General features: G+C 44.0%; 1 protein-coding gene across 1 annotated transcript; it reads right to left on the bottom strand.

The window, feature by feature from the left end:
• Window positions 1-9637: 9637 nt before the first annotated feature.
• On the bottom strand, window positions 9638-89291 carry RNF11 (ring finger protein 11). Its single transcript, XM_089684460.1, has 3 exons — window positions 88942-89291; window positions 17832-18001; window positions 9638-11248 (listed from the first exon to the last, which is right to left on the bottom strand). The coding sequence occupies exons 1-3, from the start codon at window positions 89062-89064 to the stop codon at window positions 11077-11079; spliced, it is 465 nt and encodes a 154-aa protein (XP_089540586.1). The 5' UTR covers window positions 89065-89291; the 3' UTR covers window positions 9638-11076.
• Between the last annotated feature and the right edge of the window lie 40963 nt (window positions 89292-130254).

Here is a 130254-nt window from a genome sequence, read left to right as displayed (position 1 = left end):
CCCCATGATCCCCTATTGCCCGGGGGCCCCATGAGTTGTCAGTCCGCCCCTGTGCATGGCCCCTCATTATTGGTAACACTGTTTTTGGGTTGCAGATTACAGGAGCCAAAGTAATTCACCTATTATGATATACAATTCATAAAAAAATAGGGGACCATGTAAATATTGAGCGATACACACAAAGGAAAGATTGGCAGTGTTTGATTGTTTTTTGGGGTTTTTTTTGTCAATAATGCCATTTTAAGTGACTAGTTATAATGTTCTAGTGATTAATCTATGACACCTCTCAAATACAAACAGCAGTTTTTATTTGATGAATTTTGCAGCTGCATATATTGAATATTTTATTTTTTAGCATATGAACATTTATGTTCTATTCTCTGTTCTTTTACTGTCTTTTTATGTTAAACACTAAAAGAAAGAAAGGAAGTTCACATCCTCCAAAACCCATTGGCTAGACCTTGCTTCCTTCTTGAAATCTATAAAGACCGGCAAATGAATTACCTGAATGTTATTGCAACACAGCACCAATGACTATCATACTGATAAACGAAACCTTCACCACCATCAGGAATACAGGAGCCTGGGAGTCTTTTTACAACACCAACCCCACATAAAAAAAAAAAACCCCGTATCCAAACAAATGAGATACAATCTAAAAAGGAAGAATTTCAACCCTCACCCATCCAGGGCTACAAGACTTACCATTTTAATGCAGTTTTGTGGGCAGATGGAAGGAAAAGGTCTTCTCTTAGATTGTAAGCTCCAAGGATCAGGATCCTCCTAACCCTCTTGTATTGAACTGTATTGTTGCTGTATTGTCTCCTGTTATATTGTAAAGCGCTGAGCAAACTGTTGGCGCTATATAAATCCTGTATAATAATAATACTGTATGTAGAGTTTGGATTATGATGTAACAAAATTTTTTGGAATATTTCAAGCACAATATTTTAAAAAGACTCAGCCAGAAACACACACGATTAGGCGATGGTGGAAGCAGCTACTGTATTTTAAGCTATTCTCTGTTTACTATTTATTAAAATAAAAAACCTATTAAAGTGGCAGTAAACCATAGCTTAAAAAACAATAATTAAAAAAAATCCCCTGCAAGGTAATACCATAATGTGCTAGTATGCATCGAATAACTAGCACATTAGGAAGGACTTACCTTAAAACGAAGCCCTCCAGTGGCTTCCATCTTCACCTGGTCTTCCTTATGGGTTCATGAGCTCCAGCCTTCGCACTAGATGAGCTGTGATGACGTCACTCAGCCAGTGACGGCACGTAAGTGTCCCAGGCCACAGCACAGGTATGCCGTTCCTTCAGAGCACATGCACCGGCTCTCAAAAAGAGCGAATAGCTCCTGAATGGTACACATTGACCCCCGGTTCACATATATGCGGCCGTGCAGGCCACGTTTTGCATGGGCACGAGAGCCCATTCATTTGAATGGACTCCCCCGTCACGCAGGGAAGAAGTCCCTGCACTTCTTTGGAAAATGCAGGCCGCACGGTAACCTCGGTTCCCAGTACGGTTGCGTTTTCCAGTGCGGCCAGCGTGCCATTAGAACTAATGGCACCCACCCGCGGGTCCGCATTTCTCTGTGCGGGTGGTGTGGCTGCACGGGTTTTAATGTGGATCCGCAGGGGCACCACCCGCACATATATGAACCTAGGGGCAGGAGATATTCATTTTACCTACAGCTAAACTTTATTATAAGCTTACCTGTAAGTAAAAGTATAAAAAAAAATGTAAATGTGAATAAACTAAAGTGCTTACTATGGTGAATACAAAATATAAATAAGTATAATTTGAATACTGTAGCCGCTAGTGCATCTAACCCATGTCTCAGTGGGCTAAATAATGAATATCAATGGAAAAAATGCTGTGCTACATATACAATAATGCACAATACCTATAAAATAGGGGAGCGGGTTTCTCTGTGCCTTCAGAATACGGCTGAGCCTGAGGCGGTTATCTGGCAGGAGCATCCTATAGAGTTATTCAGTAATTTGATCTTCAGAGTCCATACATTCGGGACCAAAAGTGCAGTTAGACCAAAACATTGTATAATGTGAGGTCACACTGCTGGAGGTGAGCAGATATATGGTGGAGGATGTTTTGCACTGGAATTCTGACAGACGCACGCGGTGGTCGTTATCTCAAGGAGGGGTCACAGGAGAACACAATTGATTGCACTTTCATTAATTAAATTTTTTTTTGGACATATATTTCTTTGAAGTCACATTTTTCTTTTTTGATATCACTGTTATACAAAATTGCACAATACCTATAAAATATATACACATAGAACAGTGATATCAAAAAACAAAAATGATGTGACTTCAAAGAAAAATATGTAAAAAAAAATATTAATTAATTAAAGTGCAATGTGTTCTCCTGTGACCTCTCCTTGAGATAACGACCACCGCGTGCGTCTGTCAGAATTCCAGTGTAAAACATCCTCCACCATATATCTGCTCACCTCCAGCAGTGTGACCTCACATTATATAATGTTTTGGTCTAACTGCACGTTTGGTCCCGAATGTATGGACTCTGAAGATCAAATTGCTGAATGATAACTCTAAAGGATGCTCCCTCCAGATAACCGCCTCAGGTTCAGCTGTATTCCGAAGGCGCAGAAAAACCTGATCACCTATTTTATAGGTATTGTGCAATTTTGTATATGTAGCGCAGCATTTTTATCATTATTTATTTCAGGTACTTATATAGCACTGTCAATTTACGCAGCGCTTTACATATATATTGTACATTCACATCAGTCCCTAACCCTCAAGGGGCGTACAATCTAAGGTCCCTAACTCACATTCATACATACATATACTAGGGACAATGTAGACAGGATCCAATTCACCTACCAGCATGTCTTTGGAGTGTGGGAGGAAACCGGAGTAGGGGGAGGAAACCCACGCAGACACGGGGAGAACATGCAAACTCAAGGCAGGTGGTGCCGTGGTTGGGATTCGAACCGACGACCCTAGTGCTGCCAGACAGAAGTGCTAACCATTTCGCCACTGTGCTGCCCACGGTTTGATATATGTATAAAAAAAAAAATGTGTTTACTACCACTTTAATTGTCCCATCAGCCTTGGAACTAGTATGTTGCATGAGCCAATGGCTGTTGCGGTCAAAGCCTAATCACACAGGTGTTTTGTGTGTGCTTTTACAGACTATACACGATAAATAAAGTTCTAATGACTGTATTAGTTAGCTTTACTAGCGTTTTCCTAAATGGCCACCAGAGGGCAGTGGAGAGTTGGCAGTGAACCAACAGCCCACACTTCAGCCTTTCTCCAATGCACAGAGTACAGGAGATGGGACTGATGATGTCATAGCAAATGAAAGCTGAACTATATCAAATAAAAACTAGAAAATCATAAATCTTGGTTTGCTCAGGTATTCAGATTTGACTAGAAGCACTTATTAAATGCTTATTGCAGTGATAAGACGTGTGATGTCAAATTAACATTTGGAAGATATCATTTTCATTAAAAAAAATAAATACATATTTAGCATCCAATGTTAAAACGTTAAAAAACCTCTCCTAGAAGCTGTCATCTCTGGCAGCAGCATCTTTGCAGAAAAAACGCCTGATGCTTGAAAAAATATCTAACGCGTTTACAAATGTCAAGCGCTTAGGCGTTTATTTAATTGGCAGGAGTGATCATTTATTCTGGCCATTGAAGTGAATGAGCGCTCAAACACTAAACACACCTAGCATTTTAGACGCATTTAGCTGCTTCAAGCATTTTTTCCTGCTCCTGGTCGCACTGGCCCTGGGTTTTTATTTTCCTGCTGGTAAACGGTACAGCTACACATGTATGTACACATAGGATAACATGGAGGGCCATTTAGAAGCAGTAAAAAAAAAAAAAAAAATTGCCTGACACCCCTAAAAGTGGCTGCAAAAAATGCCCTGTGTGCATGAGGCCATAGGCTGGCCATACATTATACAATTTTCTGTCCAATTTCCTTTAGAATTACCTTCAACTATGTAGCACAAGGGCCTGTCCAACTGGATACAATTGAAAGTGTTGTTTAGGTTTGACCTCATATGGTTTTTGGTAAATCTAAAGAAAAATTCTCAAGAAAATTGTATAATATATGGCCAGCCTTACACATATATTTGTAAATGTGTGCAAACTAAACCCCTTGTTTTAACGTCAGCTGTGAGGACAATTTTGTTTGTTGCAGGCTGGCTGGTAAATGAGCTGGGAATTTTTGTTTTTTGCCTAGCAGGGAAAGGGACTGAATCTTTTTCTGCTGTCCTTTCCCTTACATGTCCCCTGCCCTCCCTCTGGATAGTGAAAATAGGAGAAGCAGGAGACTAATGAGCTCATCTGTCACTCTGCTTTCTTCTGCAATCAGCATGCTTCTTGCACTGCAGCATACCTGAACAGTTCCTTGTGCTGCTTCTGCAATACAGGCAATGATACTTAAGCCAGTTCACACTAGAACACCTTGTGTGTTTCATGATCTGCAGTGAGTGTCAATATTAAGTGAATGATACCCCAAACACAGGTCACAAAAGCAGCCCGATACCCCGCACTGGATCACATGGTACAGAAGTTCCATGCGAGCCAGTTGGAGTGAGTTTCCAAAAGGTAGTGCATGTACTACTTATGGTGCGGGGCAGTGAGATTTCAGCCCATTCAAAATGATTGCCCTGAAATCGCACCGCACAGAACTGCATGGGAATCGCAGAAAACCGTACAGCACATTCCTGTGCGATTCCCCCAGTGTAACCTGCCCTAAATAATGTATTAATGAATACAGAACTGCATTTGTGTCTCTTATGTGCTTGGAGTTCACCGTTTAAATAATAGACTGTGTAATGAACACCATCATCGCACCTCCCAGCCACAAGATGACAGCTTCCAGACATAACCAGTCTCAGCTACACTGTTCAGTGACCCCATTCCAATCCCTACTGCTTTCCCCATAAGCCTGGACCAGAATCCATTGCCTGCAAACAGCTTGCTTGGAACATTGTTGGTAGGATTTGCTTCTATTAAGCTACAAGAGCATTAGTAAGCCTGGCACTGATGTTGGGGGATCAGACCTGGCACACAGTTGGCATTCCAATTCATCCACAGCTGTTCATTTGGGTTGAGGTCAGGGCTCTGCGTTTGCTCCAATCTCATACTGTCAGAAAAAGCTCAAACTGGGCAGAAAGGTGATATTCGGACTTGTAGGAAGGCTGGCAGCCTATGATGGCTTCACACTGACAGTTACTTGGCTTTTCAGTACAATCCTTTTTTTTTGCTGCCATTTTTCATCATGGGAGATTCAATGGCTATGTGCTTAACAGATCTGTGGCTAGTGTACGAAAAGGGGATCTTTGATAGTTCAGGGCCTCGGAGCACCACTGAGCTAATGGACTTTGCTTACAGCTGCTGTTTGTGATTTTAGGTACACTATGTGACCAATATACGAGGGTTCCTCAAAAAGTTTACACACTTTTTAAAACTCTAATTATATATATATATATATATATATATACACATATATATATATATATACACACACACACACACCTCAATAAATGCGGAAACTTTTTGAAGACCCCTCCTATATGTTACAATTCCCTCCAAATTGAGTTCAGGTTTTTCCAGTGCTGTTTTTAGTGCCTTGAAAAAGTATTCATACCCCTTGAAATTTTCCACATTTTGTCATGTTACAACTAAAAAAGGTAAATGGATTTTATGATAAGGACCAACACAAAAGTGGTACATATATGTGAAGTGAAAGGAAAATGATAAATGGTTTTCAAATGTTTTTACAAATAAATATCTGAAAAGTGTGGCGTGCATTTGTATTCAGCTCCCTTTACTCTGATACCCCTAACTAAAATTTAGTGGAACTAATTGCCTTCCGAAGTCACCCAATCAGTAAATAGAGTCCACCTGTGTGTAATTTATTCTCAGTATAAATACAGCTGTTCTGTGAAGGTCTCAGAGGTTTGTTAGAGAACATTAGTGTGTTCCTTGGCCTTCATGATGCTGTTTGTTCACTAGACAGGACAGGTATGGAGAAGTTTAAAGGAGGGTTAGGTTATAAAAAAAAATAAAAATATCCCAAGCTTTGAACATGTCATGGAGCACTGGTCAATCCATCATCGGAAAATGGAAAGCATTTGTCACAACTGCAAACCTACCAAGACATGACCACCCACCTAATCTGACTGCTGGGCTTGGAGAGCATTAATCAGAGAAGCAGCCAAGAGGCCCATGGTAACTCTGGAGGAGCTGCAGAGATGCACAGCTCAGGTGGGAGAATCTGTCCACAGGACAACTATTAGTCATGCACTCCACAAATCTGGTCTTTATGGAAGAGTGGCAAGAAGAAAGCCATTGTTGAAAGAAAACCATAAGAAGTCTCATTTTCAGTTTGCGAGAAGCAATGTGGGGGACACAGCAAACATGTGGAAGAGGGTGCTCTGGTCAGAGGAGACCAAAATTTACCTTTTTGTCCCAATAACAAAATGCTATATGTGGTGAAAAACGAACACTACGCATCACCCTGAACACACCATCCCCACTGTGAAACATGGTGGTGGCAGCATCATGTTGTTGGGATGCTGGTCAGAGTTGATGGGAAGATGGATGGAGCCACATACAGGGCAATCTTAGAAGAAAACCTCAGTTTGCAAAGACTTGAGACTGGGGCGGAGGTTCACCTTCCAGCAGGACAACGACCCGAAACATACAGCCAGAGCTACAATGGAATGGTTTAGATCAAAGCATATTCAGGTGTTTGAAAGATAAATCCAACTGAGAATCTGTGGCAAGACTTGAAAATTGTTGTTCACAGATGCTCTCCATCCAATCTGACAGAGCTTGAGCTATTTTGCAAAGAAGAATGGGCAAAATTTCACGCTCTAGATGTGCAAAGCTGGTAGAGACATCCCCAAAAGACTTGCCGCTGTAATTGCAGCAAAAGGGGGTCCTACAAAGTATTGACTCTGGGGGCTGAATACAAATTCACACCACACTTTTCAGATATTTGTAAAAAATTTCCAAAAACCATTTATCATTTTCCTTCCACTTCACAATTATGTGCCACTTTGTGTTGGCCTATCACATATAATCCATTTACATTTTTGGTTGTAACATGACAAAATGTGGGACATTTCCAAGGGGTAGGAAAACTTTTTCAAGGCACTGTATGGTTAATACTAAATAAAGACATTTTAGATAAATTCTGTACTTCATACGTTGTGGCATCCATTTGAGGAAGCCTTTTCTGTTCTAGCATGAGCATGTTCCTGAGTATAAAGCCATAAAGACTTGGTTTGGTGGGTTTGGTGTGGAGGAACACAAGTGTTCTGTACAGAGCTCTGATCTCAGCCCTGAGCAATAATATGGAGTTGCCTCCCACTTTCCCGCAGTTACTATAGCCTCTATTTCAGGGTTTCTCAACTTTTTTTCAGTCAAGGCACCCTTTAAAATATGGACAGTCCCGAGGCACACTTTAAAATTATAGACAGTCCCGAGGCACCCCATTCTAAAATGTAAAAAACTATTCTAATAGTTTTATATAACGCAGCAACATCCACACATGTAGGACACCCAACATTGGAGGCGATTTATTCTTCCAAATAAAATACACTTTTGCACACTGGTACTGACTAGTATTCCAGTGTTTCTCTTCTCCCTCCGTATTTCTCCATCACTCAGCTAATGTGACCCAACACTGATGGAGAGGGGCAGGGGAGGGTCAAACAAGGATGCTGTGCAGGCGACCACCATCCTTCTTATCAACTGATGATGTCATTGGTTGGCAGGATGCTGGCAGTTAGAAGGTCATAATGGTGCACAATGAAAACCTGTGGCTTTGTGTAACTAAAAGGCAGGCTTGTGCCACCCACTGGCTTGTATACAAGTTTTGGGCAATTTGTAGACATTTTGCTAATGCACCCCTGAAGAAACCTCAAGGCACCCTGGTTGAAAAAAAGCTGCTCTATTTATTTTGTAAAGGTTCCCACAAGATTTTGGAGCATGTCTTTGGAATTTTGCACTCATTCAGCCAAAAGAGCATTTGTGAGGTCAGGTTCTTATGTTGAATGAGAAGAACTGACTCACAGTCAACTTTCCAATTCATCCCTACTATGTTCAGTAGGGTTGAGGTCAGGGCTTTGTAAAGAACACTCAAGTTCCTCCACAGCACACTCAACCAATCATGTCTTTAGGAACGTCTAGAGGGATGCCATGCAAGTAAAGCACCCGTGACACCTGGTATGGACAAGCCCGGGACCATTCATGTCTGGAGGGATGCTCTGTTTGCAATAGCAGCCGCAGCAGCAGGCACAGGTACATCTGGAGGGATGCCTGGGCTGTCCTATTTGCAATATTGCAGCAGCAAATGCAGGGACTCCTGATAGCACCAGGCAAGTAAACACCACATTGCTGGTTCTAGGGGGGTTGCTGGGGTGGGCTACACCTCCCCCAAAGCTCACCATCCACAATCCCCCCCTACTTCCCTACACAGCACATACGTACTTGAAATCCAGTCCCCGTATCTATTTTTTTTATTTTTAACTTGGCTTCCACATTGCAACAGAAAACACCCCCCCCCCCCCAATAAAAAAAAAAAAAAGATGTGTAAGACGGAAGATTGTTTAAGGAGAATTGGACAGATAACTACTTTTTTGTCAAGGCAAATGCTAAGGCACTCTACTTAATTTGTAGGGAATTTGTGGTAGTTTTCACAGATTACAACTTGAATGGCATTATATGCAAAAACATGCCGCCAATTCGAGGCATACCAAGGAATATGTTGTAAGGACAATATACATTATCTATATCAGTGATCATTAACTTTTGATCTGCTCAACATTTTCTGCTCATCAGCTATCCTTACTGTTGGAGTATTTTATGTGTGGCCAAAGGCAATTTCTTTTCTTCCAATGTGGCCCAGGAAAGTCAAAAGGTTGGACACCCCTCATCTAAAACGTCTTTGTTTGCTTTAACATCAGTTATCTTCAATAGAAAGACCAGAGCTCAGTTTGGTGAGATGGCAACATACAGTAGGTTTAACCAAGCAGTGTACCTAAATATAAACAGCCACATAAACAAAGTCCATTAGCTCAGTGGTACTTTGAAGACCTAAAGTATCCAACGCGGGGCTAGATACTTTAGGTCTTCAAAGTAGCACTGGGGGCCCCTTTTAGAATTTGACATCTAACAAGATCATACAAGTTTGATGTATGACAATATATGTATCAAGTTTGATGGTCAAGTGTCCACACTGGCCATACAGTACATCAAATGTTTAATAAAGTTTGAGCTTGGGTCTGGAGTTTGTAACTGGAGATATGTATAGTACTTGGCACCACAGTTTGGTATTCGGGCTAGAGGGTCATTTCCACCCTAGTCTCTGCCCACCCCAACGACTGCAGATCAGAGCACAGTTTCCCCTTGTTTCAGTTTTCACGAAATGAGACCTTGCATGTCCATCACAGGTTAAAACACAAGCAGGGCATCTTATTAGACTAGTACTATTGTACTGTAACAAATGTATCCGCATGAGTTGCAGATCTGGGAGCTGAAATGCTGAGAACAGGGGCTCTTCAGTCCTGGGTATTAAGCGTTTTGAAGCACAGCCAAATCAGGGGTTTAAACTTTCAGAATACACAGCTTTAATCCGATGCTGAGCTAGCAACACCACTTTCAAAGGCTGATGATGAAAATACAGTTTGAGTTTAGACAAAATAAAACAAAACAAAAAAAAACACAAACAAAAATATACGGTAGTGATTACATAAACATAAATGTAACACAAATGATGGTTAATCCCTCGAAGTCAGCAAGCACCCACCTTGTGCTGTGGTGATGTCCTGACCCTCCAAGGGGGTTATTCTACACAAAAAGGTTCTGCCATTTGTGTATTTGCTTGGAATACACAGTTTAAAAAAAATAAAAATTGATGTTTCGTTAATGGATCACGGTCAAACGCTAATCGCAACACTATTCTGCAGCCACCTCTCTCTAGGTTAAGCATGGGCAAGCTACATCTCTCCAGCTGTTGAGGAGCGGCAGGGCATGCTGGGATCTGTAGCTCCTCAGCAGCTGAAGCGCTAACGGCTTCAGTGTCGCTTGGGTGAGGAGCCTGTCCTGCGATGACGAAGTTCAACATTACAGAGACCTAAGGCCATGGAATTTCCATTTCCAATGGAAAGAAATAATAATAATATATATAATTATAATAATAATAAAAGGTGCAAATAATTCCTCCGCTCAAGGAGGAGCCAGAAGCCCGTCATGGGCCATTCTGGGAGCCAAAGGGTTAAAACTAGTTTCGTGCCAGTCCTTTAAAACAGGAATCATCCTCCAGAGTCTATCCTTTGACAGATCGTCTTTGGCACAGATGTGCCCTGACCCAGAGAGCCTTGTGTCTGTGTAGGGGGGATTGCTCTTCTCTCTTCTGCAAACTATCTTTCCAATGGGTAAAGCACAGGAGGATGAACACCCTAGCTGACATCACGGGGTGCATATATCAGCCGTGTTTCGTCCAAAGGGTCCACATACAGAGCAACAAAAACACTAGTGCCAAGTATATCCGTCCGACGTCGGGCCTCGTATTCAAGACGATGTCCGGAGCGATGCGAGGCTTTACCCCATACAATGACAGACACAAACCCTCACAAATTCACTTAGAACAACATAACAGGCTACTGAAGGGGACATGGAAGGTGCAGAAGAATGACAAGGCAGGAGACAGAATCAATAGAATTAACATACATAATAGGCCTTGTATCCAATGACGGGAACACAGAAGTGAACAAAGCATTGTTTTTAAGCACGATAGGATCCGACAGGGAGAAGTAATCATCCATTAAACAGGAGCCGCTGCTTTAAACCCCGGTGGGAGGCCTGTGATAAAAGTGGATTCCTTCTGACGTGAACTACTTGGGATATATTGAAGGATTCCGACAGGTAAGTCATTCGGCGTTTTGTGTGCAATCTCCTAATCCGTATGTTTGTGGCTCTTTGGGTTCAGACGAGGGGGAACCCTGAGCAGCCAATGTTTTGTTGTGCGAGGTCCAGGAGAGGCTCAGTTAGTCTCATAAGATGACAGCAGTGCTGCATCCACTGGTTCCATGCAGGAAGGGCAAGTGAAGGATCGCATTAGCCAGTCATCTATACAGTCCATGTGATAAATGTGCATGCAGGGCAGGAATCGTATGGGGTCCCCATACACAAAGTCCATCATACAGATCACACACCTGTGGAAAGAAGAGGACATTCAGGTTTATGGGGAAATAGGAGGCGAGTGGCAAACTTCAACAAAACACAAGTGAATGAATGGTATAAACAAGCCAAAGTGCACTGGGCATTTTTTTTTTCTTTATAATTTACAGACTATAGGACCAAAAAAGAAATTGTATTAGAAGCTTCTGATGGAAGCAGCCATTCTCTGGATCAGTGTTTGTCAACCATTTTTCAGTTAAAGCAGCCTTTAAAATTCTGCACAAACTCGAGGCACCCCATTATAAAATGTAACGAAGTAACCCGCATGCAATGCAATTCTCGCACCCGCAACCACATCACACTTCTTTTGCGAGACATGCAGGGGTGCCATTCATTCTGAACAGCACCCCCCATGCATATCATATCTTCCCACAGCATGATCATGGGTGCAGGAAACTTTTTCTTGCGTGAAACTCAGGCACAGCAGCCTATTAAAATGAATTGGCTGCCATGCCTGCGCAAACGCGGGCCACATGGCTTGCACTAGTGTGAAACGGACTTTACACAGCGACTTCCACACTTCTAGGATACCTGACGTTGGAGATTTATTCTTTCAAAGCAAATACACCTTTGCTCACTGGTACTGACTAGCATTCCGATGGTTCTCTACCTGCCTCTGCAAATGTGACCCCAGTGCTGAAGGAGAGGGGTAGGAGACGGGTGAACATGGATGCTGTGCAGGTGCCCGATGTTCTATTTATCAACTGATTATGCCATTGGTTGTTAGGGTACCAGCGACTAGAAGGTTGTTATGCTGCACAATGAAAACTGCTGGCTTTGTGTAACTAAAAAGGCAGGCTTCATCTACCTGCTGGCTTGTATACAATTTGTGGGCAATTTTTACCCATTTTGCCAAGGCACCCCTGACGAAGTCTGGACACCCTGATTGAAAGGCTGCACCTTTATATCCAGGCAGGGACTCAAGAATCCGACTAAACTCCACATCACTGCTCTGGGACTAGTGTGTAATTGTGATGGCCAATAGCTGCATGCACTGATCAGTGTATTTTGGTGGAGGTGGAGGGGGGGGGGGGGGAGTGCCCCATCAGAATACAGTAGCATAGGTGAAGAGATTTAAAAAAATAAAAACAAAAAAAACACACAAAACCAAAACAACACAGGTTCCCACCTGTTGATACTGCCAGGAATGTTGTATGATAACCTCCTGTGATCTCTGCTTGTACACAAAGGAAGGAGGGGGGGGGGGGGGCAGGTTATAGTGATGAGGTGAGGTCTGTGCTGTTTGTAAACCTTGAGAAATTAAAGCTGGCCATACACATATAGATTTTCGTACGAGAATTTTCATTTGAAGAATATTCGTTTGATTTTCTAATCGTCAGTGGGGTCAAATCAATGTTTGTTTTAGACCAGTGACGGGAAAATTCGAAAGGGCAGGAAGGAAAACTTCTCGATCAAACAAATTTTCGACCAGTATATGTGGTTATCGTTCAGAAATTACATTCATTTTAAGCTCTAATGTTAAAAACAAGAGACAGTTTTTGAATGACATTCTTCCATTCACCAAAAGCTCAAAGAATTTTTGTACGAATATTCTTGTCCGAAAATCTGCACGTGTATGGCCAGCTTTACCTTTCCATCAGTGGGACCTCTTCTTCTACTGGGTGTCAGTCTTTAGCCATCTTCCTTGGCCAGCTTGGGACATCCCAAGCTGTTGTACATGCATGCTGAGCTGGAATGTAAACAGAGCTGTGCTTGCTCAGCTGAGTGTACATTCTAAAGAAGACTGTGAGCAGACATGTAGATTTCTTTTACTGCATAAGAGGGATTGCATATCTCTTCTGCAATATAGAGCCTGCCTGCTCCCACAGGGGGCCCCGGAAGACATCTGCCGATGATGAAACGCGTTGGGAAGAGCCTTCCTCTGACGTCATCACACTGTCCGCCATCTTGGAAGCTGTATATGAATGCTGATATTCCTTTTAGGTTTGTAAGTAGAATTTTATTTGTGTAATAAAGGCACATTAGTTTTACTATGAGAGGCATGTTTTATTTTACATGACATTGTCCTGATACCGCTATGGGAATGGCTTACTGACCTAAGTGGAATCTGGGTCCTGGTTATGATATAGAGGTCCAGATGGAGCTACATCTATATAGAGCCTAATAAGACCCCCTATAATAAGGGGTCTTCGTATCTGGTAAGTCTCCATTTTACACGTATGGTGGTGGTCCGTTCACGTTGGTGATTTGTTGGATGAAAAGAAGATCAACATTACTGATATTGTATTCAGAAACGGATGTTTTTTTTCACGAATTGTTTGTGGAAGTTGACACTCACATGGACTTTGAATACTTTATTGTTCCTCACATGGAATGTATACAACACTTGTATGTATCACTTTGCACATTTTATTATGTATTTAGAGTTGCTTACGTGATTATTGGATTTGTTTAAACAGAATTTTTCTTTCACACATAGCGCAACATTAATGCGATTTGCTCTGTACAATACCATTGCACAGAGAGCAGGTGAGTATATCATGCTTATTTTAATTTTAAAAAATGGCCTTTAACCCCCAGTTCACATCCATGGAACCGTGCGGGCCGCGTTTTGCAAGGGCACAAGAGCCCATTCATTTGAATGGACTCCTGTGCCCGTGACACGCAGTGAAAGAAGTCCATGCACTTCTTTGGAGAACACAACCTGCACGGGAACCTCAGTTCCCAGTACGGTGGTGATTTCCAGTGCGGGCGGCGTGCTATTAGAACTAATGGCCCCCGCCCGTGGGTCCGCATTTCTCTGTGCGGGTGGTGCAGCTGCACAGATTTTCATGCGGATCCGCAGCGGCACCACCCGCACAGATGTGAACCTAGGGTAATAATGCTTTAAGTAAGAAGGACTGACATCAGGTGCTTTTGAATTCAAAGCCTAAAATACTAAAACTGGAGCACTCAGAAGCTGATTGGCTGCCATGCACAGCTGCAGCAGATTCTAACTTCAGCTTGCTCAATCAAGCTTTGACCAGGGGCGGACTGACCATTCGAGCACTGCCCGGGGTCAGTAGGGGGCCCCATGAAATGCCCCTGGTACTTTTTTTATAGGCTTTTTTGAGTGTGGGCAAGGACACAGGGGCTCCATGATCCCCTATTGCCCGGGGGCCCCATGAGTTGTCAATGGGGAGGGCAGAAGAGGCAGCTGCCCTGAGTGATGTGGTATCATGCGAGGGGGGAAGGGGGATGGGCACCGCATGAAGAGTGCCTACCTACAAGCTGACAGGAGTAGCGACGGCAGCTCTACTACTCTTGTCAGCTTAGCTCTGGAGGAGACACAGATCTGGAAAGGAGGAGCGAGCTGGGAGGAGGGACAGGTTGTGCTCTCTTCCCCCTCCAGCTCTCCTGAATCGGGACTGCGGAATCACCACTGTGCAGTGTTTGTTTACTGTCTCCTCCCAGCAAAGAATGTGAGTAGGGGTGGATAAGAAAGCCCTGCACAGTGGCAATCTGATAGCCAGAGGTATCTCTAGTGCAGGGCCCCTGATGCTGCAATTCTATAGCCCCTCTATAGTGCTTACATTTTTTGGGGGGTGAGAGGAGATTTTTGCTGACACATAATGCTCATACATTTTGGGGGGCACCGTTTGGCATCTTCGTCCTGGGTTCTAGACAACCTTGTCCCGGTACTGTGGATAAAAATACTAAGAATTCAAGAAGTTCCCATGCAATTGTGACTAGTTTCAGGGCCTGTTCACACAGCCGTGTGTAGCTGCAGCTACACTAAGCCACAGACGTTTCTATTCTGGCTGAAATAAGCCGGCGGTACAGGATGGTGTGATGCTTGTTTCAGTGCATCACACGGCTCCCCCCCCTTTTTTTTCACTCAACTTTATTTGAAGTGTACATGACGACACTTCATTAATTGCACTGTGCAGCAGTGTGTTGCGCTGTGCTGCTGTACGGCGACCGGTGATTCGGCCCACAACGCTGTTTTAAAATGCAGCATGCGAGCAACAGAACTCAGGCCTACTTTGCAGTTTGAATAGGACACATAGAAAACAATTGTTTTCTGTGTCCAAGCTGACAGAAGTGGGAAAGATTTGGAAAAGTTAACTGTACTTGCTAGTTTTATTTTAACTGCCTGACTCAAAGCCTCAGTCAAGCTGTGAAAAAGAATAGCAGCTCTACAAGGGAACAAAGTCTTCTGAAGAGTCCATGTCCCCATAGGAAGACTGAGAACACCGGCACTGCACACAATCCCTCTGGGCTGGAGCGGAGGAGCCTGAAATACATGCTTGTGTTTACAGCTATTCCCGTGAAAGCTAGAGCAAAAAAAAAGTGCATCAGCAACCATACAGACACCAGCACAGTTGCAGATTGCTTCACAGTACTGCACTGGAGTCAGGGGTGGTTATTTGGTGGGGCACTTGGCATCCATAGGTCGTATAAAAGGCCTGGACTTCAGGGGGGTTTAAACAAGCTCAGGTCATCTCCTTTGCGATGAGTTGATCCCAGAAGCAGCAAGCATTTTGTCATTTCCAGATTTAGAGCTGTATTTCTCCAGCTACTGTGGCCAGGTAAGCAGCTAATCCAGCATGATCTGTGCTTGATTAGCTGCAGTGGAGGGCAAAGGTGACATTATGGGGTTTATTTACTAAAGCTGGAGAGTGCAAAATCAGACTCACTTCTGCATAGAAACCAATCAGCTTCCAGGTTTCATTGCCAAAGCTTCATTGAACAAGCTGAGGTTAGAAGCGGATTGGTTTCTATGCAGAAGGGAGTCTGATTTTGGACTCTCCAGCTTTAGTAAATAAACCCCTATAGGTCTAGTAGACCCCTGATCTCTCCATAAAGTGAACCTGCCACCTGCCCATGCTATCACATAAGAAGCTTGTTAGTGTTCATTTTATTTTGCTCCTATTTTTTTTTTTTTAATTAGTTTGTTTTATCATTTTATATTTTAGGAGCAAGTCCATCACCCCATACACACAAAAAACACACATGTAGGGCACACACGCAAATGTAAACAGCTATTTAGCCACATGCGCGGCATCTCTGAACACTGGAGAGCAATAATTCTAGTAAAATTCACAGTTAGCTCTAAACAGATAATCTGTAAAAGCTTTGTCAGCGTCACCTATGGAGAATTTTGGGAATTGTGGTCTCGACATTTTACAGGAATGCGCAGCTTTAAAGGATAAGTTCACCTTTGGAACATGTTACATGGTCCACCCATTTTTATGGTGGACCCTCTAACATGTTCCCATAGCCTCAGCCGCGCCTGCTGCCCCCTCTCCCTCTGACAGATAATACGGGGAGAAGTCTCCCCGTACTGTCAGATTTGAAAACAATGTGGTTGTGCAGGGCTCCGCCCACATGGCCCTGTCATTCATTCACAGAGTTCTTTGAATGAGTGCCTATAATTCCCAACAGCTTTAACGGCTGTCGGCTTGTAGTTTTCAGTGAACTTCCACAGCACTGTGGAGCGCCGTGGTAGTGCATTGATTTCTCCTGTCAGAATATCTGCTTGACCATATATCCTGTACAGCAAGCAGATATTCTGACCTGCATGGCATTAGCGATCTACTGATCACTGGTGCAATGCTTTACAGGCTCCATTGAACAAAAATAATAAATGCACATTATTTTACCTGCAAAAAAATGTGCATCTATTATTTTTGTCCAAAAGGTGAACTTATCGTTTAAGACTTGACATGTTTGGTATCTATTTACTTGACAATCATCTTTCATATGTGTAAAAATAGGGTATTATATAGTATTTGTGTGCAATAAAATTGATTTCAGTGCATTTTTCCATTTGTGTTTAATAAACAGTCATGCCAATATCGTGCAACGGAAAAAAAATTGCAAAAACCATTTTACAGGGTCTCTGCTTTCAGAAAATATATAATTTTTGGGGTTTTAAGCAATATCCAAGCAAAAAAAAAAAAAATGCAGTTTTTAATGTCCATGAAAATTTTAAAAACTGCCCTGGACGTCCTGTGGTTAAAGTGGACCTAAACATACATATTTTAATCTGATCCACTTTAAGCAACTATGGAAGGGAATTATGCATTAACAAATAATAAAAAGTAATTTGCATTAATGGAACCTGGGGGGAGGGAGGAAGAGGGTATTAGAATGAATGCAAACATACCTGTCCCCATTAACAAGAGGATACTACAATTTTTGGTTGCAGGCCGAATTACCTAAATCTGGCATTAATCATGTGACTTGTAATGGCTGCACATTGTGAACTCCACCATCCGCCTAATTTGTTATGACTGATGAATCTGATGCCATCAGCAACCCAATGCAGAGTTGCTGTAGGCCATGGATAGAATGCCCTTAACACAGTATTATATGAAATGTGGAGGAAAGACACCGAGCCTCATTTATCAAGGTGTCCAAGTGAAGAACTGTCAGTGTTGCTCCTACGCAGCCAATCAAATTCTTCTTGTGATTCTTACATACTGCAAAGGGCCAAGCTGATTGGATAACCATGTGACAGATGGTTGTTCTTTCTCTCTAAACTGGGCCCATTGTGGCACATTTTCTACAACACATACTGTGTGAATGCGGCAGTGAACTAGAAGTACTTACTCTCTAATCTTCTTCTCTGACCCATCCCGTCCGGGATCATACACCCCTTTAGGAAGGTGCTGTATGAGTCCTATTCTTTGCGCTATTCTGATTTGCTCCTCTTCTGTGAGCTGAGTAGCTAGTCGGGTCTGGCTTGGGGTTGGATGGTACACAGGTACTGGGGCCTGCTCCTGTAAGACAAAAGAGATTTTATTACTTAGAGTAAAGAGCAATAAGACAAATGGCAGTTCATTGAATCTGATAGCTAAAAAGCACAAACAGTTCCCTGAGAGAGAGAAAGTCTAAAATGTAACTTTTTCTCCACTAGTTCCCTTTCTGTTGGCACTTCTTCAGCATTGGCACTGGTCTATGCATTCCATAGAATGGTGACTGTTCTATTACTCAAGAGTTGCGTTTCACAGCAGTTATTAAAAACGGAATTGTAGTCAGATATAAAATGACAAAACAAAATAATTCAGCTCTGTATTCATTACCACATTTTTAATTTTGTTTTCAATTCCATCAATACAGGTACCTGAATTTAACATTGTATATGACTCTGTACAGCAGAGCTCAGACTGGTAGAGAGGGGGGCATCACAAAGTAACATGCTGATAGAGGAGAGCCACATAAGCTCATCAGTATTCTGCTTCTACCTTTACTTAAAGACCAATCTCAGACTGCCTTATATCCTGAATGCAGTGTTTGTGCTTTCAGAGAAATGCCAGTAAATTCAGCTGCCTGTAAACTTCTCTAAATGACACATAGGACAACAGAGGAGAGTTCAGGGGCTTCAGAAAAAATAATGCCCAACTGCTCCTGAACCTCAGTTTAGAAGCTGCCGTGTACATAAGGATTTAAGCTCCATGCACACTGGTTTAAAAAAACCTGCTGCTCCTAGAGGAGTTTAGCATATTGCCTGTAGAAGCAACTGTTCTCCTTTGTGTCCATGCACAATACGTGGTCTAGGGACGTGAAGGCTCCATGCACAATAGGTGGTCTAGAGACATGAAGGCTCCATGCACAATAGGTGGTCTAGGGACGTGAAGGCTCCATGCACACTAGGTGGTCTAGAGGCGTGAAGGCTCCATGCACACTAGGTGGTCTAGGGACGTGAAGGCTCCATGCACAATAGGTGGTCTAGAGACATGAAGGCTCCATGCACAATAGGTGGTCTAGAGACGTGAAGGCTCCATGCACAATAGGTGGTCTAGAGACGTGAAGGCTCCATGCACAATAGGTGGTCTAGAGACGTGAAGGCTCCATGCACAATAGGTGGTCTAGGGACGTGAAGGCTCCATGCACAATAGGTGGTCTAGAGACGTGAAGGCTCCATGCACAATAGGTGGTCTAGAGACGTGAAGGCTCCATGCACAATAGGTGGTCTAGGGACGTGAAGGCTCCATGCACACTAGGTGGTCTAAGGACGTGAAGGCTTCATGCACAATAGGTGGTCTAGAGATGTGAATATGGGTTCAGTGCTTGTTTGGCTGGGTGATAACAATAAATTGCCTTATCTCTTGTTTCTTCTGGGAATCCATCTCTCTGACTTCATTTGGTACAGTTCAGGTCTTGCATTGTACAAGATGACATCAGAGAAATGCGTCTGGCTGAGCAACAAAGTGTAGGGGCTACGGGGGACCAACTACATGAAGAGGAAGCAGCCTGCCAGAGCAGGGAAGGAGGTAAGTAATTGGTACTTATTCCCTTCCTACGTAGCCAAATGACCATTTAACCCCAAAGGGGGGGGGTGTACATTTAAAAGTTGGGCTTTAAGCTTCAGCTGATAGGCAGATGTGACAATAGAGGGAACAGCAAACATCAAGAGGTCCATTCCTAGCTACAGTGATGCTGAAACCGAATCCCACCTTCTGCTGACCTGGAGGCCGACGTGTTTGGCAATACAGTGCAAAGTCATGGAAGATCATATTTAAGTGTTCCTGCATGACAAGACCACTTACTGTTATCTCACATATATATTCTTATTATAGCCAAATTTACCACCCTAACTCCTCCCACAGTTTTTACACTACAGACAGTAATATACCAAAACGTGCGGATTGTTCCCGATTGGTGTGCTATTACTTTGTGGAACATTTTGCCGAATGGTTCACGAAATATCGGCGTTTTTGTGGTGAAATTGGTCCCATAGGAATAAATAGCGGAATGTTCAAAACTAGAGTGGGAGCTGACAAAAGCTAGAGTGTGAGCTGAAAAATCAGGACATGATTTCTAAACTGCCATCACTCCCTCATTTTCAAGCCCACCTACACAAATCTTATATCAAAATGTTCAGCTATCCATGCTGCCACTAAAAATATCCACGGCTAAGCCATAGTCCTGATAGTTTTCACAATAGGACCATTTGTTTGCAACTCACGCCGCCCATTGACATTCATTGAAACTCCACTCTAGCCACCTCAAATTTGAAGGGCAATTTCTAAACTGTGACTGTGCCTTCATTTTTAATATTCCAGAGACATACTATACATCAAAATGTAGGTCTGGATCTTGTGATTCTCACAATATAAAGCTTTTCAGTGCAGGATTTAGAATTTTTAAACTACAACCGTTTGAAGATGGCAACCGCCAGTGAATGAGCAAGTTGGAGCAGTTTGTTTTTAACTGCTCTTCTCTGCCCTTGCTGTAGAGTGAGTTGCCATAGGAACAGTTACTCCAGCCACTCCAACCACACAACAGTTACTCAAGCCACTCCACTCAGTTACTCCACCCACTCAAGTTGTAGACTACTGGTGGAGGCAAGAACACTTCACACAATTTCCCCAGAAATTGTAGCTTTTCTAGTAATGATTTATTATCCCAGACATTTTTCTGCATTTGAAGGAAACTACTACATTTCAATTGTGGATTTCCAATGTACAAAACAAAGGCAACTCTACAAGATTTCATCAACATCATCCAAAGCCAAGGAACAAAGATACATTGTTGGACTGTGGGAGGACAGGAATATTTTGTTTAGGTCTATAGAAGGCACACAAAAGCGAACCATACCAGAGTCAATGATATGGGCTCATACTGTCGGATTAGCACAAGTGACAAGATCTGTACATCGATCAGAATTGTTTCCTTCTCTGTGGGAGAAAGTAAGCTAATCACTCAAGAGCGTTCGTTGACTGAACTTGGAAGAAAAGCGCGGTGTGGAGAGAAGTACGCGGGTCTCTTATAGCCAGTCAAACTCTGTCAGCAATCCACAATACTGGAAGCTCAGAAATAAAGGCTTTACAGTGACATTTCGCATCTTATTTATTTATTTCAGGTGCTTATATAGCGCCATCAATTTACGCAGCGCTTTACATATATACAAGTTGTGTTCAAAATAATAGCAGTGTGTTGAAAAAAGTGAATAAAGCTCAAAATCCTTCTAATAGCTTTTATTTCCATACACACAAATGCATTGGGAACACTACACATTCTATTCCAAATCAAAACATGAAGAAAAATAGATCAAACTTGTGTTGTTTCTCTAAAACAAAAAGAAAAGTGAATATTAGACTGTTCAAAAAAATAGCAGTGTTTGTATTCTTCTTTACAAACTCAAACATTCACTATATAAACTGAAAAATGTTTGAAGATTTTGCTTTCCTTTGAATCACTTAATGAATATTTAGTTGTATAAGCACTGTTTCTGAGAACTGCTGTACATCTGTGTTGCATGGAGTCATCCAACTTCTGGCCCCTGTGAACAGGTATTCCAGCCCAGGATGATTGGACTACATTCCACAGTTCTTCTCTATTTCTTGGTTTTGCCTCAGAAACGGCATTTTTGATGTCACCCCACAAGTTTTCTATTGGATTAAGATCCGGGGATTGGGCTGGCCACTCCATAACGTCAATCTTGTTGGTCTGGAACCAAGATGTTGCACGTTTACTGGTGTGTTTGGGGTCGTTGTCTTGTTGGAACACCCATTTCAAGGGCATTTCCTCTTCAGCATAAGGCAGCATGACCTCTTCCAAGTATTCTGATGTATTCATATGATCCATGATCCCTGGTATGCGATAAATAGGCCCAACACCGTAGTATGAGAAACATCCCCATATCATGATGCTTGCACCACCATGCTTCACTGTCTTCACAGTGTACTGTGGCTTGAATTCAGTGTTTGGGGGTTGTCTGTTCTTTTTGGGTCTAGTGTCTGAAGACACTTTGTCAATCTTACTTTCATCAGTCCACAAAATGTTGCGCCATTTCTCTTAAGGCCAGTCGATGTGCTCTTTGGCAAATTGTAACCTCTTGGAGCGGATTGTTGGCTGAGTCCTTGCCATTTTGGCTATTCTTCTATCCATTCGAATGGTAGTTTTTCGCTTTCGTCCACATCTTTCAGGTTTTGGTTGCCACTTTAAAGCATTTGCGATCATTTTAGCTGAGCAGCCTATCATTTTCTGCATTTCTTTATATGTTTTCCCCTCTCCAATCAACTTTTTAATCAAGGTACGCTGTTCTTCTGAACATTGTCTGGAACGACCCATTTTCCTCAGAATTTCAGAGTGAAATGCACTGTAACCAGCATGTACAACATTTGCTGCCTTCCTTCCTTAAATAAGGGCAATAATTGCCACCTGTTTTTCAAAGAATGAATGACCTCACTAATAGAACTCCACACTGCTATTATTTTGAACATGCCCCTTTCAATTAGTGATTCAATTACACAGAATCAGCAGCAGTCCCTAACCCTCAAGGGGTGTACAATCTAAGGTCCCTAACTTACATTCATACATATACTAGGGCCAATTTAGACAGGATCCAATTATTCTACCAGCATGTCTTTGGATTGTTGGAGGAGACCGGAGTACCCGGAGGAAACCCATGCAGGCACAGGGAGAACATGCAAACTCCAGGCAGCTGGTGCCATGGCTGGGATTCAAACAGCTGAGAGTCCCACTGTCAGATTTACAATGTCCTGGCTGGGGGAGGGGTTCTCCATGCACCTCATTTTCATGGATGGAGAAATCCGTTTTTTTTCTTGAGCAACCCACTGAGTGATCGAGGAAAAAAAAACAAAACAAAACAAAAAACCGCTAATCATCTATGGTTAGCTAAACGGGTGATCCTAAGCATTTTGCACTGTCACTAGTTTAAGAAGAATCTACGGTGTCTTCCAGTCAGTTGTGCAGTCAAGAGTTGGACTACCATTCCTGACACATACAATTATCTATGGAGGCTGGCTGACCAGGCTGAGGATGAATGCTGCAGACATCAGCCTCCTCCCTGGCCAGCTGTCTCCAGAGGCCATGCCAGTTGCTGCTGTCTTACACCATTAAATCACCAGACTGCTGACACACGTGCAATAAAAGAGGCTTCCACTCCTATATCCCTCCCAGCATCCTACGCTCTGCAGAACGCAGCGGATCGCTGGACTGGAAAACAGTTGTGTAATTGTCAAGCCCTTAGGAACTTCTCAGAACACATGAAAAGATCTCTTTTATGGCTGGTAAGCTCTATGATATGTCTAGGAATCACTACCATGAGCAAAAAAAAAAAAAAAAAAAAAAAAAAGAGCGAAGAGGTAAATCATGATATTGTACATCTACAGCATTAGAAATGTAGCCGATATTGAGATCTTCGGTGTGGGGTTTTTTTATTTTTAAAACTCAAAGAACAAAAAAAAAAAGGTCAATTTCTTTTACAAAATATTTAATTCTTTATTTTGAAGAAATAGCATGACAAAACTTTCCAGCAAATATACAACTGGATGGAAAGCAGGAAAACATTTTACACCCAAAAAAATACTTAACTCTTTTTAAGTTAAAATAGCCTCAGGATATACTTAAAGTGATATTAAGGTTTTTATTTTTATTTTTTTTTTGTAAACTAACAAACATGTCAATGGTTTTGCACAGAGAAGCCCTGATGCTCCTCTTCTCAGGCCCCCTGATGGTGCTCCTGGCTCCTCCTTTCTGTCAGGTGCCCCCATAGCAAACAGCTTGCTATGGAGGTACCCGAGCAGGCATGATACCAAGCCACTGCCCCTGTGTCCATTCACACACGGAGCTGCAACTTGGTCCCGCCCCTCTCTCTCCTCATTGGCTGTCTGGCTGTGATTGACAGAAGCAGGAGCCAATGGCATAGACCCATGACAGCCAAGGCTGTTGTGCACATTGCTGGATCACAATGGGGCTCAGGTAAGTATTGAGGGGGCTGGGGGCACTGCAGCACACGGAGGGTTTTTTTACCTTCATGCTTAGAATGCATGAAGGTAAAAAACCTTGAGCTTTTTCAACCACTTGCCTACTGGGTCAATTCTGACATTACTCTCATACGTGTAAAAAAAAAGAAAAATTACTCAGAAGCCCAAAGATCTCTCTCTCTCTCTAAATATATATATATATCTCTATCTATCTATAATCTCTATCTATCTAGATATAGGGAGAGAGAGAGATGTGTATATATGTATATATACACATACTTTTTTTTAAGCTCTTTAAACTGTTTTTAAAATCCCTTTTATTGCTATTGCTTTCCTTTACTGAGACATCTGGGATCTATTAAACCCCAGATCTCTCCTCTGCCCTTAAAAGCATCTGATCAATCTAAGATCAGTTTGATCAGATGCTTTCACAAACCAGTAACGGCATGTTTACGCCTGAGTGAGCCCAGAAATGTGTCACTTCTGGTTTCTTAGACCATAGAGATGATCAGGGAAGTCTCGGAGGAACAGGAGAGCTCAGGAAGGCTGTGAAGGCGATCCAGTGGTTATTTGCCTGCTAGGCCCTGGTGTAACCACTACAACCCAAAGATGTATGGGTACGTCCTATGGGTGGGAAGTGGCTAAGGGTGTACTTTGTACCACGCCTGAGCACATTTCCCAAAGTCCAGTTGATTTGACTAGTGTGTTCACTCCATACCAGGCACTGGCTCACTTGAAGAGGTGGGATTGTCCACAGTTGAATTGGACTCGCTACAACAGATATCTGAATGGGGGTAGTGGCGGTGACCAATATTTCACTAGTTTTCTGGCACAGACCTAAACTTTATTATTATTATACAGTATTTATATAGCACTAAAAGGTTTGCTCAGCTCTTCCCTCCCCTCCCTACCTCTCCACCCCCCCCCCTTTTTTTTTTCTCTTTTCGCTCTCTCTCCCTTTCTTCTTTCTCCCTTTCTATAAAATTACGTTATCACCAAGTTACTCTACTTACTAACTAACCCTCTTTCTACCTGATCTTTAGCTCTCGCCTGTGTTCTACTCTTATCTTCGTACCATAACCAATACAGAATGCTGTACCTCAAACAGACGTATTACACTCCATAACAATTACATTTCTAATTCTTGGACACGTGAAGCGGATCTAAGGTTTCCATAGATGCTATTCATATTCGATATCACACACTTCACACTTCCCTGACAGAAAATTCTGCTCAACGGTCAAAAGACAATATATCTCCTAACTCATTTCTTATTTGTGGTACAATTCCTGTAATTACGTTGACTAAATGTTTGACAACATTGTTTTGTATTGCCGGTTATGCTTTGACCCGTCTGCGACACGGGAGTCGACATACAGTAATCTGTCCGATTTTGGATGTCTATATATGTATTGTTATGCCCGCTATCTTCTAATAAAAAATTTTTTTAGAAAAAAAAAAAAAAAGTTTGCTCAGCGCTGTACATTATAGTGGGGGACAGAACATGAGACAATACAGTAACAAAGCAATACACGAGGGGGTCAAGGGCCCTGCTCTTTCGAGCTTACAATCTAGGATATTACAAAAACTTATTTTTTTCTTTTTTATTACAACTTCAAAAGAATGTAGAGCATTGAAAAAAGATTTGTTTTATCAAGCATTCAAAAATAGAACATTTTTTATGTTATGTGAAAATAGCCAAAAAGCCTCAGTAACATGCAGACAAAATTGTATTGCCAAAATGAAAAACAAAAACATATACCGAGTTGTTGGAAAATATAACAGATTGCCTTAACGCTCAATAAAAACAGACACAGATGGTTAAACTTAAATCACCACCTTTGAGAAGCCACAAAATTCATGACAGCCCAGTTACGCAAACGGGAAAACCAGAAATAGCTGCCACTATATTTACTGAGAACACTGTCCCAAAAACTGCGCCCTTCTTCTGCTTGTAATGATATCTGCGGGACCAGCATAATGAGCTGATAAAAGAACCAAGTCAAGGCGAGACACTTTGGGGTCTATTTACTAAAGCTAGAGTGCGCAAAATCAGGCTCAGTTCTGCATAGAAAACAATCAGCTTCCAGGTTTTATTGCCAAAGCTTAACTGAACAGGCTGAGGTTAGAATCGGATTGTTTTCTATGGAGCATTGAGCCTGATTTTCCACTCTCCAGCTTTAGTAAATAATGTTTAAGAATGTCCCCATAACACCCACATATTCCTGATTCCAAGGGACAGTCCCTCTCTGTAGATCCAGTTCCTCATTTTAGTACAACCTCATTTTGGATTTTTTTTATACGGTGACTACGCTCCCCCTCTAACTGCTCTTCTGTGTTGTCACCCTGTTACATGCCCTTCTGTGCCTACGCTCATTGCACAGGCATGATTCGCCATTGTTGACATTGGAAGACTGTCCTGAGCAATGACATGCAGCCGCAATTGGAGCGCATATACTGAGCAGCCATACCTTTCAGTCCACTAACAGGTTGGTTGGTTTATCCAATTGAACAACATGGATTATCTCATTACAATGGCATCTGAAAGTCAGTGGGATATTTGGCAGCAAGTAAACATGTTGTCCATGAAGCTGAAGTGCTGCAAGCAGAAAAAATGGGCATTGCAATTTGTTGTGTATGGGGCTGCATAGCTGCAGACCGGTCAGGGTGTCCATGCTGACCTGTGTCCACAGTGAAAAGTGCTTGCAATAGGAAGGTGAGGATCAGAGCTGAACCACAGAGCAATGGAACCACGTTTTATTTTACATCATGTGGATGGCCAGGTGTGTCTCTTACCTGGGGAAGAGATGGTATGGGAAGAAGGCAAGCAGGCAGAGGCAGTGTGATGCTTTGGGCAATGTTCTGCTGGGAAACCTTGGGTCCAGCCATTCATGTGAATGTTACTTTGACATGTACAACCTACCTAAACAATGCTGCCGACCAAATACACCCCTTCATGGAAACGGTATTCCCTGATAGTGTTGGCCTCTTTCAGCGGGATAATGCGCCCTGCCACACTGCAAAAATTGTTCAAGAATGGTTTGGGGAACACAACGGAGAATTTGAAGTGTTGACTTGCCCTCCAAATTCTCCAGATCTCAATCCATCGAGCATCTGAGGGATCTGCTGGAAAAACAAGTCAAATCCATGAAGGCTCCACCTCACAATTAAAGGATCTGCTAATGACAGCCTGGTGCCAGATATCAGAGCATACCTTCAGAGGTCTAGTGGTGGCCATGCCTCGAGGAGTCAGGGCTGTTTTGACAGCAAAAAGGGGGACCTACTTACTATTAGGTAGGTGATCATAAATTTGTGGCTGATCTGTGTACATGTAGACAGGATGTGGCTGCAAAGGGACTGCAGGAAATCAGTAGGACTTAGGTGAAAAAAAGGATTAAAGGTAAAAATATTTAACAAGGAAAAAAAAAAAAAAAAACACTGGAATTGCCTATTCCACCATGTGTTAGCAAACCAAATGCCATCCCGTTTGGATTTACATCTACTTTAATTATTCATCCCAGCCAAATGCAACACAGCTTAATGAGACATTTGCACAAGTCCATTTTAAAGCCTCATGCGCACAGCAGTATTGATTTACGCAGAATCATGCTGCCAGAAAAATGCTGAACAAAACTGTCTGTACGCTGTATGTAATGTTTTTGCTAACGTTTACATACGTAAAGAATAAATGGACCCTACTGACCACCACTACTCAGGGATGGCACTGCTAATTAGGAGTTCATAAAAGAGAAGTAGGGCTTCTTTTTCCCATTTATACTTACCTAGGTGGAGGCAGCATCGGTCTGATGTTGCATTTGTCCCTTGCCAGCTCTAACGGTGAGAACTCAGCGATCAAGTGACCGCTGATCGCTGAGTTCTCCTCTCCGTTCTGAGCAGAGAGCGATGACTGACAGTCGGAGTCAGGTGCAGCTACAGACTCTGGGGAGGATCCCGACTTTGAAGTCAGGATCTTCCCCCAGCCTGAACCAGCTGAGTGATGTCAGCCGACAGCAGGTCACAGGAATGTAGAATGAACACTTCTGTGATCCACTGGAGAAGTACAGCCTAAAGAGCTTTGGCTGTACTTCTCCTTTAATGTTTACATGTCAGTCCTCAAAGTCATTCATGCAGCAGTGATGGTGGTCATTCTGCGCATGTGCTGCCGCTGCATTGAGGACTTATTCATTACCAACATGTAAACATTTGTGTGTAACCAGCGATATTGCTGCTCAGGAACAAACTGCTCAAACACCAGAACAAACAGGGCACTGGATTCGGATTTTGTAAGGGTCGCTGAAATTGCCATTGGACAGAATTGCTCCAGTTTGGCAGCACTCCACAAAAAGGGGGCCCACCCTCAGGCAAAAGGCAAAAGGACCCACAGTTGGGAATCCACACACATACAATATCCAATGACAGCGCCAAACAAGTGTCCAAGAGTCCCATGTAATTTAATAAGACCGATTCATAGCTGCATAGAGTCAGTGCATTTTGAGGGCCAAACCCAACAATCATTGCTTAGGAATTCTGACTTCTGCCTAAAAGAAACACATGGGGGAAAAAAAAAAAACAAAACAAAAAAAAAATTATATATATATATATATATATATATATATATTTTTTTTTTTTTTTCCTTTTAGTTATACTTACCTAGGTGCATGCAGCATCGAATTTGTGCTCCACCAGCTCTACGGGTGAACAATGAGCAATCAAACACCGCAGTTCTTCCTGCTGCTCTAAACAGAGAGCGGTGACTGTCAGTCACCACTCTCTGCTCTTCCCCTCCAGCACTCAATTTAGAGCTGATCAGTAGAGGGGGTGGGAGCAGCTAACTCAGGCTCTCAGTGGCTCGCTGGAAGGCTGAGCCAGGTGATGGTCCAATCTCCTGGGTGAATCCCGACCATATGATCACAATAATTCCCCAGCCTGGACCGGCTTGGTGACATCAGCAGTCAGTGGGATTTAGGCCACTGTCAGCAGAAACCAGGTCACAGGAGTGCAGAATGAACTTTACTCCAGTGATGCACAAGTACAAGCTTTGGCTGTACATCTCCTTTAAATGCACTCCGGTAAGCAGACACCAAATAACACTGTATTGTGATTTACTGTTTGAAAAGTTTCAGGAGAGCGGGTTACACTAGTGTTGTGAAAGCAACAAAGGAGGTCGGACTGTGTTTGGCCCCCGAATTGCATTGGTGCTATTCTGCTATCAATCCATTTTATCTTTATATGACCTTGGACACGAACGATTCTTTGGTGCTCTACCTGGATTGTAGAAGTGAAGAACGAACAACGGCACTTGGATGTCATCACACTTTGCTAAACTTTATTTCACAGAGCCACAGCAAGTCCCTACCTAGGCACCACTCACTGACGCGTTTCATTTCACCCATCAACTCAGAGATATGATGCTGCTGGCTACACACTTTAGATATGTCCATGTCAGTCCTGAGTAGCGGTGGTCAATATGGTCCATGTATGCATATAAACATTGGCACAAAGGTTTAGATGCAGCTGCAGCACACAATATGTCCCAAATACAAACCTAAGACAATATAGTTTTGTCCTATCTTTTCTTAGCTGTGTAAATTGGCCCATAGCCTTCTATACTGCTATGTACAGTTGCATACAAAACTATACAATGAACACATCTGTACTAGGAATTTTTTGTTTGAATAAGCCCTAAATTTACCAAAAACAAGGCAACCAATCAGAAGTCACCTTTCAACAGGTTAGATGGGGTGGACTATGGAAAGGCGACTTCTAATACGTTGCTATGACTGCAGGACAAATCTTCACACCACATTGTCAACTAAGCCAGAAACATTCAGAGGCATCCAGACTGTATATACAAAGAGTGGAAAAAGAGGTCAGCCAGCACAGGAGGCCAGTTATCTGTAGTAATCCTGGGGATAAAGATTAGAGGAAGATTACAAAGCTCAGCACCACTAAAAAAAAAAAAAAAAAAAAAAATCAACGAAATAAAATCCCAGAGCAGACAGCGGCAGCACTGCTCGTCAGACTTTCTAGCGGCGTATGAAAGAGGGAAGGGTTTCTGCTGCTAAGAAGACAGATTATTGGCCTCTACCTGAAAGGAAGCAGACATCAGGAAGGGCAAGCAGAGAAGCCCAACCTGGACGGCAGTGTGTGCTCGGGGCCTACAGGGGCTGCAGACATGGAACCAATGCAGTCCCATTCAAAGCAAACAGTGGCTTTCCTCATGTGTGGCTGGAAATGCCCACACTCATTTAAAGGGTCAGGCCACTAAAAAACAGATTTGCCAATTAGGTGTTGCAGGTGTTTCTAGTTGAGTTCCTAGGTCTGAACACCTGCTACAACCACCGCCAGAGAATTCCGAATTCTCCATCTTGGATTTTTCTATGTTCTAGATCAGAACTGTGGACCGGAGGCCAGATGTGGCCCTTTACTTGCCCTTATCTGGCCCTTGGAGCACTATTCCACCAACTGACAGCAATGATGGGGCACCATTCGTCCCTATTGACACCATCAATGGGGCACCATTCATCTCATTGATATCAATGGGGCACTATTCCTACCATTAAAACTACTGATGGGGCACTGATGTCGGGGCATTGTCTAGTCCCAATGGCCACAGTCCGACCTCCCTAAAGACTGAAGGACAATAAATTAGAAAGTTTGAAGACCTCTGTTCTAGATCATGAAAAACAACCCAGAGCCAAGAAGGCCTTGATGCTGAGGTCACCTAGAAATGTTAGAAGACAGAAAGAGGAGATTTACTAAAACTGAAGCGCTCAGAATCTGGTGCAATTGTGCATGGTAGCCAATCAGCTTCTCACTTCAGCTTGTTCAAGTAAGCTTTGGCAATAAAACCTGGAAGCTGACTGGTTTCTTTACAGAGCTGCACCAGATTTTACACTCTGCAGTTTTGTATTTCAATGGTTTTTATGAACTTTTGTAAACAATTTAAGAAGGATTAGAGCAAGAGACATGCCCATGCAAGGGCTATTTTATTTATTTATTACAGGTACTTATATAGCGCCGTCAATTTACGCAGCGCTTTTATATATATTGTACATTCACATCAGTCCCTAACCCTCAAGGGGCATACAATCTAAGGTCCCTAACTCACATTCATATATACACATACTAGGGACAATTCAGACAGGAGCCAATTAACCTTCCATCATGTCTTTGGAGTGTCGGAGGAAACCCACGCAGGTACAGGGAGAACATGCAAACTCCAACCAGGTGGTGCCGTGGCTGGGATTTGAACCATCGACCCTAGTACTGCCAGGCAGAAGTGCTAACCATTTAGCCACTGTGGCTATGGTACATAAAAAGAAATCAGTATTGTAATTTCAACAATGCAAGAGGCACGCCCACGTAGGGGCTATCAATAGCACATAAAATACAGAAACAGTGATATAACACCAACAAAAATTTCCAGCCAAAGGCAAATATCTATCGCGTCACGTAATCAAACGGAAAAAAAGAGGAAACGAACAAAGGAGGAAGAAGAAAACAAGACCAGAAGCAGGGATCCGGGAACGCCATTACCATACAGCGTCATAAACCCAAACTAGCCAGGGGGAGTGCAGGAAAAGCATATGCCAACCACAGGTCCTATATTTTCAAACATTTTCGTTGGGAGTCATTACGGATACTCAACATCTGTTCATTCAGCATCAGTACACTCTCCAGTTTTAATAAATATCCCCCAATGTGTCTCAGCCCACCATACTCCACCTATAACTGTAAAGTCACTTTTGTAAGGCATTACATTTTAACTAAACTCTAAGGATTCGTTCACACTGGTTGCATGCCGAAATGGTCAGCTTTAGGCTGGTGTCCACTGGGATGTGATGGTGCCTTGTGCGGTTACAACACAAAGCACCGTTTATCCCCACTTATTTGAAATGCCACAAAATGTCATTTAAAGTCACTGTAAAGGTTCCGATTTTATTTTCTTTAAAATTCTAAAATGTTATGCTTACCTGCTCTGTGCAACGGTTTTGCGCAGCGCAGCCCTGAACCTCCTCTTCTGGAGTCCCCCATATGCACTCCTGGCTCCTCTCTACTGAATGCCCCCATAGCAAGCCACTTGCTCTGGGGCATTCGTGCATGCCCGCTCCCTAACTGGCTCTGTGCATCCATTGACACACAGAGTGCAGCTCAGCCCCGCCCCCTGCTCCCTTTTCTCACTGGCTGTTATTGACAGCAGCATGAGCCAATGGCTCCAACTGCTGTCTCGAAGGCTTTTTAACCCAGAGAATGCATTATGGTAAAAAACCTTCAGCCTTTAGAACCCCTTTAACTTCTCTATGCACCTCAGTGGAGCTGCGGTGCGGTGAGATGCACCAACATAAGGTGTGAAAAAATGCAGCATGGCTGCCATTATTGGCAACCCACCGCCATCCAATTCAACACAGTGTTGTGGTGTGAATAGGGGACAGAGAATACAATTGTTTTCTTTCAACCCTTGCATGAAGTCTGTGTTGATTCAAGCAGAAGTGAATGAGACCTAATGGCCATAGCTGTACCTGGCTGAACAAAGCTGCTACTCTCTATGGCCAGGTTTGGCGCCCTCATTGGAAGTATGCATTTCCATTGACCTTTTACTGTGAAAGAGTCAGGGAAAGGACCTAGGTTGCTGACATCAAGTTGCTCCTTTAAAATAGCCCTGGCAAAGGCAGCAAGTCACTCAGGGTGTCAGGCTTGGATGGTGAACTAATTAGCAATTTCAACATCCCATCTTCAATCAATATTTTTTTCTCCACATCCGCAATACCGGATTGTTTATAAATATTATTCTGGAGGAAGGAAAAATTACACACACACACACTCACTTGTGTTCAAAATAATAGCAGTCAGACATCACTAACCTGATCAATCCCTGTTTTTGGTAGAAATGATATTTCTACATGGCAAATAATTTACTAGCAGGTGTAGTAGAGTAATAGCAATCCAACAGACCCAACAGTCATGACATGCATGCTGCTGATTCTGTGTAATTGAATCACTAATTGAAAGGGGCATGTTCAAAATAATAGCAGTGTGGAGTTCTATTAGTGAGGTCATTCATTCTTTGAAAAACGGGTGGCAATTATTGCCCTTATTTAAGGAAGGAAGGCAGCAAATGTTGTACATGCTGGTTACAGTGCATTTCTCTCAAATTCTGAGGAAAATGGGTAGTTTCAGACATTGTTCAGAAGTACAGCGTACCTTGATTAAAAAGTTGATTGGAGAGGGGAAAACATATAAAGAAGTGCAGAAAATGATAGGCTGCTCAGCTAAAATGATCGCAAATGCTTTAAAGTGGCAACCAAAACCTGAAAGACGTGGAAGAAAGTGAAAAACTACCATTCGAATGGATAGAAGAATAGCCAAAATGGCAAGGAGTCAGCCAACAATCAGCTCCAGGAAGATCAAAGAAGGTGTAAAGTTACCTGTGAGTACTGTTACAATTAGAAGACGCCTATGTGAAGCCAAGCTATCTGCAAGAAGCCCCCGCAAAGTCCTACTGTTGAAAAAAAGACATGTGCTGAAGAGGTTACAATTTGCCAAAGAGCCCATTGACTGGCCTAAAGAGAAATGGCGCAACATTTTGTGGACTGATGAAAGTAAGATTGTTCTTTTTGGGTCTAGTGGCCGGAGACAGTTTGTCAGACGACCCCCAAACACTGAATTCAAGCCACAGTACACTGTGAAGACAGTGAAGCATGGTGGTGCAAGCATCATGATATGGGGATGTTTCTCATACTACGGTGTTGGGCCTATTTATCGCATACCAGGGATCATGGATCAGTTTGAATACATCAGAATACTTGAAGAGGTCATGCTGCCTTATGCTGAAGAGGAAATGTCCTTGAAATGGGTGTTCCAACAAGACAACGACCCCAAACACACCAGTAAACGTGCAACATCTTGGTTCCAGACCAACAAGATTGACGTTATGGAGTGGCCAGCCCAATCCCCGGATCTTAATCCAATAGAAAACTTGTGGGGTGACATCAAAAATGCCGTTTCTGAGGCAAAACCAAGAAATAGAGAAGAACTGTGGAATGTAGTCCAATCATCCTGGGCTGGAATACCTGTTCACAGGTGCCAGAAGTTGGTGGACTCCATGCAACACAGATGTACAGCAGTTCTCAGAAACAGTGCTTATACAACGAAATATTCATTAAGTGATTCAAAGGAAAGCAAAATCTTCAAACATTTTTCAGTTTATATAGTGAATGTTTGAGTTTGTAAAGAAGAATACAAACACTGCTATTTTTTTGAACGGTCTAATATTCACTTTTCTTCCATTTTTTTTTTTAGAGGAACAAAACAAATTTGATATATTTTTCTTCATGTTTTGATTTGGAATAGAATGTGTAGTGTTCCCAATGCATTTGTGTGTATGGAAATAAAAGCTATTAGAATGATTTTGTGCTTTAGTCACTTTTTTCAATACACTGCTATTATTTTGAACACAACTGTATGTGTATATATATATATTAAACGAGGAAGAGGAAAAAAATATTTAATCAACTTATTAGGACTGGTGAATTATAAAATGAATATAGAAGGCACTGATATATATGCAGACATTTGACTTCGTTAAAAAAAATGCAGAACGTTAGCCTAGCAGTCACACGATTGCAGGCATTGTTGTGGTCTTTGCAGAAACTTGCAGAGCTCCCATGAAGCCGAAGAGATATCACACAACACCTGATCTTCCTGGAAGCAAGGCCAGTAATCTGAGCCGGCACAATGACATCATACAGTGACTCGGCGCACACGTACAATCCCGCTGTGTCCTCCAGAAGCAGGCTTAAACACAGCTGAAGGTCCTTTAAACACAAAAGATGGTTATCTTGGGAAACAGACAAGTTGGGAAATTCTGAAGTTTCTTAACCAACATTTAGTGTGCATTGTGGGTATTGTCTGAACTGAGAAACTGCACATCTGATCCCTCCGCTTTGCATGGTTGGTGGCAAGTTAAAATTACAGATCAGTAATCCTTTAATAGCAAAGACAATTGCTCATGATTAAATACAAAAATGAAGGAAACTATCTGCGCCAGCAGTTTGGTCCTGTAGGGGACACAAATACTGTACCTACGGAGACAGTGTAGCTGGAATATGATTGATGACCACAAGTGCTCACCCAATTTTGTTTTTAAATATGAGAGCTACCAATGCTCCTATATATGAATCAGATTTGATTCAATAATAATTTTATTCAGAAACAAGAAGCAGTTACAATTCACCTGCTGAACGGAGCCAAAACACATCCCCAGATACTGGAGATCCACCATGACTCCGGGACATATGGAATAGATCCATTGTATCAATCAGGTGGGGGAGATGGAAGAGCTTGTGCACACAAGCAAAGGAGCCATGTTCTCATATCTCTCTACATGGATGAGAAGGTTTTTATTTAAAGACTCCAACCTTTACAAACATCATCACCCATCCTGATAGACCTGTCCGTGCCGTCTGCCCTACAGTTGCCTTGGAGGCCTCTATCCTGGTCTCATTGACCACCAGCAGAGCCAGCCAACATGCCCTGGGGGATCATGCACCCTTAATTTTCTCACCTACCCTTCTTTATCCCCTCTTTTTTTTCATATCTTTTTTTCCCCCTTCCCCAAGTCCCCACCTTCACTTTTAGCAACCATCTTTACAGACTGATACACCTAACCCTTTCCTCCTCTTTCCTACCTGCATGATTCTCACAACCATGCCATATGTTTTACCATTCATTTCCATTGACTCACTCATGACAACTGCTCTGCCATGCAATTCTATACCAGTTGCAATTATCCTTGTTGGATGCTTTCTGTAAGGATCTTTTGGTTTATCAATAACCCCCGGGTCACATATATGCGGCCGTGCGGGCCATGTTTTGCACGAGCACGAGAGCACATACATTTGAATGGACTCCCGGGCCCGTGACACGCAGGGAAGAAGTCACTGCATTTCTCAAAACGCAGCCCACACGGGAACCTCGGTTCCCAGTACGGTTTGTGTTTTCCATTGCGGGCGGCCTGCCATTAGAACTAATGGCACTCACGGGTCCACATTTCTCTGTGCGGGTGGTGCCGCTGCACGGATTTTCGTGCGGATCCACAGCGGCACCACCCACACATATGTGAACCTAGGGTAAAACTTATTTGGAAAAAAAATCCGCAGAACATTCAGGCTAATTTCAGACTATGAATCGCATATCAATCTCACAGGAATGCACGTTGCATTCCTGTGCAATTCACATGGGGTTCATTGCAGGGAGATTTAAACCCATTTAGTTTGAATGGGCTCAAATCATACCACATTGCACCAAAGTAGTCTATGCACCAACACTGGAAACACACTGCAACCAGATTGCATGGTAGTTTTATATGATCAGTGCAGGCAAATGCACTGTGTTTGTAACCTGCGTTTGGGGTGTCGTTATCATTGCACTGACACCCACTGCAGATCGCAATGGCACTTGCAAATGCATGCTGGCCACAACTAGCTGAGAGAACCCCAGCAAGGTGTCCTGCAATTAGCTGAGAGTAGGTAGCCAGCTGAAAGTGATGGGAGGCTGCTGGTTCTCGCAATTAATTGTGCCCACTTGTATAATCACTCATGCTGCGATGTGAATGATTTACCCTGCACACAGACTGCCTACATCCAGGGACAATCACTGGCATGTAATCACTGCTTAACAGATTACATGCGAGTGGGCACAATTATCTGGGAGAGCTGGCAGTCTCCCATGACTTTCAATGAGGCAGTCTACTCGCAGCTAACTGCAAGACACCCCACTGGGGGTCTCGCAGCTAATCGCAGCCAAGGTGTATTCGCAAATGTGAATGCACCCTTAGAGCAACCTCTCACACTTAACACAGAGGAACCCCTGGAATAACTATCAGGTCTCGTGGAACCCCTACTAATAATTACTATATCTACAGGTCATAGTATGCTCACTTGAGTGAGTTGAGATATAAGAATAAATACAATAAAGAATGTAGTGTAGCATGTTTGACATCCGGGGCTGTTGTACCAGACAATTATTTTCACTAAAAATAATGAAATGAACCAAATAGTAGCCAGAAAGAAGAGAGTGGAAATTGATTACTGATGTTCAATGGGAAAGTGCATCACAGTCATCAGAAAAAGACCCGATTAGACTAGTGGCCAGTGGGAGAAGGACCTTCTGAGATTTCTCCTTAGCTTGGTGCTCAGTGAGGAAAATGCCCCTTACATTGAAACTCCGTGGGAAAAATGCTCCTTGCATTGAAACTCCGTGGGAAAAATGCTCCTTGCATTGAATCTGTGGGGGAAAAATGCTCCTTACATTGAATCTGTGGGGGAAAATGCTCCTTACATTGGTGCTCTGTGGGAAAAATGCTCCTTACATTGAATCTCTGTGGGGAAAAATGCTCCTTACATTGGTGCTCAGTGGGAAAAATGCTCCTTACATTGGTGCTCTGTGGGAAAAATGCTCCTTACATTGGTGCTCAGTGGGAAAAATGCTCCTTACATTGGTGCTCAGTGGGAAAAATGCTCCTTACATTGGTGCTCAGTGGGAAAAATGCTCCTTACATTGGTGCTCAGTGGGAAAAATGCTCCTTACATTGGTGCTCAGTGGGAAAAATGCTCCTTACATTGATGCTCAGTGGGAAAAATGCTCTTTACATTGGTGCTCAGTGGGAAAAATGCTCCTTACATTGGTGCTCAGTGGGAAAAATGCTCCTTACATTGGTGCTCAGTGGGAAAAATGCTCCTTACATTGGTGCTCAGTGGGTAGAATACCCTCTTTCAAAACAGTCACAAAGATCATTAGTGTTAGCGATTATGTATTTGAGAGACAGACTGCTCATTGCTCAAGTAATCATTAGCAGCTTCTGGAGGAACCATGGTTGAGAAAGACTGATTTAGAGAGACAACCAGAGAACATGAAAACAAGTACGGTACACAAAAATTTAAAGAGGTCTGGTTGTGCTTTATGTGTCTACAGCTGCACACTTCCCCACTCAGAAGAATGCTCACAAGAGTGCCCCCATAGCAAGAAGCTTGCTATGGTGCCATTGGAAGAAGAGGAAGAGCAGACAATTCTGGCAGGGGACCCTGGAAGAGGAGGTTTTGGGCTGCTCTGTGCAATACCATTGCACAAAACAGGTAATTATAACATGTTTGTTATAGTAAAATAAAATATAGCTTTATAATAACTTTAATGCGTTCCCTACAATAAAGGTAAAAAAAAGCCTTCCCCAATTGTCTCCCCCAAACACTTACCTGTCACCTCTCTTGATATGGCGTAGTGCCCATCTGCAGCAGTGCTGGTCTCTCTTCCTGCTCTTAAAGGACAGACTGACAGCAGTAGAAGCTATTGGCTCCTGCTGCAGTCAGTCAAATCCTATGAGGAGGGAGCATGGCATTACCAAACTGGTGTCTTTGCTTGCACATAGCTTGCTATGGGGGCACACGCAGGAGAGGAGGAGCGGTCAGCGTTGGTAGGGGACTCCAGAAGAGAAGGTAAAGGGCCGCTCTTTGGCATAACCTAAGTAGAACTTTTTTTTTTTTATTTAGAGAAATAAAAAAAAAAAACACAAGCCTTTATTATCAGTTTAAGCAAACATAGTGGAAAAACTGCATGCTGCCTGATGGTCTCATGTAGCAGACCTGAAATATCATGCAGGGAAACAACTAGGATTACGAGAAGGCAAGAATGACAATATCAGCCCATCTACAGGTTTGCGTGGTGTAAAAGAGCCCATTTTCTAGAAACAAAGCCGCATCAATACAGAACATACAATAAGGAACTTTCACGCAATTCTATCCTCAAAAATTATAGCAAAACCCTAAAGATGGAACTCTGTAATACCACAAGTTGTGTCTTATACATGTTGGAGCATTACCCTCTTCTGGGCTGTCACTTCTGGGAGGACCACCTTGCCCCAGTCACCTCTCCTTCCCTTTCTTCTTACCCCCCACTATTTTTTCCCTCTGTCTTTTTTTATTGCCTTGTATTTCTTCCCATCCTTCTCCCCTCCCTCATGAAGATTATACCAGCACGCCGCACAATCACATCATTTCTATATGTTACCATCCTCCCTTGGCTATCATAACATAGAAAATACAATGGTACTGTGAAAACACTAGAAGAGGATTGTGCGTTACAGTTCATCTGATCTCCTGAAATGTTCTTCCATGATGTGTGCTTAGACTTCATGCCTGCTCTCTGCCTGTTTCTTAGTCTTTAGATTTGTTCTTGAAAACAATAAAAACTGATTACACATAAAGGATATACAAGGTACCCAATTCTATGCTCCCTGATGTACCACCTTCACCCTTCCTCCTGCATGTGCTGCCAATGCCAAGCCAAGCATGGTCATGTCCAGGCCATGTTCAGCCCTGTTCAAATACAGACTTTCAGAAAGAGGACTGTTTAGGCATTCCCGGGGACCTTCAATGGCTCACTAGGAATACAGAGGAGTGCTGACAAGCAGGAGAAGACACCCTTTGTCAGCGGTTGCCAAGTGTAAAGCCGGCCATAGACTGTTCGAATCTTGGCCGGTTCAGCAGGGACTGTCTGAGATGCAAACCATGTATGGACCGGCAGAGTGTACCAAGTTGATCGATCAATCAATTTGGGTACAACCAGCTTGTCGGATTTTACATGTGATTATTGCTAGCGGTTATTATAGCTGCTAACAGTAATCACTGTGTTCTATCGGCGCGGATGGCACCCACTGCCCCCCCCCCCCCACGAGAAAACAATGGCTGTGCGGGAGGGATCTGCAACCAAACGCTCAATTTCCCCATCAACACAGTCATTAAGTTGTCCATGCACTACTTTAGGAAATGTACTGCAACCAGATCGCATGGTAGTTTTGTATCATGTGATCCGATACAGGCAAACACTACATTTGGGACGTTTGGAGTGTCGTTAATATTGCACCGACACCCACTGCAGATCACAAGGACAGCGAGTTTTGAATGTGGTGTGGGAAGTGCGCACAGATCACGGGTTTCCAGCACCGCGCTCTACTGTGAGCTGGGGCTAACTCCTTTGTCTTCCTGGCAGCAAATCCGACCTTCCTCGGCATAGTCCGTGTCATTCCTGGTGCTTCCTCCCTCCTCAGCAGCAGTAAATCTTGAAGCTACCGGCAGCTCAGCCTCTAGTGACTCACCGATTATATGCACAATGCCAAGAATACAAGAAAACGGAGCATGTGTAGAGCAGGGTGAGAAAATGCCTTACTGGATTTAAAATCGTATGGGCACCTATTTGTAGTGTTTTACGAAGGTGTACCTGCAAAAGGGGCCAGCATGAAGTCATCTATCACTTTATTTTCTGACTAAAGTTCCACTTTTATATAAAAATTCAGATAGAGCAATGACTCCCCATATAACTGCATTGATAGGAGTACCGGAAAATACTGGCAGCACAGTGGCTAAATGGTTAGCACTTCCGCCTGGCAGTACCAGGGTTGTTGGTTCGAATCCCAGCCACGGCATCACCTGCTTGGAGTTTGCATGTTCTCCCAGTGCCTCCATGGGTTTCCTCCAGGTGCTCCAGTTTCCTCCCACACTCCAAAGACATGCTGGTAGGTGAATTGGATCCTGTCTAAATTGGCCCTAGTATGTGTATGTATGAATGTGAGTTAGGGACCTTAGATTGTACGCCCCTTGAGGGCAGGGACTGATGTGAATGTACAATATATATGTAAAGCACTGCGTAAACTGATGGCGCTATATAAGTACCTGAAATAAATAAATAATATGTGCACACGGACGCATTACATTTGCTTTGTGGAGTTTTCCCAAGGCTGGGGAGCCACAGGTGGGGCATACAGCCTGTCATAGAAGAATATGGCTTTATACCCCGTGCTCCTGTACACAGTAATGTTTCACTGTGCATTTTTCTGAACGTGGAAGTGTCACATTAGGGAAAATGCAGTGAAAGCGGAACTTCACTCAATCATCCATTGATTATTTTTCTATAAATTTACTTATTTTAAACTTTTTTTTATATTTCTTCAGTTACTTCCTGGTTTCTGGCCTAGGCATACAAGGTCCTACTTCCCAGGAGTCATCAGGAGGGGTTTTCCTAGCTAAGCACACCCTCCTGCCTGCATGCCTGAGCTAAGAGCAGATGGATTCAAGAGAGTAAATGCTACATGAATCATCCGCCACGGCAAAAAATGCTAAGGGGGGGGGGGGGTTCAAAGTGTGGGTGTTTACAGTTTTAGGAATGTACAACCATTCACTTCTATGTTTTTTCTGCACAAAATATATTTTATGGAAACATGCATTTGTGTGCACGAGGTTCTAGAGAGTACACAGGTTCTAAACAAATGCACCGACTGCCATAGAGCAAGCAACCCTGCAAAGAAGATAGCCATACATACATACATACATGATCACAACCATAAGGGTGAACCTATGAGTGATGAGACATGGCATAGAAAGAAACATGTAACAACTGTCAAAGCTGTCCATTTCCATGTCCTAGCCCATGCCATGGCATTTCACACACAAGGAAATGGAAGCTCATTAATCCCGACATTTCTCATGATACAGTATATGTAGGTCGCAGTAACTACACATTTTAATTCAGTCCAGGCTGCAGCTGTAGGATTACTGGAAAATGCTTCAGTTTCACGTGATAGGTCTGCTTTAAATATCCTTGTTACCAGGTAGTCCTAGTATGAAATACCATGAAACTGCATGTAATCTACAGGGGAGGGTCATATATGGCCATAAACTCCGCTTTTATGTAATTGCTATTTTAGCTAGCTGTGCAGAACGTGAAGGTTACACCAAGAACACACTTATGAGTTTGGCACCATCTACTTAGAGAGCAGAAAAATCCACCATTCATTTCCGTCTTCAGCATAGGTGTCATGACCCATCAAGATTTCCATTTAACCTTTGTTCAAGTCGTCACTCCAAGATCAATCAATAAATGTCCACAGACCCGTACATATACCACAGTGCATATGTATGGGAGCTAATACACAGAAGGCCTGAGAACTGGGGATTTATGGATCAGGCTTTAAAATCATCAATCTCCGACACCTGCAGTTTTTTCTGTTCTGAGAATTTTTTTCTTTTAAGAAAAACTCAACTTTTCATGTTAAGGGTCTGGATGAAAGGCACAATCACCAAGCAAAAGCATATTAACCTCCCTAGCAGTCTGATTATGTCCATATTTCTGTGCTCAAAGCGGTACTTTTTTTGCATGGAAATATGTATTTTTTTTATTGTAGGCCTGTAATGTTTAGGAATAACTCACTGAAATCTGTCCGAACAAGAGTCTAGTAAACATCCCGGGTATGTTAAAATATGAAACACGAAATCATAAATTATAATTTAATAAATAATCATAAAAAATAATATAATACATTTAATTCAATAATATAATCAAACCAAAAACACTGAAATCTGAAATATAGCGCCAAGATCGCACATCACTGAGCAAAGTCGCAAAATCGTTTTCAGTGTCTGATGACGAATTTCCCGACGAATCATTATCACTCAATTCTGCAAGTGGTTCTAATTTACTATCGCTGTTCTCTAGTTGGTCTAAAACCGCTTTAGACCTAAAGGGACGCTTTTTGGACACCATGGACGTTTCTCAGTTTCCAGGCAGAAAGAACAGTAAAAATGCAGGCAGGGCACAGGACAAAGCACTCGGGACAAAATGTATGTGAAATGCTTTGATACAGTAATGTTTTGCTATGTTATTTTAGTGAATTTAGTGGATGTCACTTTTTGTCAATTTTCAAATTTCCCGCCATTTCCATCCCCCGTACGTCCCGACTCTCACAGGGGACGGAACCCAGAAGACAGATGCCGGCATCCGCCGGAGGACATTACAGAGGACACTGCAGGAGGGACATCGCGGGAGTGCAGGACAAGGTAAGTGATCGAGGGATCCCGGAACAACGCCGCATGGTAAGCCCGAGTGTAGCTCGGGGTTATCGCTTGTGGTACTGAAACTTTACCCCGAGCTACACTCGGGAATACCGCCAGGGGGGTTAAAGTAGTACTAAAGTCTCATTTTTATTCTCAGAATTAGATCTATGTGGGCCAACTGAGCAGAGGACATTAGGGCCTCATTCACACAGGCCTATGCACTCTTCGATTGTAAGCTGCAAGGAGCAGGGCCGTCCTAACCCTCTTGTATTGAACTGTATTGTCTCCCATTATATTATAAAGCACTGAGCAAACTGTTGGCGCTATATAAATCCTGTATAATAATGTCAGCTATTTGTTTTCGTGGCTTGATTCACCAGGTGCTGTGCACAGAGAGCCCATGTAAATCTATGGTGACACAGCAGCTGTACGAACACCTCCGCTCATTCTAACTTTGACGGGCTTGTGAGTTAGCAGCCCCCCAACATAATGTCCAGGGCCACCCATCCGCACTCCTGTCAAATTAGAATGAGCTGCTGTGACCGTACAGCCACTGCGTCCCCATAGACATTTCATGAATAAAAGCAAAAGAAGAGGCCGTACCAGCCTAGTGCATTATTGGTTTTATTACAGATTCCAATGTACTCACACAGGAACAAAGTAGAGAGCATATATCAAATCCAGTCCCAAGTCCTCATGCACACTTGATGTTTTTACAGCGGCTGTTTTTGGCTTTTGACGTTTTTTCTCTACAGCTAGTAAACTCCCCAGCATGTTATCCTATGTGTCCATGCACACATTATTATTATTATTATTATTATACAGGATTTATATAGCGCCAACAGTTTGCTCAGCACTTTACATTTTAACGGGAGACAATACAGCAACAATGCAGTTCAATACAAGAGGGAAAGGAGGGCCCTGCTCCTTGGAGCTTACAATCTAGGAGGGAGGGGCTAGTGGTACAAAAAGGTAGTAACTGTGGGGGATGGACTGGTTGGAAGAGTAGAAGATTCCAGTATTAGCTGAGGGCAGGATAGGCTTCCCTGAAGAGATAGGTTTTCAGAGATCACCTAAAAGTGAGCAGAGTAGGCGATAGTCTGATAAATTGGGGTAGAGAGTTCCAGAGGATGGGGGAAGCTCTGGAAAAGTCCTGGAGACGAGCATGGGAGGAGGAGACTAGAGAGTAGGAGGTCTTGCGAGGAGCAGAGAGTACGATTTGGGTGATATTTAGAGACAAGATCGCTGATATAATTTGGGGCAGAGTTATAAATGGCTTTATACGTTATTGTTAATCTTTTGAATTTTATCCATTGGGCAATGGGAAGCCAGTGGAGGGATTGGCAGAGAGAGGTGGCAGATACAGAACGGTTAGTAAGGTGGATGAGTCTGGCAGCAGCGTTCATGATAGACTGAAGAGGAGATAGCCTGCGATTCGGTAGGCCAATGAGGAGGGAGTTACAATAGTCAAGGCGAGATATAACAAGGGAGTGAATAAGTTGCTTAGTGGTTTCAGAGGTTAGGAACAGCCGTATCTTGGAGATGTTGGGGAGGTGAAGTCTACAAGATTTGGACAGTGATTGGATTTGGGGGTGAAAGGACAGATGGGAGGATTACACCTAGTACCCTGGCATGAGGGGAGCGACTGATGATTGTGTTGTTGATCTTGATGGAGAAGTCAGGGGAGGGGGCACGGGCTGGGGGGAATACTAAGAGCTCAGTTTTGGAAAGATTGAGTTTGAGGAAGTGGAGTGACATCCATGCCGATATGTCGCTTAGTAGGTTAGTAATGCGAGAGGAGACTGAAGGGGTGAGGTGAGGAGGAGACTGAAGGGGTGAGGTGAGGGGTAGAAAGATAGATTTGTGTGTCATCAGCATAGAGATGGTACTTAAAGCCATGGGAGTTTATCAAGTGACCAAGGGAGGAGGTGTAGATGGAGAAGAGAAGGGACCTTGAGGGACCACTACAGAAAGAGGGATTGGAGAGGAGGAGGCAGCGTTATAGGTGATGCTGAAGGAGCGCTGCGATAGGTAGGAGGAGAACCAGGAGAGAGCAGAGTCTCTGAGACCACATAGGCTGTAATCAACTTTTTTTGGCTAGGAAGTTTTTTGGCTACAAAAAACAAAAAACAAAAAAAACACAGGACTAGTGGGTTTCTAGAGGAGTTTTTTTAGCTGTAAAAATGCTCTAACGCTGATAAAAGCTGAAAACCATTAAAAAAACTCAGCTATCTGGCATTCATGAGTGTTTTTGAGCCTGAAGATTTTGTGAGAGTATAAGGCTCCATGCACACGGGGTGTTTTGATAACGCTGGTAATATTAGCTGTGTAAAGTCACGTTAAAAAGGACTTTTTTTTAGCGGTTTTGACTGAACACAGGAGCCTATGACTGCCCTCATATTATTAGTATTATTATACAGGATTTATATAGCGCCAACAGTTTGCTCAGCGCTTTACAATATAACGGGAGACAATACAGCAACAATACAGTTCAATACAAGAGGGAAAGGAGGCCCCTGCTCCTCGGAGCTTACAATCTAAGAGGGAGGGGTACATAATATGTACGTATACACATTCCCTTTAAGAGTCATCATAGTGGCATATATATAGAAATGTGTACATGTTTAACATAAAAACATACAAATACATTACAAACAGGTTAGTAACAGGACAGATCCAGACATTGGTTTGCACACAACACACTTCTTGTCATGGGAAAATATTCTGCAGACAGTGCAGGGAAAACACACAAACGCCTCGCAGTACGAGGAGCGCGACGCTTCAGCTTCTACAAAGTCAAACATTTTTCAGCCATTCTTGGCAAGCCTCAAGAACTTTCCCTCGAACATTTGGCCACAGCGTCAGTTGTAAAAAACAAATAATCAGCGCCCCCCCCCCCCCCCCCGAGTCCTGAACCTTCCCACTGAAACAATGCGAACAATGGGGACTGTGAAGTCTCGGCAGTCCTGCGTTCAGTATATGTTCGGTACGGGTAGAGTGCTCTTTATTTAAACGAGGGTCCAAGCCAGCCGCCTCTGTGGACCGTACACATGGCAGAACAAGATCAACTGGTCAAAACTGCTCCACATGCCAGGTCAGAGTACAGAAAGGGTGAGAACAAGACACCGTACACATTGCTCTGCTTAACCCTTCCTGCTCACGCCGATAAAGGTGCATCAGCTGCGGCTAGTCATGCGATTCTACATCACAAAGTTATTAAAGGATCAGTTCACCTTTAGTAACATGTTACACCTGTATTTTAGGGTGTAACATGTTACTATGCATCCCCCCCTTCCGGGTTACAACAGGCAGGGCTTCCCGTCTCCCCACAGCCGTTGTCGCGTTTAAAAAGCAGAGCGGCTGTGCGGGCGGAGCTATTGGAGACATTATTATTTTACAGGATTTATATAGTGCCAACAGTTTGCTCAGCGCTTTACAATATAACGGGAGACAATACAGTTCAATACAAGAGGGTTCGGAGGGCCCTGCTCCTTGGAGCTTACAATCTAGGAGACATATTGTAAGTGCATGGAAATGTGCAGGAATTATGTCACCCTCGCTGGCCTATCAAGACACCCAAAGACCTGGCGGCCAGAAGAAGCTGAGGAGAAGTGGGCACCAGCAAGGGACCCCTCGGAGCTCGGACTGCTGGAGTGGACTTATTACAGGCCTTCGTTCCACTGTAGGCCTCATACACACTGGGGCTTTTGTAAATGCTTTTCTCTTGGCAGGTGAAAAGCAGCTTCAAAAACACGCCTAAGATGCATGCTTGCAAATGTGTTTAGACATGTTGAGGCACGTCAAGTGATTAAGCATTTAAATATTCATTGGCCAGAATATTCATTTATTCAGTCATATAGTTGGTAAGGTTGCATAAAGAGACCTGTCCATCTAGTTCAACCTGAGTGTGTGTGTGTGTGTGTCATTAATATATATATATCTACATCTATATATCTATATCTATATCTCTACCACTTTCCATGTATATTGTGTTCAATAGGATGCTCATCTAAAAGTTGTTTTTTAAATTAGTGACACTTCGCACTGAAACCACATACTGTGTGGAAGGGAATTCCGTATCCTGACTGCTCTAACAGTAACGAACCCCCTATGCAGTTTAAAGTTAAATGGCTTCTCATCCGACTTCATGGTGTGGCCACGTCTCCTCGAGTGACCTGAGACTGAACAGTCTCTTCCCAATGTTGGAATTGCCATTAATATAGTTGTATATCACCATTATATCCTCAGAAGAGACGCTTAAAGTAGTAGTAAATGACATACATAAAAAAAAAACAAAAAAAAAACACCAAGAGCACTCCCTGCCAGGTAATGGCATAATGTGCTAGTATACATCGCATAACTAGCACATTATGTGACATTTACCTTAAAACAAATCCCTCCATCAGCGTGCTGTCACCACTGTAAAGGCTTCCATCTTTATCCGGTCTTCCTTCCGGGTTCGCAAGCAACGGCCATCTGACTGACTCAGCTGCAATGACGTCATTCCCACGCATGCGCCCGTGAGTCACAGGCCACGGCACACTAATCTGATAGAATGGCACGGATATGCCATTCCTTCAGAGCGTATGCACCAAAGAAAAAAAAAAAAAAGAAGGAATAATCTCCTAAATGGTGCACGTTTAGGAGATACTCATTTTATTTACGGGTAAGATTTATTATACACTTACCTGTAGGTAAAAAATGTACAAAGTGGGTTTACTTCCACTTTAAGAATCAGTTTAATGTTTTCATTCCTTATATTGGAGATCCTCCAGCCCTCTTATTAGTTTTGTTGCCCTTTTTTGGACTCTCTCCAGTTGCATCACATAATTCCAGAGATGACCAGAATTGTATGGCATACCCAATATGCGGGGGAGCCAGAGATTTCTAAAGTGGCAGAATTATTATATCTTCAATAAATACCCTTTTTAATGCATACTAATATTCTCCTGGCTTTACTTGCTGCAGATTGGCATTGCCAGGGGCGGACTGACAACTCATGGGGCCCCCGGGCAATAGGGGATCATGGGGGCCCATGTCCTTGCCCAAACTCAAAAAAGCCTATGAAAAAGGTACCAGGGGCATCTCATGGGGCCCCCTACTGACCCCGGGCCCTCGGGCAGTGCCGAGTTTCTAAATGTCAGTCCGCCCCTGAGCATTGCATGCTATTTCAGAGCCTGTCATCAACTAGGACCCCCAGATCTTTTTCCATCCTTATTTTCCCCAAAGTGCGTCACATTTCCCTACAATAAACCTCATTTGCTATGTGTTTGCCCACCCCTCTATTTTATCTAGGTGTTCCTGTAAAGTTGCTATATCCTGTTGTGAAGTTATTGCCTTGTTAACTTTGTATCATCATTCTGGCCATTGATGTGAAAAAAAGCTCTAGTGCTGAAACATGCCCAGCACTTAGGAATGTTTAGAAGTGTCAAGCATTTTTCACCAAAACGCTCCTCTCCTGAACACACAAGTGATGTTTTTTTTCTGTCTCTAAACTCATCTACACACCTATAGTGTGCACACACATAAGCTAACATGGAGGGGCGCCTGGAAGCAGATTAAAAAAAAAAATAAAAAAAAACCCTTAAAAAAAAATATTTTTTTTTGTTAAAAACGCATGTGAAGCAGTGTTTGAGCTACAGGCTTCATGCACACAGGGAGTTTTGATAACACTGGTAACAAAGTGCAAAAACGTTAAAAATGTGAGTTTTTCAGCTTTTAGCATTCTGCCGCATTTTCCTGCATTTATTATTATTATTACAGCGAGTTTATATAGCGCCAAAGGGTTTGCTCAGCGCTCTACAATAGGGGGGGGGGGGGGACAATACATTAAACAGTACAGCAACAACAAACAGCACACGAGGGGTTAGAGGGCCCTACTCTTTCAAGCATTTGCGTTTTTTAGTTTTTTTTTTGTAAAAAAAAATCCAAAAATATTGGACAGCGGCGGTTTACTGTGTTTTTAGTGTTAAAGCGTTTTTACAGCTAAAAAAAACTCCTCTAGAAACCCACTAGTTCTGGGGTTTGTCCCAGCCAAAAAAAAACCCTGATTCCAGTCTATGTGTGCATGGACACATAGGATAACATGCTGGGGGGGTTTACTGGCTGTAGAAAAAAAATGTCAAAAGCCAAAAACAGCCGCTCTATAAACATCCAGTGTGCATGAGGACTTAAAAAAAAAAACAAAACAAAAAAAACCGTCACTATGCTCATTCAAGGTACAATGCCAGTGTCTTTGCAAAAGGGTGCCTGATGCTTACCTTGCCAGCAGGCAATATTACTGGATGTTTCCAGCTACGAGGGATTGGACAGTGCTGAGGTCTAGCAGCCAATTGCTATGGCTGAGTACTGTCATTTGGCAAAGTATGTGATGTCACAGCAACTTCTAGTCTCGGACATCAGCTGGATTTTAGTGCCAAGAGAGCGATGGCGGTGCACGGCAAGGCAATAAAATTGTGTGTTTGGGGAAGGGGGAAATAACAGGTTAATAGTCATCACCTACAAAGAAACTGTTTCTTTGCCCTAAATGTAAAAAGTGATGATGTTTCTAACATTTGGGTAAATATTGACATATGCCATATGGCAATAGGCAGGGGATTGTGTGTTGCTTAATACTGAAGAACATCAATATTGACAATCTTTCCAAACCCTAAAGGGCCACATAGGAAAGCTGCCAAAACAGGTTTTCACAATAGTTCAGCGGTCAGAAGAAGAGAGCGCCTACATAGAAATGTAGGCTCTCCGGCCACTTTATTAGGTACACCTGTTCAATTGCTTGGTAAATTGTTAAATCAGCCAATCAAATGGCAGCAACTCAATGCAACTCAATGCATTTAGGCATCTAGACGTGGTAAAGACGACTTGCTGAAGTTCAAACCAAGCATCAGAATGGGGAAGAAAGAGGATTTAACCACTTGCCCTCCTGAGGATTTACCCCCCTTCCTGACCATACCATTTTTTGTGTTACTTTGACAGTTGGGCATTATGAAACGCTGCACCCAAATAAAATTTAGGTCCTTTTTTTTCCCCACAAATTGCTCTTTCAGTGGTATTTGATCATATGTGCTTTTTTTTATTTTTGCGCTATAAGCAAAAAAGACTGACAATTTTGAGAGCAAAAACAATATTTTGGACTTTTTGCTATTAAAAACATGCCCAGTAAAAAAAATGGCATAAATTTAGGACAAAATGTATTCTGCGACATGTCTGCTAAAAAAAAAAAAAAATCCCAATACATGTAAATTAATTGGTTTACGTGAAAGTTATAACGTTTTCAAATGGCGGTATAGATAATGGGATTTTTTTTTTCTACTAGCAATGGCAGCGATCAGCAACTTTTAGAGGGACTGTGGCGGACATTCTGACAGTGGGGGGAACTAACTTGCTGTCACCAATACAGTGATCAGTACAAAAAAAAAAAAAAAAGCACCGACACGGTACTAATGACAATTAGGGGTTAAAGTGAGGGTCGATCAAAGGGTTAACTGTGTGCTGGGAGTGTTTTACTAGGAGGCAAGGGGGTTTGTGCTTCACTGTAAGCACACTGATCAGGATTGCTGTGCAGAGCAGTATGCCCAAGCTGACCAGGAGGAAGACTGTAAACAAAACAATCTTCCTCCCAGTCAGAGATGCTCTGTAATCACCAGGTGCTGGCTGGAACCCGGTGATTGACATTCACGGCCACGAATGGCGGCGCAGGAAGGGCCTGCGCGTGCCCCATACCCGGAAATGCAGAATGACAGATTATATATATATATATACATACATATATATATATATATATATATATATATATATATATACACACATATACACACATATATATATATATATATATATATATATATATATACACACACACACACACACACACACACACACACACACAATCCTGTGCACAGGTGCTGCCCTGTAGCAGTACATCTGCTATAGAGCGGTCCTAAAGTGGTTAAGTGACCATGAACATGCCATGGTCATTGGTGCCAGATAGGCTGGTCTGAGTATTTCAAAAACTGATGATCTACTGAGATTTTCCCACACAACCATTTCTAGGGTTTACAAGGAATATATCCAGTGAATGGCGGTTGTATGGACAAAAATGCCTTGTTGATGTCAGAGGAGAATGGGCAGACTGGTTGCTGCGACATTCAGATGGTAGGGTCAGAATTTGGTGTAAACATGAAAGCATGGATCCACCCTGCCTTGCCATCGTGGTGGTGGTGTCCTGGTGTCATAGTGTGAGGGACATTTTCTTGGCACTAGTAAGATGCACCTAATAAAGTGGCCGGTGAGTGTTTGACCAATACAAGTATGAAGAATGACCACACAAGATGGCTAAAGCCAGCCCAAGTGTCATCAGGACAAGCCCTGCGACAGCAGTCTATCCTCCAATGCAGCAGCACGCTACCATTCTGAATTGGACTTCTGCGGTGTCATGGAGTGCCCAGTGAAACACTCGTTCCTTCATCTTTTTATCAGACACACAATGCACATTGTCTTGGATGAAAAATACAACTCAAAATAGCTTGGGGTCCACGGTCAACATTTAAAAACAGGAAGTAATAACAATGAAGGGCAAATCGCGAGCTTATCAGCATATGGCAAGCCATCCTACAATATCCACACCTACAAACTCGCGCGACAAGGATGCTCAACGCTGATCTCCAACTCCAGATAACCGAAGTTTGCTGTATGGAACACAATCTCACCAATTTAGTCTTTGCATTGTCAGCCTGAAACAGAAAGTGCCCCTCCTGGCAGGATCTCCAGGTCAGAAACTTAGCAAGAGATGGGGAAAAAAACCTTTGATTAACTTCTAACCATCCCTTCGATAGGGTCTGTATGCCCGTGGGCCATGAAGGATCGGCTGATCATGTGACCACTGTGATGGTCACATGACCGGGAGTTGGTAGAAGTATATTATTATATACAAAGACCGATAGCTTGATCACTGTGCTGGGGGGTACACTGCGAATGCGTTCTCAGCACAGAACGCTCTGCCACCCATGGACACGTGTGGCAAGTGGGTGTTAAAGCCCACACTCATTGCCATGGCACTGCGTTACATGGGAAGCAAGAGGTTAAGAAAACTGCATACAGTGAGGAATGATACCGGACAATTTGAAAATAAATGTTGGGTTGTATACACAGTGGTGTATTTAGGTTTTGTGCTGCCCCGGGCAACACAAAAATCGCACCCCCCTACCGCCCGGCAGACACAGAGCCTGACACCAACCAACACCAGCCCCCACCCGAGAAAGCCTTCCACTAACACACACATCCAGAGAAAGACACTCACCTTCACAGCTCTGGACAACCCCAGGAGCAACAATCAGGCTCTGCATACACCAAACAGCCCTCAGCCTCTCTCAGATCCCACCTGGTCCCTATGTTGCATATATCCCTTCTTCCAGGGGCAGTGTGCTGCCCCCCTATAAAAAATGCCGCCCTAGGCAAATGCCTTGTGGTAAATACGCCCCTGTATATACACACCTTAAAGAAGCAGTCACCCTTTTTTGCTGGTCTGGTCCCATAGAGGCCTTCTACATTCCGTAAAGGCTGAGATCATGTGGTTGACAACACGTTCCCCTCCCCACCGCTGTTCGACCACACAGAAATGAAAGAGATCAATATCTAATGAGGCTTGACTGATGGTGCTAGGCTCCTGCTCTGTGCGCTTGCATGAGACCAGCACTGTCATTAGGAATGTGGGGGGAGGCAGGGGTATCAAGACTCTTCACAGCTCTGCCTGTGCTGCCCTCAAATGCGGGAATGCCGCTGAGAGACTTGAAATGATTGTAAAGGATCACATTTTAGTTTCTAAAAATAACAAACATGTCCTATTTAACTGCTCTGTGCAGTGGGTTTGCACACAGCAGCCCTAATCCTCCTCTTCTGGGGCCCCCCGCGGGGCTCCTGTATTCTTCCTCTACGAGTGCCTCATAGCAAGCTGCCTACTATGGGGGCAATTGTGCATGCTCGCTCCGGAGCCAGCTTTGTGTCCAGTTGTGCATGCTCGCTCCTGAGCCAGCTTTGTGTCCAGTTGTGCATGCTCGCTCCTGAGCCAGCTTTGTGTCCAGTTGTGCATGCTCGCTCCTGAGCCAGCTTTGTGTCCAGTTGTGCATGCTCGCTCCTGAGCCAGCTTTGTGTCCAGTTGTGCATGCTCGCTCCTGAGCCAGCTTTGTGTCCAGTTGTGCATGCTCGCTCCGGAGCCGGCTTTGTGTCCAGTCGTGCATGCTCGCTCCGGAGCCGGCTTTGTGTCCAGTCGTGCACGCTCGCTCCAGAGCCGGCTTTGTGTCCAGTCGTGCACGCTCGCTCCGGAGCCGGCTTTGTGTCCAGTCGTGCACGCTCGCTCCGGAGCCGGCTTTGTGTCCAGTCGTGCACGCTCGCTCCGGAGCCATCTTTGTGTCCAGTCGTGCACGCTCGCTCCTGAGCCAGCTTTGTGTCCAGTCGTGCACGCTCGCTCCTGAGCCAGCTTTGTGTCCAGTTGTGCACGCTCGCTCCTGAGCCAGCTTTGTGTCCAGTTGTGCACGCTCGCTCCTGAGCCAGCTTTGTGTCCAGTTGTGCACGCTCGCTCCTGAGCCAGCTTTGTGTCCAGTTGTGCACGCTCGTTCCTGAGCCAGCTTTGTGTCCAGTTGTGCATGCTCGCTCCTGAGCCAGCTTTGTGTCCAGTTGTGCACGCTCGTTCCTGAGCCAGCTTTGTGTCCAGTTGTGCACGCTCGCTCCGGAGCCAGCTTTGTGTCCAGTTGTGCATGCTCGCTCCTGAGCCAGCTTTGTGTCCAGTTGTGCATGCTCGTTCCTGAGCCAGCTTTGTGTCCAGTTGTGCATTCTCTCTCCTCATTAGCTGTGATTAGCTCTGAGTCAATGAAGAGGGAGAGAGCAGATACCACTTCTGCTTTCAAGCTTAGAGCTGTATTGAGATAAGGCCCAGGTATGGGGGGGATGCAAGCAAAAGGTTTTTTACTATAATGCAGAGAATTTATTTATCACAGGTACTTATATAGCGCCATCAATTTATGCAGCACTTTACATATATATAGTACATTTACATCAGTCCCTAATCCTCAAGGAGCATACAATCTAAGATACCTAACTCACATTCATATTGTACATACTAGGGCCAATTTAGAGAAGATACAATTAACCTACCAGCATGTCTTTGGAGTATGGGAGGAAACTGGAGTACCCGGAGGAAACCCACACAGGCACAGGGAGAACATGCAAACTCCAGGCAGGTGGTGCCGTGGTTTGGATTTGAACCAAGGAGCCTAGTGCTGCCAGGTGGAAGTGCTAACCATTTAGCCACTGTGCTGTTGCATTAAAGTGAAAAACCTTCAGCCTTTACGTCTAATGAAGTCAGTGCAAGTGGCAGATGAGCTAACTACACGGGGTGCTGGCAACTGAGCGCTGCCACCGCTCCATGATTGACATGCCTACAAATAGGGCCTTAATAAGAGGAGGAACATCAAAGGCGGAAGATAAGAACTAAAGAAGGAATATAAAAGTTGAAGGTCAATGGAGAGGCAAATGAAGGTCATAATACATAAACGTACTGAGCGGTTTTTAGTTTATGCACCATCATGAGAGTTCTTCTTGAAGCTATCTGGAGCTGTTCACAGTCTGGTCTCTGAAGATCGAACAAAAGATCTGTGCGCAAACATGCAAAATCTGCATCTGATGAACATGCTTGCACCTATAGAATGCAAAAGTATGGTCATTGCCAGCCTTTATAGGGTACAAAATAGCAAAGGTGGCTGGGGAAAAAAAAAATTCAAAAACAGAATCGCTACTCTGGCCCTAAGAAGGATGGAGACGTCTGCTACAGAAGAGGGCCAATAAACAGATGAACCTTCCTGGTGTGAAAACCAGGCATCTTAGTAAAAGAGAACAATGAGAACTCGAAGAATGATGGGAAAACACGCGGTTATGCTTGAGCTACACAACCAGCACCCAGCTGGATAAATGTAAGCACGGCATGAAGGATGATCTATGGGGAGAGATGGGATGAAAAGGTAAAATACTGCATGGCTTGGGATCACTATATTCTAAAACATTAAGAGCTCATATACACTGCAGCTGATAAACTAACGTTCAGGAGATTTTCTGCGTTTTTTCAGCAGCCCCTGAACTCTCCCTAATGTTTCCTATGTGTCCTATATGTCGTTTACAGGCAGTTGAATTCACACTTGTTTCTTTGAACGCACCAAACTTGCGTTCAGGAGTAGATTTTTATCAGCGCTCCAAACACTTGTAAACGCAGCTAACCGTGTTTATAAGCGTTTGCGTTTTCATCAATCAAAACTGCATGCAAAGCATCTTCCATGTATTCAAATGGACCCAGTACACCAGCGCAGTCAGTTCCAGTTTTTGCGTGAAGGAAAAAATGGTAGAACGTGCCGCATTATGCTCATGATGGGATCCATAGTGAATACAACCAGAAAAGACAGGTCATCTCAACACATACTGCTCTCTCTGCTTCTGCTCTCTCTGCTTCTCTCCAAATGTCTGAAATAGTTTTTTTTTTTTACTGTTTTTCAGTGCATTCTGGGCATTTGGGAAGGTCTCCTGATGTTATCTTTAAAAAACGCTTCTAAATGCAAACGCGCATAAACGCGGTATGCAAACGCGGCTAACCAGACGTTTTTTAACCTATGTTTTCCAGCAGTCAGTTTCCATCGTTCAGAAGTGTTTTCCAAACGTCCCGTGTACATGGAGCCTTAGAGGCCGAAAAACCAGAAAAGTACTGTGTTCATCAACAATACCAAAAGACACAAAAACACAAACCACACAGAGGATCACAAAGGACAATAAACTATTTTAGATTCAAATGGGGTTACCGTACGGTGAGGTCTGTGTAGATTTAATACACGGAGCTTTCTAAACCAGACAGACGAAAAACCACAGTGAGGCATCAGTCACATAACAGCTATATGAATCAGGGTGACTAATAAAATGCAGCTACGTTCTGATCAATCAGGGCAGCCCGGTTCAGAAACCATGAGATTCAATTACTTCCACCGCTGTAAAGAACATAAAAGTCATCCAGTTACAGACTTACAGATTAGTCACCGGGCTGAGGTAGAAGAAAACAGGATCAGAGTTTCCCCAATTCATAAAGTGAGGATGAGCACCTGATGACATGTATGGCTGCAGGGGACGATGGGAGCAAACACCCCGAGCATCGCAATCTGCTGCGTCATGACACAAGGAAATCCATGGCCCTTTTCACAAAGGTGTTCTGTCCATCGGTTTCTGACCTGTAATTACATGGATCAATGACTGATTGCAATGTATCCCTATAGATGGCCAGATGTAAGCAGATGTGTGGCTATTTTAAATGGCCATTAACACAGGTTCTCACAACGCGTAGATATACAGTTGCAAGAAAAAGTATGTGAACCCCTTGGGATTACGTGGAGTTTTGCATGAATTGGGCATAAAATGTGCTCTGAACGTCATCTAAGTCACAACAATAGAAGAACAGTCTGCTGAACATAATACTACACAAACATTAGATGTTGCCATGGTTTAATTGCACATAACATGGAAACATTCACAGTGCAGGGAGGAAAAAGTATGTGAACCTTTGGACTTAATAACTGGCTGACCCTCTTTGGCAGCAATAACCTCAACCAAACGTTTCCTGTAGTTGCAGATCAGACCTGCACAACGATCTGGAGTCATTTTGGACCACTCCTCTTCACAAAACTGTTTCAGTGTAGCAATATTCTTGGGATGTCTGGTGTGAATTGCTCTCTTAAGGTCATGCCACAGCATTTCAATCGGGTTGAGGTCAGGACTCTGACTGGGCTACTCCAGAAGACGTATTCTTACTTTTTTTTGCAACTGTAAAAGCCAGCCTTAGCAAATATTTTGGTAGCTGTAGGCCTAAAATGGTTGTAAAGGCTCAAGGTATTTTCCCTTCAAGCATTCTATACATGAAGGTAAAAAGCCTTCTGTGTGCATCAGTCCACCCAGCCCCTATCACGATCTAGCTTTGTGTACAGGAGTCTCAGCTCTCTGGGGACTCTCCCTCCTCATTGGCTGAGACAGCAGCGGGAGCCCTTGGCTGTCAATCATAGCCAGTGAACCAATGAGGAGAGCAAGGGAGAAGGGGAGAGCGCCGGTTCTGTGTGTGAATGGACACAGGACAGTGGCTTAGGAATAAGCATGCTGGTGTGCCCCCATAACAAGACACTTGCTGTGGGGGCACTTGGCAGGAGGGATGGGATCCAGGGGAGCATTTCACCTGCTATATTCCACATTATTATTATACAGTATTTATATAGTGCCAGAAAGGTTTGCTCAGCGCTGTACATTATAGTGGGGGACAGAACATGAGACAATACAGTAACAAAACAACACACGAGGGGTTCGAGGGCCCTGCTCTTTCAAGCTTACAATCTAGGAGGGAGGGGAAAGTGGTACAGGAGGAAGTGGCTGTGGGGGATGGAGTGGTAGGAGGAGTGGAGGAGATCAGCTGTTAGGTGAGGGTGGGGTAGGCTTCCCTGAAGAGATGGGTTTTCAGGGTGCGCCTAAAGGTGAGGAGGGTAGGTGACAGTCTAATGGATTGGGGTAGTGAGTTCCAGAGGATGGGGGAAGTCCTGGAGAAGTCCTGCAGTCGGGCATGGGAGGTGGAGACCAGGGAGCTAGAGAGTAGGAAAATAAATGAAAATTCCTTTCAAGAACAACCAACTCAACAGTCACAGCAGGATGGCAAGCCTAAAAATCCATCCATATCGGAGTCAGAGACTGTGTGGTCATGAGCCCGCCTCTCCGACTCAGCCAATCAGAGGAAGCTTTGTATTCATTACCATAATACAAAGCTGACTATGAATGGCTTATGCAGAGATCTGCTGCAATGGGAACAGGTGGTGGAACCCATGAGGACGTTCCACAGACCCCTGGTTAATGCAGGCCACGCATGGGTCGAAGTTCAAATGATTTTTCGTACGAAAATCAAAAACGTTGTTCGCTTAGTAATCCTATGGTGCCATCAATGATTTCGAAAATCGGCCGACCAAGTCATAAAGTTCACCCCATATAACAGGTGAAACTTCTGTTCCTTCCAAGTCACGGCTCATGCGCATATTCTTTTCGGAAAAACGATGGTACGATTGAGTCGAAAATCGGTCGTTTTTCAGGAATTTTCCAACATGCCCGATCACCGAAAAGAGGAGGAACCATGAAAATCGGCTGGCGCCATTGACCCACTGACAGAGCGAAAATCAGCCGATTATTCGGATGAAAAATCGATAGAATTTTGACCCATGTATGGCCGGCATAAGAAAGCCTGCACTAATGTCATAGAAGAGCCAGACCTGTCGATTCACATCAGCCAACTTTTTATTGCACAGAACTCTATATCAGCATTGGAGATATAACAGTTATTAAAGCACACGGCAGGAGCTGTGCTGGTTGTGTCAGTTCAGAAGTAAAGTCTATAATGAGATTTAGTGAACTGTGACTTAGAAGTTCTCTTCAATGACTTTAAGTCTAACTAAAGGCAAACTTTTGTTTTTAGTTTTGGAGAGAGTGGAGATGAATTAGAACCCGTCAGTTTCTATTGCTGTCTGTGCCCCCGTTAGGGAGATTCACCCTCTCTATTAGTCCTGTTTACCATTATCATTGCAAGTGAAAGTAAAGAAAATCCCAAATTTTGGGTTGTCTCCAGGAAAGTAATAGATGGGAAATCTTCCAATGGGGACACTAGTTCTGGTGTCCTGGGGGTCCCCAAGGGATTCCCTTAATTTGCAGGGATTTCTTCTCACTTCCTGTTTAGGCTATGGGACAGGAAATGAAGGGAAATCTCCAAAATGGGACACAAATGGCAGGGAAAAAAAAAAAATTCTGACAAGAGTTATAACCCTCCCTTGCTCTCTCCAAATTAGAGAAAAAAAATAATTTTTCCTGTAGTTCTACTTTCAGCTCTACTTGACTATGTGAACTATGCATCAAAACACATTTAAAACTCCTATATGTAAAGCGAAGGGTGAGCCCCAGACAAAACAAAAGTTTGTAATGATGCAATGTACATAGATGAATTTGGAAGTAATAATCCCCAGAAAGTCTCAGGCCTGTCTTAACCAAATGTCCTGCTTCACTCTTTTGCTGACACAAAAGTATCCTAATAACATATTACCTAAATTACTCAGGTTAAAGACTCTCCCATCAGATCATTCATTTCAACAAAAAAAAACTTCTAATACGATATGTGGACGTAATCTATTTTATGTATGTTAATTACCTGTAAAAGTCTAATTGTGTAGACATCCAAAAGCCCCAAGACTGCTGTTTGGTGCCGCCATCTTGGATGTGATGTCAAGAGCCCCAGCATAATCAGAGCTATCCCCCAGGTGACACTTGTAATATTCCCCTGTACTCCTCCCCCAACAGCTACATAAAAATTTTATGTAGGGGGTTGAAGGAAGGGCTGGAGGAGCTAGGCCACCACATAAAAAGAAAGGGTCATGATGTGGCAGAAAGGAAAGGGGACCCGTGGCCATGCTGGATCCTGATTCTTCAAGTGATCCAATTCACTAGCAAGTTCAAAGGAACATTGCAAGTGCAGGGATGTTCAATTCCTTTCACCCGATACGCAGGACATGCAGTTTTGGGCACCGGGCAAGACATTTTTTCCCCACATTTATCCCTGCTGCGGGCAAGTGGCAGGGTTTAGAGCTGGCGGTTGGCTCTCTTGTAAAAGTGATCAGAGTGGCTAACTAGCTGCTGGATCGCTTTTATGGGCAGCAGGAGGGGACATTCCCCCCTCCGGCTGCCTTCTACAGGCTGTCCAGGTGACAGCATCATCTCTTCCTGCTTGAAGAGGCACACTCCGGTCCAGTCCCACCCACTGGCAGAGAGCGCCACCAGTCAGAGCCAGGTGTTCTGTCTCCAGCAGCTCCTGAAAAAAACGTGACCGGGCAGCCAGAACAACACCCGAGTCTGACTGGCACCGCTCTCCACCAATGGGCAGCGGGAGGTGGGACTGTAATTTTTGTAGGGTTTTTTTTTTTTTTAAATAAAATAATTATATTTGTAGGTATCTCATTACCATTATTTGCAGAATATATTTATTTAAAAATTATAATAATATTCTGCCTTTTGCTGTCACAAGGGATGTTAACATTCCTTGTGACAGAAAGAAAAAAAAGAAAAAAACACAGCACATTAAAAGAGACAGTGTAAAGATAAATACATGAAGCACCCCCTTCCCCCATGCTCGCACGCAAAGTTGAACGCATGTGTTGGTCCTGCACGCACGCAAACAGCGATCGTCCGTGAACATCAGATCATGGGCAGTAATTCTACCACCAGACCTCCTCTGTAAATTGAAATTGGTAACCTGTAAAGACTATAAAAGCATCGCCTATGGGTAGCAAAATTTATGCTGCTTTTTGCCGTTGCACGGAAGTGTGCAATTTTAAAGCATGACATGTTTGGTATCTATTTACTTCAACAAACTTTTATATTTTACCAAAAAAGTTATACTTTTTTTTTTTTAATTTTAATGCAAAAAATAACTATTAAAAAAATCAGTTATGTTTGAAAAACTTCTACGCAAATACAGAGTGCCATAAAAAATTGCAAAATCAACCAATTGATTCTCTAGGGCCTATAGCAAAATATAAAAAAACATTAAAAGTTTAAGTCGCCATAAAGACCCTTTTGTTTTTAAAAGCCTCAGATATTCCTAAATGCACATCTGCCTAATAAAAACATCAACCCTTCTTATTTTCCATCCTGGGAAATATATATAGATTTTTTTTATCAGGACAAGTGGATGGTCATGAGGGACAAGTACATTCGAACCCTGATTTAGTCCTTGGACAAGTAGTTTGTTTTTTTACATAAATTTCCATAACCCTGAAGTGAATAAAATATTTAAAGGAAGGAAAAACAAGGCAAATAAGCATTTAAATACTTGATTTTGATTTTTCTGTGCTTTTAACTTTTTACGTTGGTGAAAGTCTCCTTAATGGTGACTAAAGGAGGAATTCACTTTGTGTATAATTGTGATTAATTTGATAAGTTAAATACATTTCTTCTATAATTTGACCCACCAGCATGGTTTGATGGGGAGTTTGCCTAACAACTCCTGGGTTTGTGAATGTGTGGTAACCATATCAAACTAGTAGGAGATCCCACGGTTCCTCTTGGATTATTTTTGGATGGCCCTGCTCACACAATCATGTCTAAACATGCCAATACACACAAGTCATACAAAAGGCAATGTTATAATTGGAGCCTGCTCACCTCTGTGTGCTTCAGCAGGTTTTGGACAATAGCTCAGGTCTGATAATTTATTCCACTTTCATGTTTAAGGCCCATAGAAGGGTACAAAATGCGAATCAACAAAACTGCATGTTGATTCGTATGAAAAACAAACACAAAGGAGTGAACCTAACTTTAGATATTTTGGAGGATTTACCAGGAGGTTATGGAATATAAAAATCTCTCAGAAGGAGGAGAGAATTAGGATATGGAAATCTCGCTGTTGGAAGTATCCAAAGCATAAAAATACAGTAGCCAACTCAACCCATATGGCTCCATAAATAACTTAAATTTCACTTGTGTTGGAGTTGTCTGTTAAGAGTTACATTTAGACTAGAGTCAAGCTTGCCATACATGTCATGCTGGGCTGCAGGGCTGGGACAAGGGGTGGGCAGGAGGAGCGACTACCCTGGGCACAATGGTTTGCTGTAGGTATAGGGATGCCTTCCTTCTGTTACAAGGCTGACAGGAGTAGAGATGGAGGCAGTGATTTTGACAAGCGAGTGACTGTTGGGTGTAGGATCCTCTAAGCGCTCACATCTTGAATGGGGTGAGTAAGGCAACTTTGCCCTGGGTGCTGGATGACCTTGTTCCAGCACTGCTGGACTGAACAACAAAGTCATGATTCCTCCATCCAAGATAAATAATGTGGATGGATCTTCCCTGCTGGCTATAATATTCTGACAGCCGGCTTCCACAGCTGTCAGAATACCAGAACAGTGACTACATCTGACTGGCTGCAGTCAATATACATTTTCATATTCATATACATTTTCTGCCCGGTTCCTTCGATTTGTCAACCAATGTTTGTTGAGCAGGGTTGGGGTTAGATTTAGTTTTCAAAATAATGTGCCTTTAGGGTGTGGATTTAGTTCAGCCTTACCCAACCTTTTTAACATGAAGGAACCCCTACTAATAAGTACTATAGCTGCATCTCACTGTACATTGGTGTGGTGGTCACTAGGAAGAATGCTCCATAAATTGGTGTGGTGGTCACTAGGAAGAATGCTCCATACATTGGTGTGGTGGTCACTAGGAAGAATGCTCCATACATTGGTGTGGTGGTCACTAGGAAGAATGCTCCATTCATTGGTGTGGTGGTCACTAGGAAGAATGCTCCATACATTGGTGTGGTGGTCACTAGGAAGAATGCTCCATACATTGGTGTGGTGGTCACTAGGAAGAATGCTCCATACATTGGTGTGATGGTCACTAGGAAGAATGCTCCATACATTGGTGTGATGGTCACTAGGAAGAATGCTCCATACATTGGTGTGATGGTCACTAGGAAGAATGCTCCATACATTGGTGTGATGGTCACTAGGAAGAATGCTCCATACATTGGTGTGATGGTCACTAGGAAGAATGCTCCATACATTGGTGTGATGGTCACTAGGAAGAATGCTCCATACATTGGTGTGATGGTCACTAGGAAGAATGCTCCATACATTGGGGTGAAGGTCACTAGGAAGAATGCTCCATACATTGGTGTGGTGGTCACTAGGAAGAATGCTCCATACATTGGTGTGGTGGTCACTAGGAAGAATGCTCCATACATTGGTGTGGTGGTCACTAGGAAGCATGCTCCATACATTGGTGTGATGGTCACTAGGAAGAATGCTCCATACATTGGTGCGATGGTCACTAGGAAGAATGCTCCATACATTGGTGTGATGGTCACTAGGAAGAATGCTCCATACATTGGTGCGATGGTCACTAGGAAGAATGCTCCATACATTGGTGTGATGGTCACTAGGAAGAATGCTCCATACATTGGTGTGATGGTCACTAGGAAGAATGCTCCATACATTGGTGTGATGGTCACTAGGAAGAATGCGCCATACATTGGTGTGATGGTCACTAGGAAGAATGCTCCATACATTGGTGTGAAGGTCACTAGGAAGAATGCGCCATACATTGGTGTGATGGTCACTAGGAAGAATGCTCCATACATTGGTGTGATGGTCACTAGGAAGAATGCTCCATACATTGGTGTGAAGGTCACTAGGAAGAATGCGCCATACATTGGTGTGAAGGTCACTAGGAAGAATGCTCCATACATTGGTGTGATGGTCATTGGTGGTTAGCGAGTGTCCCTCAGCAGATAGCAAATATGTTCATTGGTGTCAGAGGCAGAAATTGTTCAGTGCTTAAAAGTTTAGTTCACAGTTTACCAAAAAAAAGGCCTATGCATTTAAGGGGTGCCTATAGATAAAAACAAACTGTTTATTCAACTTTGGTCAGAACTGAAGTTTTTGTTTTTTGTTTTTTAATCTAGAAGCGCCCCTTACCCACATAGGCAGTTTTTTGGCAAAGATGAAAAGGATGCGTCCAAGGGACTTGAGAAACATCACAAAAGTAAATTTTTTTTTACATTTTCTTAAGAGATCAACATGTTAAAAAACATTCAAGTCCTTAATTGGACAAAGATCAAACTTTTGATATACATATAAACAGATATACTCCGCATCACAAATGTTACATTAAATGAGCTCCAACACAAATCTTGGCACATTTCCTGACGCAGCATTCACTTCTTCAGATGTAGGAACTCTTGGATATATAAAATATATCTAAACTAGAGAATGATAAAAAAACAAGCAAAATGCTAGTCCGTACACATGTGATATAGCAAAAAAGCACCACCTGGTGAGGGCCATCCTGGCTGGAAACTGTAGGAAGAACCAGACTACACTGGGAAGTGGCCAGCAAGAGCCGAAAGGAGGAGGCAGCTAAGCCAACCATAAAGATAGAATACAGGGATAAAGCTGCATGGACAAAGGTGACCAACAAGAAGATGGATGATGGGGGGACTGGGCCACATCTTGTCCACACTCATCAGCCTTTTACTTTGATTATAGTAAATGTGAAATAACCCTCTAAAGGAACCCCAAGAAACCTCTGGAGGAACCCTAAGGATCCAATGAACCCTGGTTGAGAAAGGCTGTTTCAGTGGGGTACAAATGCAGGGGCTTAGCACCCACTACATAACAGAGCCTTGGAAACATTACTGTAACAAAATTTACTCAAAAAAAAAAAGGGTTTAATTTATAAGAGGTATTATTATAACACCAATTTACTTTTAGATGGTACATTCACATTTGTAATGCTGTATTGTACAAAACCGAGAAGTGTTCAGACACGAGTGTAATAGACCTCTGGCGTTTCAACGGTTAATGAGACAATTAGTAAATCTAAATGTGATGACAGTAAGCAGAATGAAAGGTAAACTCCTGTTCCTTTGTTCCTCTTCCAGAGCTGGTCACAAAGAAACCTCTTGGAATGGTCGGTCTCCTCCCACAAAATACAGACCAAGACTGTTCCAGAGAAACAATCCACAAAGAAAAGCTGCTGATCCAGCACTGCATTCCGATATTTACACCAACTCCCCGAGAGGTTTATTAGAAATCCGTTACATTCTACAGCTCCTCATCGCTGCCAACAAACCAATGACGCCAGCAGATCAGTGCAGCCTCAATCTATCAAAAATAAATATCATGGAAAAAAAAAAAAAGGCAGGTCGCAGGGATGGAGTCATCTGACCAAGGCGTTCTCAGACAGACTATGCCTTTTGTTCTCGCTGGAAGCAGAGGTCAGCAGCTGAGCAGCCAAGTTAAAGGAAAGTTATGTGTTTATAACTGGAAGCGCAGACTCAGACAGTGAGGTCACCATTGTGAACATGACAAAGGAAGCGAGCTACACACAGAGCGAGCCGCTAGGCCCCGGCCCCATACCCAAACACTGGAGACATGCTGACCGAAAAGTCACCTCCCAACTGATGAATGTGTTAACAGACCACAGTGAGCACATCCTACCTCCAATCAACCTACCCAATGCCAGGGATTGCTGAGCTTTGATGAATGACTTGAGGAAAATCTTGACATCATTAAAAAGGATACTGAAAAAGATTGGAACCACTTCAATGTCGGACACTGCATCTTACCAAAGTAGCACATTATAAAAGGAAAATTTCAGGCGCATTTCAACTTTGGCAACCAAATTGGGATTAGGACCTAGTCGATCATGAACTCGGCGGCGAGACTCATCCACCTCACTATCTGCTCCACATCCGCAACCCCCCTCTGCCAATCACTTCACTGGCTCCCGATTGCCCAACGCATCAAATTCAAACTACTAACCCTGACCTACAAAGCCATCCACAATGCTGCCCCAACCTACTTAACCGACCTGATACCCAAATACTACCCTACCCGTGCCCGTCGCTCCTCTCAGGACCTCCTACTCTCTAGCTCCCTGATCTCCTCCTCCCACGCCCGACTGCAAGACTTCTCCAGGACCTCCCCCATCCTCTGGAATTCCCTACCCCAATCCATCAGACTGTCACCCACTCTCACCACCTTCAGGCGCACCCTGAAGACCCACCTCTTCAGGGAGGCCTACCCCTCCCTCACCTAACATCTGACCTCCACTCCTCCCACCACTCCATCCCCCACAGCCACTTCCTCCTGTACCACTTTCCCCTCCCTCCTAGATTGTAAGCTCGAAAGAGCAGGGCCCTCGAACCCCTCGTGTATCGCACTGTCTCTGTCTTGTCTCATGCCTTGTCCCCCTCCCTTTGTACAGCGCTGAGCATACCCTTTGGCGCTATATAAATACTGTATAATAATAATAATAGTTTATATTTTCTGGTCATAGACGGGAGTTTCAGATGTTTAACAGATTCCTCTATCCATACAAACAAGGTCCCACTGATATATTGTATTCCGACAGCAGGATTCTTTGCTGTTAGAATACACTGATCACTGGCTGCAGCTGCTGATCAACAAACGTTCTCCAGTATGTTCCTTCTACAGAAGTCAATCAAATTATCGACTTCTGGCAAACAGGGACAGCCACCCACTGATTGAAATTTGGCCAGTCCCCGCTGAACCAGATTTTCGATCCATCTATGACCGGGGGCCAGCAACCAGTAGATCACAATCTACTCAGATCTCAGTCAGGTGACTTGTAGATCACGGTCTGGGCTTGCTGGCCCTCCATCCCAGAGCATCAGAGTACAATGCATAGGGATTACTTGTAAAATTGGAGCTGTAGTAGGGAGCAAGAGCCACAGAAATGTCTGCACGATTAGCACCTCCGGCTACAGATGGTGATCAGTGTACTCTGACAGCTGCCAAGTCGCTCTGCTGTCAGGATACAATACCCCAGCAGCAGCGATTCCCCCATTCACACACTTGATGTGGATGGGGAAAGCAATTCATTTTTATATACCCGTTCAACCTGCTGGATGAAAAAAAAAAAGAAAAATCAATCATGTATGGATTGCTTTATGCCACATTTAATGTCCCTTTAAATAGTTTGTTAGGGCCAAGGTGGCCAAAGCAAACTACTTACTACACCAACGGGTGTGCTTACTGGGTGCACTGTATTACCTGTATATAGCCTCAGCTACATCCAGTATACGGCGTTCTGTTCCAGCATTTGGACAGAAACTTCCAGAGTTTGGCTTTCAAAGGAAGTTTTATTTTCTATGAATGGATACATAGCGGAGAGGCGGGCAGATTACTTCATGATCTCCACCTCAGCCAATCAGAGGAAGCTTTGTATTCATTATTAGCATACATCGCTATCTTTTCATTCATTGAGGTGGAATTAGCAGCAATAGCAGCCTGAACACTTCATCTCCACAGGTGCTGACGAAGGACTGAAGACTACATAGACTCACCTCAACTGTGATCACTGAAAAAAAAAAAAAAAAAAGTAAAAAAAAAATTTGAATACCAACATACAGGACCTCCACTAACCAAAAACAAGGTGCCATTTGAGGCAAGTGTTCATGTGAAAGAAGACCTCAGGGCCAACAAAGACAAACTGCACCTTGAAATAAATGGTGTGTGGTCCATCCATGGAAGCACTTGTGTACTAGATCAGGGATGTGAAATACACTGTACACCACTCTTTCCTTCTCCCACGTCGGCCTTTGTCCACCAAGTAGCCTGTTCTGACCACAATGCACCACAAGTCTCAAATCAACCAAAGCATAAGGTTGCCATTTTTCAGAACAGAAATGGCTGACTTCATAAGGGACAGACATCTGAAACCCCCCCAAAAAAAAGCATCTACAGCACACAACCCCTCCTCCGATACATTCATATCAACACAGCTATATCTAGTGTCTCAGCTGTTCACCACAAGAGCAGACTATGGGAGAAGCCTTAGATCCAGACATGCTGACTGTAGAAGAATAGTCCACCCACCAAATTAGGACAATGCTAGTTACTGCAACAACTACAATTCACACACTTGAGCATATCTAGATATGGCACATCCTTCTACTGAGAAACAGCTTCCTCACATTCCCTACAAGGTCTAATTACTACTCGTAATGTTCAAATTACTTGCACAATAAATCTTATTAAGGTTGGCCTGAAGTAAAGTCATTTTACCATACTTTACCAAAGGACACATTGATGGGTAAGCTATGTGGAATACTTTCATCTGTACCATCCTTCAGTTGGAAGGGTGTGAAGTACCATATAAGTGACTACGCAAGACTGTTATGGTGCTGCGATAAAGAGGATGATGATGGCCGGACAAATCTACAGAGACAAGGGTTTCGCTTCAGCCATTTATTCCATTTTTGGAAATGGAACCGACCACAATCCATACAAGTTAAAACTAAAGCTTAGATGTGATTATTTAAAGGATAGTTAATATGGTCTACCTTAGGCCTACATACGCATGCACACCTCTTACCTGCCCAATCCCTGTGTAAGTTGCAATTCACCATAGTAGTCACCATTACTACATCAACAGGTGCCTTCTGGGCTCAGTGCCGACTGGCTGCCCTTGCGCACAGTAACCACAGCAGGTCCCTTGCACGACACTGCCATTATTCAGATAGTCATGGGTTGGTTTTTTTTGATGAATACAAGAAGTTCTCTGATTGGACGAGATGGAGACACTGGCGGTGATGTCATAATCTGCACCTTGTCCAATCATAGAACACCTTGTATACATTGTAAATAAGATACACATACTAAAGCAGGCCATAGATGATGCGATTTTCTTTCGCTTGATTCCCCCATCAACACTGACAGATGGGGAAATCCCTCCCTCAGAGCTATTGTGTCAGAAGAAAACAGTGATTTACTGCTAGCAGCTATAGCCGCTGGCAATAATCGCATGCTAAAAATCCAACATGCTGATTGTACTCAAGTCAGTCGATGGATAGGTGCAATCAGCCTGCCCATAGATGGATTAAATCTCAGCCGGTCTCTGCTGAGCCAGCCAAAATTTGATCCATTGATGGCCAGCTTAACAGTGTATCAAGCTGGGCCAGAGCAACCATTCTATAAAAATCATACTTGAACGTCAGGTCAAGATTAACCATAATTTCCATTGCACAACAAAACCGCAGGACTGCTTGACTGTACAAGGCCGACCTTGGAACTGTGCAATCAAATGTGTACAAACCACACATTTTACACAGATAGAGGCAAACATCTTTTTTTTGACTGATGTAATTGTGGACAATAGGGTGCGACTTGGCATGCAATTTGCAAGTCGCATGGCATGCAAATCGCATGCCAAGTTGCACCCAGTGCGACCGGGGTCTTAAGGTTAAACCATTGCTACTATGTATAAGTTGTAATTATATTTTTACACAGGGCAACAATATTTGCTCATTAGAAAAGACGACTGTTTTCTGCTCTACGGTGCTGCATAATGGTTGCACTCTGCTGCCTCCACTCACAAAGCAAGCCAATACGAGTCTGCAGACTCACTAAAAACAACGCACTCCCCATGTGACTAATATTCTGTTAAAAAAAACAAACAAAAAAACAAAATAAAACTTGAATGTCCTGCTTCCCATGCCTACAGTCTGTTCTCTTGCAGAGCTATGCTGGTCGAAGAATATTCAGCATCTGACACACTTTTACATATGCCGGATGCATCGTTTGATACATTCTAGTGCGATCCACCAGCCACTAAGTCACTGCAATGCTGCAGAAACACAACAGTGATCTGGCAGCTGGCAATTGGATCTATAGTGTGTAGCAGGGGATTCAAGTGTCTGATACTTCATCTTAACTAATGCTGTAAGGGAGTAAAGAAGAGGCATGGAGAGAGGGACAATCCCCAATCACATGACAGTGCAGTCCTGAGCCGTCTCTACTCTTCTGTATACCTCTAGTAGGCAGTGGGGTTGGTTCTTTGTCGGTTTAGGTCACTGCCTGTGTGATGTGGACACTTGCTCCTGGTTGTCCAGCAATGAGGTCCATGCAGGATCCAGAAGAGGACTGGTGTCAGTGCAGGGGGGGGGGGGGGGGGAACTGGCCTGTGAGAAACCATCTACAGTGCTGGGTTAGCATTCCCCCAGAAACAGTCCTGGCAAATGACATAGGTAGCTAGCAGTGGTGCACCAAAATGAAAATTCTGGACAGAAACCGAAAATTCAGGATACACTTGGCAGAAAACCAAAACCAAAATGGACAGTAAAAAAAAAAAAAAAAATTGTATATAAAATTGTATTCTGTTCGATTTTTTAAGTAATATAAAGAATTTAAATGAATATGAATTTAAAAAATACAATCCAGTATTGTAAAATAACTTATGAAAGTAACACAAAAAATTGGACAGAAAATAAAAAATATATATAAAAATTTAAAAAAAAAAAAAAAAACAAAAACTTAGGGGCTTTTTTTGCACTGCAGCCAATGGGACCCGTTTTTGCTCTGCAGCCAATGGGACCCGTTTTTGCTCTGCAGCCAATGGGATGCGATTTTGCAATGCAGCCAACAGGAAGCGATTTTGCACTGCAGCCAACAGGAAGCGATTTTGCACTGCAGCCAACAGGAAGCGATTTTGCACTGCAGCCAACAGGAAGCGATTTTGCAATTGAAGTCAATTATCATTATTAGCACTTTTTTTTTTGTATCCGATATATTTTGGTGGCCGACATATCAGTGCATTACTAGTAACAAGTATAGCTCACCAGGTAAGAAGAAAAAAACGTACAGGATGGGTTATGGGGGAAGAAGAGAAGGGTGGGAAGATGCTCATATTATGCCTAGAATGGGCTTTAGGGCGACCCTCATTTTAAAGTCCAACTCAGGTAAGTAGGCAAAATCTAGCCTTCCTGTATGACCCTCTATGGCATGACTTACGTGCATGTTAGGTCTAGGGCAGTGGTGGGCAACCTTTTTTTTCAACTGAGCCAAATCTCGCCAAAACCACGATTGAAATTTATTTTGAGAGCCACATTTTTAAAACTGAAAATACATCCCCCATATAGTAATTCATCCCCCATAGTAATTCATCCCCCATAGTGTAATTCATCCCCCATAGTGTAATTCATCCCCCATAGTGTAATTCATCCCCCATAGTGTAATTCATCCCCCATAGTGTAATTCAACCCCCATAGTGTAATTCAACCCCCATAGTGTAATTCATCCCCCATAGTGTAATTCATCCCCCCTATAGTAATTCATCCCCCTATAGTAATTCATCCCCCTATAGCGGGTGTCGGCAACCTGCGGCTCTTTTTCACCTTTCCTGCGGCTCCGGAGCACACTGCCCACCAGGTGACAGGCAATAGGGTCGGCAAGCCGCGGCTCTTTTAATGAAGATCTTCTGTGTGCCGGGCGCCCGCTGGCAAACATTGGCTGTCAGGATGTAGGCGGGGCAGCCCGGATGTAGGCGGGGCAGCGTGACGAACTCCTCTCCTCTCACAGTCCGCCCTGAAGACCAGAACGGCGCGGGAACCCAGCGAGAGGAACGCGCGGAGCAAAGGTAAGTGAATTCACACAATATGGGGAATGAATTACTATGGGGGATGAATTACTATAGGGGTGATGAATTACTATAGGGGGGATGAATTACTATAGGGGGGATGAATTACTATAGGGGGGATGAATTACTATGGGGGATGAATTACTATAGGGGGGATGAATTACTATAGGGGGGATGAATTACTATGGGGGATGAATTACTATATGAGGGATGAATTACTATATGAGGGATGAATTACTATGGGGGATGAATTACTATATGGGGGATGTATTTTCAGTTTTAAAAATAGTTTCTCTCAAAATAAATTTCAGTCGTGGTTTTGGCGAGATTTGGCTCAGTCGAAAAAAAAGGTTGCCCGCCACTGACCTAAGGCTATGATTGTGATTATGAAGATACACTGTGGCCCTGATTAACCCTTTGCTTACTGGGCCCTTAAACCCCCTTCATGACCAGAGCGTTTTTTGCAATATATGCAGTGTCGGATTTGTTTTAAATGTTGCAATGGTTTTGCGGCTCCCAGTCTTTTTTTCCCTCTCGGAAACGGGTCCAAGCGGCTCTTTATGTCTTAAAGGTTGCAGACCCCTGCCCTATAGTAATTCATCCCCCATATAGTAATTCATCCCCCATATAGTAATTCATCCCCCATATAGTAATTCATCCCCCCGATAGTAATTCATTCCCCATATTGTGTCAATTCACTTACCTTTGCTCCGCGCGTTCCTCTCGCCGTGTTCCTGCGCCGTTCCGGTCTTCAGGGCGGACTGTGAGAGGAGAGCAGTTCGTCACGCTGCCCCACCTACATCCTGACAGCCAATGTTTGCCACGCTCCGTGGGCCGGATTAAAAGGTCCGCCGGGCCGTAGTTTGCCCATTGCTGGGCTAGCTGCAGAGTCCTGACTTTTGGGGCGGCCGCCCGAGAGGAGGGAGGGGAGCGGGCGCCTGGCACACAGAAGAGCCGCATTAAAGTGTGCAAAGAGCCGCATGTGGCTCGCGAGCCGCGGCTTGCCGACCACAGGTCTAGGGGAGCTAAAGAAGTTGTATTACTTACTTTACACCCCGTTCTGGTGTTATCTTCTGTCTGGTGCTTTTGACAGTCCTTTTGTGTAATCAAGTACAATGCAGGGCTATGTACTATGCACCGTACATTGAGGAGACAGCCAGAATCGCCATGATGAAGAGGCTTTGCAAGAGTGGTGGCATGGATGGAAGGACCCTACAGCAGTGAGAAGTAAGGTACATAATAATCCCTGTTTCTGCACCCCCTAGACTTAATGAGCAGTTAACCTTTGCAGTCCAGGGGGGCCCCACTGCAAAGATAGATTTTGCCCTCCTCCTGGAGTTGGGCTTTAAGGTATTCCCTGCAATAACTGAAGTTACACACACATTGATCAATTCCACGTTCTCTAGATTCCCTTGTTTAGGTGGAATTTATTCCTGAAATTTCTGCCGTGTTCAAGAGAAAGACAAAAGTGATATAGATACGAAAGGCGGCATATTCATTAATCAAAGCAGAGTGTGCAGCTGCTTGCCTTTTGCAGACACAGAGGGAGAGGAAAGTCACATTGTTATGTATGATATTTACTTTTGAATCTGCAGAGCTGGCAGATTTTACACAGTCAGTCATATGAAGAATTAGAACAACAAAAGGCGTATTCAAGAACAGAATTAAAATAGGGCAGCATAAATATATACAGTATACACAATAATTTGATTAGTCAATTATTTTGTGACACATGGTAATAGTGCCATGTGATTAAGAGCATATCAAGTTCTCCAACAACAGAGTAGGTAAAGTGATGTATAATTTATATTGTGATGCTTGGCTGGATCCTAATCGCAACATACCTTGACCAACCCATATCAGAAGCAAAAGAAAGAAAGAAAAAAAAAAAGAAAACAATGCATAGTCCTGATACAATGCCAGAACAGTGGCTAAGTGGGTAGCACTTGCAGTACTAGGGTCGTTGGTTCGAACCCCAACCACGGCACTACCTGCCTGGAGTTTGCATGTTCTCCCTGTATCTGTGTGAGATTCCTCTGGGTAATCCAGTTTCCTCCAACACTCCAAAGACATGCTGGTAGGTTAATTGGCTCCTGTCTAAATTGGCCCTAGTATGTGTATGTATGAATGTAAGTAAGAAAACTCCGATTGTACAATCCTTGAAGGTTATGGACTGATGTGAATGTTTATGTTTATACTCAATATATATATATATATATATATATATATATATATATATATATATATATATATATATACACACACATATACATATATATACACACACACACACACACACACATATATACACACACACACAAACATATACTCAATATATATATATATATATATATATATATATATATATACACACATATACATATACATATATATACACACACATACATACACACACACATACATATACACATACTTGAAGGATGATGATCTTATGAAGCCATTTATTATCACATAATTGCTTGTCTCCTTTTTAAATCATAACAACAGAAATCACCCAAATGGCCATGATGAAAAGTTTCCCTCCCCTGGAATGTTTGGCCTTGGTACAGCACATAAGGTGACACACACGGGTTAAAATGCCAATTAGAGGTTAATGTCCCACATCTGTGGCTTTTTAAATTGCAATTAGTGTCAGTGTATAACTAGTCAATGAGTTTGTTAGCTCATACGTGGAAGCACTGACTAGACTAGATACTGAGCCGTGGGGATCAGAAAAGAACTGTCAAAAGTTCTGCATAACAAGGTAATGAAACTTTATAAAGATGGAAAAGGACATAAAAAGATGTCCAAAGCCTTGAATATACCAATCAGTACTGTTAAATCACCTATTAAGAAGTGGAAAGTTTGGGGATCTCTTGATACTAAGCCAAGGCCAGGAAGACCAAGACAGATTGCAGCCATAATTGACAGAAGAATTGTCATCCTTCAATAAAAGAGCATATTGTGGCATGATCAGTCATACTTGCAATATCAATGTCAAAATTTCACAAAGTCTGCCAGGGTATGCAAACATTTGGGCACAACTGTATATAGATAGATAAATAGATAGATAGCACTGTGTAAATTGACGGCGGTATATAAGTACCTGAAATAAATGAGATTTTTGTATGACACTTTACAAGAATCTTCAGATTTATAGTGCTTGTAAAGGTAATTTTTTTTAATAACAAACAAGTTATACATACCTGCTCTGTGTAATGGGTTTGCACAGAGGAGCCCCTATCCTGCACTTCTCAGGTCCCCCGTCAGTGCTTCTGGCTCCTCCCCCCTGCTGAATGCCCCCATAGCATGCCAATTGCTATGGGGGAACTCATGCAGGCTCCCTCCTGAGCCCCGCCCTGAGTCCCCATAAGCCACAGATTGTGGCTTGGCCCTGCCCCGTCCTCACTGGCTGATTGACAGCAGCAAGAGCCAATGGCTCCTACTGCTGTATCTTAGCCTATTAGCAGGGAGAGAGCTGGGAGAGCCATTGATCTCATGCACATCACTGGATTGAGTTTGGGCTCAGGTAAGTATTTGGAGGTGCTGGGGTGTCATGTGTCCCTAGAGGCAGAGGACCCCAAATCCAGCAGCACTCAGCACAGCATTAGTTGCAGCATAATTCATTCCATCAGACTTTTACAGACTGCAGGCCTGAGCCTCCGGGACGTCCAGTCCAGCGTTCATGTAACTCATACTTTCCAGATTAATTTCTCTTGCGTTCAATGTACTTGTATTTACATGCATTTAGCTGCAAAAAAACAGGCTAAACAGTTCATAAAATGCACAGACTTCTTTATGTAAATGAAGGTAGACTAAATGTACCTAGAAGCTGCTCAATGTCTAGTGTGTATTCAGCCATAGGAAAGCATTACATGCTTCCAGATGCATTTAGTAACTAGCTCCAAACAAATCTGGACACATGTATTTTTATGCCCAAGTCCATGAGCCCTTAGGATCAATTCACAAAGCTTTCACACTGGCCTAACATACTATTTCTGTCACGTGACTTTTCAAATCCCACTGGACAGACGATTATCCCTGAATGCGAACAATTTGCACCCAGGGTGATAATCTATCCCTTAACTGGAAGTAATCACTCCAAATGCAATTACTCATTAACAGCCATCAGCCGCTGTCAGCCCGTCATTTCTTCATACAAACGAAGTTCCCACAATTGTTCTCAACCACCCCAGAATCCAGCAACAGCTTGAACTATTGTGCCTGTGAATGAGGCCTAACTATTCCACTGTATCTATGGAGGGAGCCATGGTTGACACCCAGTCTTGAATGTATCTGCATCACGTCATCCACATTTCAATAGTGGATGGGAGATTAAGTGTCTACAAAAGGCAAAGATAACTTTTATATCTTCCATTCAGCTCACAGGAAGTGATCGCTTTTCTTGCAAAAGCAACGGGTATTTTCTGCACTTACTGATAATGTGAACTTAAAGAGAGATTAAAAAAAAACAAAAAAAAAAAAAAACCACACAACACTAATGCAAGCCAGATTGCCTCCCTGGGTCCAAAAACGGCAGCTCAGCTACAGGCTGCAAGGACCACACATCTATTTGCAGTGGTAAATGGCCGTATTGGTTGGCTCTCTAGCAGGACAAGTCAAGGTCCCTACCAACTGACACAGGCTCTGACCAATCATGACACCCATGGCCAGAAGAGGCTTAATCCAAGTTCTTGCGGACGCATTTAGGTGCATCAAGCGCTTGGGAGCTTATTAATTTCCTTTGCCAAGATATTAATTTACTCCGACCATTGAAATGAACGCCCAAGTGCTTGATGCTCCTAGTACATAAACTGGAACTGCACTGCATCTGAGCTCCACAAACCAAAAATGCCATTTAATTCATTGTTAATAGTCAATGCAAACTCCCCCATCCATCCATGTCTAAGTGCTTTATTTTGCTGAGAAAGCATTTTGAAAAAACACCCCCTGGCAGTGGCCATCTTGAGTAAGGGCAGATGATTCATGTAGCAGTCATCGCCTGGAATCCATCTGTCCGTAGCTCAGGCATTTGCAGAGCTGAGGACCCTCCCTCCTCTCCTGAAGACTCCTGGGATGTGTGACATCATTTGCCTTGGCATGGAAACCCGGAAGCAACTGAAGAAATGTAAACAAGTGTAAAACAAATAAAAATGATATACGTTCCTATCCATTTACTAATGCTAGCAGCATAAGGATTACAAATAGTCAACGTTGATTGAGAGAGCGAAGTTGCACTGTAAGCACATTTACACGTTTAGGCGTGTCAGGCATTTCTATCAAAACGCTGCTGCTCCTGAACACGCTGGCAGTGGGGGTTTTTCTGCCTCTAAACACCTATGTGCATGGACACATAGGCTAACATTGAGGGGCATTTAAAGGAATAACACAGGCAGAGCATAGAGGGGCACAGCACAATCTGCTCCATGGGTGGTCAGATGTACATGGACCGGCTGTCTGTTTACAGCTGACTGCCCTCCGAGAAAGAGGGGAACGGATCCACCTTCTGTTTTTGGATCGGATTGGAGGTAGGTGGGTATAAATGGAAACCGTTCCATAGAGATGAATGGAGGGTCCAGTCTGCCTGAAAATCTGCCATGCGAACCCGGTTGGACTGATCGTATGAAAGAGGCCTAACACTACTACACAAATGTTCTCTCCCCCCTCCTCCCACCTATCCTGTGTAAGAAAAAAAAACGAAATCAGTCCGCTGCAGTTATGTAATCTGCCTCCCCGGTGTCATGGAGCACTTAACAATGGCCAGGAATTGGAGGAGCCATGGTGTCATCCATAGCCTTCAAGGCCCAGTCATTGTCGGCACTCCCTCCTCTCCTGACACAGGGGAGCCAGACATCAATCAACATGGACCATTTTTAATCCTTATGCTGCTAGAATTAGTAAACATATAGGAAAGTAGATCATATTCACATGTTTTAACCCTTTGTTCTGCATTCCTTCATTTACTTCCTGGTTTCCATGCCCAGGCAAATGATGTCATACATCCCAGGAGGCTTCAGGAGGTGAGGGAGGGTTCTCAGCTCAGTCAATGCCTGAGCTAAGGATAGATGGATTCCAGGAAGTAACTGCTACATGAATCATCTGCCATTACTCAAGATGGCCACTGCCAGAAATGCAAGGAGGTGCTCTTCAAAATGATTTGTTAGCTAAATAAAGCATGGAGACATGGATGGATGGAGGAGTTTGTTTTGAATAATATAAACAAATTTTACAGCATTTTTGGTTTGTGGCACTCAGATGCAGTGCAGTTCCAACTTAATGTTAGGCCCCCTCCACATGAGCAGGGGGGTCCGCTTATCCCCTGATCAGAGCAGAGCAGGTGAATGACAGGTTCCTGTCTGCTGCGCTTATGCAGAGGGAACACAAATAGAGACTGCTCTGCTCTATGGGTGGCTGGGTGTAAACAGACTCCGCTGTCTGTTTACACCTGACTGCTCTCCGATCCACCTAGACAGAGGGAGACAAATCACCTTCAGATTTTTTTTTTTTTTTTTTTTTTAAATAGCGGCTGGATTGTGGGTAGGCGAGTGTACATACAGAAGCTCGTCCATAGGGGTGAATAGAGGGTCTGAACAGGTCCAACAAACAGTCAATGTTTTTGCAGACTTAAATACTACTACAAATCACTGTCAGTAATTACAGCGATTGTCAGCAAGTGATTGAATCGTGAATCACCTGCAATAGTGCTACAGCATTGGGTTCTGTTACATATCACGCTCCTGCAGCAATTTGAACAACATCTCATAGAAAGTCATTGAAGAGCGATTGTCACTAGAAATTCTGCCACTGAGCCAAAAAGTTCAATCTCGATGGCGGAGAGACAGAGCGACAAATTGCTCTAAAAATGTAAACGATTATTACACATTTCTTGAATCGATCTAACAAGACAGGGAAGCAATCACCAGTGCATCATTAGTATAATTCAATTCTCAACTCAGTGTCAATCATTAAATTGTGTTAACTGCTTCCCTACCGCACTATAGCAGAACTATTGCTACAGGGCAGCAGGACTGCGCAAATTCACCTATATATACACACACGTGATTCTGCATTTCAAGGTAGGTGGCGCAAGGGTGCTGCACTGCTCGTGCTACCATTGGCGGCTACAGCCGATGATCACCGGGTGCCGGTGGAAAATCTGTATCCGATCGACGAGGGACACTGAGGAACACTGACAGGGGAGAGATTTGTATTTAAACAATACAGATCTCTCCCGTCAGCACCAGCATGCTATTTTGTATTGCTCTGCCTAGCAGAGCAATACAAAGCAGCATGCTTACATGGTAACACATACACACACAGCAGTTTGTAAAACAGCACACAGTTAACCCTTTGATGGCCCCAGATGTTAACCCCTTCCTGCCCAGTGCCATTATTACAGTATCAGTGCTTTTTATTAGCACTAATCACTGTATTAGTGCCATTGGGGATGTCAGTGACAGTCACTTCCCCCCAGTGTCAGAATGCCCACCGCAGTTCGCTATAAGTCTCTGATTGCCTCCATTACTAATATAAAAAAAATTTCAGTATATATACACCGTCATTTGTAGATGCTCTAACTTTCATGGAAATTAATTCATTTACACGTATTGGGATTTTTTTTTTTTGGCAAAGTCATGTAGCAGAATACATTTTGGCCTAAAATGATGACGAAATTTGGAGTTTTAAAGTTTTTTTACTGGATAGGTTTTATAGCAAAAAGTCAAAAATATTGTTTTGTTTTTTTTTTCAAAATTGTTGGCCTTTTTTTTCTTTACAGAGCAAAAAATAAAAAATGCACAGGCGATCAAATACCACCGAAAGAAAGCTCTATTTGTGGGAAAAAAAAGAAAATTTCATTTGGGTGCAGCGTTGCATGACCACGCAATTGTCAGTCAACGTAACACAGCTCCGTATCGCAAAAAATTGCCTGGTCAAAAAGGGGGGGGGGGGGAATCCTCCGGAGGGCAAGTGGTTAAGCTATCCATGCAAACACAATGTTGTTGCCAGAAAATGAAAAACCTATAAAACGAATATACTTTGTCCTTCTTTGGTCATGAGTGATCTTTCTGAAGGTCTTTTCCCCTGCTGGAATATAATGAAACATGTACATGTTGTAACCTTTCCTAGGCCTAGAATCACTGTTTTTGAGGCATCACTGAATGTATTTTTTTTTTTTAATCTGGAACACTGAATGTGTCTCAATGTCAAACATTAATGGGCAATGTAACCATTCTATCAGTCACTATTGCCTCAAGTTGTGGAAAGTGCTATAGAATGTAAAACAGATTTACATCAGAACATTATAACCACTGACAGGTAAAGTAAATAACTTTGATTATCTTCTTACAACAGCATCTGAAAGTGGTTGGAATATATTCGACAGCAGGTGAACATGTTGTCCATGAAATTGATATGATGAAAGCAGAAAAAAATGGGCAAGCATAAGGATTTAAGAGACTGTGACAAGGGCCAAATTATAATTGCTAGATGACCGGGTCAGAGCAACTCCAAAACTGCGGCTCTTATGGGATGTTCCTAATCTGCAAAGATCAGGACCAACCAAAAGTGGTCCAAGGAAGGAAAAATGGCAAAAGGATCAAGGTCACAGCAAACTGCGGCTCTTATGGGATGTTCCCAATCTGCAGAGGTCAGGACCAACCAAAAGTGGTCCAAGGAAGGAAAAATGGCAAAAGGATCAAGGTCACAGCAAACTGCGGCTCTTATGGGATGTTCCCAATCTGCAGAGGTCAGGACCAACCAAAAGTGGTCCAAGGAAGGAAAAATGGCAAAAGGATCAAGGTCACAGCAAATTGTGCCTACAATGGGGCACGTGAGCATCAGAACTGGTCTGATGAGTTCAAGAATGTTTTGAGGAACACAGAGTTTGAGGTGGTGACTTGGCCTCAATCCAATCACACATCTGTGGGATGTGCTGGAAAAACAAGTCCAATCCATGGAGGCCCCACCATGCAACTTACTGGACTTAAAGGATCTGCTGCCGCCTACTTACAGCTTGGTGCCAGATACCACAGCATACCTTCAGAGGTCTGGTGGAGTCCATGTCTCAATGGGTTACGGTGCGAGGTCAGAACGTTATGGTAGATCGGGGTTTTTTCTCCCTAAGTTTTCTTGAAAGCATAAGCTGCTGCTGTGCTTCCTATAGGAAAGGTTGGTGCTGCTGTGTACATTTGGAACATTTGTCTCAGTATATATAACCCCAAGCCCCAGACAGGGCCGTGGATAAGGGGGTACCACCAGTCCACCTGTATGGGGCCAAAGCCAGCAGGAGTCCCAGGCAGCTGGGTGAATATGATGTGGGCAGGTAGGATGATCGGCATGGCGAGGGAAAACACTGCAACTAATTCCCTGTATGGCTCTCTGTTCTCTCTCCTTCTCCTCTCCCTCCCGCTGTCTTTAAGTTGCTGAAAAGAAGAGCCATAGAAGAGATTGGTTCCAGTAATTGACCCACCTCCTTCACCTCACCCGCTGCATCGATCACCCTCCAAGTGCACCATACATTTTCCCCTGTGTGTCCCTTCTACCCCTGCAGTTCTGCCGCCTTCCCTCCTCTCCTTCCCACTGGCAAGCACACAATAGGATCCTTCAGGATGGAGAGTGGGGGAAGGTTCCTGTAAATATGTCACATTTACCAGCTACTTCCTTACCCAAATGAACACAATGAGAGATCTGCATCAATCGCTCACTGTGTTCATTCATACCTGAAGCATAGTAAATGGTGTTTATTTGCGGAGAGCCCTGTCAGGTTGGCTGTATGGGGCCCTGTGGTTTATAACAGCAGCCCTGGTCCCAGCTGCCTTCGGCATACACATCCTGTACATACAGCTTTTCTCATTTAGGCAACCATATTAGAAAAAAAACTTTGCCAAGAAGAGTTCTCATGTTTACAACAAGCTACACATCTACATGGTACAACTGTTGGCATGGATATCCCACATGGTCTCTGAACATTCTAAAACAGAAATGGCGGTGCCCCCTACCCGGAACTGCAAAATCACGTATATATACATGTGATTTTGCACACCAGTGCCGCCCTGTAGCAGTATTTCTGCTATAGGGTGGCGCAGAAACAGTTAACAACTACGGTCAATGAGAATACTTGTAGTTCTGGAACTGCAATGAACCGCAACATGCAGCAGCAAACCCTGAAGAACTCAGACCATCAACAAACGGAAGATCCCAAGGTTGACATCAGTGATCAAGAATGTTACGATTGGGTTTACAAATGAATCCTGTTGCTTAACTATAGGGTATAAATTGTTACTTAACCATAGGGTTCATAAATGTGAACAATGTTAATGGCATACAGTAACAATCCATAGGCAAGGTATGTATGCCACGAACATGTCACAGATAATAACAATGTAACATACATATACGTGTATCATTTCAATCCACAAAAGGCAAGTAATGGGCAGATTACAGAACACATCGTAGGTAACCCTGAGCTTATAACTAGATGAAAAGCACAGATGCCGTTTATACTGGAGGTGGATAGATTACAAATAATGTGTGTGTGTGTCATAGGATTAACAATAGGAGTGCAGTATATGGAACGTGTACAATACAGCATACAAAGATATGGATACCTAGAAGGAAAAGGTAGAACTGGATAAGATGAACAAAACAAACGTACGTACTTTATACATACACAGTATATGATACAAGCAGCACACAGCTATAAAAGGCTAGACAAAGCACAACATACAATATAGGGGGAACAACTACATTTCCCTGGTATATAGACGGCCCAAGCTGGCCATACACTGACAACTGACCAAAATTCTCTTAGGCTGGACATACACTATACATTTTCTTACAATTTTCTTTAGATTTACCTGCAACTATGTCGTGTAAGGGCTTTTCTAATTGGATACAATTGAAAGTATAGTTAGGTTTGACCTCCTATTATATGGTGTTTGGTAAATCTAAACCACAAATCTCATGAAAATTGTATAATGTATGGCCAGCCTTAGTGAGTGACCCTCTTGGCCTCCTCCTGTCCAACTTCTTTCAACTGAAAAATCAAAGGAGACGGGTGGAAAATTGTTATCTGAACAGCAGCTGCATTCAATCCACCACTGACTATCAGAATACCATAGTCTCAGCAGGAGATTCATCCATCTTTGCTCAGCATGGATGTATAGATCTGCAAGGCTTCATTCAGATAGGTAGAAGTGTTTACTGCCCTCTGGAAAGCAGTCCACAGCAAATCACGAACATGCAAACTCCAGGCAGGAGGTGCCGTGGCTGGGATTCGAACCAACGACCCTTGTACTGCCAGGCAGAAGTGCTAACCATTTAGCCACTGCCTGGAGTCTGCATATTCTCCCTGTGCCTGCGTGGGTTTCCTCCAGGTACTCCAGTTTCCTCCCACACTTCAAAGACATGCTGGTAGGTTAATTGGATCCTGTCCAAACTGGCCCTAGTATGTGTATGTATGAATGTAAGTTAGGGACCTTAGATTGTACGCCCCTTGAGGGTTAGGGACTGATGTGAATGTACAATATATATGTAAAGCGCTGCGTAAATTGACGGCGCTATATAAGTACCTGTAATAAATAAATAAATCACTTTTCAGAGGGTGGCAAGGCAGCAGTTGAGAGGTATTCAGGAAGCACTACTGGGATTTTTTTTTTTTACTGTCTTTTTTAATTGCTGAATAGCAATTTCACATTGCGGGACCGTGCTGCAAAAGGGTGTTCATTGTTGTGGAGCCACCCCACTGATCTCAATGGGCAAGTGTGACAGCCCACGACCTCCTGGGACACATCACAAGCCCAAGTAGCTCTGGGTCCATTAACAAGGTGCAGCACGACTCGTGCATGCGCAGTGAAGAGCCGGCTGTGAAGCCGTAAGGAGTTATAGCTGGCTTCCCACAGTAAACATTGTGGATCTGGGGATTAGAAGACTGGCGAAGAACTGGCCCAGGTAAGGAAAGCGCTAGGTCCCTGGACAGGTAAGTGTCTTTTTATTAAAAGTCAGCAGATACAAGTGTTTTTTTTTTCTCAATTTTGAGCTTTTTTTTTTTAATGTGAAACATGTTAAGATATGTTAAAAGGAGTAAAAATGTTAAAACCACAAAATAGTTTAAATATTATTATTATACAGGATTTATATAGCGCCAACAGTTTGCGCAGCACTTTACAATATAAGGGAGACAGTACACTTACAATACATTTCAGTACAGAATATATTCTGTATAAAGAAAATATTAACTTCTAGTCCAAGCCAAGCCAATTCGGACATCCCTCTCCTACATGTATAAATCATATTTTTTTGCTAGAAATTGACTTAGAACCCCCAAACATTATATATTTTTAAGCAGAGGCCCTAGAGAATAAACTGGTAGGGGTTTCATATTTTTCTGTCACACAGTATTTGCATAGCGATTTGTCAAATGCAAATGTTTTAGAAAAAAATACACTTTGATGAATATTAAAAGCACAAAAACACAACATAATACCCAATTTCTGCACAATACAAAAGATGTTATGCCAAGTAAATAGATACCAAACATGTCAAGCAAGGAGGTCTGGTGCTAGCATGATTGTTCCCTTGGATGTTTGTGGCCATACCTCACGTGTGAAGAGATCTTGCATCTATCAGACCCTCTATCTCTCCCTTGGCCTCCAAAGCATCTGATCAAACCAAATTCGGGTTGATCGGATGCTTGTACAAGCCAGGAATGGCTTGTTTACATGAAACCGGAAGTCATGAAATCCTTGTCGCTTCCAGTTTCTGACCTCACACAGTGGGAGGAACAACATCCATTTATGTGTGCCCAGATTTGGATGCTGCCAGCTTAGGGGCGGACTGACAACTCATGGGGCCCCGGGCAATAAGAGATCATGGGGCCTCTGTGTCCTCGCCCATACTCAAACCACACCCAAAAAAACCTATGAAAGGTACCAGAGGCATCTCATGGGGCCCCCTACTGACCTTGGGCCCTCGGGCAGTGCCAGAGTTCCCAAATGGTCAGTCCGCCCCTGTGCCAGCTGCTCTTTAGCTGCATGAATACAATGTGCAGAAATGTATATTACTCTTCCCATCCAAGGATGTACGGGTAGATCTTATGAATGGGAAGCAGTTAAAATTTAATAAAATAAAAAGTTAATGAAGGCTGATTAGTGCAAACTAAGGGTTAATAAGGGGTTAAACAGAAGAACAGTTAATAAAAAATGTTAAAAAAAACCCTTTCTTTTTCCACGTCAGGTTGCTTTAACTAACATTATCTGTAGACTGAAGTTCATCCCTTTGAACTGCAGATAAATTAACAGAATAGATACAAAAGTATCAGTGTTAGGCCAGCCATACATGGGTCGAAAATCAACCGATTTTTCATCCGAAAATCGTACCTAAGAATAATCGGCCGATTTTCGCTGTTAGTGGGTCAACGGCACCGGCCGATTTTCATGGTTCCTCCCCTTTTCGGTGATCGGGAATGTTGGAAAATTCATGAAAACCGACCGATTTTCGACTCAATGATAGACAAATCGCACGATCCTTTTTTCAAAAAGAATATGCGCATGAGCCGTGACCTGGAAGGAACAGAAGTTTTGCCTGTTATATGGAGTGGACTTTACGACTTGGTCGGCCGATTTTCAAAATCAATGATGAAATCATCGGATTACCGAGCAAACGACAGTTCTGATTTTCGGATGAAAAATCGTTCGGAATTCGAACCATGTATGGCCTGCATTACTGTGTATCTTTGAGTAATGTTGTTGGTCAACATAGTCGGACTTCTTTTTTTGACAGCTCCAGCTGCCCCGATCTCTGTGTACTCAGCAATACGGCTTCCATTAGAGACGAATTGCTGTGCATTGGGACAGGGGGGTCCTGGCAGCAGGGCAGAAGGACTGGACGTGCTGCAAACGCTCTGTATACAAGGATTTTTTTTTTGTTTCAATATTTTTATTAAGAAAGTTTTGTTTTAAGAATAATTTTTTATTTTTTTTTAAACTATATTCCCCTCGCACGCATTCCTGGAAGTACGGCTCATCAATAGCGGGTGCTGTCAGTGGTTTATTTAGGTTTTGTGCTGCCCTAGGCAACACAAAATGTGCCCCCCCCCCTTCCCCAGAGAGACTGACATTGACCAACCACACCCCAGCCCCCCACCCAAGAGAACCTTTCACTACCACTGCCCCCCTTGGCGAGAGAGACACTCACCTTCACAGCTCTGGACATCCCCAGGAAATAGAGTCGGGTTGTGCATTCACTGTCATGAAACCCGCAGCCTCTCAGAACCCACCAGGTCCCCATGCCACGCGTGTCCCTTCTTCCAAGGGGCATTGCTGCCCCCCCTGAAAAATGCCACCCTAGGCAAATGCCTTGTGGTAAATACACCCCTGGGTGCTGTAGCGACAACCAGCTGGGACTGGAAACATCATAAGCAAAACGTACATATTCGCCAGCACACCACGGATCTCCAATATGGTTCAAAGGTATTTATTGCAAAAAGATCACACCACAAAAGAAAGTGCAACATTTCAGAGCCACGCAGGACCCCTTTGTCAGGCATGTGATGGAGAAGGAGTCCTGCATGGCTCCGAAACGTTGCACTTTTTGTGGTGTGATCTTTTTGCAAAAACCTTTTTGGACCATGTTGGAGATCCATGGTGTGCTGGTGAATATGTATGTTTTCTGTATACAAGGATGACTTTTTTTTTTTTTTTTTTTTTGGGGCGTGTGTAGCACGCCTAAAGTCTGCAACTAGTTAATCAGACTAAAGATCCACTTTAATAATGGTGCCACATAATACAAAGCTTTCTGTGATTGGGCACAAGGAGAGAAGGGCGGGCAGAAGGGCTGCAAACAACTGTGCAGCTGCTGTATGTTTTTACAGCATCATCCAATGGGAATTGTAGGTGTTGCAGTTTGATGCCATTTCACAGGAATATGAATGTTTGGAGACCCGACGTATTTTGTATCCATTTACTCAATGCAAACACGTTAGATAATATATTGTTTTTGCGTGCAATAAAATAGACTTTAGTGTATTTTTTATGGGAATTTTGGGGTTGATCAACGTGTGCTTATCAGGGGTGGACTGACAACTCACGGGGCCCCCGAGCAATAGGGGATCATGGGGCCCCTGTGTCCTCGTCCACACTCAAACCACACCCAAAAAAGCCTATGAAAGGTACCAGGGGCATCTCATGGGGCCCCCTACTGACCCCAGGCAGTCTGCCCCTAGTGCTTATATCATGTGACAAAAAAAAAATCGTTACTACCACCGTTTTATTCTCTAGGCTCTGCTTTCAGGAAATATATCATGTTTTGGTGGTTTTACGTAATCTTCTTGGCAGAGAAAAGGTTCAACTGAATCTCTTTGATCTGTAACCCCTCATTGTGTGATATTACTATATATTGATCCTGAGGGGCAAGGTAAGTGTACAAGACATGTTTAGGAGGTGCTGGTCACACCCTTCCCCATCCTCAGGCCTGTCCAGGGGCCCGGATCTGCTGGAGGAAGCGGGGATTGAAGTACAGAGCGGGGTACGGGAGAAGGGATGAACACTGTGCTCTGCAATGCCCCTCTGCTGGTGGCGGTAGAGGAACATGTAGGAGTTCGCTGTAAGTGGATGTGGGCGGAGCCACGCTAAATTAAAATGAAAAATCATGAAGCATAGAAAGAAGCACACAGTGGGTCAGGTCAGGGGGGGTTCAGGTTTGTGGGATGTTGTATGTGATCAGGCTTCACGGTCCTCCCTAAATACGGGTGTTGAATGAAGGAGGGCCTGAGAGCTGGATTCTGCCCCATATATAGGTTGTATCCCCAGTCTATAGGTGAGATCACATACAGAGTATATCCATGTACACCTATGATCGGAGTATACACAGGTACGATTACACGGTACACATACGTACACCTATGATCGGAGTATACACAGGTACGATTACACGGTACACATATGATCACAGTATACACAGGTATGATTACACGGTATACAAGGGGATTATATGGAGGATGTACAGTCCAGGAACAGGGATGGCGGGCCTACATGGAGGGTGTACAGTCCAGGGACAGGGATGACGGGTCTACATGGAGGGCGTACGGGACAGGGATGGCGGGTCTACATGGAGGGCGTACGGGACAGGGATGGCGGGTCTACATGGAGGGCGTACGGGACAGGGATGGCGGGTCTACATGGAGGGCGTACGGGACAGGGATGGCGGGTCTACATGGAGGGCGTACGGGACAGGGATGGCGGGTCTACATGGAGGGCGTACGGGACAGGGATGGCGGGTCTACATGGAGGGCGTACGGGACAGGGATGGCGGGTCTACATGGAGGGCGTACGGGACAGGGATGGCGGGTCTACATGGAGGGCGTACGGGACAGGGATGGCGGGTCTACATGGAGGGCGTACGGGACAGGGATGGCGGGTCTACATGGAGGGCGTACGGGACAGGGATGGCGGGTCTACATGGAGGGCGTACGGGACAGGGATGGCGGGTCTACATGGAGGGCGTACGGGACAGGGATGGCGGGTCTACATGGAGGGCGTACGGGACAGGGATGGCGGGTCTACATGGAGGGCGTACGGGACAGGGATGGCGGGTCTACATGGAGGGCGTACGGGACAGGGATGGCGGGTCTACATGGAGGGCGTACGGGACAGGGATGACGGGTCTACATGGAGGGCGTACGGGACAGGGATGACGGGTCTACATGGAGGGCGTACAGTCCAGGGATGACGGGTCTACATGGAGGGCGTACAGTCCAGGGATGACGGGTCTACATGGAGGGCGTACAGTCCAGGGATGACGGGTCTACATGGAGGGCGTACAGTCCAGGGATGACGGGTCTACATGGAGGGCGTACAGTCCAGGGATGACGGGTCTACATGGAGGGCGTACAGTCCAGGGATGACGGGTCTACATGGAGGGCGTACAGTCCAGGGATGACGGGTCTACATGGAGGGCGTACAGTCCAGGGATGACGGGTCTACATGGAGGGCGTACGGGACAGGGATGGCGGGTCTACATGGAGGGCGTACGGGACAGGGATGGCGGGTCTACATGGAGGGCGTACGGGACAGGGATGGCGGGTCTACATGGAGGGCGTACGGGACAGGGATGGCGGGTCTACATGGAGGGCGTACGGGACAGGGATGACGGGTCTACATGGAGGGCGTACAGTCCAGGGATGACGGGTCTACATGGAGGGCGTACAGTCCAGGGATGACGGGTCTACATGGAGGGCGTACAGTCCAGGGATGACGGGTCTACATGGAGGGCGTACAGTCCAGGGATGACGGGTCTACATGGAGGGCGTACAGTCCAGGGATGACGGGTCTACATGGAGGGCGTACAGTCCAGGGATGACGGGTCTACATGGAGGGCGTACAGTCCAGGGATGACGGGTCTACATGGAGGGCGTACAGTCCAGGGATGACGGGTCTACATGGAGGGCGTACAGTCCAGGGATGACGGGTCTACATGGAAGGCGTACAGTCCAGGGATGACGGGTCTACATGGAGGGCGTACAGTCCAGGGATGACGGGTCTACATGGAGGGCGTACAGTCCAGGGATGACGGGTCTACATGGAGGGCGTACAGTCCAGGGATGACGGGTCTACATGGAGGGCGTACAGTCCAGGGATGACGGGTCTACATGGAGGGCGTACAGTCCAGGGATGACGGGTCTACATGGAGGGCGTACAGTCCAGGGACAGGGATGACAGGTCTACATGGAGGGTGTACAGTCCAGGGACAGGGATGACAGGTCTACATGGAGGGTGTACAGTCCAGGGACAGGGATGACAGGTCTACATGGAGGGTGTACAGTCCAGGGATAGGGATGACAGGTCTACATGGAGGGTGTACAGTCCAGGGATAGGGATGACAGGTCTACATGGAGGGTGTACAGTCCAGGGACAGGGATGACAGGTCTACATGGAGGGTGTACAGTCCAGGGACAGGGATGACAGGTCTACATGGAGGGTGTACAGTCCAGGGATGACAGGTCTACATGGAGGGTCCATATGGAGGGTGTGCAGTCTAGGGATGACAATGGCCCGTCCCCTCCCCCTCTCCCCGTATTACCTGGTAGGGGGGCGGTGGCTCCTGGTCGCCCTCGGTACCGTCCCCGTAGCTGGCCCGGTCGGACTGGGATTCATGCAGGAGGGAGATGTCATCCGAGGTGGGGGACTTCAGACAGTTCCCCATGTCTCCCCGCACTGCGCTCCCCTCCGGACACCTGGCTTCCTTGTCTACCCCGGACCCGCCCGGCTTCTTCTTTCCCGAGTCCCAGCCGGCTCTGCTCCTTCCCCCGGGGCCGGTCACCCTCTCTCTCCGCCACGATCCGCCAGCCCTCCGGTCGCCATTACTGAGCCCTGAGCTCACAGACACAGCGTGACGTCACAGGCCGCCGGCAGACCACGCCCCTGAGTTTGTGTCTGGGAGGAGGACTGTCACGTGCCAAGGCACACCCTTTCACTGCTGGAAGCCTCTGTTCCCGAGTAGGACACTGCTATGACGTCATCGCCGGGCTCATTGTATCCAGATATGCCTGGCTCCGCCCATCTGCCATCCCTACCATAACGGGGTCTCACTTCCACCATGAGGGGGTCTCATTTCTACATCCCATGAGGGGGTCTCACTTCTACGTCCACCATGAGGGGGTCTCACTTCTACACCCACCATGAGGGGGGTCTCACTTCTACACCCATCATGAGGGGGTCTCACTTCTACACCCACCATGAGGGGGGTCTCACTTCTACACCCATCATGAGGGGGGCTCACTTCTACATCCCACCATGAGGGGGTCTCACTTCTACACCCACCATGAGGGGGTCTCACTTCTACATCCCACCATGAGGGGGGTCTCACTTCTACATCCACCATGAGGGGGTCTCACTTCTACACTCACCATGAGGGGGTCTCACTTCTGCACCCCACTATGAGGGGGTCTAATTTCTACATCCACCATGAGGGGGTCTCCCTTTTACATCCACCATGAGGGGGTCTCATTTCTACACCCACCATGAGGGGGTCTCACTTCTACATCCCACCATGAGGGGGTCTCACTTCACCCACCATGAGGGGGTCTTATTTCTACACCAACCATGAGGGGGTCTCACTTCTACACCCACCATGAGAGGATTTCATTTCTACACCCATGAGGGGATCTCCCTTCTACATCCCACCATGAGGGGGTCTCACTTCTACACACATCATGAGGGGGTCTCACGTCTACATCCTACCATGAGGGGGTCTCACGTCTACATCCCACCATGAGAGGGTCTCACGTCTACATCCCACCATGAGGGGATCTCACTTCTACATCCCATGAGAGGGTCTCACTTCTACTCCCACCATGAGGGGGGATCACTTCTACACCCACCATGAGGGGGTCTCACTTCTACACCCACCATTAGAGGGGCTCACTTCTACACCCACCATTAGAGGGGCTCACTTCTACATCCACCATGAGGGGGTCTCACTCCTACATCCCACCATAAGGGGGTCTCACTTCTACACCCATCATGAGGGGGTCTTATGTCTACATCCCACCATGAGGGGATCTCACTTCTACATCCCATGAGGGGGTCTCACTTCTACTCCCACCATGAGGGGGTCTCACTTCTACACCCACCATGAAGTGATCTCATCTCTACATCCCACCATGAGGGGATCTCACTTCACCCACCATGAGGGGGTCTCACTTCTACATCCCACCATGAGGGGGGTCTCACTTTTACATCCACCATGAGGGGGTCTCACTTCTACACTCACCATGAAGGGGTCTCACTTCTGCACCCCACTATGAGGGGGTCTAATTTCTACATCCACCATGAGGGGGTCTCCCTTTTACATCCACCATGAGGGGGTCTCATTTCTACACCCACCATGAGGGGGTCTCACTTCTACATCCCACCATGAGGGGGTCTCACTTCACCCACCATGAGGGGGTCTTATTTCTACACCAACCATGAGGGGGTCTCACGTCTACACCCACCATGAGAGGATTTCATTTCTACACCCATGAGGGGATCTCCCTTCTACATCCCACCATGAGGGGGTCTCACTTCTACACACACCATGAGGGGGTCTCACGTGTACATCCTACCATGAGGGGATCTCACTTATACATCCCATGAGAGGGTCTCACTTCTACTCCCACAATGAGGGGGTCTCACTTCTACACCCACCATGAAGGGGTCTCACTTCTACATCCCACCATGAGGGGATCTCACTTCACCCACCATGAGGGGGTCTCACTTCTACATCCCACCATGAGGGGGGTCTCACTTCTACATCCACCATGAGGGGGGTCTCACTTCTACACTCACCATGAAGGGGTCTCACTTCTGCACCCCACTATGAGGGAGTCTAATTTCTACATCCACCATGAGGGGGTCTCACTTCTACACCCACCATGAGGGGGTCTCACTTCTACATCCCACCATGAGGGGGTCTCACTTCACCCACCATGAGGGGGTCTCATTTCTACACCAACCATGAGGGGGTCTCACGTCTACACCCACCATGAGATGATTTAATTTCTACACCCATGAGGGGATCTCCCTTCTACATCCCACCATGAGGGGGTGTCACTTCTACACACACCATGAGGGGGTCTCACGTCTACATCCTACCATGAGGGGGTCTCACGTCTACATCCCACCATGAGGGGGTCTCACGTCTACATCCCACCATGAGGGGGTCGCACTTTTACATCCCACTATGAGGGGGTCTCACTTCTGCATCCCACCACGAGGGGGTCTCATTTCTACATCCCACCATGAGGGGTCTCACTTCACCCACAATGAGGAGGTCTCACTTCTACATCCCACCATGAGGGGGGTCTCACTTCTACATCGCATCATGGGAGGATCTCACTTCTACATCCCACCATGAGAGGATCTCACTTCTACATCCCACCATGAGAGGATCTCACTTCTACATCCCACCATGAGAGGATCTCACTTCTACATCCCACCATGAGGGGGTCTCACTTCTAAATCCCATACACACATTGTATCTGTTGCTGTCATGTGTTGTGTTTTAGGCAGCCATTTATTTTTGAATGAGGCACAGCAACAGACAAAAACAACAGACATGCCGCTTTTTTAAAAAAATCAGTGCACCACATATTGTGTTAGTCAACCCCATGTTTTTGTCATGTTTCAAATGATGCAAAATGTATAATTCTGGCACAAAGCATTGTAAAGTTATTTACAAATAAAAATGTCCAATTTTTTTTTGTGTTTTTAAATGTGAAAGGTGTTAATAAATGGTAATGGTGTAAAAATACAGACAAAACAAACAAAAGTAAAAAAAGTTGAAATATTAATAGTTAATAAAATAGAAATTAACAAAAAATCAGCAGGAAAATAATAATTGAATGAAGAAGGAGAATAAGGAGTTTGGGCTCGTTCACACTTGGCTGTTTTACCAACGCTTGCCAAACGCCCATATAGCGTTTGGCAAGCGTTGGTCCGGCGTTTGCGGAGCCTTTTTTAACGCTAGGCCAATGCTCCGCAAACGCCGCATGCGCGGTTTAGCGGCGGTTGCTAGGCGTTTGCTGAGCGTTAATAACGCCCCACAAATGCCTATACTGTAGTTTGAGTGGTGTTACCGCTCCACAAACGCCCCGCAACCGCATTGCAACCGCACTGCAACGCCAGCCGGGCGTTTGCGGAGTGGCACCATAGACGAGAATAGGAGGCTTAAACGCCTCCTGACTCGACTAGAGGCGTCCGTTTTTCCGCAACGCAAACTCTCCCGTTAGAACAGCACCTTGTGCTGTAATTGCAGAATTGATAGAGGCGTTTGGGAAGCGGTAAAAACGCTTCCCAAACGCCTCTCTGCCACCTGCACACAACGCTAGTGTGAAAGTAGCCTTAATTAGGGCAGATTAGAGTAAACTAAGGGATAATAAGAGGAACATTTAATTTAAAAAAAATCTATTTTTTTTTTCTTTGTCAGGGTTACTTAACAGATATCATCTGCAGAAGTTCATCCCTTTGATCTGCAGATGAATGAACAGAATAGATACAGATGTAACAATGTTACTTTGTATCTTTCTGTATTGTCTGCAGTTGTTGATAAACATAGTCAGACTGCTTTTTTTTTTTCACTGCAGTGCAGAAGGACTGGACTTGCTACACATGCCCTGTATACAAAGATGACATTTTTATGGGGGTGTGTAGCAGCCCCATTCACATGCTGTGTATTAGCTGCCTCCAGATTTGTACCCTGCACCAATCAATAGCCTGTACTGTCACTGTTCATAACCAATCATAGCAGCAGTTACATACTTTCAGAACTTCTGACCGGCCCTGGACATTAACAGTGTGCAGGGGTGGACTGACCATTTGGAAACTCGGGCACTGTCCGAGGGCCCGGGGTCAGTAGAGGGCCCCATGAGATGCCCCTGGTACCTTTTTAATAGGCTTTTTTGAGTTTGGGCAAGGACACAGGGGCCCCATGATCCCCTATTGAGGGCCCGGGGTCAGAAGAGGGCCCCATGAGATGCCCCTGGTACATTTTTAATAGGCTTTTTTGAGTTTGGGCAAGGACACAGGGGCCCCATGATCCCCTATTGCCCGGGAGCCCCATGAGTTGTCAGTCCGCCCCTGACAACAGTGTGCATCCATTTCTGGAGGTTCTGGACGAATACAAACACAGCTCATCATTCCATTTGTATGCAGCCATAGCACAGAGCACTGCTGAATTTATATGCCAAGTTTAGCCACCTCTGAACGCAGTAGTGTAATCATCCGTCTGAATGAGCCCCTTTATTTGGCTGTAAGTAGGGAGTACAATGGAAAGAAGACATCCCCTCCTCCCCTCCCCCATAATGGCTCGAGGGCACCTGCCTTCTAAGGAAAGGGAAGATGGAGTCATTCTCATAGCAACCAGATTCCAGCTGTCATTCCTTCCACAGAGTGACGCTCAGCTCTTAGGCCTCATTCACACTGGCACAACTGCGTTTAGAAAAGCTAAACGCAGGAGAATTGATCTGAGAAGTATAAAAAACTTTTATTCCTCCCACATCACTTTTTCTGGCATTTCTATGCTCTTGCTTTAAAGCAGGTTTAGCCGCATTTGCATGCGTTCAGCCGCATCTAGAGTATCTAATCTGATCGTGGAAGCACAGAATTCTATTTTTGCAAAACCCAGCAAAACTGACTGCAGCTAAACGCAAGTAAATATACAGTATGGATGTCACCACTGAAAAAGCATCATATGTATTTATATGTAGTTGGGGTTTTTCACATCACTATGCATTTGTTGTTGCGTTACAGTGTGTTGCGTTTTTTGTAATACAGTATAATGCATTGGCATGCATTTTATATGCATTGCAATTTTTTATTTGGGTTTTTTGAATTGCAGTGCTTTGCATTTCTGTGCGTTTGTGTGCATTTGCAAGCATTGTATTGCACTGTGCTGAAGAAATGTCATGCCTGCTGTACTTTTTTCAGCACTGGGCAAATGCAATGTAATGCACTGGTGTGAACTGCATTCATAGGGAACTATTATTTTTTTGGTTGCTATTGTGCTTACAAATGCAGCCGTGCACATCTGGTGTGAATGAACCTTTAGAAATGTCCACTAATTGCATATAAATGCAGGTGTGACAGTGTCTGTGCAAATGGGGCCTCGGGTCCCTTGCACATGGAGCCATCTAGGAGCATTGTGTTCTGGTGCAGCTCCAACCCTGCTGAAGGCAGCCTGTCTGATCAAATCTACAACACGTTGTGGCTGGATGGGGTAAACGCTGCACCGAGTGGACACTTAGCAGCTCCTATGGGCCAGGGTGTAGAATCCCCAAAGCCTTCTGGAACCACATGTGCCACGTACAGCCACCAATACAAGTGACTGGCTATACGTGCTTATGCTCAGATAAATGCCCATGGTGAATGGCTATACGTGCTTATGCTCAGATAAATGCCCATGGTGAATGGCTATACGTGCTTATGCTCAGATAACTGCTCATGGTGAATGGCTATACGTGCTTATGCTCAGATAACTGCTCATGGTGAATGCCTATACGTGCTTATGCGCAGATAAATGCTCATGGTGAATGCCTATACGTGCTTATGCTCAGATAAATGCTCATGGTGTAGTGCATCACTTCTCCCCGAATGCAAAAGTGGCGCATTCAGGAAGAAGCACCGTACATGCATGCACATGTAAAAGCAGGAGTAGAAGCCATCTGAGCAGAACCTCATACAGCCATTCACTTCCATTAGCAGCTGTAGCGTGGCATGTGTGGCTTCCTGGGTGCCAAAAAGAGGTGGGGATGATATGATTCTGCCCACAGTTAAGCCTCCATGTGTATGAGGTCTAAACTCTTTCTAAACCCAAGTATAAAATGTTAATACATTTCAGCTTCCTAGTCCTTAGATATGGTGGCTGCATTAGTTTTCTTTTATTTTTTGCATTTGAGCCTGTAAGGCATGTTCTGGTTCCTTCACAGGTCAGGTCCATAGCAAACTACAGAACTTCAGCTACAGATCTGGAAGGAGTACTAATGAAGATGATCTCCATACCTTTTGTGGAGCAGATGTCAAATGTATGAAGCCAGTGGATCAGTGTAAACACCATCAAAGTGTTCTGTTCAGAAAAGGTAGTGATGGCAGTTCCCTATAATTCTCCCATAATGGGTCTGTTATAAAGCCCATCTCCAGGGTAGGTGATTTGTGGATGAATATACCAGGAAATGGATATAATGACAAATTCAGCAGCTACAACACATAGAGCAGAGGCGTCAAAATCAATTTAATCGGGGGCCGCATCAGCATTATGTTTGCCCTCAAAGGGCCAGTTGTATCTGTAAGAATAGGTTTCCAGAGCACCTCAACTCACCCCCTTATATCAGAAGTCAAGAGCCCCCCACCATGAAAAGTCAAGAATCCCCCACCCTCCCTTATATCACAGTGCACCCCCCTTACCTTGTGCTGCTGCTGGGAAGAAGCTGGGGGTGAAGCTGGAAAGCAAAAAGTCCAGAGTCTGGAGGAGGACCAGAGTCTACTGAATGCTGAGACCAGGGTAGGAGGAGATGAGAGGGTGCTGCGGCTGCACTGAGAGGTGCAGGATCTGTAGGAGGAGTTCTGTCCTCCTCCCTGCTGTCGATTGCTGAGACAAGGTGAGGGGGGTGCCTTAGCTGCAGGAGAGGTGCAAGGACCACATAAAATGGCCTGGAGGGCCAGATTCGGCCCATGGGCCTTGTGTGTGACACATATGACATAGAGAATTCACTGGGGGAAATTCTAGTTTCACACAGCAGAGTTGGGGAGGTTAAAAAATATTTTTTCAGGAACATAAACATTATTCACCTACCTGATCCTCCATGACATACTGGGACTCCTGTAGGAGAGGATCTTCATCCACATCACCCAAAGTGCAGCACTTGGTGCAGCAGGTCCCCATTTTGGCCCTCAGAAGTTTGTACCCTGGGTGTACTTGGGGACTCCTTTTTTTCCCCCTCTATAGGAAATAGAATAAAATCCTTCCGTAACTTCCTGTCTTCCCTCCTCACTGATCCATCTCTGGAGGAATCAGTTAAATGGCTGGAGCAGCTGGAATGTCGCCGTTATGACCACACATTCTGTTGGAACCTTTTCATGGCATTCCACAAAGAATGCTTTCTATTCTCTTTTATTTCTGAGGCTACTGAACAGGCGGAAGAATATTTTCTTCATTCTTATCTATTAGGATGGACTTTGGAAGACCGAATGCCGTGGAACAGAAGACACCAACTCCTATTGGGCATACTTCATGAGAACTATTCCTCATAGATAATGAAAGGTCGCTGTCATCCCTCAAAAGTATATATACAGGTGAAACTCGAAAAATTAGAATATCATGCAAAAGTTCATTTATTTCAGTAATGCAACTTAAAAGGTGAAACTAATATAGGAGATAGACTCATTACATGCAAAGCAAGATAGTTCAAGCCGTGATTTGTCATAATTATGATGATTATGGCTTACAGCTCATGAAAACCCCAAATCCACAATCTCAGAAAATTAGAAAATTGTGAAAAGGTGCAATATTCTCGGCTCAAAGTGTCCCACTCTAATCAGCTAATTAAGCCATAACACCTGCAAAGGGTTCCTGAGCCTTTAAATGGTCTCTCAGTCTGGTTCAGTAGGAATCACAATCATGGGAAAGACTGCTGACCTGACAGTTGTGCAGAAAACCATCATTGACACCCTCCATAAAGAGGAAAAGCCTCAAAAGGTAATTGCCAAAGAAGTTGGATGTTCCCAAAGTGCTGCATCAAAGCACATTAATAGAAAATTATGTGGAAGGGAAAAGTGTGGAAGAAAAAGATGCACAAGCGGCAGGGATGACCGCAGCCTGGAGAGGATTGTCAGGAAAAGGCCATTCAAAAGTGTTGGGGACTTTCAGAAGGAGTGGACTGAGGCTGGAGTCAGTGCATCAAGAGCCACCACATACAGACGGATCCTGGACATGGGCTTCAAATGTCGTATTCCTCGTCAAGCCGCTCCTGAACAATAAACATCAGAAGCATCTTACCTGGGCTAAAGAAAAACAGACCTGGTCTGTTGCTCAGTGGTCCAAAGTCCTGTTTTCTGATGAGAGCAACGTTTGCATCTCATTTGGAAACCAAGGACCCAGAGTATGGAGGAAGAATGGAGAGGCACACATTGCAAGATGCTTGAAGTCCAGTGTGAAGTTTCCACAGTCTGTGTTGATTTGGGGAGCCATGTCATCTGCTGGTGTTGGTCCACTGTGCTTCATTAAGTCCAGAGTCAACGCAGCCGTCTACCAGGAGATTTTGGAGCACTTCATGCTTCCTTCCACAGACGAGCTTTATGGGGATGCTGACTTCATTTTCCAGCAGGACTTGGCACCTGCCCACACTGCCAAAAGCACCAAAACCTGGTTCAATGACCGTGGGGTTACTGTGCTTGATTGGCCAGCAAACTCACCTGACCTGAACCCCATAGAGAATCTATGGGGCATTGCCAAGAGAAAGATAAGAGACATGAGACCGAACAATGCAGAAGAGCTGAAGGCCGCTATTGAAGCATCCTGGTCTTCTATAACACCTCAGCAGTGCCACAGGCTGATAGCTTCCATGCCACACCGCATTGAGGCAGTAATTGCTGCAAAAGGGGCCCAAACCAAGTACTGAGTACATATGCATGCTTATACTTTTCAGAGGTCCGATATTGTTCTATGTACAATCCTTGTTTTATTGATTGCATGTAATATTCTAATTTTCTGAGATTGTGGATCTGGGGTTCTCATGAGCTGTAAGCCATAATCATCACAATTATGACAAATCACGGCTTGAACTATCTTGCTTTGCATGTAATGAGTCTATCTCATATATTAGTTTCACCTTTTAAGTTGCATTACTGAAATAAATGAACTTTTGCACGATATTCTAATTTTTGAGTTTCACCTGTATGTAAAGCACTGCGAAAACTGATGGTGCTATATAAGTACCTGAAATAAATAAAAAGTCATACTCTTATGCCCCATTCACACCTGAGCATAGCATTTTTCTGCATATTTTCATGTTTTGTTGCGTGTTTTTATGTGAAGGTTTGTGTGTGATTTGTTTGGCGTTTTTGGGCTTTTTGAGTTCTGGCGTTTTTTGTATTAACCAATAGAGAAAAATTTAATCTGTGACATCAATTGTTGCCATTTTTTTGCCATTCCAGAAAAAAACTATTGGTCACACGACAAAGCGCATTAAAACACGTGACCTGCGCATTTCCATGTATTTCTATGGGAATGAAAATGCAACAAAAATGCCTCAATCTGCCTGAATGGAGCTACAAAAATTTTTTGTGCTTCAGGAATTCTGCTTCAGGTGACGTGGAGTGGAGATGTGAACCATCTTCATAGAGTAATATTGATTCATGCTACAAAACACTCAGGTATGAATGGGGCCTTACTTTTAAGGGTGTAAATCCGCTGCTCAGCCACCTGTTTTTACCACAAACCTGTATGAAAGAGCCCTAAATTTGTTGAATGGTTTACCAAAATTGTAACTAAAGGCAAACTTTTTTTTTCATTTTAGAGTAAAGGAGTCATACTTCTCTTTTTGCAATTTGTGTCCCATTAGGAGGATTTCCCTTCTTTTCCTGTCCCATACCCAGAACAGGAAGTGAGGGGAAATTCCATAAAAATGAGGGAATCCCTGGTTGTCACCAGAACTGGTAACACTATTGGAATATTTACCCTCTGTTCCTGTTCTCGTGACAACCCAAAATTCGGGGTTTTCTTTCACTTTCACTGTTAGTGATGATGGTAAATGGGACAAATAAAGAGGGTGAAGCTCCCTTAGGCCCCCTTGAGGTGGGGTGGACCCATCAGTGGAATGGGGGATCTATCTGCTGATCCCTGCTGAGCAAGTGGATGACAAGTCCGTGTCTGCTCCACTGTTGCAGGGCGGACACAGACACAGCTCACTGTCCTCTATGGGCTGTCGGATGGAAATGTACCACCTGTCCATTTCCATCCAACTGCCATCTCATTCGAACCGATGGATGGAAGGGAAATGGATCCCCATCCGTCTCTTTTTGGCAGATCGGATTGAATGTCGGTGGGTGTAAACGGACACATATCCGTTTACACCTGCCACTCCACAGAGGAGAATAGAGGTTTCCAATCGGGTCTGCCTTATAAATGATTGAAACATCCAAGTAAAAGGGGCCTAACGGGGACACAAACAGCAATAAAAACCCGACAGGGGTTCTAATCTCTCTACACTCAAAACCTAAATAAAAGCTTGTGCTTTTAGTTATATTTCAATGGGTTACATAGTTACATAGTTAGTCTGGCTGAAAAAAGACAAAAGTCCATCCAGTTCAACCATAGAAAAAAAAGTTATAATCCTATACCCACAGTTGATCCAGAGGAAGGCAAAAAAACCCAGCAAAGCATGATCCAATTTGCTCCTGCAGGGAAAACAAATCCTTCCTGATCCCCGGAGAGGCAATCGGATATTCCCTGGATCAACTTTACCTATACATGTTAGTATCCAGTTATATTCTGTGTATCCAAGAAACAATCCAGGACTTTTTTCAGCAATCCACTGAGCTGGCCAGAACCAACTCTTGAGGGAGTCTATTGCACATTTTCACAGCTCTCACTGTGAAGAAACCTTTCCATGTTTGGAGATTACATTTCTTTTCCTCCAGACATAAAGAGTGCCCCCTTGTCCTCTCTGATGACCTCAGGGTGAATAGCTCTACACCGAGTTCACTATATGAACCACTGATGTATTTATACATGTTGATCATATCCCCCCTTAATCTCCTCTTCTCAAGAGAGAATACATTCAGTCCCTCTAATCTTTCCTCATAGCTGAGCTCCTCCATGCCTTGTATCAGTTTGGTTGCTATTCTCTGTACTTTCTCCAGTTCCCCAATGTTCTCTTTGTGAATTGGTGCCCAAAACTGAACATACCTCCCAACCTTCTGAGATGGGAAGTGAGACACCTTTTAGCACAATATATTTGGGTATAGAACACCCCAATTCATGCATACCATGATGAATTAAACCAGATCTAAACTTAGTAACAAAAATTTAAAATATTGCAGCTTACCAGTCTGCAGATGTAGTGGCTGCATTTGTTTTCCTTTTTTTCAAGTTTTTATTCCATTCTTTTTATCTGGTGATTCTACAGATAACACACTTCCTGTCCAATGGTGACAATGTTCACTCGCCATATTGTAACTATGGAGGAGCAGTATTGTCACCCCATCGCAGCACTACAGAACAACTACATAACATGGGGTAGGTGTGTTTTGTAGACCACAGAGATAGATAGGAACAATGTACTGTATTTCCTAGTCATTCTCTAAATGAAAGCCACAGCTCTGAATGGATTAAGAATAACTTTTGAAATTACATTGAAGTTTGTAAGAGATTTTAGTAATTGGGTTTAAATCTACTTTAATTTGACAACCAATCTGCTACGACATTTACTTTCCATTAACACAAAATCTTGCTGTAATTTCTGGTTACAGTTTCTGTTTAATTTTTCATAATGCTTTCCCAGTTCGCCATCATAGTGCAAACCACATGCAGTGTCAGTAAAGCTTCAAAAAGGTAAAATCAGGTGGTTGATTCACATTTTTCGCTCCCCCTGGCCACCTACCTACAAGCTGACATGGAGACTGTGGGCTCATACATATTCTGATGGCGGTTTCGCAGTGCAGCAAATTTTAGACAGCGTGGCACGTTTTAAAGACATTGCTGTTTGCCAAGCACATCCATTGAAGTCAATAGGACCACACCATAACCGCATGCCAAATGCTTGGCTCATGATTGCAGAGTTGCAGTTGGTTGCAGGACTTCAGGAGCTGTTCACCTCTTAAATCTTTGTAAACTGTCTCTAAACCAACTTTGAAAAGTGATTCATGTCCTGTAGCAGTGATTCATGCCCTGTAGCAGTAAAATTGCCATAGGGTGGTCAGCAAGCGGATAAATAGATGATAGAATTAAACATATTTATTAGTACTTTCATTAAAAATCATTTTTGAACAATAATCAACACAAATATCCAAATCTGTATGCTGTGCTGTATGTTGCATTCTCCTAACCACTACCCTGTATGCTGCGGCTAACTTATGTGTATGGTGCAACACTTGTTGCTTCCTGGTGTCTGGCGTAGGCCAAAATGATGTCATACATCATTGTATTCATGGGTAATTTTTTTCATCTAGTGAAATGGGAGAGGGGTGTTCTCAGTTAAGCACACTCTCCTGTCTGCATGCATGAGCTAAGGGCAGATGGATTCCAGAAAGATACTGCTACATAAATAATCAGTCCTTACTCCAATGTAAGGATCCTGTCAGTGTCAGTGACAAAACAATATTGTCAAAGATTTACATACTCAAAGATTTTTGTTTTCAGTTCATGAACACATTGACACATTTTTCAAGCTAACTTCACTGTATCTGAACACCACAGGAAGCATGCCCCTTACATTGGTGGACACCAGGGGCGGACTGACCATTTGGAAACTCGGGCACTGCCTGAGGGCCTGGGGTCAGTAGGGGGCCCCATGAGATGCCCCTGGTACCTTTTTCATAGGCTTTTTTGAGTTTGGGCAAGGACACAGGGGCCCCATGATCTCCTATTGCCCGGAGGCCCCATGAGCTGTAAGTCCACCCCTGGTGGACACTGAGAGGAAGCATGCCCTTACATTGCTGAACATTGAGAGGAAGCATGCCCCTTACATTGGTGGACACTGAAAGGAAGCATGCCCCTTACATTGGTGGACAAAGAGAGGAAGCATGCCCCTTACATTGGTGGACACTGAGAGAAAGCATGCCCCTTACATTGGTGGACAAAGAGAGGAAGCATGCCCCTTACATTGGTGGACAAAGAGAGGAAGCATGCCCCTTACATTGGTGGACAAAGAGAGGAAGCATGCCCCTTACAATGGTGGACACTGAGAGGAAGCATGCTCCTTACATTGGCGGACACTGAGAGGAAGCATGCCCCTTACATTGGTGGACAAAGAGAGGAAGCATGCCCCTTACAACGGTGGACACTGAGAGGAAGCATGCCCCTTACATTGGTGGACACTGAGAGGAAGCATGCTCCTTACATTGGCGGACACTGAGAGGAAGCATGCCCCTTACATTGGTGGACAAAGAGAGAAAGCATGCCCCTTACATTGGTGGACACTGAGAGGAAGCATGCCCTTACAACGGTGGACACTGAGAGGAAGCATGCCCCTTACATTGGTGGACACTGAGAGGAAGCATGCCCCTTACATTGGTGGACACTGAGAGGAAGCATGCCCCTTACAACGGTGGACACTGAGAGGAAGCATGCCCCTTACATTGGTGGACATAGAGAGGAAGCATGCCCATTACATTGGTGGACATAGAGAGGAAGCATGCCCCTTATATTGGTGGACAAAGAGAGAAAGAATGACCCTTACATTGGTGCACAAAGAGAGGAAGCATGCCCCTTACAATGGTGGACACTGAGAGGAAGCATGCCCCTTACATTGGTGGACACTGAGAGGAAGCATGCTCCTTACATTGGCGGACACTGAGAGGAAGAATGACCCTTACATTGGTGGACAAAGAGAGGAAGCATGCCCCTTACATTGGTGGACACTGAGAGGAAGCATGCCCCTTACATTGGTGGACACTGAGAGGAAGCATGCTCCTTACATTGGCGGACACTGAGAGGAAGAATGACCCTTACATTGGCGGACACTGAGAGGAAGAATGACCCTTACATTGGTGGACACTGAGAGGAAGAATGACCCTTACATTGGTGGACACTGAGAGGAAGCATGCCCCTTACAACGGTGGACACTGAGAGGAAGCATGCTCCTTCATTGGCAGACACTGAGAGGAAGCATGCCCCTTACATTGGTGGACAAAGAGAGGACGCATGCCCCTTACAACGGTGGACACTGAGAGGAAGCATGCCCCTTACATTGGTGGACACTGAGAGGAAGCATGCTCCTTACATTGGCGGACACTGAGAGGAAGCATGCCCCTTACATTGGTGGACAAAGAGAGGAAGCATGCCCCTTACAACGGTGGACACTGAGAGGAAGCATGCTCCTTACAACGGTGGACACTGAGAGGAAGCATGCCCCTTACATTGGTGGACACTGAGAGGAAGCATGCCCCTTACATTGGTGGACACTGAGAGGAAGCATGCCCCTTACAACGGTGGACACTGAGAGGAAGCATGCCCCTTACATTGGTGGACATAGAGAGGAAGCATGCCCCTTACATTGGTGGACATAGAGAGGAAGCATGCCCCTTACATTGGTGGACAAAGAGAGAAAGAATGACCCTTACATTGGTGGACAAAGAGAGGAAGCATGACCCTTACATTGGTGGCCATTGAGAGGAAGCATGCCCCTTACATTGGTGAACACAGAGAGGAAGCATGCCCCTTACATTGGTGGACACAGAGAGGAAGCATGCCCCTTACATTGGCGGACACAGAGAGGAAGCATGCCCCTTACATTGGTGGACATTGAGAGGAAGCATGCCCTTCACATTGGTGGACACTGAAAGGAAGCATCCCCCTTACATTGGTGGACACTGAAAGGAAGCATCCCCCTTACATTGGTGGACACTGAGTGTTTTTTTTCTGGGCATTATTTGTTTAACTTCATATTTACTACTGAACTTAATTCTGATGTATGGAGGAGGTGGGTGTTTTTAGGGGGGTTGTTTCAATGTAATCTTCCCCAGATGTCTGGGTGTGCCACTGATATATACTTATGTAAGACCATAAACTGGTCAAAGACAATAATTGCTTAAATATTTATAGATCAAGGAATATTACAATGGTGTTCAGCCACAACAAACAAATATAATAATATTGCTATATGTTTGAAACTATCTTGTCTGTGACCTTGAAAAAAGCAGTAATAGAAGCTGTGTAATAGCACACTCTGCTGGGCAAAAGGGGCATTGAAAAACGTATTTCTAACAATTTTAATAAAAAAAACAGGACTGCCTCTAGAAAACAGATTTGAGTTTTCTTTTCTTTTGTGTACCATTAAAACAGAAGCTGGAATGTGATTGCTATGAGCAACACCCAGAGAGAAATGCAAAAGGGACACTAAACTGTAATCCTAGCACTGCTATCTGCATGGAGTTTGCATGTCCTTATGTTTGTGTAGCTCTCCTCTGAAACCCCCCTCCCCTAGAGCTCATAACTGTGCTAGAAGGTTAAATGACTTCAGACTTCAAAACCAGCCCTTTTGTGTGAGAATGAGTATGTTAAAGTGTGTCTATGGTCAAAAATTAAAATCTTGTATTCATTTCCACATTGCGTTTTCAAGGCAGTAGAACCTAATGAAATGTTACTTTGTGACATTTCCATAAAATTCACACAAAAACAAAGCGGTAGGATTGGTGCATTATTTATTGTATTATTATCGCAGGTACTTATATAGCACCATCAATGTACGCAGTGCTTTACATAAATACACTCACCGGCCACTTTATTAGGTACACCTGTTCAATTGCTTGATAACACAAATTGCTAGTCAGCCAATCACATGGCAGCAACTCAATGCATTTATATATGTAGACATTATGAAAATGTCATGCTAAAGTTCAAACCGAGCATCAGAATGGGGAAGAAATGGGGTTTAAGTGACTTTGAATGTGGCATGGTTGTTGGTGTTAGACGGGCTGGTCTGAGTATTTAAAAAACTGTTGATGTACTGGGATTTTCACATACAACCATCTCTAGGGTTTACAGAGAATGGTCTGAAAAAGAGAAAATATCCAGTGAGCGGCAGTTGTGGAGGAAAATGACTTGATGTCACAGGTCAGAGGAGAATGGGCAGACTGGTTGCTGTAACATTCAGATGGTAGGGTCCAGGGGCGGACTGACCATTCGGGCGCTTGGGCAATGCCTGAGGGCCCAGGGTAAGTAGAGGGCCCCATGCCATGCCCCTGGTACCTTTCATAGGCTTTTTTTGGGTGTGGTTTGAGTGTGGGTGAGGGCACAGGGGCCTCATGATCCCCTATTTCCCAGGGGCCCCATGAGTTGTCAGTTCGCCCCTGGTAGGGTCAGAATTTGGTGTAACTAACATGAAAGCATGGATCCATCCTGCTTTGTATCAACGGTTCAGGCAGGTGGTATCATGGTGTGGGGGAGATTTTCTTGGCACTAGCAAGGTGTACCTAATAAAGTGGCCAGTGAGTGTACAGTGCCTTGAAAAAGTATTCATACCCCTTGGTCTCATAAAATCCCAATAAAATACATTTACGTTTTTGGTTGTAACATGACAAAATGTGGAAAATTTCAAGGGGTATGAATATTTTTTTTAAGGCACTGTATATTGTACATTCACATCAGTTCAAAGAACTTTGTAAGCTTGATAATGTCAAATACATGGCAATGTCCTGGGACTGAACTACGTGTTAGTCTCTGGTTAAAGTATATGTAAAATTCTGTCTCTTAAAATCAGTGCTTTTATAATTTTTTTTTACCTACTAATGCAGGTAGATAGAAGTCACACAGTAAAAAGTTAAAGGGAACCAGTCATGGTTGGGATTATGCAGGAAATTCTACTAAAGTCCTAAAGTGTAACTAAAGGCAGGAATACCTATTTCTGCTCCAATGAACCAATGGGGTTGATTTGGACAGCACAGTGGCTAAATGGTTTGCACTTCTGTCTGGCAGCACTAGGGTTATTGGTTCAAATCCCAACCACAGTACCACCTGCCTGGAGTTTGCATGTTCTTCCTGTGCCTGTGTGTGTTTCCTCCGGGCACTCTCCTGGTTACCTCCCATACGCCAAACTACAAGTCCCATGAGGCATTGCAAGATTGACAGTTACAAGCATGACTCCCAAAGGCATGATGGGACTTGTAGTTTTGCAACAGCTGGAGGGCCACCAGTTTGACACCCCTGCCTTATATTGCATGCCCCTTGAGGGTTAGGGACTGATGTGAATATACACTGATACATTCCCACGGCTTCAACTACCACCTCTAGGCCGATGACACGCAAATCTACCTCTCTACCCCTCGCCTCACCCCTTCAGTCTCCGCCCGAATCACCCACCTACTGAACGACATATCAGACTGGATGTCACTCCACTTCATCAAATTAAACCTTTCCAAAACCGAGCTTCTAGTTTTTCCCCCAGCCCGCGCCCCCCCCATCCTCTCCATCACGACCAACAACGCCACCATCAGTCCCACCCCGCAAGCCAAAGTCCTAGGTGTCACTCTAGACTCCCATCTATCCTTCCAGCCCCATGTCCAATCGCTGGCAAATTCATGCAGGCTCCACCTCCGCAACTTCTCCAAAATACGTCCGTTCCTAACCCCAGACACTACTAAACAATTCATACACTCCCTTATTATCTCACGACTCGACTACTGCAACTCCCTCCTCACCGGCCTACCCCAACACAGGCTATCCCCGCTTCAGTCTATCCTGAACTCAGTGGCCAGACTCATCCACCTTACCAACCTCTCCGTATCCGCCACCCCCCTCTGTCATTCCCTCCACTGGCTTCCGATTGCCCAACGCATAAAATTCAAACTACTAACATTGACATACAAAGCCATTCATAACGCTACCCCCAACTACCTCAACGACCTGATATCCAAATACCACCCAACAAACACTCTTTGCTCCTCACAAGACATCCTACTCTCCAGTTTCCTGGTCCCCTCCTCCCATGCCCGACTCCAGGACTTCTCCAGGTCTTCCCCCATCCTCTGGAACTCACTACCCCAATCCATCAGACTGTCACCTACCATCCTCACCTTTAGGCGCACCCTGAAAACCCATCTCTTCAGGGAAGCCTACCCCACCCTCACCTAACAGCCGATCTCCTCCACTCCTCCTACCACTCCATCCCCCACAGCCATTTCCTCCTGTACCACTATGCCCTCCCTCCTAGATTGTAAGCTCCAAGGAGCAGGGCCCTCAAACCCCTCGTGTATTGTATTGTTACTGTATTGTCTCATGTACTGTCTCCCACTATAATGTACAGCGCTGAGCAAACTTTTTGGCGCTATATAAATACTGTATAATAATAATATATATATATATATATATATATATATATATATATATATATATATAGTGCTACGTAAATTGACGGTGCTATATAAGTACCTGTAATAGATTTACTAAAGGCAAATAGACTGTGCACTTTGCAAAGTGCAGTTGCTCCAGAGCTTAGTAAATGAGGGAACACTTAGCTTTGCAAAGAATACCCAAACACATGAAAGGAAAATGTAAAAAAAAGCATTTTTGCTTGCGCACCATTGGATGATGGAAGTTAGCAGAGCTTAATCTCATTTACTAAGCTCTGGAGCAACTGCACTTGCACAGTACAGTCTATTTACCTTTAGTAAATCAACCCGAATGTCTGCGAGGTCCCTCCCCAATGCCAACATTTTCTTCCTGGCTTCCTCTGAGTTCGGTTCTTTGGCTGTCTTGATTGACCGACACACAATGACATCATTCCTGTGCATGCATGGGAGTCGTTCATCCCGGCACTTTGTCAGAAATGTAAACTGAGCTATGCATGTGCAGAGGACTTCAGACAGGCTGGCAAGTTTATTTTATTGCTGAAGAGACATTACATATCACATCTGTAATAAAAAGCATGCCTTCTCATAAGTCTTTTTTTTTGGCTTTTACTTCTGCTTTAAATTATCATGAATTGCAGACTTACCTATGAAAGATTTATGTTTGTTCCCTTGTTTAGATAAGCTCATTCTTTCTGGAAGTAACTGGTCTCCTGAAGTCTGCCAGCAGCCTGACTTCATTCTGCTAATACGCACTGGAGGAGATTTACTAAAACTGGTGCAGCTGTGCATACTACCCAATTAGCTTCTAGGTTTAGGGCCAGTTCACAATACATGCGTTTCAGTGCGCTTTTTTTCTGCATCTAAAATGCACAGAAAGTAGGCTTTATGGTTGTCAGTGTCATAGCTCACATCAGTGCTTGCAGTTCCAGTGTGTTTCGGTTGCAGAAAAAAAAAGTAGAACAGGCTGCATTTTTCCTGCACAGAACTGTACTAGAACGCTGTATAATGCATCAAAAATGCACTGCAATGCACTAAAAAGCACGAAAAATGCACTGGAACGTACATGTCCCTATTTGAAGCCTGTTTTCTTTCTGCAACTGGAACGCACTGGAACTGCAAGCTCTGATGTGAACTGTGAACTGGCACCAATGCTGTAAATTATTATTCTGTAAATTGGCACCAATGCTGGGGGTTTTATTGTGTAAAACTGGCACCAATGCTGGGGGTTATTATTGTGTAAAACTGGCACCAATGCTGGGGGTTATAATTGTGTAAAACTGGCACCAATGCTGGGGGTTATTATTGTGTAAAACTGGCACCAATGCTGGGGGTTATTACTGTGTAAAACTGGCACCAATGCTGGGGGTTATTATTGTGTAAAACTGGCACCAATGCTGGGGGTTGTTATTCCAGATATTAGCATTAATGCTGGGAGTTAATATTGAGCAAGCTGACACCAATGATGGTAATTATTATTGTATACACTGTCACCAATGCTGGGGTTATTATTGTGTCCACTGAATGAAAGTGGGGGCGCAGTTTAGCATTATCGCCCTGGACACTGGATGACTTTGTCCCGACACTGCATGGACCATACATGCGTGTGTGCTCATGTTTACATGCATAGTGATTGTGATCCCTGATGCTGATCACACACTAATATTTAATGCTCACACTCCCATCCAAGTTTGCAGTACATGTTGAACATTCATATTATACTGCTTTTGTGCCTTCTGTTCTAAGGCATGCATGCTTTAAAATTTCATCTGAAAATGAAAAAAAAAAAAACTAATCTAATCAACCCACTAAGGAATGAAATGTGTCAAGCAAAGCACTAGGTCTTATAAACCCGAACGCTATGCTCTCATAGAAGATAACACAAGGTATTTATCAGAAGTTTCATTGCAAGCACCGTTTTAAAGAATCCTGTTCACTAGCTGGTGCTTGAACCTTTATGCATGTGTATGTGGATAGACACATGCAAAATACTCCACCTCATGCGGTTCTCTGAGGCTTTTTACAGTCCCCTATAATGATACATGTTTGTACTTAATACGGTTTTGTTCTTGCATGATATACAAAAATGTTAATAGCAGTTAGATAGACCTGAAAACATTGGAGAAACTTAATAATCTCTAAGGGGCCTCAGCTCAATAAATCTTTATTTGAGTATGCTGGGTAAAGTTGGCTACACACTAATGTTGTTTAGAAATTTTTCATTTTAAGAACATCCATTCAATTTTATAATGAATAAACAAATCGCCAGGACCAGATGGCTTGCACCCAAGAGTCCTCAAAGGACTTCACCAGGTCATTGTTAGACCATTATTCCTAATCTTTAGGGAAAGTATATTGACTGGAATGGTACCAGTGGATTGGCATAAAGCCAACGTGGTATCAGTTTTCAAAGGGCTGACATATGTTCCTGGAAACTATGGGCCAGTCAGCCTAACATCAGTAGTTTGTAAACTTTTGGAGAGAACGATAAGGGACCATATCCAAGAACTTGCAGATAAGAATAGTATCATTAGTAGTAACAAGTATTGATTTATGAAAGATTGTTCTTGCCAAACCAACATATGAACATTCTGTAAGGAAGGGAGCCGTAATCTGGATACAGGGAGGCCCGTGGATGTAGTGTATCTAGAGTTTGCCAAAGCATTTGACACGGTACCCCACAATCGCTTAATCCACAAACTGAGGTTGGTTGCCATTGACAATAGTATACGTACCTATATAGAAAATTAGTTATAGGGGAGTGTCCAGAGGGTGGTGATAAATAATGTATCTTCTGAATGGTCTGCAGTCATAGGTGGTGTACCCCAGGGCTCTGTCCTGGGACCAATCCTGTTTAACTTGTACATAAATGATACAGAGGTTGGCATAAATGGCTCAATCTCAGTGTTTGCTGATGATACAAAGCTACGCAGGGAAATTACTTCACAGCAGGATATAGAAACTCTAGAGGAAGACCTTTATAAAATGGAGGGGAGGGAAAACACATAGCAAATAAGGTTCAATGAAGGGAAATGTAATGTATTGTACTTGTGCGCAAAAAATATGAATCACATGGTGTTTTACCATGTGACTGCTGTGACCAATCGCAGCACTCATATGGTAAACATTGAAAGTGAAAGTAAAGATTGGTTTTCCCTGCTCTCAGTGAGAGAAGTGATGTCAGACTGCATGTACACTCACAAACTGGCGTGCCAGCCACCCCAGTGTCCCTGATCACTGCCTATTGTAGTCTATAGTAAACAATACAGCCAGCCCTGTCACCAGTCCCAGTGCACACAATACCATGGCCATACACCATCCCAATGTCCTATCCACTGCCATACCAGTGTCCTGATCATCTCCATACCTCTTACCAGTGCCCTGATCACTGCCATATGCCATACCAGCATCCTGATCAATGCCACATGCTATACTAGCACCCTTATCACCATCATACCCCGTACCAGCATCCTGATCTCCACTATACCCCATACCGGCATCTTGATTACTGCCATACCCCATACCTGCATCCTGATCCCCACAATACCCCATATCAGCATCCTAATTACTGCCATACCCCAAACCAGCACCCTAATCCCCACCATACCCCATACCAGCATCCTGATCACCCCATATGCCATACCAGTGTCCTGATCACCGCCATACCCCATACCAGCGTCTTGATCATCGCCATGCTCCATACCAGTTTCTAGATCACCACTATACTCCATATCAGTTTCCTGATCACCGCCATACTCCATATCAGTTTCCTGATCACCGCCATACTCCATATCAGCGTCTTGATCATCGCCATGTTCCATACCAGTTTCCTGATCACCACCATACTCCATATCAGTTTTCTGATCAGTGCCATGCAGGCAGTTCTGTTGGCACAGGCTCTAAGGTACTGGGTTTCCATGCATGATGTCATGGGTTCAAATCCCCACACTGCTGCCTGGAGACTTTGTAGTAAATTGGTTTCATTTGCGCTTGAAAAGACTATGTGCAGATATTAAGTGATGTTAAAAAAAAAATAAAAGCAAAAACAGTCATAACCCATACTAGCATTCTGGTCACCCCCATGCCAGCGTCCTGATCACCACCATACCTCATGCTAATATTCCTGATCACCACCATACCCCATAACAGCCTCTTGACTTCTGCCATACTGGTGTCCAGCATTCTAGGCTCTCAACTGATCATCTTTCAAATATATATACCATAGTTTGTAGACTCTATAGTTGTCACACTGACTAAACACTGTTTTGGGTTATTTTTAACCCAAAAATGTAGCAAAATACATGTTGGCCTATATTTATGGAGAAAGATTATTGATTTGCAAAATTTTATAACAAAAACTAAGCAAAAATGATTTTTGTTTTCACATTTTTCAGTATTTTTTCATTTATATACCAAAAATAACAAACCCAGTGGTGATCAAATACCACTAAAAGAAAGCTCTATCTGTCTAAAAAAAAATGCTATAAATTTCATATGAGTACAGTGTTGCTCAACTGCGCATTGTCACTCAAAGTGTGATAGCGCTGAAAGCCTGGACTGGAAGGGGGTGAAGGTGTCCAGACTTGAAGTGGTTAATAATGATTCCAGCATTGGGAGGAATCTATTCAGTCTTGAGTCACTCAAGAAAACATGGGGCCACTCAATTAAGCAGTTCAATTTTAAACTGCGTAGGGGGGTTACTGTTAGTGGTGAAGATGTGGAAACTCCCTTCCACAATCAGTGGTTGCAGTGGATATTGCTGCTAATTTCAAAAACCTCTTAGGCATCTTATTGAACATACAGGAAACAATATACAGGGATATGGGAAGTAGTAGAGATAAAATACATACACGCACACCCACACAGGTTGAACTTGCTGAACCGGTGTCTTTATTCAACCTTACCAACTATGAAATACTGAGGTCAAATTCACATTCAATTTTGATTGCAGTGGACCTGATCAGAATGCAAATGATGCACTCAGCAGGCAGTACCGCCACCAAACGCAACCCATTCAAGCACTTGCTGCACATTGGTGCAACATTTATATGGTTAACACAAGTGGTGAGGAGGTGAAAAACTGCCCCCTCACCACCTGTCAAATGTGGTGCACATCTAAATTTACCCTAAGGCACCTTTCTCATGGGTGATCCAATCAGGTCCACCTGTCAGTTTTTCAGATAGACCTGATCTGAAGGTTCATGCATTCCAATGGACAAGTGGGTGTACACGGACTTGTGCCCATGTACACCTGCCTACCCCCGGGTCCAATCCTGTCTGCTAAAAAAACAGAAGAGGATCCATCCTCTTTCATTTAGGTGGATCAAATTGGAGGGTAGTCAGGTGTTCACAAACAGTGGAGGCCATTTACTCCCGGCTGCCCATAAAGCAGAGTGGGGTCTGTCCATGTCCGCTCTGCAAAATCTGAGCAGACACAGATGTCTGCTCTGCACCGATCAGTAGGGGATCTTTGAGCTGATTCCCTGCTGATCAAAACAAAATCTACCCTGTATGAAAGGGGCCTTGCTGTGAAAAACAAGTGGTTAAAACAAGTAGTGAGGAGGTGACAAACTGCCCCCTCATCACCTGTCAAATGTGGTGCACGTCTAAACTTACCCTAAGGCCCCTTTCTCATGGGTGATCCAATCAGGTCCACCTGTCAGTTTTTCAGATAGACCTGATCTGAAGGATCATGCATTCCAATGGACAGGTGGGTGTACACGGACTTGTGCCCATGTACACCTGCCTACCTACGGGTCCAATCCTGTCTGCTAAAAAAAACAGAAGGGATCCATTCTCTTTCATTTAGGTGGATCAATTTGTAGGGTAGTCAGGTGTTCACAAACATTGGAGGCCATTTACTCCCGGCTGCCCATAAAGCAGAGTGGGGTCTCTCCATGTCCGCTCTGCAGAAACTGAGCAGACACAGATGTCCGCTCTGCACTGATCAGTAGGATCTTTGAGCTGATTCCCTGCTGATCAAAGCAAAATCTACGATGTGTGAAAGTGGCCTTGCTGTGAAAAAAAATTTAAACAAATTAGGTGAATGAGCAGGCTTTTCATGGCCCATGAAAAGGTCAAAGATAGTTGAGAGAAGCTTCCATAACAGTTAGAAGAATTTTAGAGTGCATTGCACCCCTAAAAATACACCAAAACTATCTAATTTTGTCTTCCCTATTAATGTCAGGGCATTTTGTCAATGATTATATTTTTACATCTTCAAGTTTTGAGAAAATTGAAGATTTACTCATCCCTTACTCAGAGGCTCCATGGTCCTCATCGCCCAACACCTCCAAACTAGCCCATAAAGATCCATCCCAATCCAACTCAGCACTAGCTTGTATGTAGTAGTACGAGTGGACGGGTCAATCACAAAACTAAAATTTTTGTTGAAGTATTTGAGTACTGTATGTGATACGTTTTATTTTACACAAACATTCTGTTCATGGCAGACTTGTTGTGGGATAAGAGAATTAAAACAACACCAGGCCACAGACCTTGTGTGGAAAAAACAAATATGGCTACCTGTATAAAAATAGTGTTTTCGGGTTAAAGTGGCAGGGAGTTGCTGTGACTAGGAGACATTGTGGACTGTAAAGAAAAAGGGGGGTTGGAGGGAGGTGTTGTGAGCAGGGGAATACACTAATGCTAGCTTCCAGCAGAGTTATATTCTGTTCACCAGAGCTCCTCCACAGGAGTATCCGATGCTGCTGATCCCCCTTCTCACAGAGAATGCCAGTGTAGGGATCTGCTGCCCTCTGCTGTCTGAATTTTTAAATGCCTGTAAATATATTATGTATGCACTTCCTGCCCCTGAGTTGCTGGCTTTGAAACCCTGGAAGGAGGAAGTGGAGAGAGAAAGTCTCAGCTACATGTCCTGTCCATGCTACTAAATCCTAGACCAGAAGAAACTAGTAGTTTAACTGCTGCTGCTGCTTAGTGTATATCTAAATCCATGTGACAGACAGAATATCTCTATCCTGTCTTCGTTATCATTTCACATGCACAGTTGCAGATAGATAGGACTTTGCTACTGTATGTATGTAGTGGTCACCTTGCTGTATATTAGTAGATGAACCTGTTCATTGCAATGGAGTTTATATTCTGCTCTTGTTATTTTTAGGGAGGGACTAAAGAGTTCAGTGCCGCGCCACAGTTCTGACCGGTGAAAAGTCCCATTCCTGGCTGGTCAGACAACAGTTGGAGGAAACCCTTGTGACCACTGATCTTTACTTCAGGTCTCCAACACAGATGCCTCATCATCCTCAGGGGCCCCTACAAATGGAATTTGCTGCAGCATTCATTTGGAGGTATCTCTAATAATAACTATAAATACTCACAACATTTAAAGTAGATGAACAGAAGAGAAATATAAATCAAATTAATATTTGGTGTGACCACCCTTTGTCTTCAAAACAGCATAAGTTCTTCTAGGGACGGTTGCATACAGTTTTTGAAGGAACTCAGCAGGTAGGTTGTTCCAAACATTTTGGGGATATAACCACAGATCTTCTGTGGATTTAGGCTTCCTCAAATCCTTCTGTTTATTCATGTAATCCCAGACAGACACCATAATATTGAGATCAGGGCTCTGTGGGGGCCAAACCATCACTTCCAGGGCTCCTTGTTCTTCTTTACACTGAAGATAGTTCTTAATGACATTGGCTGAAGGTTTGGGGTCGTTGTCCTGCTGCAGAATAAATTTGGGGCCATCCACACACCTCTCTGAAGGTATGGCATGATGGATGAGTATCTGCCTGTGTTTCTCAGCATTGAGGACACCATTGATCCTGACCAAATCTCCAACTCCATTTGCAGAAATGCAGCCCCAAACTTGCAAGGAACCTCCACCATGCTTCATTGTTGTCTGCAAACACTCATTATTGTACCGCTCTCCAGGTCTTTGCAAACAAACTGCCTCCTGTTACAGCCAAATATTTTAAATTTGGACTCATCAGTCCAAAACACCTACTGCCAGTTTCTATGTTCTTGTGCATAGTTGAGTCGCTTAGCCTTGTTTCAGTGGCGTCACTACAGGGAGGCAAGAGGGGGGGGGCAATCGCCCCCCCAAGGTTTGTCTTTGCCCCCCATATACCCCCCTGCTAAATTAGTCTAGAATTATCAACAGAGCAGGATTAACTGGCTTCCCCCTGTAAACTCACCAGTCTCCCAAGTCCTGCCTGTGAAAACTATTGGATGCTAGGCGTGCCTAGCATCCTAACAACCAATCAGATGCTTGGAGGACCCAGCATTCAGAGGAGGAAGATGTAACTCCCTCCTTCAGAGCTGCTCCACCTCTGCCTCAAGTGCTGTACTTCACGGCTTCCTGCTGACAACAGAAGGGGCCAGGAGAGGACTTGCTGTCTAGACTGGGACACTTCTGAGCTGACTGGCTGGGAGTATGAGGGGACCTGCATGCTGTCCAGGTCGGGACACTGCTGCTGATGTGAGTGAGGGTCCTGGGGGGAAAGTGAGAAAAGAACTCCATGTCTGGCCATACCAAGCTCTGAGGAAGAGGTTGTGTCCTTGAAACGTGTTAGCCAGTTGGTCATCCAGGGTTCCATCCGTATGGATATTGCTTGGATCTATTATCTTGTTCGGTGTGATATGCCTGTGTTTTTATGTCCATTGTGAGTATAATACTTACCTTGTTCTTTCAATAAATATTTTAAAGGATAATGAACTAGGTCGGTGCGCCCTCTTTTGTTCTTCTCCTGTAGTATATCTGCAGTCTTTAACCATCTCCTGTAGTATGTCTGCAGTCTCTGACCTTCTCCTGTAGTATGTCTGCAGTCTTTGATCATCTTCTGTAGTATTTCTGCAATCTCTGACCATCTCCTGTAGTATTTCTGCCGTCTCTGACTGTCTCCTGTAGTATTCTGCAGTCTCCTATCATTTCCTGTAGTATTTCTGAAGTTTCTGACCATCTCCTGTAGTATTTCTGCAGTCTTTGATCATCTCCTGTATGTTTGCAGTCGTTGATCATCTCCTGTAGTCTCTCTGCAGTCTCTTATCATCTCCTGTAGTATGTCTGCAGTCTCTGACCATCTCCTGTAGTATTTCTGCAGTCTTTGATCATCTCCTGTAGTAGATCTGCAGTCTCTGACCATCTCCTGTAGTATTTCTGCAGTCTCTTATCATCTCCTGTAGTCTCTCTGCAGTGTCTGACCATCTCCTGTAGTATTTCTGCAGTCTTTGATCATCTCCTGTAGTATGTCTCTGACCATCTCCTGTAGTATTTCTGCAGTCTTCGATCATCTCCTGTAGTATGTCTGCAGTCTCTGACCATCTCCTGTATTATTTCTGCAGTCTCTTATCATCTCCTGTAGTCTCTCTGCAGTCTCTGACCATCTCCTGTAGTATTTCTGCAGCCTTTGATCATCTCCTGTAGTATGTCTCTGACCATCTCCTGTAGTATTTCTGCAGTCTTCGATCATCTCCTATAGTATGTCTGCAGTCTCTGACCATCTCCTGTAGTATTTCTGCAGTCTTTGATCATCTCCTGTAGTATGTCTGCAGTCTCTGATCATCTCCTGTAGTATATCTGCAGTCTCTGACCATCTCCTGTAGTATTTCTGCAGTCTTCGATCATCTCCTGTAGTATGTCTGCAGTCTCTGACCATCTCCTGTAGTATTTCTGCAGTCTTTGATCATCTCCTATAGTATGTCTGCAGTCTCTGACAATCTCCTGTAGTATGTCTGCAGTCTTTGATCATCTTCTGTATGTCTGCAGTCTCTTTTCATCTCCTGTAGTATGTCTGCAGTCTCTGACCATCTCCTGTAGTATTTCTGTAATCTCTGACCATCTCTTGTAGTATTTCTGCAGTCTCTGACCATCTCCTGTAGTATTTCTGCAGTCTCTGACCATCTCCTGTAGTATTTCTGCAGTCTCTGACCATCTCCTGTAGTATTTCTGCAATCTCTGACAATCTCCTGTAGTGTTTCTGCGGTCTCTGACCGTCTCCTGTATATGTGTAATATAGGGTGCATGGGAGTGATGTGAGGTGTATACATGTAATAAAGGCTGTGTGTGTGATGTGAAGTGTATATGTGTAAGATAGCCTGCATGTCAGTGTCATTGCATACACAGAAAATATATTCTCACATATACTAAGATTACACACGTAGGGGAAAAAAATCACATGTTTACTGACAAAATATACATAGAAAAATATTACATATATACTCTCATTACATACAGAAGAAAAAAAAAAAAAAAATATATATATATATATATATATATATATATATTGCCATTGCTGTGCTGCCAGGCAGCGCCATGACGTTACTGAGCCCAGTCAGCTTTGAAACTGTGCATGCACAGTTCCAAAGTCATCCCCTGGCCATATGTTTGGTAACCCTGGTGTCACCCCTCTGGCGGGTGTCACCTGGGTCCATTTCGCACCACCATAGCTACACAACTGGGATGTTATAGCTCCAAAAGCATTAGAGAAAGGGCATCTCTATTTTAATGCCCGCGTCTTTGAAATGGGAAAATTAGCCATATAGGTGTGATGGTCAGCTGTCCAGCCTTCAATATATACTCAGGAATGCCTAGTGCCTCAAAGATTTCTGAGAGACTACATTATTATTATTCATCTGTACAGAAAACGAAGTTGACTTTTGTGTGGTTAAGTGATAGGTCCTTCAAAGGAACCCAATACAAGCCTCAGAGATAATAAACATCAAAAGCAGGAAGTTATATGGAAGAGATGCAGCATCCTGAAGGATATGGAAGTCAGTGAACCGCACAGTGATTTATGGGTATGTGCAAGAGCTTTTAGATCTTGACATATGTACTGTTATTACAGGTTTAATAAACCACAGGAAATGGTTAGTTGGTTGGTTGGTTGGCTGGTAAAATCTCTACTCTTCTGTTTTAATATTGAGTTCAGCTAGCTGCTAATGAGCCGTAACATTGGATAATTTCTATATTTATAAGGAAGGTGTAATAAAACATGCGGAGCACCAGCAGGTCAATCCAATAAAAGAGAACTGTTTGAAGAAATGTACAAACTCTGCATTAAAGGGGCAGTATAGCATATTTTCAGTTATATTGTATTTTTGTATTAATATTAAAACATTTTCCCTAAAGTAATTTTTTTTGACCATTAGATTTTTGTTTACTGTTCCCTATTCTGATGATTGTGTTTTGCATACAAATTTTTAAATGCTTACTCTAGCAATTCAAGAGCAAATGTGATGTGGCAATCATAATTAACCACTTGCCCTCCTGAGGATTTACCCCCCTTCCTGACCAGGCCTTTTTTTGCTATTCGGTGCTGCACATTCAACTATTTCAACTGGTAATTGCGTGGTCATGCAATGCTGTACCCAAATGGAATTTATGTCCTTTTTTCACACAAATAGAGATTTCTTTGAGTGGTATTTGATCACCTATGCGCTTTTTATTTTTTGCACTATAAACAAAAAAGTGCGAAAATTAAAAAAACAATATTTTTTACTTTCGGCTATAAAAAATATATAGTAAACTCAAAGTTAGTCATAAATTTAGGCCAAAATGTATTCTGCTACGTGTTTTTGGTAAAAAAATCCCAATAAGTGTATATTGATTGCTTTGTGTGAAAGTTATAGCGTCTACAAACTATGGTATAGATACTGCAATTTACGTCATGTTTTGCTATACAGCGCTGTGCTAGTTTAACTGACAATTGAGCAGTTATGCAATGCTGTACATAAATGAAATTTATATCCTTTCTTTCCACACAAATATAGCATGCAATGCTGTACATAAATGAAATTTATATCCTTTCTTTCCACACAAATATAGCTTTCTTTCAGTGGTATTTGATCAGCTGCGTGCTTTTTTTTTTTTGTGCTATAAACTAAAAAAGACTGAAAATTTTGAAACAAAAACTTATATTCTTTACTTTTGGCTATAAAAAAATATATAGTAAACTCAAAGTTAGTCAGAAATTTAGGCCAAAAAGTATTCTGCTACATGTTTTTGGTGAAAAAAATCCCAATATATGTATATTGATTGCTTTGTGTGAAAGTTATAGCATCTACAAACTATGGTATAAATAATGGAATTTACACAGCTTTTACTTTCTGACTGATTATCACATTTCTTGAGGTGCAAAAATACCAGGATAGTACAAACACCCCCAAATTACCCCTTTTCAGAATGTAGACACCCTAAGTTATCTGCTGAGATGCATATTGAGTCCATGGAAGATTTTTTTTTCCCACAAGTTTTTTGAAAATGGAAAAAACATATTTTTTTTTTACACAAAGCTGTCACTTTGATATAATGATATATTGCTCACACAAGCCATGGGTATATGTGGAATTACACCCCAAAATACATTTTGCTACTTCTACCGAGTATGGGGATACCACATGTGTGAGACTTTTTGGGAGCTTAGACACATACAGGAGCCTGAAATCCAATGACAACTTTGAAAGCCTGAAGGTGCGTAACTTCCTCACTACCCATCACAGTTTCGGAGGCCCTGAAATGCCAGGATAGCACCAAACCCCCCAAATGACCCCTTTTTGGAAAGTAGACACCCCAAGGAATTTAAAAAGAAGCATGGTGAGTATTTTGCAGATCTCATTTTTTCAAGGTTTTGAAATATGAAAAAAGAAAAGAAAAAATATGTTTCTGTTTTCATTCTTCTTTTTCCAAAAACTTGTGACAACAAACGAAATCTGCAAAATACTCACATTGCTTCTTATCAAATTACTTGGGGTGTCTACTTTCCAAAAAGGGGTCATTTGGGGGGGGGGGGAGTTGGTGCTATCCTGGCATTTCAGGGCCTCCAAAACTGTGATAGGTAGTCAGGAAATGTAATGAGGAAATAAAGCCCTTTAAAAGCCTGAAGGTGCTTATTGAAGTTTGGGGTCCTGTACTTGGCTAAACTGCCAAAAGTTCTCTCACATGTGGTACCCCCATACTCAGGAGAAGTAGCAGAATGTATTTTGGGGAGTAATTCCACATATACCCATGGCATGTGTGAGCAATAAATCATTTAAGTGACAATTTTGTGTAAAGAAAAATGTTTTTTTTTGTCCTTTTCCAAAAACTTCTGGTAAAAAAATAAATTCTTCTATTGATTCAACATGCCTCTCAGCATATAGTTTGGGGTGTCTACTTTCCAAAAAGGGGTCGTTTTGGGGGGTGGGGGCATTTTATGCCCAGCATTAGATGTTTATGCCACACATTACTCACTCTTCTAACCACCTGAAGACCAAGCCTTTTCTGACTTTTTGTTCACATGAAAAAAATGATTTTTTTTTTGCTAGGAAATTACTTTAAGCCCCCAAACATTATATATATATTTTTAAAGCAGACACCCTAGTGAATAAAATGGTGGGTGCTGCAATATTTTATGTCACAGTACTTGCACAGCGATTTTTCAAATGTAAATTTTTTTCAATGCACAAAAACACAATATATTGGCCAATTATTTGGTAAAATGTAAAAGATGATGATATGCCGAGTAAATAGATACCAAACATGACATACATTAAAACTGCGTATGCCCCATGCAATGGGGACAAACTGCATACATTTTTAATATCCACAGGCAATGCTCTAAAAGCCTTTACAAGCTACCATTTTAGATTTACAGAGGAGGTCTAGTGCTAGAATTACTGCCCTTGATCTGATGTTCGCAGCGATACCTCACATGTATGGTGCAACTGGTGTTTACATACTGGCACGTGGTCAAAGGTCGTGCACGCAGGTGGTGGTGGGGTGCTTTTTTTTTGTTATTTTGATTTTTTTAATTATTTTTACACTGTCCCTTTCATTTTTTTTTAATCACTTTTAATGCTATCATGGGGAATGCAAATATCCCCTATAACTACTAATATCGCCTCTGCCCTTACATTATCTAATCTCACCAAGATCGGTGTGATCAGATGCTTTCCCAATTTACAAATGGCGCTGTTTATATTCTGCGAAATGGAAGTGATGAAATGCTTGTGGCTTTCGATTTCTTAGACCAGTGGTGGGCAACCTTTTTTTTCAACTGAGCCAAATCTCGCCAAAACCACGATTGAAATTTATTTTGAGAGCCACATTTTTAAAACTGAAAATACATCCCTCATATAGTAATTCATCCCCCATATAGTAATTCATCCCCCATAGTAATTCATCCCCCATATAGTAATTCATCCCCCATAGTAATTCATCCCCCATATAGTAATTCATCCCCCATATAGTAATTCATCCCCCATAGTAATTCATCCCCCATATAGTAATTCATCCCCCATATAGTAATTCATCCCCCATAGTAATTCATCCCCCATAGTAATTCATCCCCCATATAGTAATTCATCCCCCATAGTAATTCATCCCCCATATAGTAATTTATCCCCCATAGTAATTAATCCCCCATATAGTAATTCATCCCCCATAGTAATTCATCCCCCATATAGTAATTCATCCCCCCTATAGTAATTCATTCCCCATATTGTGTCAATTCACTTACCTTTGCTCCGCGCGTTCCTCTCGCCGTGTTCCCGCGCCGTTCCGGTCTTCAGGGCGGACTGTGAGAGGAGAGGAGTTCGTCACGCTGCCCCGCCTACATCCTGACAGCCAATGTTTGCCACGCTCCGCGGGCCAGATTAAAAGGTCCGCCGGGCCGTAGTTTGCCCATTGCTGGGCTAGCTGCAGAGTCTTGACTTTTGGGGCGGCCGTCCGAGAGGAGGGAGGGGAGCGGGCGCCCGGCACACAGAAAAGCCGCAATAAAGTGTGCAAAGAGCCGCATGTGGCTCGCGAGCCGCGGCTTGCCGACCACTGTCTTAGACTATAGAGATGATTGGCACCATCCCGGTCTCTAATCAGCTCTATGATCAGCTGGCAGAAACAACGGCTGCATTCTCAGGTTCCCACGATGGCACCGGACTGCCCAAGAAGGCAGTGGAAGGCAACAGGGGAGGGGGGGCATCGTCTCCCGCTGCTTATAAAAACAATCCTGCAGCTAATTAGCCACTAGGATAGCTTTTACATGAAAGCCGTCTTTTTTAACTGCGGATGAAAAATCTCATCCAACAGCGCTGCCCCCACTGACTTATGTATATTCTGAGAACAAGTTCCTGTTGCTGTCAGAATAAACAGGTCAGTGCTGCAGCTGAATGGCATTCCTGCAAAGAAAACAGCAATGGTTAACAATAAAACAGTAACAATACAACAGTAAAATTCTAACAGTAGAACAGTAACAACGACAACAACAAAAAAAACTATAACTATTTTTGATTTTTTTCATTTTTAATTTTTTGGGGATTTGTACTTTGTATTTATTTATTTATTTATTTTTAAACTAAACTTTTTAAAACAGATTGTAGGGTCTCTCCAAATGTGATAGCCAGTTTCCTAACTACCTAACATCTTCCAAGATCCTGTGTTATTATGTACCCTGAACTGTGCCGTGCTGTGCTCTATACTAATACTCCACTAGTGTGTAGTAGTGACGGAACCAGTTCTTGAGGCAGAGACCAGGTTGGCCAGGACAGGAGGGACAAAAAAAGCAGGTGTCACGCCTAATTCAAGGTCTGCAACAGACACAACATCTTTTTTGGGGTGTCCTTTGGGTTAGGGTACCAGGAATGGCATCAGGAAAATGCCTTTCCTGCAGCTGGCTAACTGCATCTGGGTTGGGGGTTTGGGCCACAGCACCTTCTGGATACATAAGGGCCGTGATGATCTCTTCCTGGAATTTTAGAAAGGATCCACTTTGTCCAGTTGCTTTGTAAAGCACAAAAGTATTGAACAGTCCCGGATGAGAAGCTAGTTGGCTCCTTCCCTGCTACACAGGCTGTCCTCCCCAGGAGACATTGAGGCAGTGGAGATCCTCTTCTCCAGTGACTTGCCTGTAGGTAGGCTCCCCTCACTGGTGCCCCCTCCCAGGCTACTCACTTCAGCCTTCCTCAGTCCATCCTCCACCTGACACTGCACACTATTCTCCATATCTGATATTTGAGGGTTGCCTTGGTCACTATGCCCAGTCTTCTGTCAGGGGATTGGCCAAGGTCCCTCAAACATGCAGATCTGGGCTTCCTCCCCTCCTCCCCCCCTGCACCAGAAAGCTCTCAGGTTTCTGGAAAAGTGGAAGGGCTCCAGAAGCCCTGACTTGTTAGAGCCTCCCAGCCTCCCCTGGGATGACCTCACTACCTCATACCTCACTCCCAGGCTCACTCATCCCCAGGCTGCTACTCAGCCTCTATCGAAAAACAGTAAAAATAAACATCCTATCTAGCTAACCTGGAAGGCGTTACAAATAATTACAAATTGTGCAGTGAAAAAGACTTTTTAAAGTGGCACTATTATCAACGAGCAACTCCAAATAGGCATACTAGAGAAAAAAACGGATACTTCAAATGGACCTTTCACTGGAAATACAAAAACCCTGGAGCATGTATTTCTGTGTGCTGATCCCTAATTATCTTGATGTCATATCCAACACCAAAAATTCCTAGTATAGTGAGGCACTGGTGACATCAGAAACTCACAGCTGCTACATCACCAGTCCTTTCCAGGGAGATCTTGTTAGTAAACTGTCGCTGAGTTTTTGGATCCCCTTATAGTCCAGCATAGCCAGGCAATACGCATTTTCCATTCAGACTTGTACCAGGAGATAGAAACCAGTCCTTGAGGTTTGTTTTTGAAGTTTTATTAAGGGTTTAGAACTTGGATGGGGTAAGGGGTTTATGGTGTGCCAAAGGGAATGACAACTGAAGAAAAACGTCTTGAACTATATTACAAGTCTTTACACAGAAATCCTCTTCTGGTGAGCTCTCCAGCCTCTTCCAATGTATCTCTCCAAACCCAGATGCTCCTCAATCCAGCTGTATAGAGGACTACCTGGACAGGGAATCCAGTAGTAATTACTAAAAGGGCAATAGTCCCAGCTGCAGATTGAGTTAGGTTTCCCACCCAAATGCTCTCTCCCCTTTCTGGCCTAGGGGGTGTAGGTGTAGTCCTTTTTCTGTGCTGCTTTTGGGTCAGTGGCTGCTACCAGGCCTTTAAACTGGGTCGCTGCTTCCCTGCCGCAAGGGGGTCCTCTCTCAGTGGGCCAGTGAAATCTACAGCTTTCCTCCTCTCCAGCATCACTCCTGGAGGTAAGCTCCTTCCAACATGGGCTCCCTCCCAGCCTCCTGCACCTCAACCTCACTCTTCCTCCTCCTTATTCCTCCTACTCCTGCTTGCTGAGCAGACTCCCTTACACTTAAGAGTTGTCCTAGCCCCTTGCCAAGCCTCCTGTTGGGGATTGGCCAGGATCCCTCAAGAGTACAAACCAGCCACTCATCAGATCCACCCACTGCCTCTAGACCGTCCTCCAAGCAGGGGGAAATTCTAGAGGGGCTGGCCAACAGAGCCTCTCAGCCCTGACCCAAATCTAACCTCCTGGCTATCACAACCAAGCTGCTACTCAGCCCTCCTCTCTGACAGTCAGGATTCTAGCTCCCCCTAGCTAACTAGAAGGGCGCTACATTTTTTCCATGACAGTAGCGTTACCCTTTAAAGCTGAAACCTAGACAGATATAAAAGAAACCAATTAATGCAGCTCTGTATTCATTAATGTATCATCACATTTATTTTTTAATAGGCAAGCAGTGTAAGTACTTGAATTTGACCTGGCGTCACCTTCTTGCAGCCCCTGTACAGCAGGGTTGGAGCGTGAGAGGAAGAAGGAGCACAAGGAGCCAATCGGTTCATGTGTTGGCAAGAAGCATGCTGATAGGAGAAGATAGAGAGATGAGCTTATCATTGTGGTGCTTCTCTTTTCACTGTTCAGTCACAAGCTGGCAGGACAACCTGGGCTCAAAGGAGGTGGGTTGAATGATGGTGGCAATTGGACTGAAGTCATCTCAGGATTGAAGTGAATTTTGCCACAAAAGCTAGTTTTGTTATTTTCTCTTTCAATGCTTTTTTTATCTTGTATTTTTTTAATGGAGTTCTGCTTTAAAAGCCTGAGTACTGACAACTACACTGAGCAGTAAAAGTCTGAGCTTATGTTACCATACCAGTAGCACATTTTTTTTTAACAAACACTGAAATAGTTAATTCAGGAACTAGTGTCGTGCTTCACGTCTGTAACCGTCCCTCGCCAGCCAAAACCGTTCTGCAGCAGCCAGTCAAACGCCATCCAAATTTTCATGTTTGAAAAGTTTGTGCAGAGGAACCTGCCAAAATAACAATCTCGTCTAGTTCGCGCCATTTTAAAACTGCCGCGACCTTTGGAAGCGCTCCCAGCTCCCCCCTCCCCCCCCTTCTCTGTGTTTATGCATGTGATGGCTCTAAAGTCCAAAGGGGATACGCTATACAAATTCACAGCTCAGCCAATGGCCAAGTGTCATTTGCGGTAGGACACCATAAATGACATTACAGCCTTTCAGTGTCTGAGCTTCAAAAGAGAGGATAAAACGGTCCTTTTATTGAAAGAGGCCGAGCAACTGCGGCTGAGTGCTTGGCTTTGATGTGGTCAGGGAGAGCGCTGCTGTTGGTTCTAATGTAAGGCTCTCATTGTATTGCAATAACACAGCTGTCCCGCACCCCTGCACACCTGCAGGACTTGCGCTTGTTGTAAAGCCGCTTGCTGGATGTTCATGACCTGGAGTACATCAGGGGATACGATACCGAAATACAAACCAGACCCACAGTCCTGGAGACATTTTACAGCCTTGTAACACAGAACTGACATTAATATCTTTGTAAACCTCTGTAATTTATATTCTTATAGTGCATATTAGACAGTAATATTGCCCATAAATTTCTGGACGCATACAAACATAAAACATGGGGCTTAAATATCTAAAAAATATCCTGGAAAATATTTATCCACCGTGGGCTCTGATAATATTGATTTATCTGGAGAGTGGTGATATCCCACCTGTTAAAATATAAATTTTAGATCTGGCAAATGTATGCGCAGAGTAGTGAGGATTTATTTGTCAATATGACTTACACCTTATAGAGGACCGGATTTCCATCACTGGGCCTGTAGGCATTTAGAGCCTAAATAAACACCCCCTGCTAGGATCACCTTTTTTTTATACAAAATATTGACTTGTTTTATGGGTCCAAATCTGGATTCGAATATTTTGACAAGGTTTAAATAGGCTTATAGGTAGGGATGAGTTTGGGTTCAAAAAACATTTGGCCATATAGTATATCTTTTCCCATCAATAGAAATATCATCAGTAGTATTGGTAGAAATATAATCATTGTTTAAAAATAGGGATGAGCTTGGGTTCAGTCCAAACCCAGAAGGCGTCTGTCAGTGCCAGGCCCTATGAAATGTGGGTGGAGGATTCCTCGCCTGTAGGTAGGTGGTAGAGCAGGTCCTCTTTAAGGTGCCTCCTCTCCCTGGGAGAGGGCTGGAAGTTTAGACAGAACCAGCAAAGGAGGTGGGTCAGATTGGAGCGGAAGGAGAAAAAGCAACATCTGTCTGCTGTGCTCCTGCTCTTCCCCCTTTGGTGCCCCGGGGTTTCCCGAGAGAGAAGGAGAGCTGCAGTGGGTTAGTGCAGGCCCAGAAGAAGACCTTACAATGTTGGTTTACCCCTTGGTCCCTCCTCTCCTTGTCCCAGGAAGAGAAGAGTAGCAGGCCTGTCAGGGATCCCGGGTCCTCGGCGGCGCGCGCATGCGCAGACCGCCGATCCGTCCCAGCCGTCGAGCGTAGAATCCTCGGCGATCGCGGCGGCCGCGCATGCGCAGTAGTGATCGCGGCCGCACCAATGGGAGAGCAGGGCGCTCTATTTAAAGCTGCCCTGTGCATCTCCAAGTTGCCGCAAGGTCTTGTTCCTGTTCCTGTAAGTACGCTTCCTTGTTGCCAAACTCTGCCTGTTCTGTTTATGCTGACCTTCTCCTGCTCTGACCCCGGCTCGTCCCTGACCATCCTTCTGCCTGACCCTCTGTACCGCGCTGCCCGCTACCTGCTGAACCTGGCTTGTGACCCCGACCATTCTCCGCTTACTCCCCCTGTACCACGCTGCCCGCACAATACCGACCTGGCTAGTCTGACCTCGCCTACTCCTGATAGTTGCCCATCCATCCCGCTCGGATCGGGATCTGTCATCCCATCCATCCCGCTCGGATCGGGATCTGTCATCCCATCCATCTCGCTCGGATCGGGATCTGTCATCCCCTTCACAGCAGGCTCAACCCGGGCACATACCCTCAGCGGGACCCCTCTGCCGCCGCCGGGGGTGCCCAGGGACGCGACCTGGTTTCAGTCTTGCACCAAGTCCATCCCCACCATCAGGGGCCCTGGTGAAAAGGCAGACTGGGACTTAGACTCCGCGTCCTGGGAAACCCCGTGCCGTGGACCACTAGAGATCCCGTTGGGCGGAGCCTGACAAGGCCTATAGAGAGTGAGCACCCTTCTGCAGGGCCTAAGACCAAATGTTCCTCATGTGTTGCAATAGAATTATGTTGGGGTCTGCGACCTGAGAAGAGCCATGTTATTAATTAAGGTTTTACAGTAAAGAACGTAAACTACATCCAGCCTTAGTGTGCCTCATTTGGTCACAATGCTGCTATGAAGAGAGTGGGAGAGTTCTATTGATCTAGCCTGGCTATCAGGCCTGAAGAAGGTGAGGCCAGCATCTAGAACCCCTGGTGGTGAGGGGGCACAGCGGGGGGGGGGGTCGGTCCCCACCCACCCACCACCCATTTGCTGGGAAGAGTCTTGGGGAAAGGTATTGTATTGCCTAACGCGTCAGTTTACATTGGGGGTCGGTTCAGCTGATCACTATAGCCACTTGTGAGGCAGCCTGCAACCCGCCAACTCGCTGCTTCATGTATGCACAGGAACTGGGCGACATGTGACATCATTGACCTAAAATGGGCACATGACTATATTAGGTCAATGTCATTGACTATATGGCCATATTAAGACATTAAAGCGGAGTTCCACCCAAAAGGGGAAGTTCCACTTTAAAGATTGGACCCCCACTCCCCATTGAGGATTTGCACCTTTGGCGAGCAGGGGGGGGAATGGGTACCCTAATTTGACAGGTACCCGCTCCCACTTCCACTGCGATCGCCTAGGTGATCGTAATCGGAAGTTGTCCTTCTACCGTCCCTCCCCGAGGTCTTGTGGGACACGTGACAGGTCCCAGAAGATGACGGGGCCATTCAGGAAGCCAAGCTGTCACAGCCGGGTGCCCACACTGAAGATGCCGGCCTCCTGGAATACAGGATGGCCGGTGGGGGCAACGCGGGATCGTGGGACAGGTGAGTGGCTGTTTTTTAAAAGTCAGCAGCTACAGTTTTTGTAGCTGCTGACTTTTATTTTTTTACAGAGTGAGTGGAACTCCGCTTTAATGTCACTGTCACCAGGAGCATTTCAAGGATCCTAACAAACCAGGGGCACCTGTGGGTACAGCGATTAAAATGTTGAAGGATGGTATGACTTTATGATGACCATTTTGGATCAAATCTAAACTAATCTATAATTTTTTCAACTGAACAAAAAATAATTAGTAAAAAAACTGTAATGACACAATATGATAAAATAAATAATGAACGGAATGAGTAGATAAATTAAACAATGTTCCAAAATGGTATCCTGCATAGAATGTATCATCGCCATATCTTCAAGGAGACCCAGGACAGTCAGTAGAAGAGGACACAGGTGCTTGGATCTAGCAAGGCACCTGAATGTCACACTCACCAGTGCTGGGTTTTCTCCCTCGTACGAGATCAGTAGTGTGCAGTCAATCAACAGCCACTGGGGTCTGAACCAATATATGATCAGGCTCTGTCTCAAAGAGCTAGCGTCCACACACTAGCTTCCTGTGTTTTCTGTGACCCCCGCATGTTCCCAGTTTTCCCATTTCCAGCCACCCTCTGTGTGTATTCCAGCCTGCAACCTGTAGCCAGTGCCTGTATGTTTCCCTATGTGTGTGCCAGTCAGCAACTTGCATCCCAGAACATGTATGATTCTCTGTGCAATCCAGTCTGTAACCAGCTTACCTGCACCTGTAACTTTCTTATGCACCCCAGGTAGCATCCAGTCTTCCTTTATCTTTGTGATTGCTTGTATACTCTAGCCAACAACCTAAATTCCATCCTTGAGTGATTCCCTATGTGTTCCAGCACCAGAACCTGTCTGCCTCCAGTCACACTACACTCATGTGTCTCCTGCACTCTCCAGACTCCCACTTCTACAAGAGACTTGAGATGTGTTCCTATTACTCCTAGGGAGCCCAGAACCCCATTGCTGCAAGAGACTCATCCCTGTGTATCTGTACACCCCAGGGGCGGACAGACCATTCGAGCACTCGGGCACTGCCCGAGGGCCCGGGGTCAGTAGGGGGCCCCATAAAATACCCCTGGTATCTTTTATAGGCTTTTTTTGGGTGTGTTTTGAGTGTGGGCAAGGACACAGGGGCTCCATGATCCCCAATTGCCCGGGGGCCCCATGAGTTGTCAGTCCACCCCTGGTACACCCTCTTGAGTAACTGCCTGCTCGAATAAATCAGAGGGCAGCAACCTGAGCACTGTTGGCAACCAAACCCATCCCCACCATCAGGAGCTCTGGAGGAGACCAGGTGGTTCCTGAGACCCTGCACTTCAGCCTTTCTAAGGCCTTTCACCTTCATTAATCAGGCAAGAACTCTGTGATGTCTTTGTCAACTCTGTGGCTTTTGGAAATGTCTGCCTCAGCTGCTATAACCAAGTCCTGGTCAGCTAGTCTGCTCCAAGTGGTGGGAACAGATGCCCAATCCAAAACAGTCATGAGCATCCCTGTTCCATTGTGAAGCTACAGTTCAATGGCCCACCATCAACTCATTGGTCCAGCACTTACTGCTGTTTTCTGAGTTTGTCTGGACCAGGGTTCAGACCAAACCTAAGCTCATCCCACCCTATAAGTGATGA

The sequence above is a fragment of the Staurois parvus genome, unplaced genomic scaffold (assembly GCF_062004578.1).
Source record: "Staurois parvus isolate SC_StPar_1 unplaced genomic scaffold, SC_StPar_1.0 ptg000347l, whole genome shotgun sequence".
In the NCBI taxonomy this organism is placed as follows: Eukaryota; Metazoa; Chordata; class Amphibia; order Anura; family Ranidae; genus Staurois; species Staurois parvus.
Note: the sequence above shows the minus strand (reverse complement) of the source record. Positions and strands in the feature narration are given on the sequence as shown.

What these genes read in the sequence shown, in the direction of transcription:
- RNF11 (XM_089684460.1), bottom strand. Translation starts at nt 89,064, where the DNA reads ATGGGGAACTGTCTGAAGTCCCCCACCTCGGATGACATCTCCCTCCTG. An exon ending in AGCCACCGCCCCCCTACCAG is followed by an intron (nt 18,002 to 88,941) that starts GTAATACGGGGA and finishes TTTGTCTTACAG; the next exon opens with GAGCAGGCCCCAGTACCTGT. An exon ending in TCAGAGAAGAAGATTAGAGA is followed by an intron (nt 11,249 to 17,831) that starts GTAAGTACTTCT and finishes TTCTTTCCACAG; the next exon opens with GTGTGTGATCTGTATGATGG.